The sequence below is a fragment of the Lycium barbarum genome, chromosome 1, assembly GCF_019175385.1.
Source record: "Lycium barbarum isolate Lr01 chromosome 1, ASM1917538v2, whole genome shotgun sequence".
Lineage (NCBI taxonomy): Eukaryota > Viridiplantae > Streptophyta > Magnoliopsida > Solanales > Solanaceae > Lycium > Lycium barbarum.
In genome coordinates, this window is record NC_083337.1 from 4327170 (window position 1) to 4468829 (window position 141660).

At 37.4% G+C, this 141660-nt stretch overlaps 5 protein-coding genes, 1 long non-coding RNA gene and 2 other non-coding genes across 12 annotated transcripts; 2 read left to right on the plus strand and 6 right to left on the minus strand.

Moving 5' to 3' along the window:
- The first annotated feature begins 18950 nt into the window (after positions 1–18950).
- On the plus strand, positions 18951–20693 carry LOC132629883 (allene oxide synthase 3). Its single transcript, XM_060345291.1, has one exon. The coding sequence runs from the start codon at positions 19049–19051 to the stop codon at positions 20489–20491; it is 1443 nt and encodes a 480-aa protein (XP_060201274.1). The 5' UTR covers positions 18951–19048; the 3' UTR covers positions 20492–20693.
- A 16831-nt stretch (positions 20694–37524) lies between these two features.
- LOC132619233 (small nucleolar RNA R71) lies at positions 37525–37631 on the plus strand. The gene has a single exon (XR_009574625.1). It is a non-coding gene; the product is annotated as a small nucleolar RNA R71 (small nucleolar RNA).
- A 21423-nt stretch (positions 37632–59054) lies between these two features.
- Positions 59055–64291, minus strand: LOC132629892 (probable WRKY transcription factor 65). The gene is made up of 3 exons (XM_060345303.1): positions 63912–64291; positions 63491–63643; positions 59055–60122 (listed from the first exon to the last, which is right to left on the minus strand). Exons 1-3 carry the CDS (start codon positions 64076–64078, stop codon positions 59642–59644), a joined length of 801 nt encoding a protein of 266 aa, XP_060201286.1. The 5' UTR covers positions 64079–64291; the 3' UTR covers positions 59055–59641.
- Positions 64292–71127: 6836 nt separating this feature from the next.
- LOC132609346 (uncharacterized) lies at positions 71128–84671 on the minus strand. Its single transcript, XR_009570880.1, has 3 exons — positions 84447–84671; positions 83507–83557; positions 71128–71426 (listed from the first exon to the last, which is right to left on the minus strand). It is a non-coding gene; the product is annotated as an uncharacterized LOC132609346 (long non-coding RNA).
- Positions 84672–87927: 3256 nt separating this feature from the next.
- On the minus strand, positions 87928–88033 carry LOC132618589 (U6 spliceosomal RNA). The gene has a single exon (XR_009574199.1). It is a non-coding gene; the product is annotated as a U6 spliceosomal RNA (small nuclear RNA).
- A 92-nt stretch (positions 88034–88125) lies between these two features.
- On the minus strand, positions 88126–90977 carry LOC132629901 (large ribosomal subunit protein uL5z). The gene is made up of 5 exons (XM_060345315.1): positions 90833–90977; positions 90443–90550; positions 90294–90336; positions 89253–89448; positions 88126–88537 (listed from the first exon to the last, which is right to left on the minus strand). The coding sequence occupies exons 1-5, from the start codon at positions 90833–90835 to the stop codon at positions 88345–88347; spliced, it is 543 nt and encodes a 180-aa protein (XP_060201298.1). The 5' UTR covers positions 90836–90977; the 3' UTR covers positions 88126–88344.
- Positions 90978–108666: 17689 nt separating this feature from the next.
- Positions 108667–120146, minus strand: LOC132629910 (uncharacterized). The gene is made up of 11 exons (XM_060345328.1): positions 119689–120146; positions 118024–118318; positions 115378–115455; positions 114140–114181; positions 113950–114055; positions 112088–112152; positions 110843–110881; positions 110659–110763; positions 110102–110189; positions 109704–109750; positions 108667–109047 (listed from the first exon to the last, which is right to left on the minus strand). The coding sequence occupies exons 1-11, from the start codon at positions 119985–119987 to the stop codon at positions 108970–108972; spliced, it is 1242 nt and encodes a 413-aa protein (XP_060201311.1). The 5' UTR covers positions 119988–120146; the 3' UTR covers positions 108667–108969.
- An 8863-nt stretch (positions 120147–129009) lies between these two features.
- On the minus strand, positions 129010–132877 carry LOC132629917 (uncharacterized). Of its 5 annotated transcripts, none has more exons than XM_060345364.1 (4): positions 132742–132877; positions 132524–132635; positions 130337–131764; positions 129010–130147 (listed from the first exon to the last, which is right to left on the minus strand). In XM_060345364.1, exons 3-4 carry the CDS (start codon positions 131736–131738, stop codon positions 129753–129755), a joined length of 1797 nt encoding a protein of 598 aa, XP_060201347.1. In that variant the 5' UTR covers positions 131739–131764; positions 132524–132635; positions 132742–132877; the 3' UTR covers positions 129010–129752. The 5 variants fall into 5 exon arrangements, with proteins under 5 accessions (XP_060201347.1, XP_060201340.1, XP_060201323.1 ...); XM_060345372.1 differs by having other exon boundaries at positions 129972–130109; XM_060345357.1 differs by having other exon boundaries at positions 129010–131764; positions 132529–132635.
- Between the last annotated feature and the right edge of the window lie 8783 nt (positions 132878–141660).

Consider the following 141660-nt stretch of genomic DNA (forward strand, 5'->3'; position numbering starts at 1 on the left):
ACATGTCTTCCATATTTTCTTGTGACGATGGTGAGGTGAGTGACAGAGAGACTCCGAGGACATTCCGGGGATGGAGAGTGACAGAGAGACTATGAGGTCTTTGCCAGAGATTGAGAGTGATTGATAGCCTCCGAGGTTTTGCCGGAGAGCACGAGTGGTACATGGACTTCGCGGGTCCCCCATGCGTCATGGCTTTGAGGCACTGCCCTTAGCATGTATGTACGAGAGTGGAGTGAGAGAGGTGACTGTTGCATTGCATTGCATTGCATTCATCCACTCATATATTTGACTGATCATTTGGTGAGCTATATCTGTCTTGGTTGATTTCATGATTCCGCTACACTTTACTTGTATATGATACGTGACCATACCCGTGTGCTCTATGTGCTACTTGTTAGTTTCCATTTCTTCATACGTTATCTAATCATTGTCAGCCTATGATGCTTACCGGTACTAGTGTTGTACTGATACTACTCTTGCTGCACTTTTTGTGAGTGCAGAGTACGATCCAGGCTCCAGTTTTACGCCCCGTGGCTGATACGCGAGAGTGACATCTTTTGGTCGTCCAGGGTGAGCTACTTGGTCATCCGTGGCCCCTGAAGGACCCTCTTATTTAATGTTGTGTTCTTTTATTTTGACAGACAGTATATAGCCTCTGGATATTTTCGAACTTTTATTCCATATTATGTTTAGCGCTCTTGTACCCTTTGACCAGATTTTTGGGGTTGTCGTGACATTCCTAGTTATGTTAAGTATTTAAGACTTGGTAACCTCCTCTTATTAAATTTTCCGCTTATTTAACTTATTATTGGGAATGTGGTTCGCCTACGCGGAGGGGATAGTGTAGGTGCCATCACGACTCGTAAATTGGATCGTGACAATCTTATAATAAAAATAAATGGTCCCTAAGATTCAAGCTTATTCACTATAAATTGGAATTATAACCTCTTAGCATAATTGATTGTTACTTTGGAACACTTCACGTACAGTTTTTAAATGTATGCGGTGATCAATACTATTGTTTGGATTTAAAAAAGAAAAATGGCTTCTAAATAGGGTGCGTTTATATATGGAACAAACCATTATTGCTTACTCAAACAAGGAGACTAAGAGGTGTTCTCCAATTTGCTACACTTTGGGGTATAAATCCTTTTTGGTTTAGAAATGCACTTCCATTTGTCATCGCTTTTATTATTTGTTTAATTATACGAGCCTTTTGAAAACAATCTCCAAAACTTGGTTACAAAGGTGCTATTTCCATGGCATCAGAATACTACATGAAAATCCAAAAGGAGGTATCAATAATATTTTTCAAAGCCGCCCTGGTGTATATGTTCATATATGTATCTTAATAGTTCCAAATTCTTGCGTTGAAATTGCAGCATTTTTACAGGTTGTTTTAATCTATCTGATCAACTTTTTCCAGTCACTAATGTAATCTAGAGTTTTGTATGCAGCATTAAGTTTGTACAACTATATTTTTCTTAAAAGGAATTGTACCACTACATTATATATAGTGGACGAAATTGGTGGCGTTGAGTCAAGGTAATATCCGAATTTGTTCAATTTACATTACAATAACAGTTAATCATAAATGTGTATAGGTTAAATTGACTAAACATTTTCGGGCAAAGCATGAACGTAAAACTAGTTTATAACTAGTCTACATGTTCGTGTGTTGCACGAGAAATGCATACTAAAACTGATAAACTTTCAATTGCATATACTATTGAATATTTGTTTAATTATTTACAAGTATAAACTAGAAAAGGCACAATTATAATTTGCCTAAAACTAATTACTATATGTACAGAATATTAAGTCGCTACTCTATCCTACATTCCTACTCCCCACATGCGTGGGTGAATTAGGTGAATGCCAAGCTCAAAAGTACAGTAGAACATTGTAAACAATTAATTAAAGATATATCCCAATACTACTGCTAATATATTAAGTTTGAAAGTCAAATTGGTTAATGATTATCAGAAATATTACTCAATTTTCTCTGGGACATTTTTATATTCAGAGTAATGTTAACTGAAATATTTTACATTACATTGATTGTGTTGATTATGATCAGACAACTGAGAAAATAAATGAAACCTAAGATGATAATATCTCTTACACCGTTCACTATTTTCTGTTATTTCAATCCATGAAAATTCCGATAGATACTTGGAAGCTGTTGCCGGTTAGGTTTTGACTATTAGAGATTACGTGAACAAGCCGGTCAATTAACTGTTAGACGCATTAATAAATTCAAATCAATATTTTTTTATGAAATAGTCAATATAATAAGTTAACTGTTTAACTAAAAATAAAGAACGATAAAAAGGAATTATGATGAGCTAATTCATGTGCCATTAAATACACCTTCATCCTCTGAATTCGTCTCTCCCCACTAAAAACTGAAGGATATCATTTTGAGTTCGATTGAAAGAATTATTTGAATAAAAGTAATTTTATAATTTTATTAGATAAATCAAAATTATATGAGGCGCTAGAGAATATATTAAAAGAGAAACTATTTTTTTTTTAATATCTTCAATAAATATTACAGCCCGTATCTTAGAACCAAGATTGGACTCGCATCGTTAGAGTTTTAGCGGAAATTTAGAAGGTTTGATCGTTTTGCGAAAATGGTTGACAGGCCTACTTTGGGCATCCGTAACCCCTTGATCGGTTAAGAATTTGGAAAAGGTTCCTTGATGAAAGTTGTAGTACATAGAAATACCTTTCTATCCAAATAAAGATCAGGCCAAACGGAGATCGAAACAAGAAGTTATGAACGTTGCAAAATCGCTCAGAGAAGCCAGACATCCGTGTTGGCCACGCGTCGCAGGTCCAAAGTGAAAAATCTGCTCTTAGACTGAGGTCTGCATGCTGACTCCGTGTTGGGCATGCGACGTGGGCCCGATATGAGTGGGTCGGATTTTCGGGTCAGATTTCGGGTTTCGCGTTTTTAAGTGTATTTAAGCTTGGGGTTTATTCCCTAACACCCCATATTCATAAAAATATCATCCTGAGGCAAGAGAGAACAATTCCCGAGCTTCAAGAACCCTACAAGGTAAGTTCAATGATGATTTCTAGATAATTCCAACTCTCCAACATCTTAGAACCTTGAATTGAGACGTTATTATTGGGCGTGGGAAACCCTAGCATTCGAATTCTATAGGATTGAGCTTAAAAAAGGTAATTCATCAACTCTCTAATTATGTATAGTTGTGAATTTATAAAGTTCTTGGGAGAATAGTAAATGGGTTTGATAAAGAGGATTACACGAACAATAATAGGTTTTGGATTGTTGACTTGAGATAGTTGTAATAATTTGGATGATGAAATATGGTGTTAGTATATCTATTTGGGATTGTAGAATCACCTAGAAGCAATAGCATGGGAATTGGGTGAAGAAAAACATCATTAGGAAGGGCTATGAAGCTTTATGCCCGCCGAGCGTTTGATAAAATGCTTAGATGACCAATGCATGAATATTATTGCTAATCTTGAATCCCTTTGACTTGTATTCCTATAGATTAAAGTTGAAAGAGTTGACGAACGTTGTATTATGCTCAAAGGCCGGAATTAAGGTATGTGTGGCTAAGCTCTACATTTGAGAATGTTAATAATTCTCCCTACGCCACGTTCTTTTATAACGTTACTAATTGCCTCAGAAATATAGTTAAGGTTAGTTCCATGAATAGTTGCAGAACTTCTATTCTCTAGTTTCGTAATTCGTTTATGACTTTCATTCTGAACATTGTGAGCTCAGTACATAATCAATATAGACTTGTGTTTGATACCCATGAGTCTCAGTCTAGAATACTCAGCATGTTTATAAATGTTTAAAGCTTTAGGTCTCATAATCAGTTCATGAATATATGTCTCAGTGAGTCATTGCTCAGTATGTCAGTGTTGTACTTTTCAGCATGATTCTCAGTTCTTTTATATAAGTTGTTTAATGATGAACACTTGTATTTTGGGCCTGAGGCCATAGTTATGTATACGTATACTTGGGCCTGTGGCCACAGACTTGTGAACTTATATTGGGCCTGAGGCTACAGATTATGTTATCAGTAAGCAGGTGACTCTCCATTCAGAACATGAAGTATTCTTATCGTTACTTCTTTTGTTCACTTCAGTTATCGGTTATCAGTTAATAGATCAGCTTTAGTTTCAGTACTTACAGTTCTTCCATTCAATTACTTTACATACCAATGTAATTCAAATGTACTGACGTCTTTTTCCCTCGGAGCCTGCATCTCACGATGCAGGTAATGGTTTACAGGTTGACGATTCGGAGCGCTAGGATTCTCGTACCAGCTATGTGGTGAGCCGCAGTTCTTTCGAGGCATTATTATTACTTTATAGTCTTTCAGTATTTACATACAAACAGTGTTTTTAGTACTTCATTAGAGGCTTCATATACTAGAGTAACAGTTAGACAGAGGCGTAGGCTTTTCATGTTAAGCTATGTTGGCTACAGTTATGCTTCAGACTTATATTAATGTTTTCGCACTTTGATTATGTATCATTCAGACTTTCAGTATATCAACATGTGTTAGTTTATTTTTCGCATTCAGTATGTTATGATACCACATGTTGATTCATTTAGCCAATTGATTTACTCGGTCATATGTAGTCAGGCATCGGGTGTCGTGTTACGTCCCCAGGTTCGGGGCATGACAAAGCTTAGTATCAGAGCACTAGGTTCAAGAGTCCTAGGCAGTCTGTGAAGTCGTGTCTAGTAGAGTCCTACTTATGGGTGTGAAGCGCGCCACACTTATATTTGGGAGGCTACAGGACATTTAGAAAATTTTACCATTCTTTCTACTCTAAATCGTGCCATGAAGCTTAGAGCAATAAGTAATCTTCTATTCTTATCGAATTCTTGATGTATCAAACGCGCAAGAGATAAGCAGGAAATTCAAGGTCCAAGTGAGGATAATTACCTATCAGGGTATAAGTATGAAGCGCATGTTGTTAACAGATGAGACTTGAGATGATGTTGAAAGTGGGATACAGTGAATAATTAATACGGACTTGGGAATAACCCTTATCAGAAAGTACAAAAGTAGGTATCATGTTTTACAATTATCGGTTTACCTCAGTTACCAATTATACAGTCATTAAATTAGTAGGGTTATGGTTATTCAGTACGCCAATATTAAGTTATTTAGTTAACAAATTTCCAATTTTTAGTGTATCTGGGTTCTTATGACTTGTGAGTATACAATAATGCCATGGGTGCAAAAAGATAGTGTAAGTAATGATAACTGTAGCAAAATCTTCACATGTTTTAAGTCCAGGTTAAGACCCAAGAATCGCCAAATGGCGCATGAAGTAATTTATCAGGTAATAGTGCCCTTGGAAGGACAAGTTATGCATGGTAGTATATGCGAATATTCTATACCTTACAGAATAAGTTAATTTTGATTTTTGGGCCATAGTGTCACAAGTACGAGGATGATAGCTCAGATTTAAGATCCTACGGGATAACATCATAAACTGCTCGTGATAGTTTTGATCGGAAAAGAGCCTAAGGGAATAATACATAGGAGTCCGAAACGTTTTTACAAAAGATAGGTTTTTATAAGACTCATGTACATTTCTAAAAAGATATGATGTACGAAATGAGAATCAAGAGCAGCCGATGTTGAATTTCAGGGAATGATTTTAACTTGTTCAGATTAGAACTAGAAAGTACTACGTTAGTAAGTTACTACAAGAAGTAGATATTACTATGAGATAAAAGATATGGCCCCTCCCTCTTAAGTTATGTGATTAAGTGTTTACCCCGGATGTGTATAGTCTTATATGATTTTGAAGTGTACAGAAAGTTTTGGGGTTAGTTGTTCCAATTTTTCGTTTAAGATAGATCAAATTTCCCTAAGTGTGATCCATGTCTATAGTTTAGAAAATATAGTATACGACCATAGAATAGCGTCGGATGATGGGGGAGTTAGGAATAACCTTATGTTTCACTTTAGTTCAGATCAAAATAAGAGAACATGATGATAGCAGGTGGTTAACAAAAGAATAGTAAGTAAATTTTTAGTAGATACCATGCATTAGCAATTTCAGTAGAGTTAGCAGAGGTAAGATTTGATTTACTTAGTCAGATGAACATTAGTAAGTGGATGACAATTTGAATATATCCGAATGTGTTTTAGAACCCAAGGGTTTAAGTTAAATTCAAGATATAGCGATTAGTGAAAGGAGAAATCAGCTAAGGCGTAAGAGAGCAAACTACAGAAGAATAGCCTTTAAGAGTTATGGAAAAAAGGGTTTTCCTAAAATTGGCAGTGTGAGCAAAGTTAAGTCTTTAAGACAGAGTATGCCAGTGATGAATACATTAGCTTTCCGTTTATGTAAGTAATTCAGTTTTCCTAGTAAGGAAGACTTGCTTGAAGTAAGCCGAAGAAATGAGTTGTCATTATTTTAGAGTGCAAAAAAAATAATGGGATAAGATAAATTAAAAGGATCCGCAAGTATAGGACCTTAACCTTTGGTCTAAGGGGGAGTTGCGTAAATAGTCAGTGAGTCCAGTGGGATACTTGAAACACGAAGGGTTAGCATGAGATATGAAGGACCTTAGTTCAGTTGGGATGGCCTAATGAGATAGTCTCCATAAAGAATATGCCTCGCATGTAGAAGAAACCAGAAGTAAGTAGAAGGATCGCCGATCGACTTTTATCCAGATAAGTTATTATCGATTAAGTGACCAAATAAAAATTGTAAGATCATGTTCAGTTATGTGCAACACGGGTAGTGCCATTGCACGAGACTCTAATCTTCAGGGTGCTAGACAAAGACTTAGCGCACATCAGTACTATTTCTGGAAGTATCTCCAAAAGAAATCAAGTATGGGTAGTTAACTCATGTTAAGGCAGATAAGAGAATCATGATGAGTGTTCATCATTTAACAAACCTAGGATTTCAAATCTTGGACCTCAAAGATGGTAGAGTTGTTGTGCAGAACAAAGCCAAATCCTCCTTCGTAGTTGAGCAAGAGAGGAAAATAGTTTCATGATCCCTATCTATTGCAGCAAATGGAAGGGATTCACATGCATAAATCCATGGCTTGAGAACAAGGGGGGAGATGATAGTACTCGAAGGTACCAAGGAAAAAATAATGCGACCCAGAGGTAGATAGACGTAAAGAGAGGATTATGGCAGAAGTGCACAGATTCAAATATTCTACCTACCCAAGATCCACAAAAATGTATCGTAGAAGATTTTGTGGCTAAGTATACAAATTTTCAACAAGTGAAAGCCGAATACCAGGCCTCTGGTGGATTGGCTCAGAGTATAGAAATTCCTGTTTGGAAATGGGAGATGATAAACATGGACTTCATAACATGTTTATCTCGCTCTTTTCGAAAGCATGATTAGATTTGGGTGATTGTAGACCGACTTAGCAAGACAGCTCACTTCTTGCCAGTGAAGACTACATATTCAGCAGAGGATTATGCCAAGTTGTATATTCATGAAATAGTCAGGTTTCATGGGAATCCAGTGTCCATTGTTTCAGATTGAGGTATCTAGTTCAAATAAACTTTTGGAAGTCCTTTCAGAAAGGATTGGGTACTAAGGTAAGTCTAAGTACCACTTTTCATCCTTAGACAGATCGTCAGACAGGGCACACTATCTAAACGCTCGAAGATATGTTGAGAGCATGTGTTTTAGATTTCAAAGGTCATGGGGGTGATCATTTGCCTCACATTGAGTTGGTTTCTAACTATAGATATCGTGCTAGTATAAAGATGGCACCGTTTGAAGCCTTGTATGGGCGATGTTATAGATCACCTATTGGTTGGTGTGAAGTTGGCAGAATATAATTGCTAGGGCCGAACTTTATCTATCAGGCTATGGAAAAAGGGGTTAAATTGATTCAAGAGAATTTGAAAGCGGCTAAGAGTCATCAGAAGTCCTATCAGATGTGCGGCACAGAGATTTAGAATTTCATGATAACGATTGAGTGATCCTTAAAAGTTTTGCCTATGAAAGGCATCATGTAATTTGAGAAGAAAGGAAAACTCGGCCCCAGATATATTAGACCATAAAGGATCCTACCAAGGACCGATCAAGTGGCTTAAGAGCTAAAATTTTCACCAGAGTTGGTCGCCATACACTTAGTGTCACGTTATAACATTCATGTCAGTTCAGTACTCAGATATTCATGTCAGTCCAGTATTCAGGCAGCTTAGTATTCAGTCAGTTCAGTAGTTATTTAGTTCAGTATCACAGCAGTTCAGTAATCATGTGATCATTCATTTCAGTAAGCATTTCAATGATCATGTGTCTCAGCTAGTCAGTTTCAGGTATCTTAGTTACAGAGTAAACTCTGTCGAATGTTCCATAGAGCCCCAGAATTAGTCATGATATAACTAAGACCATCTTTCATGGATGAATGATCCCAAGGGAGAGATAATGTTAAACCCCGTATCTTAGAACCAAGGTTGGACTCGTATCGATAGAGTTTTAGCAGAAATTTTGAAGGTTTGATCGTTTTATGAAAATGGTTGACAGGCCTACTTTGGGCACCCGTAACCCCTTGATTAGTTAAGAATTTGGAAAAGGTTCCTTAATGAAAGTTGTAGTACATAGAAATACCTTTCCATCCATATAGAGATCAAGCTAAACAGAGATAGGATCAAGAAGTTATGAATGCTGCAAAATTGCTCAGAGAAGCCAGACACCCATGCTAGCCACGCGACACGGGAAGGGCACTTCCCCGTTGGCCACGCATCGCGGGCCCAGAGTGAAAAATATGTTCACAGACCGAGTTATACATGACTAATCCGTGTTGGGCATGCGACGCTGGCCCGACGCATGTAGGTCAGATTTTCGGGTTTTCGCGTTTTTAAGTGTATTTAAGCTTGGGGTTCATTTCCTAACACCCCATATTCACGAAAAATCATCCTAAGGCAAGAGAGAACAAGTCCCAATCATTAAGAACCCTACTAGGTAAGTTCTATGATGATTTCTAGTTAATTCCAACTCTCCAACATCTTATTAATATGATTAAACCCTTCTAATCCATAGAACCTTGAATTGAGACGTTATTGTTGGGTGTGGGAAACCCTAGCATTCGAATTATAGAGGATTGAACTTAAGAAAGGTAATGCTTCTACTCTCTAATCATTTATAGTTATGCATTTATGAAGTTCTTGGGAGAATAGTAAATGAGTTTGATAAAGAGGATTACATGAACTATAGTAGGGTTTGGATTGTTGACTTAAGATTGTTGTAATAATTTGGATGATGAAATATGGTGTTAGTATATATATTTGGGATTGTAGAATCACCTAGAAGCGAGAGAATGGGAATTGGGTGAAGAAAAACACCATTAGTAAGGGCTATGAAGCTTTATGCCCACTGAGTGTTTGATAAAATGCTTAGATAACCAAAGCATAAATATTATTACTAATCTTGAATGCCTTTGACTTGTATTGCTATAGATTAAAGTTGAAAGGGATGAGAACGTTGTATTATGCTCAAAAGCCGGAATTAAGGTATGTGAGGCTAACTCTCTGCGTTTGAGATTGTTAATGATTCTCCCTACGCCACGTTCTTTTACAACGTTACTAATTGCCTCAGAAATATAGTTAAGCTTTGTTCCTTGCATAGTTGCAGAACTTCTATTCTCTAGTTTCGTAATTCGTTCATAACTTTTATTTCGAACGTTGTGAGCTCAGTACGTAATCAATAAAGACTTGTGTTTGATACCTATGAGTCTCAGTTTAGAATACTCAGCATGTTTATAAATGGTTAAAACTTCACGTCTTATAATCAATTCATAAATATATGTCTCAGTGAGTTATTGCTCAGTATGTCAGTGTTATACTTTTCAGCATGATTCTCAGTTCTTTTATATAAGTTGTTTAATGATAAACACCTGTATTCTGGGCCTGAGGCCACAGTTATGTATACGTATACTTGCGCCTGTGGCCACAGACTTGTGCACTTATATTGGGCCTGAGGCCACAGATTATGTTTTTAGTAAGCAGGTGATTCTCCATTTAGAACAGGAAGTATTCTTGTCGTTACTTCTTTTGTTCACTTCAATTATCGGTTATCAGATTAGTTCAGTTTTAGTACTTATAGTTCTTCCATTCAGTTGCTTTACATACCAGTGCAATTCAAATATAGTTACGTCCCTTTTGCCGGTTTACAGGTTGACGATTCAGAGCGCTAGGATTCTCGTACCAGCTATGTGGTAAGCCGCAGTTCTTTCAGGGCATTATTATTACTTTACAATCTTTCAGTATTTACATACATTCAGGGTTTTCAGTACTTCATTAGAGGCTTGATAGACTAGAGTAACAGTTAGACAGAATCGCAGGATTTTCATGTTAAGTTATGTTGGCTACAGTTGTGCTTCAGACTTATATTAGTGTTTCTGCACTTTGATTATGTATCATTCAGACTTTCAGTATATCGGCATGTGTTAGTTTATTTTCCGCATTCAGTATGTTATGATGCCACATGTTGATTCAGTCAGCCAGTTGGTTCGCTCGGTCACATATAGCCAGACACCCAGTGCCGTATTACGTCCAGGCCCAGGTTCGCAGCGTGACAATAAAGTCCCTAAACTACGTTCATAATCTATATATCAATCTTGACATATGAGTTTAATGTTGAAATGCTATTTATACAATTTTAAAAGTGAATTATTACTTAGAATAGATGATAAATGAATTATTCGTTCTCTATGGTATAAAGTAATTGGTTCATTATGAAATATTGGTGGCACTTTACTCACAATAAATATGCAATTGTGGAAGAAATGAGGGAATGACATAGTTAATGCTGATCGCCTTAACATTACGTGTTATTATTAACGTACTAGGCACGTTCATAGACACCAGTCTATCTATACTATTTTAAAAACATTAATATAAATGTTGGTTGACCAAAATATCCTTCAAATATTGAACGACTTATATACCCTTTTAGTCTAATTCAACCATGTTCGTATTAGCTATTTTGGTAAACATAAAATATCATAATAGAAAGTAGAATTTAAAACAAATACAACTTCTGAATTTTGTTCCTAATCTAATTATTATAGAGTCTTACTATCGTGTTCAAATAAGGATATATCCAACCAGTAGCCTTATTGGCCTAGGATTAACATTGTGATCGAAAGTAAGCGTTGTCCGTGTTAAAACTAAAAAGTTAACATAGAAAATGATTAGGTTATTAGTAAATCACATTTTAATAGGCTTAGGTATTGCATTACCTCATACGTTTTTTTTTTTTGCTAAAACCAAGCTTTATTGATCTTAAGTAACATTAAATAGTAGAAGTCGAACACAAGTGTTCAGCATGTCTAATTGACAGAAGATACACGAAAACTACCATGAAGTCATAAAAATTTACGGCGTTTCCTTTTTAAATATTGTATTTTACTTTTATGATCAACTTAAATTTGTATGAACATGCCTTACACGAAATATCACGTATTAAATAATTATATCCATTGTTGCTATCATTTTAACAAAATGGAGAAACATATAACAAAAAAATAAAAAGTAAACAAGAGAAATTGGGCTCTTACATCTATTTACAATTACAAATAATATTATCTAATATATTTTATTATGATTGAGATTGATTGGAAATAATGTGCAAATGCACGTTTATAGATACTAGTCTATATTATTATTATTTAAAAGCATGAATATAAATGTTGGTTGACCAAAATATCCTTTAAATATTGAACGACTTTTATACCCTTTAAGTTTAATTTTACTATATTTTATTGGTTAGTTTTGTAAATCAAAAAAAATTGTCATAGTTAAAAGTAGAGTTTAAAACAAATACTACATCTGGATTTCGGTTCCAAATCTAATTAATTAGTCTTTGCTATCAGATTCAAATAAGGAAATATCAAGCCCCTGACCTTATTTGCGTTGGATTGTTTTTGTGATTGATGTTTGTGCGTGTTATAACTTAAGCTTTTAATTCCAACTTAAAAAATGATTAGGTAATCATTTGACCATATTTTAATTTATTTCAAGACAGTGAGTAGACTAAATGTTGGATAAAATTATAATCTTAAAGATTTTATGAAACGATAGAAAATTAATAAATTAGATTATATTCATATTTGATATAATATTTGTCATCATTAATATTTATGGATAACAAATGAATTTTTTATTTGCTTAATTAAATAGGAGGATGAGAAAAAACAAGAATAGCTATCGTAAAATCGATTGGTTATCTCTTGCGAATCGGTAGATATAACATTTTACATTGAAAGAAAACAAAATAGTTGAAATTGTTTCTTCGTATAAACATTTCATCATGAAAACTATGGTGAAGTTAGAAAAACTTATGGCGATGGGAGGACTTGACTCTTTTATAACATATTATATCTTATTTTTATGGTCAACTTAAATTTATTTAAAATAAATGACAAAATATTCTTAAATCTGAAAGATATTTTTATAATTTAATTTTGTATAGTACTCTTTTCAGCCCTTTTATATTTGTGAATGACAATAAATGAATACATATATGAATATTGAATTATTTTAGTCGTACCATGTTTTCATGTGGGGGAAAAAGAAAAAAAATATATACCAAGACATTATTTTCAAACAAATATTAAGTGGATACAGTCTTATACTATAGTAATATTCTTGTACCTCATAAAATAGTGATTACCTAATTACCTAATTTTTTTGCGATAATTAAGGTCGACAGGGAATAACGTGTAACTCCACGTTTATAGAGACTAGTCTATATTATTTTAAAAGCACGAATATAAATGTTGGTTGACCAAAACATCAGTTAAATATTGAATGACTTATGTACCCTTTTACTGTAATTCTATCATATTTCTAATGGCCATTATGATAAATGAAAAAAAAATCACAATTGAAAATAGAGTTTAAAACAAATACGACTTCTGAATTTTGATTCCTAATCTAATACGTAATTAATTAAAGAGTATTTAACTTGCTGTCACGTCCAAATAAGGAAAAATCAAATCAGTGGCCTATTTCCGTTGGATATCTTTGTGATTAAAGGTTATAAGGTTATAATTTAAGACTTCAAAATCAATTAATAATTTTATTTAAAAGAAACTTCCGGTGACTATGACAAATTTGTATTCATGACTTGGACATCACTATGCTCGATGGTTTCTTTTGATTTTGGCTGAGAGTTTTAATTTTAATAACGTTGTAGTTTTTATTATCTTATTTTGTATTGATTGTTGTATTTCGACGGTTACTCTTTTTGAAGGACTCTAAATGCGGGAGACAGAACATGAATTTCAAAGAAATATTAAGTAGACACAATCCTATAATATAATACTTAGTATTTTTATAACTCATAAAATAAATATATATAATTACAACTAATATTATCTAATAATTTTACTATGATTGAAATTGACTAGAAATAATGTGCAACTGCACGTTTATAGAGACTAGTTACTATAAAAGCATGAATATAAATGTTGGTTGACCAAAATATCCTTTACATATTGAATGATTTTTATGCCCTTAGATATTTTATGCTAAAAAATAGTACACTACGAATTTACCTAAAATACTAACTTACATGAATTCGTATGGACTTCTAATACCTATATACTTCGGCTTTCTATTCGGAACTAGGTAGGTATGGCCATGCTAGTACGGGCCCAACATCGTGAAAGTTGGTTATTTTTTATTAACTTTGTTTTGATAGAGAATTGCAAATAATAAAAATTAATACATGCGAGACATACATTTTGAAACAAAATATTCACCCATGGATATAACTAACATCACACAATTAGATGTTGAAGTGTTGCATCCTTTGTAGCAGCTAACCTTTCAGTAGCAATAACTGGTACCTATTTACTTAGATATTAAATAATATAGAAAATCAGCAAAAAGAGGTTGAGATTCGTGCAGCATGATAGCCAAGTCCATACCTGATACATCAAAGGAGAAGAGTGAATTAACATATTTTACAAGTAGAAGAAAGGTGCAATGTTACTTGAGGTGTCCTCTAACATAATTAACAAAAGGTAGAAATAAACATGAAGGAACGAAGTAATATTGCTTCTGCTTCTAATAGTGCGAAGAGGGTAATATGAAGCCAGTTTACACCAATACACGTATTTTCTAGCACCCACTGTGTGTGCATCAATATCGGCAGCTCAGCCATATTTCTCAACCATATGTGTAATGCATTAAATCAACTAACACATCAATCGCTCTTGAACCCCAAAACCAAGCGCTGTGTGTGTGAGAGAGAGAGAGAGAGAGAGCTGCATAATGTTGTTGCTGTCAATTTCTTATTGGATTTGGATTGGAATCTAACATGTTGTCAAGTGCAAATTGGTCCTTCTACTATTGCTAACTCAAGAGTATACATCAAATACTATTTAGCCACACCCTGAATGGAGTGTAGCTTCAGAGTTTTCTGTGTTTCTCGAAAGAGTTTCTCTCAGTCTTACTTTTAATTTTCTACCTTCAACTCAGCTATAGCAGCTGCACTTTATCTTCCTCTTTCATTTCTTTTTTCTCCCCCAATTCCATGCATTAAACCATGCAAAGCTTCTGCAATCTATCATCTACATGACAATTACGAATTTAAAAAAAAAATAAAAAATTGTTTTATGAAATGCTTGTGGTCCTTATATATGATTTATGGACTGGACATTACTGTACTCTTTGAATATGGGCAAATGAAGGTTCAAAAGCTATATTAATCCTTAAAAATTCTAAAACACAAAAGTTTAGCTTTTGTAGCTTCTGAACTACAAAAGCTACAAAATCACAACTTTAAGTCGTGATTTCAAAACCCAGTAAATTGAAATTTGGCATGCTTAAAAAACTCCAATATTTATAAGTAATGGTTGCCTCTAAATAGGTGATCTAAGCAACTCCAAGATCAATTGATAAGAAGACAGGTAAACTGACTCGAGCAAGAGCCTATCTTGTGACAACTTTCTTACGACATGAATTGAGAGAGCCTACCTTGTGACAACTTTCTTACAACATGAATTGAGCATACTTAAAACTATTCACAGCTGTTCTTTCATATTTTTTGAGTCACAGTTTTTGTTTAAGCATACGATTTTAGAAAGAAGCTGAAAACTAACTGAAAAAATAATAGTGAAGAATGGGACTTATGGAGCCTTCTTTTAGACATACTCTCTCATGGAAATGGATCTTTCAGAAAGTATGCTTTCTTTTCTATAAATTTCATGCTTCTCCATAAACAGAAGAGTTAGAAGCGAAAAGCCGAAGGTTTCGACTCCATTCTAGAAATTCCCGCACCACTTTTCTAGCCTCAGAAGCATTGTGCCATCTAAAGTTCACTTCCTTGTATGTGATCAAGTAATATTCTGTTGTAGAAATAGCTAGCTACGGAACAATTATAAGTCAATAATTAAGAAACTTACTCCAGATTGCAAACTCCGGTTTACAATTCGTAACAAATTGTCAAAGTTCAATAAGCAATTATATATTTCTCCATAGATAAAATTCACAAATCAAGAATCAGGGCTTTCACATCATTAAAATCAAAGGGAAAACATTTTTCAAAAACTCCATGTTACTTTATCACACAAATCACCATTTTCTATTAAAAAGAAAATTATATAATCACTCCACAAAAGACATGATAAGAAGGCAAGAGTTTGGTATTCTGCAGAAGCTAATTGCATTACGAACCGTTCAAGGCGAATTACATATGATGTGGGATATCTTGCTATTAATTGTTTATGGTTAATGCTATATGAAAATTGTCAATCTTGATCATTCATGTCCTACAGAGATGCTTATGACTCTTAATTTGCTTTAATTAATTAGCTTATCATTGCTTTGGTTACCAAATTTTCCTGGTGCAAGACTTTGTATGTTCATTTTTTCCCCGTTGGTGGCTTAACATCTTTATCGTGTATATCCAAAGATGATGGTTCTAAAAAGGTCGACCAAGATAGTTGATCGAAGCAGTTGAGGGCTACAATAAAATTTTGACCTTCCTAAAGAGAAACCTTCCAAGCTCAAAAGTGCTATAATCTATACAAGATAAAAGAGTTTCGAAGGAGAGTTTGTCCTTCACAAGAAACTGAACAAACATATAAAAGTACATCATTGGGCATCGTTTTCACTGAATTGATCATAAATACTACCCTTTAACCTGGCTGATGAAATTCTTAGGTTCGCAGAGGTATTAGATGATATCCATAAACAAACAATGAGTTGCTGATTCCTCAACTGATTCTACCAGAAAATTTAGCAAATGAGACATAATTATATACGGGTAACTGATGGAGCTCATCGACAACAACGAGAACCAAGAATAAAATCTGAAGTATATATAATTCTTTATACTGAATTTAAATTTTCATTGTCCACTTTAAACTGATTCTTGACAAATCAGTTTCCTTCATTTGTAATACCTAGAATCTCTCATCCTATATGGTGATAATCAAAAATAGGAAAGAGGGGTAAGGAGTTACACAATGTCAAATATTCGTTTGTAATTTTCTATTTCTCTTACGTCCAGGGGATGCATAAGAGGCTAAAGCTTATCATCGGGGATGAGTGGTCCATACGATCAGCTTATGGATATAACTGAATGACTATATTACCCTCGACGTGCACTTTAATTCCTCTTAAGCACCCACCTTGAAACCTCCTCTTATGTATAAGAGAAAATAATAATAATAATAATAATAATAATAATAATTACGAAATGTAGAATAACTCATAAGCATAGCACCCCATTTAATAAGCATACATCTTAAATTTGTCACTTTAAATTATTTGATATCTCTTTAAAATATTTAGCTATTAGAGATATGCAAACAACTTCAAGATACACGTCTAACTTGATGTAATCACATAGCGTTTATATATAGTGGTTAATTTCCTTCATCATATAAATTTTCTCTCAAACTTTATTCTTGAATTTCCAAGCTATAACAATTCCACATGGGTTTTCAGCTATGTTTCCGCTTTAAAAGAAAATATTGCACTAATATTTAGGCAGCAGACCCATGATCTAAAGTTTAAGGGTTCTGGATTTTATTTTTTTGTAAGTTACCGATATCTAAATTACAAATTTGTACATATTTTATTATTAATTTTTGAGATAAATGCATGATTTGAACCAAAACAACTGGATTCGACTAAATCCATAATGGACACTCTAACTCCTCCCTTATATTAAGACTTTTACCTAATACTTAAAATTTGAAATACAAAATTCTGAGCACTTGAATTAAAATTAAACGAAAAGCCATTTGAATGAAAAAGGGAAAAATAAATACTCTTTTTTTTTTTTTTTTATGATTCACACCTTATTATATTTTTCTTAGCATATGCACCCTAATCTATATTTTCTTACGAAATTATAAAAACGTGCTTTGTTTAATTATTTACAAGTATAAACAAGAAAAAGCACAATTATAATTTGCCTAAAACTAATTACTATATGTACAGAGTATGAAGTCGCTGCTCTATCCTACTCCCACATGCGTGGGTGGATTAGGTGGATGCCAAGCTCAAAAGTACAGTAGAACATTGTAAACAATTAATTAAAGATATATCCCAATGCTACTGCTAATGTATTAAGTTTGAAAGTCAAATTGGTTGATGATTATCACAAGTATTACTCAATTTTCTCTGGGACATTTTTATATCCAGAGTAATGTTAACTGAAATATTTTACATTATATTGATTGTGTTGATTCTGATCAGACAACTAAGAAAATAAATGAAACCTAAGATGATAATATCTCTTACACCGTTTACTATTTTCTATTATTTCAATCCATGAAATTTCCTATATATACTTGGAAGCTGTTGCCGGTTAGGTTTTGACTATTAGAGGTTATGTGATCGAACAAACCGGTCAATTAACTTGTTAGATACATTAATAAATTCAGATCAATATTTTTTTTAAAAATTAGTCAATATAATAAGTTAATTGATTAACTAAAAATAAAGAATGATAAAAAAAAAAAAATGATGAGCTAATTCATGTGCCGTTAAATACACCTTCATCCTCTAAATTCGTCTCTCCCCACTAAAAACTAAAGGATATCATTTTGAGTTTGATTGTAAAAATTATTTGAATAAAAGTAATTTTATAATTTATTTAGATAAGTCAAAATTATATGAGGTGCTAGAATATATTAAAAGAAAACTAATTTTTTTTATATATATCTTCAATAAAGACCCTAAACTACGTTCATAATCTATTTATCAATCTTGACATATGAGTTTAATGTTGACATGCTATTTATACCATTTTAAAAGTGAATTATTACTTAGAATTAATTGATGATAAATGAATTATTCGTTCTCTATGGTATAAAGTAATTGGTTCATTATGAAATATTGGTGGCACTTTACTCACAATAAATATGCAATTGTGGAAGAAATGGGAGAATGACATAGTTAATGCCGATCGCCTTAACATTACGTATTGTTATTAACGTGCGAGGCACGTTCATATAAACTAGTATTAGTAAAAGGCCACTTATAAAATTAATCTTTAAGAGAATATTGTAGTTTAATGATCTAAAACACTATACAAAATTTGAATGAACCTGAAATCTATTCAAAGTAAATTACTTCTATGTAGATATATATTGGTAATTACTAATAATTAGTCACTTGTGTTCGTGTAAATATATATGCAACGTACCTGAGTCTAGCAAGTTCCAAAATTTAGCTCTAGTCTATCACAACTTTGATAGCGACCTTATTTTCGTGATCCACGTACTATAGGTACATTATGCTAACTAGTATATTATATAATATATTAATGGACCCATAAGAGACTATTATTGGTTTCTATTTTAACAGTTTCTCCAAGAAAATGTCTTGGCCCGCAATAATTTAAATATTTGAAACAACTACATAAATGCAGCACCGAATAAGACGGTTTCACTACTTATTTCTTCCATGTGAAAAATGCTAGGATTGAACGATCACTTCTTGCCATATCCTATATATATATATCTCCTACAAACATAAGATCACACATCAAAAACCAAAGATCATAATAAAGATTAATAATGGATATTGCCATTGATTCTTCAGTTTCTAAGCTTCCTATGAAAGAAATCCCAGGTGATTATGGCCTCCCCTTCTTTGGAGCAATAAAAGATCGCTATGACTTCCACTATAACCAAGGTCCTGAAGAGTTTTTCAGGTCTCGCATGAAAAAATATGGATCTTCTATCTTTAGAGCCAATGCCCCTCCTGGCCCATTCAATGCTCCTAACTCCAAAGTCATTGTCCTTCTGGACGCTGTTAGTTATCCTATCCTTTTTGACAACACCCAAGTTGATAAGCAAGACTACTTCGAAGGCACTTTCATGTCCTCCCCAGCTTTTAATGGTGGTTATAAGGTTTGTGGTTTTCTTGGTACCACTGATCCCCAACACACCAGATTGAAAGGCCTTTTCTTGTCCACACTAGCTAGATTGCACGACAAATTCATCCCCATCTTTGTTAGCTCAATCTCTCAAGTGTTTACTAGTCTTGAAAAAGAATTGTCCGAGAAAGGAACTTCTTACTTCAACCCCCTCAGTGATAACCTGTCATTTGAATTCAACTTTCGGTTGTTCTGTGAGGGAAAAAGTCCAACTGATACAAGTCTTGGCACTAATGGACCAAAAACTGTAGACAAATGGGTGTTCCTTCAACTGGCTCCGTTGATATCACTAGGCCTCAAATTTGTACCAAACTTCCTTGAAGATTTGGTTCTGCACACCTTCCCTCTACCATACTTCCTCGTAAAATCTGGTCATCAGAAACTATATAATGCTTTCTACAACAACATGGGGTCTATTTTACATGAAGCTGAGAAGCTTGGACTGAAAAGAGATGAAGCCTGCCATAACTTTGTTTTCCTTGCAGGGTTCAATTCATATGGTGGCATGAAAGTGTTCTTCCCATCTTTAATCAAGTGGATTGGATCAGCAGGACCGAGTTTACACAGTCGGCTCGCCAAAGAAATCAGAGCCGCTGTTAAAGAAGCAGGAGGGGTCACTACTGCAGCACTGGAGAAGATGACGCTGGTTAAGTCTGTGGTGTATGAGACATTACGAATGGACCCTCCAGTTCCATTCCAAACTGTAAGGGCAAGAAAAAATATAATTGTCTCAAACCATGATTCATCATTCTTGATCAAGAAAGATGAACTGATTTTTGGGTATCAGCCAGTGGCCACAAAGGACCCTAGAGTTTTTAAGAACCCGGAGGAATTTCATCCAGATAGATTTGTGGGGGGTGGAGAGGCATTGCTCAAGTATGTGTACTGGTCAAATGGTAAGGAGACAGTTGAACCAACTGTGACTGATAAACAATGTCCTGGCAAAGATTTGATAGTGTTATTAGGCAGGCTAATGGTGGTGGAGTTTTTCCTGCGTTATGATACTTTTGAAGTTGAATTTGGAAAGCTCCTCCTTGGTTCAAAGGTGACTTTCAAGTCAGTAACCAAGGCAACATCATGAAGTGGAACGACGAATGTCAAGGATTGAGTATATTTGCAATAAATAAGAACGCCCTCAATAGATTACATCTAGGGTTGTTCAAAATCTAGCTTTCGATGAAAAATTGTATGTTTGAATTTGTATGCAATTTTCTTATTTAAATTTGTACGTGTGGCCAATAATTAAAAAATTCAATTATGAATAAAAAAATTATCTTATGATATTTGTTTGACCACATTAAATGGGTAGCGTTAGTATTTACTTCCTTTGTTCTAATAATAAAAGATCCCTCCTATTTCAGTTACCATCACCTATATATAGTAGTAATAGTTTTAAGAAAGAGTTAAGTCTAACTTTTACATATTACTAGATACGAAAAACCCGTGCATAGCACGGGCCCAACAAAATGTAATTATTTTTTGTATTTTGTGTTCTTACGTTAGTTTTGGTATCGACGATATGCGACTTTGATAAGCTTGATCTTATAGGAATTTGACGGTGAAGAGACAATAATGCAAAGTTGTTTTTCGAGTGAACCAATTAGTTGTTTCGAATTCTTGGTGATTGACTTGAGGCAATTGAAAAGCTACAAGATGCCAATAACTGCAATTATAGGAAAATAGTTAATTACTACTATAACTCAACATGATATCACGATGCTCTACTTCTTCTTTTCCTTTTTTTTTTTTTTTTTTGCTATTCTACGGTAATGACAATCATACCCTCTCAATTGAAAAAAAACTCTATCTGTACAACAATTATAACGGCCACTTTAACGGTTTAATTTTCCCTCTTCTGGGCAGTTAGTGCTCACGCACCACCCCATGGGCACGCCGGAGCATCCTATCGCGGCGCGTCCGGTAGGGAATCAAGATCCTCAACCATTACCAAACATTACTATGGAAACAACTGTACCAATTCGCAACTACGCTTCTGTAATTTCGGCCCCAACAATTCCAAAACCTAATGCTCCCAATTTAGGGGACCCAAAAGTTACAACCCATGTCAACTCTCATAACGGCATGGCTGCTGGAATTTTCAGAGCCTCTGATTTCTACTGAGTGATGACGGAGGAATGCAAATACACCATTACTGGTAAGTTCATTAGAACAAGACCAAACATTAAACGCATTCGCTCTACAGTAGATGAAAAAAATAAACTCAAAGGAGAGGTTAAAATAGGTGTGTATGACTATCGTACTGTTTTTGTTGATGTAAACAATGAAGATGATTGCAAAACTGTTTGGTTTAGAAGGTCAATTGAGGTGGATGGGATGGTCATGTGGCTTCAGAAATGGACCCCCAACTTTAAACCCGAGGAAGATTCCCCAATCATTCCGGTATGGGTACTTTTGCCAGGATTACCATACAATTGCCACTACTGGAATTATATGAAGCAAATCCTAGCACCAGTAGGTAACCCATTATCTCTTGACCCTGCTACTGAAAATTGGAATAGACCAGGAATGGCAAAGGTGAGGGTGGAAGTTGACCTCACTAAGCCTCAACTTAAGTCTGTTTGGATTGGTATTGAAGACCCTAAGAACCCTCTAACAGGATTCACACAAAAACATATGAGGGAGTCCCTAAGTACTACAGGCATTGTAAATTATTGGGACATTCATCTCTTCAATGCAGAGCACTGGAGAAAGAAAAGAAGCAGAGAAACAAGGATATGGAAACTAGGAACAAAGATGAAACTGAAAATGCGAAAAAAGATGGCAGAGCTGGAAACAATCACAATGCAGGCCCTTCAACCTCCAAGACAAACAACAATGTCAGAATACCTAACAATGCTGGCAAAACTGGTAACAAAGAGACTACCAAAAAAGGTCAAAATGATACTAAGAAAGCGGCTGTTGGGACTGGAGATGGGAAGTTGACCATCAATGAAGCTGAGACATCAAGACTTAATAATGAGAAAGGCAATCTGCAACAAATGGAGGCTAAAGAGAACAATACCAGGAAACAAGGGAACAGAAACAAAAAAGGAAAAAGAAAAGAACAGGATGAAAAAGAGAAGATTAATAATAGAGATCAAGAGGATGGAACTGAGCATGATGACAAAGAAACCAATCACAACAATGAGGGGCTATTCAAAATAACTTTCAGGAGATATAGCAGGAAAGTATAAGCAACAAAAAGAGAATCAAGAAGAAGAAGAAGAGGAAAAAGAATGTTACTATCTCAAAATCTATTCAAGCCATGAAAAATAAGATATGGAATACAAGAGAAACTAAAATGAAAAAAAAAAAAAAAGGAAAAGGCAATAATATAGAGAAACAAAATAAGGGGAGAAATGATTTGGATATTATTAAGAGAGACAGAGATCAAGAAGGTAACAAGGAAGGTCAAACCAGATCCTAAAGCAGCACAAATTTGAAGGAAGGCTGTCACACCCCAATCCTGATAGGGCATGATGGGCACCCGACCCTTACTCAGAGTCGAGCGAACCCACTGGCTCTCGTTATACTCATAATCTCACTGGACTTACAAGTCATGAATTGAAATGCATAATGGAAGCTTTTCAGAAAAATATTCTTTTCGTCTTTCTTAAACCAAGTAAACTGTAATCATGTGAAATCTGTAAAGTAATGCATACTGAATACATCGACTTAAATAGCCGCTTACTAGACTGGCAGGCTATATACGTGACTCTGTCTGCAAAGTCTCTAACATAAATCAATATACCATAACGCACATACTCTGACTCGGCAACACTCCGGAAAGAAATGGAACTCGCCAATCCCGCTGGAACATCTTCTACTCATCTGTATACACCTGCGTGGCATGAAACGCAGCGCCCACAAGAAGGGACGTCAGTACGAATAATAAACTGAGTATGTAAGGCATGAATAACAACATAACATAAACATGAAAGTAACAAGGAATAAGAGAGGTAACCTGTACATCTGAATGCCTCGTAGGGCGGATGTCATGCATGCTTAACCTTTTAAAAAAAAACATTTTTATACATATATATATATATATATATATATATATATATATATATAGTAACATGCCTGGCCATTAAGGCGCGGTGTCATATATAATATCATGCCCGGCCATCAAGGCTCGGTGTTATCATCATTAGCCTGCATCCAGGCCTCCCGCGTCCAGGGCAATATCACAACATGCCCACTGCAGTGGTGTGCACATCTACGTGCCTGCCCGGCCGACTATAGCGCGGCGCGGTGTGAGAAAATACATACATATATATATATATATATATAAAGCATGCATAAGAGCCCAATCAAAAGCCACAACTGTATCGGAGTGACGTAAGGTCGGTAGCCTCCGATTATATTATGGAATACTCATCGTCGCTTTGTCTCACCTTTAAGGAAAGATTATTATAAGGTGAGGCTATCAATGAAGAATGACATTAAGAGAACATAGAATAAGATCATAAATCTCATAAGGCGTCACTTCATATACTTTGGAATCTTTAAAAATAATCATCATCTGTGAATAAAATTGGGAAATCAAGAAATAGCTCAACATTCGTAAATCGTCATTGAAATGGTAGACTTGGAACCTTTAAACATGGAATCGTTCTCATAATAATTACTGTAGAAAAATATTCTCATCTTTGGCATCATTGCCATCATGATAAAAACATGTCCATCCTTGTTGTCATAAGAGCTTTCAAAATCATAAACCTCTAGTTTGGAAAAATACGACATTTTGGAAAACAACTATGAATTATTAGGAAAGGAATTATGCCTTGGAGTCATAAGCATCTAACCTTTGAGAACAAGGAAGATATGGAGACATTTATGAAGCCATAACATAGGAATCATGCCTTTGAAAGAAAGCGGCGAACCTTAACATATCTGGAAGATAATTCTCGACTTTCAACTTACTTCCTATCTTGCAATTCACTGGCGATTATTCGTAGCCTTGTAATCTACATATACAACCATTCATAATATTATTATAATTATCATCATACGCTCGTCTCGAAACTTTAATTAAAATCCTTTTAGATTCTGTCGAAATTCGGGCAGCATCTCCCCTGTTTATATGCCTATCCCGAAATCATTATATCAACAACCAATCAACAACAACAATACCAACATCATCAATACCATTATCCATACCAATATACTTCCTAAAACATCCCACACGATGTCTTCTAAATTTCTCAACTAACCAACTTGTGATACGACTATTTAATAACTTTATTTTCGTAAAGAAGCCGAAATTAATACTAACAACATCCTTAACATTCTACAAGATGAACATATACATATTTTATCCAAAATTCTCTTCAAGCCTCAATCCATAATTCAACAACATCAACATAACAAACTATAACTCTATTCTTGCAATTATTCCTTAATCAAACTTGATAGAGAGAGATATTTGAAGATTCATACCTTGTTTTTATGAAAGTAGCAAAATCTTCAACATTTTCTTGTTCCCAAGCCAACTCCAACACCAAACGAAATTGTAATCGTGACTGCGCGTTGCCCGGACTTCGATTGGTATCTCGTAGCTTGAATTATTATGGAATAGTTCTCATAATAATTACTGTAGAAAAATCTTCTCATCTTTGGCATCATTGCCATCATGATAAAAAAATATCCATCCTTGTTGTCATAAGAGCTTTCAAAATCATAAACCTCTAATTTGGAAAAATACGACATTTTGGAAAACAACTATGAATTATTAGGAAAGGAATTATGCCTTGGAGTCATAAGCATCTAACCTTTGAGAATAAGGAAGATATGGAGACATTTATGAAGCCATATGATGTGTCGCGGATTTGTGGCACATTCGACGCCTTTTTACTATGAATTTTGGCTGTTTTCAAGTAAGTCTGGTTCTATTTAATATGTTTTTGTTGTGTTTTAGGAAAACAGTGGCCCAAAAGCAAAAAGCAAAGAACAACAGAAGAATTGGCCAGAAATGAGAATCGACGGTTGATACGCTTAAATTACACCTATTAATGGCGTAAAGCGGACGTTGTCAAATATAGTAACCCAACAAGGTTGGGGTCGAATCTCACAGGGAATATGGAGAGAAAAGAGTACTAATCGTATGCGATACCGGTCTTTAGATGCTTTAATCCTATTCCGGATAGTTTGAATTGATTGTTGAATAATGTAATTTAATACTTTGACTTAAAATGTAATTAATGTGAGAGAGAGAGACTAAGGTTGTGTTCCCCAATTTGATTAGATATTATGCTTCAGGTTTCAAAGTGATATACTTCTAATGGTTGTTCTATGAATATGCACTTGGTCTCTTAAAGACTTCTTAATGTTTCCCAACAATTAAGCAGTATTTCCTCTTTATGATTCTTCCGAATATAAAAGAGTTACAATCGAAGAGCGACCAATGATGCCAATTTAGACTTATTCTTATTCCTAAGTTAGTCTATTAAACGAGGGTTAACGCCTCGAGTCATTGTTATTCAATCTTACCAATATTGACTCTCTTTCCCAAGAAAAGTCAATATAATGGCTTCGGCTAATGCTTGCAATCATTACCCAACGTTACAACTCAAAGATAGAATAAATAACAACAACCATTATGCATATATCAATAATAGAAACCCATTCACATAATACCCATCATGGGATTCACAACCTTAGAATTGAAATTAGCTACTCATAATGTTTCTTGATAGAAAAAGATTAAAGATTAACATAATACACTTACAATACTAATACAAGATGGAATGAGAGTGAAGTTGTTGCCTTAAATGCTCCAACCACTTCAAGATTAAAAACCTAGGGTTTATGCCTCTAAAATAAAATCTGAATCCTGAATTGAAACCCTACATTATGTATTTATAGAGCCAAAAATCGCGCCAAGTTTCTGGACAAAAATGCCCTTACGCCGCATTGTTACGGACCGTAACTCAGGTTACGGTCCGTCCTTCATTTCGTCATTTGACCACTTTGACGTTACGGCCACCATGCGACGGACCGTACCCTGTGTTACGGTCCGTCCTTCTGAAGCGTAAGTGGTGACAATTACTTGGCAACTCTCTGGAATTTTGGATGATGTTACGGTGAAGGGTTACGGACCGTAACATGAGTTACGGACCGTAACACTAAACCGTAACACTGAAGGTTTTATTGAAACTCTCTGGAAATTTAGCTCATGTTACGGTGACATGTTACGGACCGTAACATGAGTTACGGACCGTAACACTCCACCGTAACACTGATGGTTTCAATGAAAACTTTCTGGAATTTCAGGCCCTGTTACGGTTCAAAGGTACGGACCGTAACATGAGTTACGGACCCTGTTACGGTCCGTAACATGAGTTACGGAGCGTCGCTTAGCTCCAATTTGTCCGTTTTTTCAGCATTACTTCTCATTTCCAATCCTTAGTTAATCAACCCTATAAAACACAAAAATAACATAAGAAACAATGTAAAAACACTTAAAATCAAGCAACATGTCTAGTTACAAAGGCATAAAATGTGCTAAAATTCACGGCACATCAACACCCCCAACTTAAGCTTTTGCTTGTCCTCAAGCAACTACAACAATACTCGCTACTAACACACGACATCTTAGCAAAATAAGAATGACTACGGTGGGTTTGGCATGTGTTGTTAGCACGGACTCTTCGATCCAAGAAAAATATTTAGGCTCTTATCCATCTCCTGTTTGTGACACAAAACGTACATTTCAGAAAAATTTCAATTAACTATGCAACCTCAATTAATGACACAATCATAGTACGGGGGTCTCTATGCACATGAATTTCAACTTCCGGAAAGCCAGTTACTTTGAAACCTACAATCCTCATGCCCTCACATAGACCAAAGAATGTCCCAACACACATTTACGACATAAATGGGACAGAAGACTAAAGAGACAGAAGAATACTCACACTCACAAAGAAATTTGCATACCATGCGTGCACAAACCATAGGCTTGCCTTTATTTTCCATGCATTCAACTCTGAACAATTTGATCGTGATCACATTAGGACTTTTTGGGCTTGTAACGTTGGCTTAGGGACGGGTAGGATGAACATTTGGGTATCGGTGACTCACTCTCCTCGACACTTCTTTTTGACTTCATTCATCATTCTTTCTATCATTTCCGACCCTCCATCTTTAGCGTGGATTTATTTAGAACTTATATACCTATATGCTGAATTATGTCCCTTTATATTCGTGATCACCCCCAACAGGCCTTTGGCCTCATTTTCCGCATCTTGACTTATCACCCCCAACTTAGGCTTTTAGCCTCATTTTCCGCACTTTTGACTTGTCACCCTCAACTTAGGATTTTAGCCTCATTTGTCATTCTTCCGTGTCAAGGAGGGACTTGGTGCCAAATGGGATTATTCACAGAAGGGAAATAGGTTAGTTCATGGTTAATCGAAGAAAAAGTCTATAGGCTCAAAAATGGGAGACTAGGGATCATTTTCTGTACGGGCCAGGCTCATTTAAGATACTTGGGGGTTAATACAAAGAAAGCCTAAGATCACTTCACAATCAAATTCTCCTTAGAATTCACGCACGACCAACCGGGCAAGTTCTAGATTGCAAGCATCATATGCAAATAGAAGCTAAAAACTCACCACACAATGGTATAAGGATTGTTTAAATATTCCGACTTCATTTCCGTTTGAAGATTTCATATGCATAAACACCCTTTCTTTGCAATGTCATTAAAAGAACCATACATGTCAATATCAACAACTCATTTTTGATGTGTATCACAAATTATTTTTCGGAGGGATATCATTGAACTTGTAAAAACCATTTATATCTATGCTAGAAACACGGACCACTACCACTTAAATCATCATTACTTTACTTCTATATTAAACATCCTAAACATGCTAGGTTTAACATACACATAGCATTCTTCGGGAATATAAACACATAGCAAAGAACAGCCGAAGAACGTCCTAACACATACTTGCTAATAAAAATAATACCAACAAAACAAAACAATAACAATTGTCTTAAACACATGCTTATTATCACAATTTTGGGATAAAATACCCATCAAAACAAAAAATACTAAAAACAATCTCCAGTATACTAAAACAGCAATCCCAACAACCAATCAGTAAATACTACACCCCCAACTTAAAAGCATGCATTGCCCTCAAAGCATCAAGATAACGCATTAAAAAAAAATGGAGGGCCTCCCTGGAGCGCACTAGGCACTCGGATCTGTCGCAGCATCATGGGGTGGAGCAGTGGGTGGGGGAGAAATACGGTGAGCCGGCTCAATGGGCTGAGCTGAGCTAGAAGTAGCTCCTGCGGTGTCGGAACTTAACCGGGACTCCTGGCGGATTCTTTTCAAAGTACGCCGCTCCTCTTCCTCATTCTGTAGGCGCAACTCAGCATATGGATCAAGACTTTGGAGAATGGGCTCGAGATCTGGCGATGCTCTGCTTCGCTTCCCTTTGTCCACAGAGGGGATATCCTCCTCCAACTCCTCGTCGTGTTGTTCCTCAACCGTGTCTTCGTTGTCATCATCCCCTAGTAGGCTCTGAACCGGCTGGTATAGGCTCTGTACCAACTCCGTGTGTACTTTAGGAATCTGGTCTGTCGCCACAGCCACTTCCTGGGCCTTCAATTTCTGCACATCATCCTTGACAGACCGCAACTCACTCCGAATAGCGCCCAATTCCAATTTAGGGTGTGTCCTAGTCAGCTCAGTCATCCTGCCCTCAATACCATCTATTCGGGAGTGGATTTGTAGGTGGTCCGCAGCCATTTGTTCTTTTATCGGTCGCAGCGCTGCATCAATAGCCCTTTTTGTGTATAATTTTAGCTCAGTCATGATTTGCTTGACCTGCCTATCTGTGCGATCCGCTTGCAGGACCACTGCCCCAAAATTGTCCCGGTTGAACATCATTTTTCTCGCAAGCTCGGGTGGGACTCCTGGTGTTGCCTGCGGTGGTGCTAGGCTTGCTCCAGTGGAAGAGGTAGGACCACCCGAAGTAGGTGCGGCTGGAGGTGGCATAGGCTGTGTAGCATGATCAGCCGGTGGAGCCTCAGAATCTGTGGGCTGATCCGCAGCAGCTCCCTCTTCACCCATGATAGCCAAGGGTATAACATCTGACCCCGTAGGGCCCTCCGGCACCTCAGAAACCGATGCAAAGGGCAACGAACCCTGGCTGAACACCTCATCTTTCCCTTTTGTGATGTCATAAATATGGCTGGCAATCACACTGTGATCGATATGGGGTAGGGGTTCTGGTTCTGCACGCAAGCATAGTAGCGTAAGCAGGCATGGATGAATGAGGGAAGTGGCCGGCTGGGTGGCTCTCTCTCGGAGGTCTTCGGCAATCAGTCGTCCGAAGTTGATCTTATATCGCGACATTATGGAAGCCACAAGAACAGCCCTGTCTGGAGTCAAATAATTATCTGATTGGGTAGGACGGATGCGGAACAGAACAATTTGCCACCAAAACTTTGCCTCTGGCGTTAGGGTGTTTTTCCAAATCCGCGTGGTGGCTGTCAACTTTGGCACTATGGCCCATTCAGGATCTGTTGTCCGTGCAATAATAGAAGCTACCCATTTTCGGATGGGGATTGTATCCTTCTGTTCAATTTTGTAGGCAAACTCCCCTTCTTCCGCTGCTGTAGGCTCTATATAATCTTCCCCGAATAGTGTTTTATTTATAGCCGATGGAGAGACATCTATCTTCTTTGTCCGGAATACAACCTCATTCATTGCCGGTACTTGAGTTGCTCGCTGCCCTTTCTTCACTACTTTGAATACAGCTGCCCCATATGAAGCGTAGAATTCCCTAACAAAAACCGATATGTAGGACCCAACGGGGTTTTTCAAAAACTCCAACTTGTGGAATCGGATAGTATCACTAATGCCGGGATATCCTTCTATTCCATCGAAGATGACATTCCGTTCCTCGAAAATACTCCGCCTTGGGTCCATTCCCTCACCTTTTACCCGCTCACACCCCTTGTTATACAAATCTTCAGATCCCTCCACATTAAACCGGATGATCTTCTCAGTCATAGCTTGCAGCCGAATGTCAAGTTTCCTTCTTTCCTGTTCGCGCTCTTTTTCGCGCTCCTCCGCAGTAGGCTGTCTAATGGGTGGTTGAGGTCGGTGTGTTGGTGTGATAGCCCGCTGGGGTTCACTTTGGCTCGACGAACTCGACGAGCTCGACTCTCTTAACTCCTCAGTCGAGGAGGAACTTTCTGATTGTGGGTCTGGTTGGCTGGGTGCAACTGGTGGGGGTGGCTTGCTAGGTGCGACCGGCCTCTTTTTAGGCCTGGCGTCCTTGATCAGATCGTCGTCGCGCATCCGTGAGGTTACCTTTCTTGCAACACGACCTTTTCCTTTTTGCGCGACCTTAGGTGAAGCCTTCTTTGATTGTCGTGGTTTACCCATACCTGTGGAAGGAAAAGTTAGATATGACGTACGAGAAGTTGTAAAAATTTTACACCTTATGAATTTAAGCCAAAGACTTTAATTAGGTCAGGTACCGTAACACAGTCGACGGACCGTCGATGGTGTTACGGGCCGTATCTTCATCCGTAACTGAAATGGTTCAATTAAGCAAAGGGACCGTAACACAGTCGACGGTCCGTATCGTAGGATACGGTTCGTAACGTCTCACCGTAACATGATCAAAATTTTCAGAAAAGTTACTGGAAATTGGAGAGGTGTTACGGTATGATGTTACGGTCCGTCACTCGTGTTACGGTCCGTAACACCTCACCGTAACGTCTGTCAAAATTCCAGAAGGTTTTCATGGAATCCATCGATGTTACGGTGTGGTGTTACGGTCCGTAACATAGGATACGGACCGTAACATCCCACCGTAACATCAGCCAAATTTCCAGAAAGTTTTCATGGAAATTATCGGTGTTACGGTGCGATGTTACGGTCCGTAACACATAATGACGGGCAACGGATTAGCAAACAAATGACTTGGCCAAATTTTCTCGTTTTAAGCACGAGGCCAAGATTTTCGACTTAATGTCCCATGGGTATGTTGTAAAACAATATTATATCCCCTCACATGCCTCGGGTTACTCAGACTTCACCCGGTTTTATTAAAGTTTTTATTGGGGACTTTTATCGAACAGTTGGTGGGCAAACCGATTTAGTAATTTCACAAATGAAACCTTTAACCGGATTTGCCCTCCAATTCAGTGGGAAGCAATTGCTCGTGCCCAAGAATCTTTTAAACAGCACCAATACCAATCCCAACCCCCAACCACTGTCAAATCCCCCATAACTTATCAATTGAAATTCAAACTCAACCAACACAGCCCAAAACACGAATTTCAACGCATATTATACGAAATTACTCATGAGCATCATAGAACTCGCATTGATAGCTAAAAGAAAAGAGCAAAGACATGTAATACCTGATCGTTGGCGATTGTAAGGATGAAACTCAAACTTACAACAGGGATTGTGATAAGAAGATAGTAAAGAGATTTTTAGAGAAAAATGGGGGAGAATGGAAAGATGAAGAGAGGAGGATGTGAAGAAGAGAAGAGAGGATTTATGAGGGAGAGGGAGTTGAAAAACGTTTTAAGAATCCTTTTAATTTGAAATGGGAACCGTCGGTAATGTATTTAAACATTTCCGACAATTACGTTACCTGTTACGGACCGTATCCTGAGATACGGACCGTATCTTGTGTTACGGTCCATCAAACGACCCCGTTTCACTTATTCATTAATGACCTGGCAGTCCAATCGACGGACCGTAACTCGTGTTACGGTCCGTATCACCTGGCGTAACATGTTGAAAATTTCCAGTGAAGCCCAGATTTTGTATCAACGTTACGACCCAGTGTTACGGTCCGTAATACGTACGACGGACCGTAACTTGTACCGTAACACTCTTCCTCATCCTTCAGTGATTTTTTTATTTTTTTCTTTTTGCCTGTTACGCTTCATGATACGGACCGTAACATGAGTTACGGGCCGTAACATGGAGCGTCTCGCCTTGAATCATTCAGCAGTTATTTGGTCCCTTCAGTTCTCAAAATCCCACCACATTAGCACATCAACAACACAAAAGAATACAAGGACAATACAAACTTTAAACTACTTACAAAGCGGTAAATGTGGGTACCTCATTTTCGAGTTCAGGAGCCATATTTCAAACGATACCTATCCACGACCTTACCATCATCAATACACCAATGGTAATGCTTCACTCTTTGTACATTCACCTTAAACGTCCGAGTGCCATCCTCGGATTTCACCTCAATGACGCTTCCATTTGGGGATACACTCACAATTTCAAAAGGGCCAGACCAACAGGACTTTAACTTGCCTGGAAAGAACTTCAGGCGTGAATTGTACAACAAGACCAAGTCTTTTGGCTGAAAATCCCTTTTTAGTATCTTCGAGTCATGATAGTATTTCATCTTTTCCTTGTACAGTGTTGCACTTTCATAGGCATTGTTCCTAAATTCATCCATCTCGTTGATTTGAAACAACCGCAGCTTGGTTGCTTCATGCCAATCCATATTCAGCTTTTTCAATGCCCAAAGGGCTTTATGCTCAAGCTCAATAGGCAAATGACATGCCTTCCCAAATACCAACTTATACGGTGAAGTCCCTATAGGCGTTTTGAATGCCGTGCGATATGCCCATAAAGCATCATCCAACTTTTTAGACCAGTCAGTGCGATTCACATTGACCGTCTTTGCCAAGATGCTTTTTATTTCTCTGTTTGAGACCTCAACCTGACCACTCGTCTGAGGATGATATGGAGTGGCAACCCTGTGATGCACACCATATTTTTCAAGAAGATCAGCAAATGGTTTATTGCAGAAATGAGATCCACCATCGCTAATAATAGCTCTAGGAGTGACAAATCTAGTAAAGATGTTCTTTTTGAGAAACGCATTGACTCTCCTACCATCATTGTTAGGCAAGGCCACCGCCTCCACCCATTTGGAGACATAATCCACTGCGACAAGAATGTATTTCAGGCCGTAGGAGCTCACGAAGGTCCCCATAAAATCAATTCCCCATACATCAAATAGCTCCACCTCAAGAACAAAGTTCATCGGAGTTTCATGCCTCCGACCTATTGTGCCCTGGCGTTGGCATTTATCACAAGAGCGTGCCAACATATTTGCATCACGATAAATGGCTGGCCAGTAGTAGCCACACTCTAGCACCTTGGCTGCTGTTCGATTTCCACTGTGATGTCCACCAACTGGAGAATCATGGCACGCTTTCAAAATGTCCATCACCTCAGATTCCGCCACACATCTCCGGATCATATTGTCAGCACACGTTCTGAATAAGTAAGGCTCATCCCAACAATACTGTCGGCAGTCTCTCAAGAACTTCTTCTTTTGATATGTCTTCAACTCTTCAGGAACGATGCCAGTTACCAAATAATTGGCAATATCGGCATACCATGGTGCCACATCATTGGAAATGACCAAAACTCTTTCATCCGGGAAAGTGTCATCAATATCTAGCACATCACTCGGTCTCCCTGGTGCTTCCAGTCTGGAAAGATGGTCAGCTACTTGATTTTCTGACCCTTTCCGGTCTTTGAATTCAAAGTCAAATTCCTGTAGCAACAACACCCATCTTATCAACTGAGGCTTAGCATCCTTTTTCGCCATCAAATAGCGCAATGCAGCATGGTCAGTGTGAACCACTACCTTGGCACCCAACAAATAAGCCCGGAACTTTTCAAAAGCATAAACAATAGCAAGTAATTCTTGCTCTGTTACTGTATAGTTCAGCTGGGCTCCATTCAATGTTTTGCTGGCATAATAAATTGGGTGTAGGATTTTGTTTAGCCGCTGACCAAGCACAACACCAATTGCAAGACCACTGGCGTCACACATTAATTCAAAGGGAAGTGACCAATCTGGGGACACCACAATCGGTGCGGAGGTTAATTTCAGCTTCAACTCGTCAAACGCCTTGATGCACTTCTCATCAAAATTGAATTTGGATTCTTTTTCTAAGAGTTTGCACATGGGATTTGCAATTTTTGAGAAGTCTTTGATAAACCTTCTATAGAATCCGGCGTGCCCCAAGAAACTCCGAACTCCTTTTACTGAAACGGGCGGAGGGAGTTGTGAAATCACATCGATTTTAGCTTGATCAACCTCAATCCCTTTTTCTGAACTCTTATGGCCAAGGGCAATGCCCTCCTTGACCATAAAATGACACTTCTCCCAGTTGAGCACGAGGTTGGTTTCCTCACACCGTTGCAGCACCCGATCAAGATGACCTAAAGATTCATCGAATGAATCTCCCACCACAGAGAAATCATCCATGAAAACTTCAAGAAAGTTTTCAACCATATTAGAGAATATGGACATCATGCATCGTTGGAAGGTAGCTGGTGCATTGCAAAGACCAAATGGCATCCGGCTGAAAGCGAATGTCCCATAGGGACAAGTGAAAGTAGTCTTTTCTTGGTCTTCCAACGCAATGTTGATCTGGTTGTATCCTGAGTACCCATCCAAGAAACAGTAATAAGATCTTCCGGCTAGCCGATCAAGCATTTGATCAATAAAAGGCATAGGGAAGTGGTCCTTGCAAGATGCGGTATTCAGCTTCCGATAGTCCATACACACTCTCCAACCGGTGACAGTCCTTGTCGGAATCAACTCATTTTTAGAGTTAGGGACAACAGTGATGCCCCCTTTCTTTGGCACACACTGAACTGGGCTTACCCATGGACTGTTGGCAATCGGGTAAACCACCCCAGCATCTAACCACTTAATTATCTCCTTCTTCACCACCTCTTGCATCGGTGGATTTAATCTTCGCTGATGCTCAACACTCGGCGAACTTTCCTCCTCCAACTGTATTCGGTGCTCACAAATTCCGGCGGGAATCCCCCGGATGTCTGCAATAGTCCATCCCAAAGCTCTTAAATGCTTTCTCAATACTTCGATGAGTCTTTGGATTTGGCCCTCATTCAGAAGTGATGACACAATAACTGGGAGGGAGGCATTCGTTTCAAGAAACACATATTTAAGATGAGCTGGAAGTTGCTTGAGATCCAACTTCGGTGGCTCAATAATTGAGGGTTTTGCTGGAGGAGTTGTTCGCTTCTCTAGATCAAGAGATAGTTTCTTGGGCTCATAAGAGTAAGACCCCAGACCGATGAGTGCATTTATTGTCTCAGTATATCCCTCCATTTGTTCAGCATCAAAATTTACCAAGATGGCCGATAGTGCTTCACTCAAACATTCTTCTTCCATTTTGAATTCCACAGCATCATCCACCTCATCAACAGAATTGATGACTGAAATACTTTGATAAGGACTAGGTAATTTCATACCTCTGCTTGCGTGGAAAGTCACCTCCTCATCGTTCACCCGGAACTTTATTTCGTGCTTCTCGGAATCCATAAGAGCTCTCCCTGTGGCAAGGAAAGGTCTTCCCAGAATAATAGGAATTTCTTGATCAATAGCACAATCAAGAATCACGAAATCTGCCGGCAGAAGGAATTTCCCGATTTGAACCAGTACATCATCAACTACCCCCACTGGCCTTTTTATCAATCTGTCAGCCATCTGCAATCTCATGGTAGTTGTCCTCGGCATCGCTAACCCTGATCTCATAAAAATTTCCAGGGGCATAAGATTTATGCTAGCCCCGTTATCACATAAAGCCCTAGCAAAATTTTGCTGCCCTATGGTGCATGGAATTGTGAATGCTCCAGGATCTTCCCTCTTTTGCACTGTGGTCTTGGAAAGAATGGCACTAACGCGGTGAGTGATGCCCACAGTGTCATGTTTCAATGGTTTTTTCTTCTTTGTTAAAAGGTCCTTCAAATACTTAGCAAAGCCAGGAATTTCTTGGACAGCATCCATGAACGGAAAATTCATCGTTAACTGCTTGAGTTGATCATAAAATCGCAAGCACTTCTCATCTTCTGTTTTTCTCACCAGCCTTTGAGGAAAAGGTGGTGAAGATTTGAACAATTGGCTCAAAGGGCGAAGAGCACCGGAAAGTTTTGCCTTCCCCTTTTCCTGGTTTTCCACCGGTTCCTTTGGTTTATTAAGATTCAGCTCTTCTTCAACTACAATGGGGACTTCCTCCCCTGCTTCTTCCTCGACAATATCATCCAATACATTAGGCTGCGCTTCTTTTTCAACAATTGGTTCCTGATCAATTGGCTTTTTATTGTCACCCTGAAGTATTTTTCCACTTCTGGTGCTAATGGCAAGTACATTCTCCACAGAGTTCACTCCACTACCTTTTGGATTAGGAACTGTATCACTCGGTAATTATCCCCGTTGAGGAGTATGCACTTCTCGGGAAAGGTCTCTGAATTGTGCTTCAAGCTTCTGAATGGAAGCTGAATGCGATAGTTGGACCTGGGACATTCCCTTGATTGTGCTCTCTGTTCTGTCTTGATTCATCAGCATTTTCTGCATCATACTCTTCAGTTCTGCAGAATCATTAGACGTGTTACCAGCAGAGTTAGTAGCTGAATTATCTTTCCATGGCTGGGAATTGGATGCTTGCCCCCTAGGTGGAATGTAGGGGTTAGAGCTCTTGTTGCCATAATTATTGTTATTGTAATTCCCTTGATTGGGATTACCCTGATCAGTTCTTCCATAATTCTGTCCTTGGTAATTTTGTTGAGGCCTTTGCCATGGGTGATTACCGGAACCTTGGTAGTTTTGCCGTTGATAACCCCCTTGCGAGTTATTGACATAATTCGCATCCTCATATTGTGGCTGCCCCTCAAGATAAGTTTCGTCAGAAACTTGATACATTCCGGGAGCATGAGGTGGCATCTCATCGATAACATTTACACATTTGGCCTCTTTCTCCATAAGCCTTTTGGATAATAAATCCACGCTGGTTTGCAATTGAGCGAACGCATGATCTCGCGCATGATTTTCTTTGGCCACCGCGGCCACAGAGGGACTACCATATGATAGGAATTCGCTATCAGTCAAATGCCAGGCTTGATTATGGGTAGTAAGCTTGTCGAGCAACCGGGTGATGTTGACAAAGGATTTGTCCATGAAGCATCCCCCAGCTGCAGTGTTGACAGCTATTTGATTCATTGTATCTAGCCCCTTGTAGAACTTCTCTGTGAGAATTGCATCTGGAAATCCATGAGTCGAAGATTGAGCTAGATAATATTTGAACCTCTCCCATGCAGCATATAGTTGTTCCCCTGGAAGTTGTTTAAACCCAAAAATCTTATCCCGAAGCTCAGCCTTTTTGCTGGGTGGGAACCATTTTTTTAGAAAGATATTGGCCAGCTCATTCCAGGTATGAATAGTATTGCTCGGGAGCTTTTCATACCATTCCCTAGCTTGGCCAGCTAAGGAATATTTGAAAACCCGCAGTCGCAGTGCATCAGCAGGAACAGCACCTTGAGATTGTTGGGAACATACATGCACGAAATTCTTTAGGTGTCGAAGTGGACAGTCCTCCGAAGAATTTCGGAAATAGCCTTCAAGTTTCAATAGCAGATAGATAGAACTATCAATTTTGAAATTAGCATTTCCTGTTCTCGGGGGAACTACAGCAGAAGCATAATCAGCTTCGTCGATGAATTCTGCAAATACATTCTCATCCTCCTCTTCTTCTGGTGCAAGATGGTTCACTTGGATCCCCCCTTGGTTCCCTTGATTGCGATGGGGTCTTCCAGCCATGTTCACCTGGTTCACTAAAACAGCAAACGAGATGTGATAGAATAGAAAAAGTTTTAAAGAATAGTACACAACAATTAGTAATTTCTGAACCGTATTCCCCGGCAACGGCGCCAAAATTTGATACGCTCAAATTACACCTATTAATGGCGTAAAGCGGACGTTGTCAAATATAGTAACCCAACAAGGTTGGGGTCGAATCCCACAGGGAATATGGAGAGAAAAGAGTACTAATCGTATGCGATACCGGTCTTTAGATGCTTTAATCCTATTCCGGATAGTTTGAATTGATTGTTGAATAATGTAATTTAATACTTTGACTTAAAATGTAATTAATGTGAGAGAGAGAGACTAAGGTTGTGTTCCCCAATTTGATTAGATATTATGCTTCAGGTTTCAAAGTGATATACTTCTAATGGTTGTTCTATGAATATGCACTTGGTCTCTTAAAGACTTCTTAATGTTTCCCAACAGTTAAGCAGTATTTCCTCTTTATGATTCTTCCGAATATAAAAGAGTTACAATCGAAGAGCGACCAATGATGCCAATTTAGACTTATTCTTATTCCTAAGTTAGTCTATTAAACGAGGGTTAACGCCTCGAGTCATTGTTATTCAATCTTACCAATATTGACTCTCTTTCCCAAGAAAAGTCAATATAATGGCTTCGGCTAATGCTTGCAATCATTACCCAACGTTACAACTCAAAGATAGAATAAATAACAACAACCATTATGCATATATCAATAATAGAAACCCATTCACATAATACCCATCATGGGATTCACAACCTTAGAATTGAAATTAGCTACTCATAATGTTTCTTGATAGAAAAAGCTTAAAGATTAACATAATACACTTACAATACTAATACAAGATGGAATGAGAGTGAAGTTGTTGCCTTAAATGCTCCAACCACTTCAAGATTAAAAACCTAGGGTTTATGCCTCTAAAATAAAATCTGAATCCTGAATTAAAACCCTACATTATGTATTTATAGAGCCAAAAATCGCGCCAAGTTTCTGGACAAAAATGCCCTTACGCCGCATTGTTACGGACCGTAACTCAGGTTACGGTCCGTCCTTCATTTCGTCATTTGACCACTTTGACGTTACGGCCACCATGCGACGGACCGTACCCTGTGTTACGGTCCGTCCTTCTGAAGCGTAAGTGGTGACAATTACTTGGCAACTCTCTGGAATTTTGGATGATGTTACGGTGAAGGGTTACGGACCGTAACATGAGTTACGGACCGTAACACTAAACCGTAACACTGAAGGTTTTATTGAAACTCTCTGGAAATTTAGCTCATGTTACGGTGACATGTTACGGACCGTAACATGAGTTACGGACCGTAACACTCCACCGTAACACTGATGGTTTCAATGAAAACTTTCTGGAAATTCAGGCCCTGTTACGGTTCAAAGGTACGGACCGTAACATGAGTTACGGACCCTGTTACGGTCCGTAACATGAGTTACGGAGCGTCGCTTAGCTCCAATTTGTCCGTTTTTTCAGCATTACTTCTCATTTCCAATCCTTAGTTAATCAACCCTATAAAACACAAAAATAACATAAGAAACAATGTAAAAACACTTAAAATCAAGCAACATGTCTAGTTACAAAGGCATAAAATGTGCTAAAATTCACGGCACATCAACGGTCCGTCGATCAATCGACGAACCGTCCTTTGAATCGTCAAAAAACATAATTTTTCAGAGAGGACAAATTTGAAGACGACAAAGGACGGAGGCATCGACGAAGCATCGAACAGATCGACGGTTCGTCGTTTGTGTCGTCAAGCAGGACCTCTCAACAGAGGAGAAAAAGACAGATTATTCGACAAAGCGTCGAGTTGATCCACGGCACCGTCAAATGGTACACAGGGCTGAAGCTAGAGAAGACGAAGCAATCGACGGATTGTCGAACGATCGACGGTCCGTCGATCTTGCTATCGGGGGGGCAATTTTGTCAGTTTTTGCTGTGCGTTTTTGGAGCCTATAAAAAGAACATGTTAGGTCATTTTGAATATTCAGCTTTTATGATACTCAACTAAAAAGTCCCATTGGTTGGTGAGCATTGAATACTTTCCCTTTGGAGTTTAGTGAAGACACAAGATTCTATATTCCACCATCTTTATTACATTTGTAAGCTTTATGTCTCATTTATTACTTACCACTTTTGAGACCAAAATGTGTGAGTAGTCTTTTTAATCAGAGTTGTGGAGCCAAAATGATGGGTGCTATGCAATGGGTATTTAACATTGTATATATATATATATATATATAATGGGATGTGATGTATTTTGTTATTTCTCTTATTCATTGTTCTACAAATGGTTGCAAACATTTGTTCATGCATCAACCCTAGTTTATTTGGAAAGATGAACTAGGGTGTGATTTGAAATAATATAACAAGGACTCGGGACGCTAACCCTCGTTTAATGAACTCGCTTAGGAATAAGATGATTTCTACTTGGCATATTTAATCAGCCTTATTTATAACTTTTCTGCATTTGGGAAAATCATGAAAAGAAATACTTTCTAACTATTGGGAAATATTAGAAAGTGTATTAGAGATTAAGTGCATGCATCATCGCGACCCATTAGAAATATATCATATTGACACCCATAGCATAACATCTAATCATTGAGGTGACACAACTCTGGTTCTTCCAATCCCAAACAAATTTCAATTACTTCAAAGTAGCAAATACAAACCAAATCTTCTTTTTAAAATGCTAGGAATAGGATTAAAGCCTTTAAAGATGAGTATCGCATACAGTTAGTACCTTTTTCTCTCCAAATTCCCTGTGGGATTCGACCCCAACCTCGTTTGGGTTACTATATTTGACAACGTCTGTTTTACGCCATTAACAGGTGTAATTTGAGCGCATCAATAAAACCTGTTGATTGTGCGGGCTGAGATATCAGTGCGGGAATGGTTCGCAACAGTGATGGCTCGAGGGCCGACAGATGAGGCCCCATGGGTAAAGAAATTGGATGCCCCCATCCGTAAGGCAGATCTCAACTTGGAGGCTAAATTCTGGTGGAACTTCATCATTTATCGGATTCTGCCCACGGGAGCAGATAACATAGTTACACCAGATAGAGCAGAGGTCGTGGCTGCTATGCTATCGCGGTACTCAATCAACTTCGGTGATTTGATCAGCAAGACCATTCGGCAACGCGTACCACAGGCGATGACGACCTTGATATTCCCGTGCCTCATCACGCAGTTGTGTCGGTTGGCCCAGGTGCGGCACCTTGAGACATTTGCAGAGACTCATCAGGCAACAAAGGTGTGCGACATCACGCGGAGTAGGGATGAGACCCTCCGTGCATCTCAGGCCACTAGTACTTCTTTGTTAGAGCTCATGAGTGAGCAGGCTGAGCAGGTCACAGATTCAATACCTCAGGGCACAGAAGGATTGTCGCCCACAGAGGCTTCCACACCATCCATAGCTGGCGTTACCCCTTATTCTGAGGCACCACCCCGGCCCGCTGTTCCATCTGCATCTCATATTCCTCCTTCAGCAGCAGCATCAGCTTCCGAGGACCTCTTTGTCCTACACAGAGCAAACTTCAGACAGTTTGCAATCAAAGCAGAGCGTGCTGATCAGCAGGTCACCCGTATATTAGAACAATTGGGTTGGTTCGTCAAGAAAGCGATCGCACCAGAGTTAGAGCCCCTTCAGGAGGCTATGGAGAGGCATCATGCTCGCGTCAATGAACGACTTGACAGTCTGGAGAGGCGCATACTCACTATTGAAAAGAAGAGTGAGTCTGGCACTTCAGGAGATTTGCAGACCGAGCTTGACCAGATCCGAGCTGAGATTACGGCCCTTCGGACAAGAGAGTTGATTGTTGTGGACGACCCGACACCACCTACACCAGTCACCAACATTTCCGAGTTGATCAGAGTGGTTGATTTGGTGACTGGGGATGAGCCTAGGGAGAGTCGCAAGATAAAGCGACCTGTCAAATTGGCTGATGATGAGGATGACTATGACGATGAAGATCTAGAGCTTCAGGAGGGTCTTCGGCGATCGCGCCTGGACATGAGGTTCACCGGCGCATCTTCCAGTACTAGTGCTATCCCAGCGCCAGTCAGGCCGATTGCGATAGCCCCTCAGGACCTGCTACCACAGAGCCAGTTAGCTCCACCACTTCAGACCACCGAGCCAGCAGCAGAGACTGCTGCGAGGGAGACACCTCAGCAGCAAAAGCAGGATTAGCGTATTTTAGGTCGGCACCACCACCATGGGGTGATGGTATGATTTTTGATGCATTGGGGACATTGCATCTTCTTTTTGCTGGGGGTGGGGCAGCCTGATGTACTTTTCAGTATTTATATTTATTTTATGGATATTTTTAGTTGTTTTAAGGATTAAAGTAATTGTGACTCTCATGGTTGTTGCATTTTGAACTTATGGCATGGATTTTGGATAAATGATGTGTTTTGTGGGCTGATCTTGACCCCTCCAAAAATGTGATTGCGTATCTCAGGTTGTAACGAATTGACATGTAGAGAAAAGAGGCGAATCGTCTAAGCGGGGGGTGGTGTATGTGTGAAGTAAAGGCCAATAGCCTAAAGTGGGGGTGTGTGAGTTGCATAGTCAAGAATCAGATGAAAAAAAATTATATATATACATTTCAGGTACATATGCATACATATATACATTTGTATATATATAGTTTTATAGCAATAATAATATTGTCGCATAAAAAGATCGTAAATTCTACTAATGGTAAAATCACATCGTGGTCATGAGTTGAAGAACGAATGGATTAGGGCATGAAAAGAAAGGTCATATTTTGTAGTGTCAAGGAGGATGAGTCACTAATTCCCAAATGAGTATCCTACCCGTCCCCGAGCCTACATTACAACCGAAGAACAAGTCCTATAGTGATCACAACTGAACTATCCGAAAGTGTTAGGCATTGAAATTAAAGGCAAGCATATGGTATCTGCACTGTTAAATCATGAATTTCTTTGTGAGCGCGAGTGATTTCTATTCTCATTTATCCTTGTCCCAATTCTTATTGTCAAACTGTGTGTGGGACATTTTCTAAGCTAGGTGAGGGCAAAAATGGTGAATACTCACACGCATAAATGCTTCTAATAATGTGATGTCATCAATTGAAGCGTCAGGGTCAATTCTAATGAGCTTGTTTTGAAAGAACCTTGTTTGGGAAATGATAAATGTGGGAGTTAATTTAAAAATGCACATGCCGGTAGCAATGAGAAAACACCATTGTAGTCACTTTTACTTTAGTTTTAGCATAGTTGCAATGTTAGTTTGTAGTTGTTTTGTCTGACTTGCTTGAGGACAAGCAAAGATCTTAAGTTGGGGGTATTGATGTGCCGCGGATTTGTGGCACATTCGACGCCTTTTTACTATGAATTTTGGCTGTTTTCAAGTAAGTCTGGTTCTATTCAATATGTTTTTGTTGTATTTTAAGAAAACAGTGGCCCAAAAGAAAAAAGCAAAGAACAACAGAAGAATTGGCCAGAAATGAGAATCGACGGTCCGTCGATCAATCGACGAACCGTCCTTTGAATCGTCAAAAAGCATAATTTTCTAGAGAGGACAAAGTTGAAGACGACAAAGGATGGAGGCATCGACGAAGCGTCGAACAGATCGACGGTTCGTCGTTTGTGTCGTCAAGCAGGACCTCTCAACAGAGGAGAAAAAGACGGATTATTCGACGAAGCGTCGAGTTGATCGACGGCACCGTCAAATGGTACACAGGGCTGAAGCTACAGAAGACAAAGCAATCGACGGATCGTCGAACGATTGACGGTCCGTCGATCTTGCTATCAGGGGAGCAATTTTGTCAGTTTTTGCTGTGCATTTTTGGAGCCTATAAAAAGAACATGTTAGGTCATTTTGAATATTCAGCTTTTATGATACTCAACTAAAAAGTCCCACTGGTTGGTGAGCATTGAATACTCTCCCTTTGGAGTTTAGTGAAGACACAAGATTCTATATTCTATCATCTTTATTACATTTGTAAGCTTTATGTCTTATTTATTGCTTACCACTTTTGAGACCAAAATGTGTGAGTAGTCTTTTTAATCAGAGTTGTGGAGCAAAAATGATGGGTGCTATGCAATGGGTATTTAAAATTGTATATATATATAATGGGATGTGATGTATTTTGTTATTTCTCTTATTCATTGTTCTACAAATGGTTGCAAACATTTGTTCATGCACCAACCCTAGTTTATTTGGAAAGATGAACTAGGGTGTGATTTGAAATAATATAACAAGGACTCGGGGCGCTAACCCTCGTTTAATGAACTCGCTTAGGAATAAGATGATTTCTACTTGGCATATTTAATCAGCCTTATTTATAACTTTTCTGCATTTGGGAAAATCATGAAAAGAAATACTTTCTAACTATTGGGAAATATTAGAAAGTGTATTAGAGATTAAGTGCATGCATAATCGCGACCCATTAGAAATATATCATATTGGCACCCATAGCATAACATCTAATCATTGAGGTGACACAAATCTGGTTCTTCCAATCCCAAACAAATTTCAATTACTTCAAAGTAGCAAATACAAACCAAATCTTCTTTTTAAAATGCTAGGAATAGGATTAAAGCCTTTAAAGACGAGTATCACATATAGTTAGTACCTTTTTCTCTCCATATTCCCTGTGGGATTCGACCCCAACCTCGTTTGGGTTACTATATTTGACAACGTCCGTTTTACGCCATTAACATGTGTAATTTGAGCACATCACCATAACATAGGAATCATGCCTTTGAAAGAAAGCGGCGAACCTTAACATACCTGGAAGATAATTCTCGACTTTCAACTTACCTCCTATCTTGCAATTCACTAGCGATTATTCGTAGCCTTGTAATCTACATATACAACCATTCATAATATTATTATAATTATCATCATACGCTCGTCTCGAAACTTTAATTAAAATCCTTTTAGATTCTGTCGAAATTCGGGCAGCATCTCCCCTGTTTATATGCCTAGCCCGAAATCATTATATCAACAACCAATCAACAACAACAATACCAACATCATCAATACCATTATCCATACCAATATACTTCCTAAAACATCCCACACGATCGATGTCTTCTAAATTTCTCAACTAACCAACTTGTGATACGACTATTTAATTACTTTATTTTCGTAAAGAAGCCGAAATTAATACTAACAACATCAATAACAACATCTTTAACATTCTACAAGATGAACATATACATATTTTATCCAAAATTCTCTTCAAGCCTCAATCCATAATTCAACAACATCAACACAACAAACTATAACTTTATTCTTGCAATTATTCCTTAATCAAACTTGATAGAGAGAGGGATTTGAAGATTCATACCTTGTTTTTATGAAAGTAGAAAAATCTTCAACATTTCTTGTTCCCCAGCCAACTCCAACACCAAACGAAATTATAATCGTGACTACGCGTTGTCCGGACTTCGATTGGTATCTCGTAGCTTGAATTTTTGCTCAAAATTTTCAATTTTATGTGATGTAAGAGACCCTTTTGTGTGCTGAAAATTCTGGAACATTTTGGACATTTTTGAATGATGAAAATGGGGGTTTTCCCCTTTTTATAAAAGCTGAGGCGGCGTCACTGTAGCTACAGTACTGTAGCAGTGTTGTTTCTGCGTCGACAGGTCAGTTTGTAACGTCTATAATTCTCTACTCCGATGTCCTATCAACGAGTGGTTCATTGCATTACAAACTAGACTCGACGAACTTCATTTTAGGATTTTGAAACGCCTTAAAACTTGAATTATGCTAGGAGATATTCCCCTCCAAAGTTGACTAAACATCTTTCCAGCATTTCTCAAATTTTCGTCGAACTTATTTTCTTCAATTTGCTCGATCTCGAAATATTACGAAACTCTCCATACATGATATTTATCACTTATTATACTAATAATGGCCATGTTCTCGTGTTTCAAAATTCTCTTTCCGATTACGACTTACGAGATCGTAATTCACCTTTTTTCTTTGTTTTTACGTACTTTCCATGGCTTGTGCCTTTCAAAACATCATGGGACGTCTCCGACACTCCATTACTACGGTGAGGTACATGTCATAATCATGCTCTGACAACGCGCGGTATAACAAAGGCTCCTCTGGATCTAGTCTCCATGTAACTCTATCTGAAAATCATAACATCAAAGAGATGAGTGGGCAGCTAATGGTGGATCTTGGTTTTGGGAAAATGAAAACTGGACAATTCATGGAACTGACACACAACAATGAGATTGATATAGCTAGTCTAGTGGAAGAATCTAATTATGAATCACAAGAGGAAGAGGGAAATGATAGTGGAAAAGGGGTCATATCCTCCTTAAAGGAACCAATGGACCCTATAACCAAGGAAATAAAAGAGGTTACTGACAAGAAGGGGCTATCTCCAAGGGGTCAGAAACACAAGAAACATAAAAAGAAAGGGGAACAAGGTGGATACAGCAGCCAAGCAGGCATTCTGCAGGACAAATCTGAGACTAAAGCTCTCCATCTTAAAGGTATCAATGATTAAAGCGATAATATGGAACATCAGAGGTATGAGGTCTAAAGGGGCCTTTGATAGGCTTTTAAGGCTGGTTAGACTTCATAATGTAAACTTTATTGCTTTACAAGAACCTTTTCTTCTTCCTATTCAAATAGAGGAATTTAGAAACCTTTTAGGGTTTGAAAATACTATTGCTAACATTAATAGTAAGATCTGGTGCTTTTGGAAAGACTCTCTTAACTGCTGTCTGACTGTCCATCATAGACAACAACTTACTTTTAAAGTTAATAGAGTTGGTTTCAATGAGTTTGTTTGGGTTACTGTGGTATATGCTAAGAGTAAGGCTAGTAGAAGAATCAGATTATGGAGAAGCTTAAGGGCAGTCTATAATATTGTGGATGGTCATTGGTCTGTTTTTGGAGATTTCAACACTATCTTAAATGCTGATGAGAAGAAGGGGGGAGTGCCTCATACTTTGTCCAAAAGTCTTGACTTCATAGAAGGTATGAATGACTGTGAGCTGATGGATACTCAATTCACTGGCAATCCATACACTTGGTGTAATGGAAGAAGAAGAAGAAGAAGAAGAAGAAGGTGGAGAATTAGTAATAGACTTGACAGAGTAATTATAAATGATGCTTAGTCTGATAAATACCCTGCAACCAGAATTAATCATCTTCCCAAGACAGGATCAGACCATAATATGTTACTTCTACACTGTGAACAGGAAGATCAGTCCTTTATAAGATACTTTAAATTCTTAAACTTTTGGACTGATCAGGAGCGATTCATTGATGTTGTCAAAGAGGTTTGGGACAATGAGGTCCAAGGAAATCCTATGTGGAGAGTTCAAACTAAGCTCAAAGTGTTGGCTAAAGCTCTCAACAAGTGGTCAAAGGAGAATATTGGAGATGTTTTTGAAACTATCAAGTATATGTAAGATTACACTAAACAGGTGGAGGATCAATACGAACAAGACAGTTCTGATGATAATAGGATCCTACTACACAAAGCTCAAGTTGAATACATTAAATGGATAAAGTTACAGGAATCTATACTGAGACAAAAATCCAGAGTCAAATGGGCTGAGGAAGGGGATACTAATTCTAAGTATTTTTAAAGTATCATTAGAGGAAGAAGAAGACAAGCTGAAATACTTAGAATCAAAGAAATACTTAGAATCAAAGACTCATCAAGAAGATAGCTGGACAACAATGAGGATATTGCTCAAGCTGCTACTGAACATTTTAGTAGACCGTTCACTCAAAATGATATTGAGAGAGACCCAACAGACTTCTTAAGACACATTGATAAGATGATGACTGATCAAGAGAATGATTTGTTGGAAGTAGTCCCTAATGAGGAAGAAGTGAAGAATGTTATATTCTCTATGGATCCAAGTGGTTGTGCAGGCCCTGATGGGTGTAATGGACATTTATTTTAAACCGCATGGCGTATAATAAGCAAGGACATAGTGGACTATGTGAAATCCTTCTTCAATGGGGCTAATCTTTCTAGGTTCTTCACCCACACCTGTTTGGTCATGATCCCTAACGTAAAGATGCCTGATCAATTTGCTTAACTCAGACCCATTAGCCTGAGCAATTTCACCAATAATATCCTTTCCAAAATCATTACCAGGAGACTTTCCAGCATTCTGCCTAAGCTAATCTCTAAGAACCAATCTGGCTTCATCAAAGGCAGGCTTATCATAGAGAACATCCTTCTAACATAAGAAATTGTTCATGGTATCAAGAGTGACAAGAATCAGGGCAACTTGGTAATGAAGTTAGATATGTCAAAGGCCTATGATAAGGTCTCTTGGGTGTTTCTAATGGCTGTCCTGAGGAAAATGGGGGTTTAGAGAAGCCTTCATTGAATTAATATATCGATTTATTTCTAACAACTGGTACTCAGTGATTGTCAATGGATCCAGCTATGGCTTCTTCAGATCATCTAGAAGGCTTAAACAGGGAGATCCACTCTCCCCTACACTCTTTATCATAGGGGTTTAAGCTCTCACTAAAGCACTGAACCATTTGAATAGCGAGGAGGATTTTATTGGGTTCATATAAGTAGCAAAGGGCCTCAAATAAATCATCTCTGTTATGCTGATGACATTCTGTTATTCTCTTCCATCAATAAGCATTCCATCAAAATGATTATGAGGCAATTGAAGGAATATTAGAAGGTCTCAGGCTAGGAAGAAAGATTAGTAGCTTATTCACTGCTCTTAGCACTAAAGTGATTAATAAAGCTAGTGGATGGCAAAGTAACCTCCTTTCTGCTGGAGGAAAAGCTCTGATTATCAAGCATATTTTACAGTCCCAAACCCTTCACATATTTGCAGTCGTTGAGCCTACTAAAACCCTTTTAAAGCAGATTGAGAAATACTTCTCTAATTTCTTTTGGGGACAGAAAGAAGGCAAAAACAAATACCACTGGTCCTCATGGAAGAAAATGTGCTTCCCAGTAGAAGAAGATGGTTTGGGGTTTAAGAGGCTCTATGATATCTGTAAGGCCTTTACAGCTAAGAGATGGTGGAGAATGAAGACTATTGACAACTTATGGTCAAGGTTCATGAAGGCTAAATATTGCCCTAGAACCAACATGGTGGCTAAGGTATTAAGCTCAAAGAATTCAAATGCTTGGAGGAATTTATTACATATCAGGCCCATAGTGGAACAAAAGATCACATGGGAGATCAATGAAGGTAAAATATATTTCTGGTGGGATAATTGGCCTAAGCAAGGCCCTCTAGTAAATAGGGTGCAGTGGATCAAAAAGCTAGGAAGCAATACTGTGAAACATTTCTGTATCAATAATAGCTGGAATTTGGATTCCCTTAGGCTGATACTGCCCGACAATATGGTCCAAGAGGTGAGTCAAGCTGTTATTGGAAACATGGAGGACAAAGATAGATGCATATGGACTCCTACTTCTAGTGGAGAATTCAGTTACTCATCAGCTTGGGAGTTCCTCAGGAAAAAATAGCCAAAAGATTCTGTTCTTAGCCAAATATGGGGAAAAGGAATCTCTTTCAAGGTCTCTTTCTTCACGTGGAGACTAATCAAGAGGAAGCTGCCTATTGATAGCATTATCATGAACTTTGGGATTCAAGTAAATACCAGATGTGTTTGTTGCAGAACTTCTCAGATAAAAAATGTGGATCACCTGTTTATCACTAGTGAACTGGCTGTGAAAGTGTGGAAGTGGGTGACCAGACTTCTAGGCCTCTCCCACAATACTAACACTGTCCAAGGAACTCTTGATTACTGGTGGCAGTCTAATGCAAGGAATGAGGTTCATAAGATGCTACTACAGATCACACCTTGCCTCACCTTGTGGGAAATCTGGAAAGTAAGGAACAAAAAAAGGTATGATAATAAAAATTCTTCAATTTTCAGAATTACTAATCAAATACTCTTTAATGTACAGGTGACCATCTCTAAGAAGTACAGCAAAATGGACCACAGATGGGGATGGAATACAACATGCTACAAACCAAGAATCAACAGTTTCTTGGTTCAGTGGATAAGACCTCAAGAGAACAGTCTGAAACTAAACACTGCTGGGAGCTTCATAGCTAATAAGGGGGTGATTGGTATTGAAGGAGTTGTTAGGAAAGGAAATGGGGAGATGTTGATGGCATTTGCCAAAACTGCCCGCTTCTCCACTAACAATTCTAGTGAACTACAAGCAGCCTTCTATGGTATTGAATGGTGTCTCAACAATACTAACTGCCACATCATTTTAGAAATGGATAGTCAACTGGTAGTAAACATGATCAAAGGCACTGTCAAACCCCCTTGGTCACTACAAAGAGGCATCAACAATATCCAGGGAAGAATGAAAGGTAGAAATTTTGAAGTTATGCACTGCTTCAGAGAAGCAAATGCAGTTGCAGACTCACTAGCAAGACATGCTACCACAAGAGATATTGAAGAAATATTCACAAGAGAGGAAGAAGTACCAGATGCTCCTAAAGGTCCTCTAAGAATGGACAAGCTCAATCTTGCAAGCTTTAGATTCAAGAAAGGAAAACACTCGGGCTGGCATTATGAACCACCCTGAATAAATGAAAGGGAAGGACCGTTGTTTGTATGTCAAAACAGATGCCTCCCCCCCCCCCCCCCCCCCCCCCCAAGGAATTCATAACAGATGGGGTATATCTGCTTATGTTTTCTTTTTTTTTTTTTTTTTTTTTTTGGTGCTACTGAAAAGAGTTTCCAGGCCTAATGTCCCCCTCTCTTGTAAATAATTGTTGAGGTTACTCAACAGAAGGGAATTAATAAATAAATAAAATGTTACGATTTTGACGTTGCATTAATTTCAAATTTGATATCATCTTGTGGAATTTTGATTCCAGAGAAATATCAGAAACAACATTTATGTTTTTGTAGCTTTAAAAATATAAAGTAAATGCATTATGGTTTGAAATGTTTATAGAGAAAATAGAAAGAGTAATATTAAACCTGGAAGAACACAAAACAAAAAAAGTGGAATAAGTATAGTACTGTGGCTCCAAGGGCAAAACGTAGATATAAAAACGGGAACCACAATACTAGTGCTAGGGACGCATTTGAAATTAAATAGAAAGGCATATGGGTTTATAGTCAATTGAGGGAGTAGTACAAATTTTCATTTAGCTATGTGCAACACTAAAAAGCATAACTTTTTGGAAATATCATAATTACCCTCAAAATTGCCAAGCAAGCATGTCGATATGTCCCCATTCTCTAACCCACTCTTCTATATAGTTGATGAGATATACTCCTCTTTGTTGTTTAATTTATCATTCAAAATTTACAATTATTGACTTCTGCATGATATATCGACCCCAACAATTCATGTCTCTCTATAGGAGACTATCATTTGGCCGGTGAATGACAACACTTCAGTGTTAATTCAGATCAGCAATTCTTGAATATAGAATATTTAAACCGAAAAAAGAAAACGTAACTTGCATGTTAATTCATCACAATTTTCCTTGACTATATATTTTTAGTAAATGAAAAACATGTTTTTAGTTTTAAAGAAATGTTGCTGTTACCTAACAGAAAATATATAATATTCCTCGCATAATACCTAAGTCTAGCAAGTTCCACGTACTATAGGTGTTATTTAATAATTTGTAGTATTATATATTGGGGTAGACAGGCACATTATATTCCTAATTAGTGTTCAATATGATATACTAAGTGATTCGGGTGATATTTCAAGGACAATAAGTTTAGCTAGAAAAGTCATGCATAAGTGGATAATTTTAGTTAAGAAAACTCTTACATGACTAAAGATTGAGCTGAAAATAGTAAAATTGGTAGTTTGCAAAGTGCTAGTCCAAAGGTAGGATTTGCGAAGTTAAGGCTAACAACAGCATAAAATTTTGAAATGATGTTGGTTGCTCTCGTTTATAACTAAATGCAAATAAATAAAATTAAGCCAAACATAAAATCTGACATCAAAAGCCAAACATCATAACTAAGAATGATTAATGGTAGAAATAAGGAAATATTATATTGTGCTAATAAGCATCATTACATGGATAATTACATGGGGGTTTACAAAAGTAGTAATATCCGACATGCACAGTCTGCCTGACAAAAAGAGTTCCAACTTTGTATGCTTCTAATACCTCAAGCAAACAATGGTGAAACTGTCCATTGAAGTTTGGCTCTTGTGTTGGTTGTACTGAAAATGCTGCTTGCAAAACCTACCATCCAGTTTACATTTTTATCTCTTATGACCCCATTTAGCTTGAAACCTTTCTCTAGGGCCATCCATTTGATTAGTAAGTGCTAGGTAAGGTCACAGGGGCCGACCTACATGTAGCATTGTGGGTGCTCGAGCTTTCATTGACCCCAATGTGAGGAATATATATATATATATATAAAAGAAAGGTATATATATTATTGTAGTAAGCACCCATGTCATATAAGTCTGATGGAGTGCTTTGGTTAATACTTGGGGAAAAGAACACACTGTGGTCACCAACAAAAAAAAAAAAAAAGGCTCAAAAAGGTTCTATTTGTTATGAAATATAGAATGGATGTCCACTACACAAATATAATGACTCTTCCATTATCTTCCACCATATTAATGGTTCTTCCATTATCTTCCACCATATTAATGGTTCTTCCATTATCTCATATATTGAATGCATATGTAGCACTATAAATAGAGGCATAAGTTTTCATATGTAATGTACTTGAAACACATTTTGGAAGAATAATAAAATCTCTCCTCTTTGTCACTCTATGTTTATAATTTTCATCCTTTAATATTATTACTCTTTTAGCTTCATTTTATAACACGTTATCAGCACGAGACTCTGCCGTTCCGAGCAAATACTTTAAAAGCCTCGAAGAATCTATGGAAATTCCTCAAATTTTATTTGGATCAATGACCAATCATGAAGATATTTGTGTGATTGATAGTGGAACAACACATGCCATATTCAAAGATGAGAAATACTTTTCTCACTTGCGTAGAAAAAGGGAAATATTAATACAATTTCTGGCAATTCGAAATTGATTGAAGGCTCCGGAAGAGCTACTATATTTCTGACTAAGGGGACGAAACTTGTTATAGAAGATGCATTATTCTCTTCTAAATCCCCAAGAAACTTGTTAAGTTTCAAAGATATCCGTCGTAATGGATATCACGCTGACACATTAAACGAAATAAATGATGAATATCTTGCCATTACAAAGAATGTCTCCGGCCAGAAATATGTTTTGGAGAAATTGCCAACTTTGTCTTCTGGTCTGTATTATGCAAAAATTAGTACAATTGAAGCACACTCGATCGTAAACCAGAAGTTTAATGATTCAAGTACTTTTGTGCTTTGGCATGACCGAATAGGTCACCCTGGATCAATAATGATGAGACGAATTATTGAAAATTCAAATGGGCATCCACTTAAGAACTTGAAGATTCTTGAAAGTGGTGAATTTTCATGTGCTGCTTGTTATCAGGGTAAGTTGATAGCTAAGCCATCACCAATGAAAGTTGACATTGAATCCCCTGCTTTCCTAGAACGTATACATGGGATATATGTGGACCTATTCATCCACCTTGTGGGTCATTCAGATATTTTATGGTCCTAATAGACGCATCTTCAAGATGGTCTCATGTGTGCCTCCTATCGTCTCGAAACCTGGCATTTGCGAAATTATTGGCACAAATAATACGCTTAAGGGCACAGTGTCCGGATTATCCCATTAAGGCTATACGCCTCGATAATGCCGGAGAATTTACGTCTCAATCTTTTGATGATTATTGTTTATCAGTTGGGATAAAAGTTGAACATCCTGTAGCACATGTTCATACCCAAAATGGCCTTGCTAAGTCATTTATTAAACGACTACAATTGATAGCAAGACAACTACTTATGAAAACACGGTTGCCCACTACCGTCTGGGGACATGCTATCTTACATGCAGCATCTCTTATTCGTCTCAGACCGACTCATTATAATAAATACTCTCCGTCACAATTAGTATTTGGTCATGAACCAAACATTGCTCATCTTCGAATCTTTGGTTGTCCTGTATATGTGCCTGTAGCACCACCACAGCGTACTAAGATGGGCCCCCAAAGAAGGTTAGGTATATATGTTGGGTTTGAATCACCCTCTATTATTCGCTATCTTGAGCCATTGACGGGAGATTTATTCACTGCCCGATTTGAAGATTGTCGATTTGATGAAATAAATTTTCCACAATTAGAGGGAGAGAGAAAAGAAATCAAAAGAGAAATTGTGTGGAAAGTTCCATCACTATCTCATTTTGATCCACGTGCCCCCATATGTGAACAGGAGATCCAGAAGATCATTCACTTGCAAAAAATAGCAAATCAAATGCTAGACGCATTTACTGGTTTGAAAAGGATAACTAAGTCACATATCCCTGTAGAGAATGTGCCTATCCGAATTGATGTCCCAAAGGGAAAATCTACTAGTGTCATAGCCTCTGAATCTCATGCATGCCTGAAGCGTGGTAGGCCATTGGGTTCTAAGGATAAAAATCCTAGAAAAAGAAACACGAAAAATGATCAAAATGACACTATGAAAGAATATCATGAAGATATTCAAGATCGATCTGACTAATCCTGATACTCCTGAAGATATTAGGGAACCCGAGACTCAAGTAAATAAAGAACTATCATTGAGTTCTTCTGGTGATGGGATAAATTTGAATCGATCGAAGATTATGGTGGATAATGTTTTTGCATATAATGTTGCACTAAATATTATGAAAGACATTGACGATCAGGAACCCCAATCTGTCGAAGAATGTCGACGAAGATATGATTGGCCAAAATGGCAAGAGGCAGTTCAATCAGAATTGAATTCACTTGCCAAACGTGAGGTTTTTGGACCTGTAGTCCAAACGCCTAATGGTGTAAAACCAATTGGCCATAAATGGGTTTTTGTGCGAAAAAGGAATGAGAGAAATGAAATTGTGAGATACAAGGCACGCCTTGTTGCACAAGGATTCTCTCAACGACCCGGTATCGACTATGAAGAAACATATTCACCCGTTATGGATGGCATAACATTTCGATATCTCATCAGTTTAGCTGTACATGAAAACCTTGAAATACATCTGATGGATGTGGTTACAGCTTACCTTTATGGCTCACTTGATAATGAAGTCTATATGAAAATTCCTGAAGGATTTAAAATGCCTGAAGCAATTAACTCAAAGTCTCGGGAGATGTATTCAATCAGATTACAAAGATCGTTGTATGGTCTAAAACAATCAGGGCGCATGTGGTACAATCGCCTCAGTGAATACTTGGTAAAATAAGGTTATATAAATGATGCCATTTGTCCATGTGTTTTTATTAAGAAAATAAAATCAGAGTTCGTTATAATCGCTGTTTATGTTGATGACATAAACCTAATTGGAACTCCAGAAGAGCTCCAAAAGGCGATTGAATATTTAAAGAAAGAATTTGAGATGAAAGATCTGGGAAAAGCAAAACTTTGTCTTGGTTTGCAGATTGAACATTTGACAGATGGGATCTTTATCCATCAATCTTCTTATACCGAAAAAGTTTTAAAACGATTTTACATGGACAATGCGCATCCTTTAACTACTCCAATGATTGTTCGCTCACTTGAAGTGAGTAAAGATCCGTTCCGACCTCAAGAAGAAAATGAAGAGCTTCTTGGTCCTGAAGTACCATATCTTAGTGCAATTGGTGCACTTATGTATCTTGCTAACGCTACAAGACCTGACATAGCGTTCTCTGTTAATTTGCTAGCAAGATATAGCTCTTCTCCTACACGAAGACATTGGAATGGAGTTAAGCATATATTGCGATATCTGAAGGGAACTAGCGATATGGGTCTGTTTTATACTAACAAAGGTAGTACAGATCTTGTTGGTTATGCAGATGCAGGTTATTTATCTGATCCACATAAAGTTCGATCTCAAACAGGCTATCTGTTTACATGCGGAGGTACTGCTATATCATGGCGATCCACAAAGAAGTCCATTGTTGCTACTTCTTCGAATCATGCTGAGATAATAGCTATTCATGAAGCAAGTAGAGAATGTGTGTGGTTGAGATCAGTGATACATTTCATCAGAGAAAGATGTGGCTTGAAGTGTGATACAAAATTACCCACAGTATTATATGAAGATAATGCTGCATGCATAGCTCAATTAAAAGGAGGATTTATAAAAGGAGATAGAACGAAGCACATTTCACCAAAGTTATTTTTCACACATGATCTCCAGAAGAAAGGTGATATTGATGTACAACAAATTCATTCAAGTGACAATCCTGCAGATTTATTCACCAAATCTTTGCCAACTTCAACTCTTGAGAAGATGATATTCAAGATTGGAATGCGAATACTCCGACATCTGAATATTGGTCTTCGTCAGGGGAGTGAAATACGCGTTGTACTCTTTTTTCCTTAACCAAGTTTTGTCCCATTGGGTTTTCTTGGTAAGGTTTTTAATGAGGCAGCTCTCAAAGCGTATTACTAGATATGTGTACTCTTTTTCCTTCATTGAGGCTTTTTCCCACAGGGTTTTTCCTAATAAGGTTTTTAACGATACACATCATCTATGGACATCCAAGGGGGAGTGTTATGAAATATAGAATGGATGTCCACTACACAAATATAATGCCTCTTCTATTATCTTCCACCATATTAATGGTTCTTCCATTATCTTCCACCATATTAATGGTTCTTCCATTATCTCATATATTGAATGCATATGTAGCACTATAAATAGAGGCATAAGTTTTCGTATGTAATGTACTTGAAACACATTTTGGAAGAATAATAAAATCTCTCCTCTTTGTCACTCTATGTTTATAGTTTTCATCCTTTAATATTATTACTCTTTTAGCTTCATTTTATAATACTATTTTAAATCTGATGGAGTGTTTTTGTTAATACTTGGGGAAAAGGACATGGTGTGACCACCTGCAAAAGAAAGGCTCAAAAAGGCCTCATTTTAAGTAAATGATCTGAAATAGCCCTTAGGTCAAAATAAAGACAAATTTAAGCCCTATTCTCTTATGGACGAGGCTCGTCTCCAGTACTAGATCCCTCCAGTTAGTTCAGTGCAGATTTGGTTTTGTGACATCTGCCCATTTCTTGATCTAATGGTCTGCATTTATTTAGTTAAACCAACCTCTCAAACCATGTTAAAACCCCTAATTGCTAATCTGATTTATCCTTTCCATATTTGTACCCGACCGAAAAAATTGCTGGTTGAAAAAATATTTCTTACCATGAAAATCACGAAGAAACAGAACATTATACAAGAACAGAGATTAAATCATCTAGAGTGAACATCTCTCATTAAATCATATCTTAAAAACTATAATACAACAACAACAACAACCCAGTGAAATTCCACATCGTGAGATCTGAGGAGGGTAGAGTATACACAGAACTTACTCCTACCAAGGTAGGACGGTTGTTTCCGAAAGACCCTCGGCTCAATAAAAACATAAAAAGAAGTCAGATAATCTTTAAAAAAAAAAAAAATTGTAATATTAATCATAATTAAAATTTCTTTATCGAGTTATCGGATTAACAGTCGGGGAACGATTTGAAATTTTATAGTTAACGGCTTAACGGTACAGAGCACAATTTTCTCATTTTCCTTATCAATTTAACCGTTAACCCATTAAGAATTATTAAATTTATATTTATACCCCTTCATATATAAAGTACTTTAGAAACTTTTCTTTTGGTTCAAATATGCACCAAAGAAATGGAGCTATCGTATTTGAAAGTTTCCTTGTATTTGCAGAAGGTTACAGAATTTCATATGGATATATAGCATGTTACTTATAAACTTCCTGTCAATCATTTCTTGATATCCATAGCACTCAAGAAATGATTTAATCTTATGTTCTTGCTGTGTGTTTCGTTTCTCCATAATTTCCATGCAAAGAAAATATTTTCTTCAACCCAAAGATTGTCCAGCAACTTTTTCCGGATGCTCTTGTTTTTATTTAGCAAGATTTTCGCCTACTTTAATGCTGCAAATATGGAAAGGATATATCAAATAGTAATTAGGAGGCTTAATCATGGTTTGAGGGTTCATTTAGCTAAATAAATGCCAGCCATTAGATTTAAAAATGGACAAATGGCACAATCTTAATTATGTACTGGACCAACTGGAGGCAGAATGTACCGGAGATGAGCCTCGTCCTTCTCTTATCTTCTTCCTTTTAGAAATAAGAAACACGCAAAATCCCTTGGGTTCGATCACCACCACAAGCACTCCTCCTTCACTTCTCTCCACTCCATCATCTTCTCTTCAGTCTTCTCCCCATTTTTGTTTGTTAGGTGTAATAATTGTGTGGGTATTATACGTAATTATATATAGATTGGAAACAAACAAACAAATTGAAACTGAGCTAGGGAGTAGTAAATTGAATTCAATTAAGAGAAATTATCAATTCAAAACCATAATCTTAAATTTTCTCGAATATATATTTTAACAATGTTGGAGATTTCATGATTCCATTAACGATTTACGGAGATGCCAAGGTCTGGCCGGAAAAAAAAAAAAAAAAAACCATCTCTGGCGAACTCAGATTTCTATTTGTTTGTGTTTGAGCCTGTATGGGCAAGCTGTGCTATTCCAGGGGATGAAACAAATGCTACTGCTGCTCCAATTTCTCTTGCTCGTCGCTCCACTTTCCGACGACTCTTTCGTATATGTTGGTCATTTATACATTGTGTAAAATAGTGTATAGTAATTGTATATGCATATTATTAGTGAGTATACATTAATACACTGATTATATGTTGATTATATATATATATATATATATATATATATATATATATATATATATATATTATACATTCATTATACAATAATGATACATTTTCTATACACATACTGTAGGGATACATATTCTATACAACAATGATTCAATTTCTGTACATATACAGTAGTTATACATATCTTATACAACAATAAAACAGTTTCTGTACATATACTGGAATTAGTTGAAAAAAAGCTACGAAATGAAATTATTTTGAAAAGGCTAAAAAATGTCTTTTAAGTTTCTTGGGTCATTCAGTGTCAATAGTTTCACCCGGATGATCATTTATGTATTTGTCCTAAATAAAAAATCTTCTCCTTTTTCCTTTCCAAATTAGCGAGATGTTTACATATACAAACAAAAAACAAAAAAATTGTCATAAGAAAATGTTTCGTATCAGAAGACACCACATGTGACACCACCACCTATGCATAATCTTGATAATCCACTTTTTAATGTGAAAATATATATGAGGCCCTCGTTAGTTATCACGTATCGTCGATGGCTACGTGAAAAAACATTATTTTTCTTTAGTAGTGCTTCCGATCATAAGATCCTTTATGAGTAAGGTTAATGGAAGGCCGGAGAAAATTTATTGGCAAGAGAAAACCATTTCTCACCCAGCAAACTGGCAAGACGCGAAGATCTATTGATCAATATGAATGTTGAGAGTGAATGGTTGATCACCGCCTCCTTGTCCTGGAGGCTCTGGCCAGGAAGGGGCTTGTTATCGTAACCTTTTCTCCGAGTGTATCAGCGACTCCACCCTATATCGTCGAAAAACCACCGAACATTCCGGTAACTCATCGAGATCACCAAATAATGATTGGTCCTCCTCGCCAATCGGCAACATTAGTGCCACATCATCATCAACCCAAGTGGACCCCACCAGCGACGACGTACTCTCCATCAATGTGGACCACCCCTCATCGGAGAACCAACCCAACTCTCCAGCATTGATCTCTAGGAAGTTGTCGTCAGGTTGGTATGTGAAGATAGCTGATTGATCTTCTGGAGTGGTCGCAGAAAAATCGACGTCTGTGGCAGCAGAAGTGGTGGTGGGGTGGCGGTGTTTGGTGGCGGCTGCTGGAAGAGGGTGGTTGTGGTCGGATGAGTAGGTGATAAGGAACACGGTGGGGTCATGGGGGCTACGGTCTACTTGTTTTTTCACTGGACAACCTTTTGAGCTGCTACATCGATAATATCCTCTGCATGAATTACATGCAATAATGTTAAAAATAACTTATATAAGTTATGTATATATAATTATTGTAGAAGAATTTGTATTTTGTGCAGTTACAATGTAAAAAAGTATCTACACGATCGAATTGTTTCAAATGTAAGTATCCAAAATTAATGATCTATAGGATAAATATTGTTGATTTATATTGTAAAAATGATAACAGACCTAGTATAACAAATTAAACTTCATTGGTAGTGATACATTTTTTTTACATTATATATAACTCAAATTCATTATGAAATGAAATAAAAGTCATGTTTAAGCAAAAAAAGAAAAAAAGTCATTGGAGATCAAGCTAGGTTCAAATTTTAATAAAGATAAAAAGCTCTAGGCGAATTTTTCTCATCGTGTTCAAACCTAAGTGGACGGATTTATTCAATACTTGTACTTGCAGAAGGTGACAAGTAACTTACACGATTAAAGGTGTTAAATATATGTTTAATAAGATAGTTGAAATGCACACAATAGTTAAAAATACTAACTTGTATTATAAAATCAGAATACAAACATAAAATTGTAAAAAAAAAAAACAAAGCAAAATCACCAAAAGTTTGCACTCTGAAAACTCTAATGGATCCTCTTTTTATTAGTGGATTAAAGAAAGCACTATGATTTGTTCTTTTTTAACCAAGAAGTGGAGCTTGATCCCATATATGCGTAGGTAGTATGTGCATTGGGTTCATATAAATTCTAACGTTTTCGACATGAAGTATAAAAATATATATAAAGAGTTATAAAAAATTAATAAATAATAGATTGTAAAGCAATAATATTAAAAATGTAATGGGCTCAATAGTAAGAACTTAAAAATTGAATTTATCAAATAAAAATTTTGAATCGGTAAAGGAGATTGTCGAAGTGGATAAAAAAGCTGATTATCCTACTCTTACCCTGCATTTTTATCCGTTAATCTTTTGAAGAACTTATCTTGGTCACTTAGGGGTTGGTGTAATAATGTAACAAGTGGCCATACTTATAAAAGCAACAACATGCATTGACAGTTTAATAATAATATAGTTAAGAATAGAAGTATGTCAATAATGGATTGATCCTTCTTTTATGGACATCCACATTAATATTGTGGAATCCAAATTATTATGAATGGCATGAACCCCACTAAGCTAGGAACCATTACTGCAAAGAAATTGAAACTTTAAACTCTTGTGTTAACGATTCAATCAATGGAATGGTGATCAAGCAAGAAGTTTAAGGAAATTAAACATGAAAACAAATACTGTTGTAGTTTAGACAAAGTAATATTTCTATAATTAAGGCAATTAGATCTATTTTTTTAAGAAATGTACAAATACCCTAAAAGATAGATAATATAATATGAATCGAATAAAGTATTTCTTTATGAAAAATAAGCACACACTTAATTTAAATGTAGGCAAAGTGGCTAATCTCATTATTACCGGAATAAGAACATGCTTAGCAAGTGGTAATTACTAGCAGATGCGGATGGAGTTATGTAGTCGCTGGGTTCAATTGAACCTAGTATTAACACGTAAACTTAATATATGTGCGTGAAAATTACTAATATTTCAACGAATATTAAATTCTGAACTCATAACTTCAAAATATAATAAATTAAGTGATTTTAACTTAAAGAGGGAAGATCGAATCCATCAAATTCGAATATAAGTTAACTAGAGGAGTGAAATCGTGTAAGTTGCAAGTTGCAACATACAGTTCCTGCCACTTCATTCAATATATTTATATTTGGTTGTTACGGTAATATTCACACACACACCAAAAAAAAAAAAAAAATATATATATATATATATACACACACTAAATACTAAATAAAGGAATAACTCCAACACATGGGTTACCAACTACCCTGGCGTTAACTACATAGATGCTTCAGAGAGTCTGAAGGAAACTGGACCGAGTCATCCATGTGGGTCAAACCCTGATTCATATTAATTAATTAAGTAAGTATATAATCAGTTATATATTTATAATTAAAATTAAAATCTCAATTATAAGAGGACACAAGTTAGGGTAAACAGTTGTGTCTATTCGGTCTTTTAAAGGAGAAGCTTCTTGCACAAGAAAAGACAAGTTGAAATTCTTTTCTCCTCCCGACATAGAAAATTCTTCTCTTTCACTAATTCTCAAGTTCTTGTGAAAGGATTCAATTGAAGATTCTTCTCTTAAAGCAAGAACAAACTTCTACAATAGGTACGCTATTATAGACTGTGGCTATTTCGTGTAGTTCATGTTTCATAAACATGTCATTGCACTATTAGACTAGTGAACAAATTCAATAATCCTGCAAACTGTGTGTTTGAATTAATTCTCCAGTCTGAATATTCAGTCCCAACACTTATGTAAACTATGTTGTTTTAGCTTATTATATCATGCCTCTTCTCAAGGACGGAGCTAGCTCATCGAGAGGAGGTTCGTTTGAACCCAGTAGCTTTAGTCAAAATCTTATATTTGTATTAAGAAATTTATTGAGCATATACAATTAAATTATTACTTTAGAACCCATTAACTTTAAAAACTAAAATTCTAAACCTATAAACGTCAAATCCTGGCTCCGCCTCTGCCTCTTCTCCATATGTGTTAGCTCCTACGCCTATCATGAACTTGAATCATCATATGTAATTTATAAAAAAAAAATAGAATTGCTGATGGACCTTTTGTTGGAAATTCGTTAAAATTGTACTCGTCGCAACTGTTTCCAACGGACTTTCCGAGCGAAACATTGGTCAAAAATTCTGATTTTTCTTGTAATGATGACTTATGATGTATGCTAAGCTTCATACGACCATAATTTACCCCATAGAAATATTGAACAGAAATTATTTTTTTGGTTAATTGTTCATTCAATTATAAAAATTCATTCCATATGTCATCTAAGCGAAAAGTTCTGTTAAGTTTTTAACAGTAGTCGGCAAACCTATATATATTCAGCAAAAAGCAGACTGAAACTTCTACCATAATGGCTAATTAGTGCAAGAATTTGGAAATTTGCATTCTGCTTCAAGTGATAACATTATCAGAGAATACTACTTTCCCGTCTCAAATTATTTGTTGTGATTTCTAAAAATAGTTATCTTAAATTATTTGTCATTTTTAGAAGTTTCTATTTTATCCTTAGCAATAATTTTTTTTTGAAGATTTCAAACACCTCAATAGAGTAAATATTTAATGAAGATAGATTATATGTTATTAGGGTAAAATAGTCACACAGAAAACCTCCTAATTAATAATTTCTTAAGCAGCGGGTAAAACATAAAGACGACAAATAATTTGAGACCGGGGGAGTAATTCTTTTTATGAAATTCAACAGGAATTAAATTGAACAAAACATCAATTTACCTGGGATAAGGTGATCCTTTAATTGGCTTTTGGCCATACTTCCTCCAAGACCAAGAATCAGATGGAGGATAAGCTTCCCCTTTATAATTACTTCTTGATCCATCACAGTCCCTAATTGGCACTGAAATTACTCTCTTCTTTGCCCCTCTTTTACTACAATAATTCAAAACTAAAACATATTCATTTCCATATATATCACCACTCATCCATATGTGCATCATAATCACTATCAGAAAATCGCTTATTTCCGACTGAATATGTCAGAATTTGGTTTGTCGTATGAGATTTTTGATAGAAAAATTGTCGAGAACATTACTGACGAGCCAAATTCGAACAGATTCAATCAGAAATTAGAGATTTTCTGATTGTGAAACCCCCTCCCAAAATAAAAAAACATAAAAAATATTAAGAATTTACAAACCTGAATTTTCTAGGTGATGACATGCTAACTTCGGCTACTTCATCGCCAGATAAAGGACCCTCAGCTGAATTTCCTGCAGAGTCTTCTCTATGGCGTTTCAATTTTATCGAATGTCGGGAATCTTCTTGCTTATGAAAAAATGGATCTTTTTGTCGCACCCCTTCCATGACCAAAAACTAAAAAGCTAGCTATTGTTGGAATCTTGTTGATCTCATTTAGGTACTTCAATAATATCAAGAATTTATCTTTGGGAAAACGTATGAACTTTGAAGGCTTTAAATATGAGTTGTTGTCTAAGGAAGAAGGAAGAGTGATGAAATTTGGCTTACAATATATATATGGGGAAGGCAAAAATATAGTTCATTTTGACAGATTAGCAAAAATATATTTATTAAGGACGTGGGAGCAATTAAGACATAATAATCGTGACAAAGGGTGCCGTGTTCATAAATCATATGCAAGCAAAGATATTTTTTTAAGAGAGCCCCTACTCTTAATTGCGTGATGAGCCGTGCAATGTTTATTACATTATTTTATACGGTTCCGAAATCAGAAATATCGTTAAAGATGTTCAAGATTAAATACATGTGTAAAAATAATTTTAGATATAGAATTAGTAAAAAGAATTTGTATATATAACATAATTTTTCGGAAAAGGCTCAAATATGTCATCAAACTATCGGAAATGACTCATTTATGTCACTCATCAATAGTTTGGCTCATTTATGTCATTGAACTATCGAAAATGGTTCATTTATGCCACTCATTATTAGTTTGGCTCATTTATGCCATCATCGTTACCAAAATGACTCATTCATTCCATTTTCATTAACACCGGTTTTATAATACGATATATGACACGTGGCCTCCAATTAAATGTCTACGTCGTTTAATTAAATCCGCCCAATTTTAAATCCCAAATTAATAAAAAATCAGACCCATACACCCACCCGCCCACAACCATCTAGTTGGAGTTCACATATCATATCTGGTATTGTAAAACCGGCGTTAATGAAAAATGGCATGAATGAGTCATTTTGGTAACGGCGATGGCATAAATGAGCCAAACTATTGATGAGTGGCATAAATGAGTCATTTCCGATAGTTCGATGGCATAAATGAACCAAACTATTGACTAGTGGCATAAATGAGTCATTTCCAACAGCTCGATGGCATATTTGAACCTTTTTCATAATTTTTTGAAGATGGATGTTCAACTGACCATCCTTCATTGTACGTGGCTATGCCACTGATTTTATATCAAAAACAATCGGCCACTTTATTATATTAAAAATTAGTTCGATTAAAATGCTCCGAATAATATGAATTAGCGATGAACAAATTATGTAGCTATACAATCAAATTTGCGCTAATCTTATTTTGAGATGGATTGAAAATTTTGTTAGCTACGGTTATTTAAAAACAGATTCACGGTGAACTTTATAGCTAAATCCAGTTTTTTTTTTTTTTTTTTTTTTTTGTTGGTTAGTGAGAAGGATTGATAATTGCATCTTGGTACTATGATTGGATTTCACTTTGCTTCTAGGTAAGGGTAAAGGAATGTGAGATAATGATCAAGTTAATCAGGATTTTAAACATTTTGCACTTTAAGTTTTTATTTTTGGTGTTATATTCCGTGTCTGATGTTTGGTATCATTTTAGAGTTTGATTAATTTGAATTCGTGCAGGAAAATACTACTTTCGGCGGTGATGCTCTTCCTAACAAAGGCGATTCCATTTTTAAGATTCTAGAGCAAGTTTCACTCCTAAATTATAAGGATAAAGTTGGTACTTAGCTCAAACTATTAATTCCAATATCATTTCTTGTTGAATTTATTTTACTAGCAACCAAAATTATTGGACAACTAATTGCAGCATAATAAGTACCAATATAAAAGCACAACGGGATTCTAGCAACGATTTTGGCCAGAACTGAAAGGATAAACCGTAGTGGCAACACGAATTAATTCATTAGGACCGGAATATAGGGTAATATCATTAATAATGACGATTACAAAATGATGTGATTCTTCTTTTGTTGAATTAATTTGAGTGAACAATCAGAGACGCCATTACCTGCTAGTTGCTCCAAAGGAAAATAAGGATGTCTCAGTAGGAATGTAGTAGCTCAGTTGGTTGGCTATCTGAACTCTCACCTTATTGGTGAGGGTTCGAATTCCCACGTTGTAATCTCCTTCCCCTACCCCTATGTAATAAAATTAAATTAAAAAAAAAGGATGTCTCACAATCTTATTGGTTAAATTTCCTCACTAATTATTCCTCAAAATTATTGTACTCCCTCCGGATCAAAATAAGAGTCCACTTAGCTAATTTGCACACCTCTTAAGAAAATACTAATTTCTAGATAAAAATAGGTAATTTGACTAAACTACCCCTAATTAAATTGGTATTGGGATTTGATCATATAACACTTAATAGGGACAAATATGAAAAAATAAGGTTAATACTTTCTTGATTTGCTAAGTGAATTTTTTTTTTATCCAAAAAAAAAAGACTAAGTGAACTTTTTTTTTTTATCCGGAGGGAGTATAAGAGAAGAAAGAGTCAAGACCTTCTTCTTCAATTATACCTAAAAATTTAATATTATATGCCCCACAGAGATATAGAACAATGAGCTCAGCTTTGACCTGACGTGGTATTTATTGTAAATACTATTGCACCATGAAGAGCCTTGACTGGTATACAGATGTCATCTTTAGCCATCAGAGAGAGAAAATGATTGAATGAGATACATCTGGGATAATTGTTTACGATCCACCGCCTGCGTGCCCTTTACACCCAATTATTTCGAAGAACACTTGCCCCCACCCATCACCCCACCACCCCTCTTACTGGTTGTTGACACGGAATTTAGCCGGGGCTTCTTTCTTGAGTCTTGTCATGATCGCGCACTCGACGAAAGAGCTTTACAAACGGCATTGTCTTTCTTCACTCACACGATATTGCTGGATCGGGCTTTCGCTCATTGTCCAAAACTCCCTACTACTGCCTCCCGTGCGAGTCCGGACCGTGTTCAGTCCCAGTGTGGCTAATCATCAAATAGTCGGCCAGATTTATTATTTACTTTATTAGTCGATATACATTAAATATATACTAATTATAAGCATATCATTTATGGATTATATATATGTTATATGTCTGCCTATACTTTTAATTAGAACAATTGGGTAGGCGGCTATTTAGGCTAGTTCTTCATTGTTGCATAAGAAATGTATTCATTCCAAAAACGGCTCAATTGGCATCATTACAGCTAGTTTTTAGTTATATGCTAAATAAAAAAAAAACTTTATTCTGACACGCAAGAAATCTGATAAATACAAGAAATTTCTATAAAATTAGTTTTATTATTCAAATTGAAAAGTGTTATAAAACTAAGCTAAAAGAGTAACAATAGTAAAGGATGAAAACAATAGAAATAGAGAGACAAGAGAGAAGAGATTTCTTATTCATCCAAATGTGTTCAAGTCACTTCAATATGAAAACTTATGCCTCTATTTATAGTGCTACATATAGGCATACAAAAGGGTAACAATAAACATCTCATTTAATAAATGAGATAATGGAAGAATCATTAAGATGGTGGAAGATAATGGAAGAACCATTAAGATGGTGGGAGATAATGGAAGAACCATTAAGATGGTGGAAGATAATGGAAGAGGCATTATATTTGTGTAGTGGACATCCATACTCTATATTTCATAACACTCCCCCTTGGATGTCCATTGATAGATAATATGCCTCGTTAAAACCTTACTAGAAAAAAACCCAGTGGGAAAAATTCTAGTAAAGGAAAAAAGAGTACATATTTCTAATAATATACATTTTGGTTGCCTCATTAAAAACCTTACAAGAAAAACCCAGTGGGACAAAACCTTGTATGAAAAAAGAATACAACATGTATTAACTCCCCCTGATGAGAACTTCAGTCCAAATATTTGAGTCTTCGCATTCCAATCTTGTGCACCATCTTCTCGAAAGTTGCGGTTGGTAGAGACTTGGTGAACAAATCAGCCATATTATCACTTGAACGAATCTGTTGCACGTTGATATCACCATTCTTTTGGAGCTCGTGTGTGAAGAACAACTTTGGTGAAATGTGTTTTGTCCTATCTCCTTTTATGAATCCTCCATTCAATTGGGCAATGCATGCTACATTATCTTCATATAAGATTGTGGGTATTTTATCACATTTCAAACCACACTTTTCTCGAATGAGATGTATCATTGACCTCAGCCACACAACTTCACGGCTCGCTTCATGAATAGCTATTATCTCAGCATGATTTGATGAGGTAGCCACAATAGACTGCTTTGTAGATCGCCAAGATATGGCAGCGCCCCCACAAATAAATACATAGCCTGTTTGAGATCTAGCTTTGTGTGGGTCAGATAAATACCCTGCATCGGCATAACCAACAAGATCGGGACTGCAATTGTTAGAATAAAATAAGCCCAAATCGATAGTCCCCTTTAGATACCTCAATATGTGTTTAATTCCGTTCCAGTGTCTCCTTGTAGGAGCACAACTATGTCTCGCTAACACATTAACTGAAAAATGCTATGTCAGGCCTTGTGGTATTGGCAAGATACATTAGTGCACCAATTGCACTAAGATATGGTACTTCTGGACCAAGAATTTCCTCATTCTTTTCTTGAGGTCGGAACGGATCTTTATTCGCATCAAGTGATCGAACAACCATCGGAGTACTTAATGGATGTGCTTCATCCATATAAAATCGTTTCAACACTTTCTCTGTATAGGCAGATTGATGGACAAAAATGCCATTTGTCAAATGTTCAATTTGCAAACCAAGGCATAATTTTGTCTTTCCAAGATCTTTCATCTCAAATTCCTTCTTTAAATAATCAATTGCCTTTTTGAGCTCTGCAGGAGTTCCAATAAGGTTTATGTCGTCAACATATACAGCAAGTACAATAAACTCCGATATTACTTTCTTTATAAAAACACATGGGCAAATTGCATCATTTGTATAGCCTTCCTTTAACAAATATTCACTAAGGCGGTTATACCACATGCGCCCGGATTGCTTTAAACCATTAATAGATGACGTGCCTCGTTAAAACCTTATTAGGAAAAAAATCCCGTGGGAAAAAGTCCTAATGAAGGAAAAAGAGTACACATATCTAGTAATAAGCTTTGAGTGCTGCCTCATTAAAAACCTTGCCAGGAAAACCCAAATGGGACAAAACCTTGGTCAAGGGAAAAAGAGTACAGTGCGTATTTGCTCCCCCTGATTAAAGCATCACATAATTCTTGACGATGATGTAACAAATCTTGTATACTAACTTATCATATCTTGAGATTGACAGAGCTTTTATCAGATCTGTCAAATGATCATTTGACGAACTGGTTGATGATCTGCATCTTCCTTTCTCAGATAGAGTTGCATCATCGCCGTATAATATTGTTGCAATCAGGACAAGTACATCATGACTTGCTTCATAATCTGTTGTTGTCTTTCTATGATTTGACTGTCATGACAATAACCCTTCATGGAAATAGATAACACACCTGGATTGAATTCTTATGTCGATCAGATGAATGCCCTGTATGTCCAAAACACTTGACAGTATTGGTTAGGATAAATACATTCATGTCAGGGCTTTCATTTGCAATATGCAGTTGATCTATTTCAATAACTCCATGTTGGAGTAAATTATATCATGCCTGTAGTTATAGCAAGATATATAAATGCATCAACTGCACAAATATATGGTACTTCAAGACCATTTCAATTTTCTCATTTCAGCAGATATAATCAAGTGCTTTTGGAAACTCTTCAAGAGCTCCAATAATATTCAAGTCATCAACTTGCATAATAATATGAAAGGTTTTGATTATCATTTAGAGACAAGGGTAAACATGATCTTATTGGTACCCTTCGTCAATAAATATTCATTAAGGCGATTTCAGTACATCAGTCTTGGTTCATTTAATCCATTTAAGGATTATAAACAAGTTTCCCAAGAATTTGTATATGCTTCAGGCATTTTGAACCCTTCAGAAATTTTCATATAAATTTTGTCAAGTAAGCCATATAGGCTGTGACAACTTCCATCATTATAAATAATGTGACATTTTCTGATGTTTGGACTGCTGGCCCAATAAACATTACGTTTACCAAGATGCATCACTTTACTTGGTAATTATCTCTACATTAACATGCTTTAAGATACGTAGAAATTAAATCCTCACAACCTTATACAATATTGCGCGCTATATTGTATCAAAATATTGTCGACAAGATATCATGTTGTATCGGTTCGCAATTCGACATAACTTACTGAGATCTCATCACTTCATTATTTTCAGGTACCTGAACCTCGCATAAGGTTTCATGAAGTGTTATGTCGTCGACTCTTCAAGAGCACTTTGCCTCCTTATTATGATCATTTGCTCCTCCCTTTTTTTAAGGATTATTATATTTGGAACCGATTGGTCTACCATGCTCCATACATGTTGTAGACTCTGTCCTTCAGGGACATTAGAAGCATTTTGCAGATGAAATATGAAATAGTTGGGTCAGCAAATGCTTCCAGCATTTGACTTGAATTATCTGAGGATCATACTGATGATAATTCACAACATATTTCTTAGCTGCTTATTCTCTCCCCCTTATTTTAGTGACATATGTCCCCATTTTCTTTGGGAAAATCCATATGTGAGCATCATGGTATATCCATTAATCATGTACCGCACATCAAATGCTAAAAGATGGAAATATCTAGTTCCTGACCCTAAACCAAATATGAGGGGAGAATTTATCAAAATTTATTGATCTGAAGCATACAAGTGTTGTTGTATGCAATATATCATATCTCAGACCAACATCTGAAACTCTGTTCTCATAAGCAATGGTTTGGCTGTATTATGGAGGCATCTAATGCCAAACCAACTTAGATATAAACCAGCATTATCAAGATGATTGTCTTGATTACATATTCTGAAAATTGTGCTTCCTACTCAATCATTTTGAGCAAGCAACTTCGTAAATGTCAAACTGCCAGTTGACAATAAACATACATGTGACCGTCTCATAGATGCATCTATTTAAGACATCACATTGCAGGTGAAGTGTCACGACCCAACCCCGTAGGCCGCGACTAGTGTCCGTGCTGGACACCCGGACGTACCTCATAACCCAAACCGGCATATTAGCAGAATTTATAGATATAAAAGTCAAATGGCGTCACTAACTATCACAGATGAACAGATATAGCACGTAGAAGCCGATAAGGCTATCACAGAGCATATCAACCCAAAGCATATACAGAACCCACATGTATGTCTACAGACCTCTACAGAACACATCAGAATCATAAGACAGGACAGGGCCCCGTCGTACCCCTGAATAGCATACATATGTACAATGGCAAAAGGCTGTACCAAAACGTAGGCTCCGAACAATAGAGCACTCCAAGATAGCATAATATAGTCCTAAGCAGGCGGATCAGCAAATCTGTCGTCTGTACCTGCGCGGCATGAAAATGCAACCCCCGAAGAAAGGGGGTCAGTACGGAATATGTACTGAATATGTAAAGCCTGAAGTACAAAAACGAAATCATAGTCAAAACAGAACTTGCAGAAAATGAGTGTAATATCCAGATTATCAAATGCATATTTCCAAAACATAATGAACGTATGCAGAAACATATGCCATATCATATCCGGCCCCCGTCAAGGGACACGGTAAACAGAACGTGGTCGCCACCCCGACACTGGCGCCACGACACATCATGCTCCAGAATAGGTAATAACCCCGTATCATAACATATCATATCAGATGGCCATATCAAATCATATCATGTCATATTAGAGTGTGTGTACATGGCACAGCATACTCCACAACCCATGTACAAGTAAACCTGCCCCCTCACATCGAGGCACGGCGAACAATGCAGTGGAATACACTTGACAACATATCCTGGCTCGGGCTCAGTGAAGGAAACATTGAGACATCCACGAGTGGAGTAGTGAGAAACTAATGCAATGTGAGACATAATACAATTTACAGGGACTCGATGGGGTATTTCGAATAACATCCTTATTAAGGAAATCGCACGATAGCCACAGTGCGTATATTTCAGATATCAAAATATATTATGTGATAATAGTCTTCTTGGGATCATTTCCATATTCCAAAATAATTTATAAGACTCAACGGAATGTTAGAACAATTATCATTTAGTAGTTAGAAAAATACTTAAGACGTTCCCTTTAAAACTTCTCAAAATAAGTTAAAATACAATAAGGTGAAATCGAGAATAGTGGGCCCACCTCGGGTCAACTAAAGCGATGGGCTCAATTTACGTACATTAAGCCTATAGAGTCATACATAAAGGTCCTAGAGCGATTCCCTAACTTTCTGTTATGTTCCGTGTTTTCGTATAATTGGAAATCGAGAAATAATTAAGACTTGTATGTTACAAGGAAATATTTTGATTCTAGTTAATATGACTATGTTGGTTATGAAACCATTGGTGTATATACATTGGGGAAGGCCGAGGGCAAATTTGGAATTTTGGAAATTAGTTTCGGGAATTATAAAAAATGAGATTTTAACGAATTGGGCCAAAAAACAATTGGAAGAAAAATTGAGCCCAAAAGCTAAGGGTGGCCGGCCAAAGGCTTGGCCCAAGCCCTTTATTAAGTGGTCATGTGACTTTCACATGACCCTTAGTTAGGATATATATCCATATCTCTTAGAATTATCAAGAACATTACACAACCTTATCCTTGAGCTCAATAATACTCTCTCGGCCGAACCCCCTTTTGAGAGAAAGAAAATTTTTTCTAGCCTTTGTTTGTGATCCAAAAATCTTGTTCTTTCCATATTTGTAGTGTACTCAAGAAGCTCTTCAACGTGATATAATTTATTTGGCGGAAGAATCACGTTTGCGACAAGTCAGATTTTCGAGAAAAGGTAAGAATTTTTCCACTTTGATGTTATGGAATTTGTATGAATATGATAAGGATTAAGAATAGACGAGAACTTCGTAGTTTTGGTGTGTGTATGAAATCGTGGGTGTGTGCGTGTGTGGTGTTGTGGTCGTGAGCCACAAGGAGTAGAAGGCAAGGTGAATTTGATTTGTTTAGTTGATTAGTTGTGTCGTTGTGGCATTTATAACGTAAACGAATGTTTAACGAAATGAATTGGTATTGAAAGTGGTGGCGGATTATTATGGAAAAGTATATGATTTCGGTATATTTGTGTATATCCTTGCATAATTATGATATTAAGATTTCAAATGTGACTTATGGTTGTTGTTAATGAATTTGGAATAAAACAATGCGAGTTAGTAAGTTCGTCGTAGTTGTTGACGTTTGGGATGCAATATGGAAAGTAGCGAATTGTTTGAACTTATGTATATTGCTTGGAATATTATTGGGACGTGTTTGAATAATCTTGAATGAGTAAATGAATACAATAATGTGGACATTAGTTTGGTATTGTGAAGTTTGAATGAAAGTTGTCAACTTATATAGAAAGGAAGAATATTGAAGTTAGAGTGCTTTAGTTATGGTTTAGGATGTTTGTGATGTTTGGGTTGTTGTGTTGATGTATATTGAGCCGAGCTAAGTCTCGGGGGTGTTAGATTTATAGGGTAAATGATGCCGAAATTTCGGTAGACAAAAATCAAGTTAATGGAAATCTTAAGCCTAAGAATCTCTAATTGGTAACTTTGACCATTTGCAGATTCTGGACGAAACGCGATTTGATTTTAAGGAGAGCATAAGACGCCTATAAGGTATGTAAAGCTTCCCACTTCTTCGTTTGGCATGTCTTAGTATGTTAGGTGAATATTGGAACCTCCGGAACATTTCTGCTACTCGAAACCCGATCTACAAAACGACTACTATTCATTCAATTCAATTGAAGCCTAAAGGCTCTATTTTGGCTAGAATGCAACCAAATGTTCGAAACCTATCGAAATGTGATCGGGTCACTTTGAAATCATTATGTATGATCTTTTGGCCTTTAAATGTTCGTAAATTATGTTCGCCACCTCAATTTGACTCGAGGTGGGCCCGCTAACCCCGAGACGCCCTATTTGTCCTATTGGGCTCCCTTTTTGGATGAACTTCGATATGAGATCTTCGACCTTGAAACTTCCCTCTATGAAATATGTTTTGACTATTATGATATGTTAAGTTTCGTTTGAGCCATACGTACCACTTTGGAAACAATTTGTGAGATAAACTCTCGTATGAACTAATCATTCGACTATTTTGGTTTATGAAACGACTTATGAGATTATTAAGTTTTGAAAGGCTGTTTTGAAATATAAATTGCATTTGTTTGCTCACGACTCCGCTCGTGCCTTATTTTGACTTCGTACACCGGGTCCCGGGCCGGTTATGATTCGTGCGCCCTATGATAATTCGGCCGTATGCCGTGTTACGGTTCCCGAGGCCTCGCCATAGGGCCGGGTTCCGTTTGGAGTTATGCTGTGATATGGCTAGTGATGCGATACGCTCACTTATGTTTGTGTTCGGGGATGTACGGAGATTCGAAACCTTCTGGTGTTATGCTGTGTGTGGCGCCAGCGTCGGAGTGGCGACCACGTTCTTGAGCGTTTGCATGATTTCGTTTGCATTATGTATATGTATATGATTTGATACGGACTTTGACATACTGATTGGTACTTCCCTTTGATATCCGGTTTGCTTTCAGTTTTGGCTCATATTTCTGTACTCCGTGCTTTACATACTCAGTACATATTTCGTACTGACCCCCTTTCTTCGGGGGCTGCGTTTCATGCCCGCAGGTACAGACATTGGTGATCCTCCACTGTAGGCTTCACTCTCTGCTATTTCGGAGTACTCCTACTTGACTCGGAGTCCACTTTTGGCATAGACTTCTTTTGCTATGTATATATTCTGTACATTTGACTATTTGGGTACGGCGGGGCCCTGTCTCGCCATATGTCTTTGTTTTGAATTCGTAGAGGCCTGTAGTCATAAATGTGGGGCGAGGGTCCTATGTATGTTTGTCTGATTTTGTTTTCTGGTCTTACAGCGGTCAGCTTGTTATGATGGCCCTAAATGGCCCTTATGCTTATATTTGCACTTATGACCGGCGATGTCTATTCCGCCGCTCCGTTTGGATTCGATATGACATTTTGATTTGTGCGACCGCTTAAGACATATTTTGATATAACCTATGTTGATATGACTTTTATGAAATTCTGAAATACGTTCGGATTTGGTAAATGAATATGTGATTTGGTCTGGGTACCCAGGTAGGGTGCCAGTCGCGGCCCACGGGGTTGGGTCGTGACAAAAGTGGTATCAGAGCAGTTTGTCCTCGGAATGTCTACAGGCCGTGTCTCGTAGAGTCTTGTTTATCGATGTGTTGTGCACCACATCTATACACAGGGAACTACAGGGCATTTAGGATGTTACTTTCTTTGGAATCTTAGATCGTGCGATAGAGCTGTGCTATTAGGATGATTCTGATCTGACCCGTTCTTGTGTTTGCAGTGATGCCTCCGAAGAAGGCAACGTCGGCCCAGAAGGGCAAAGCGAGGATGGGAGAGACTAGTCAGGCACAGCGATCTACCCGGGCTCGTGTTTATGATTTGCCTGAGGTTGTGCCTCATTCTGAGGGGTCTGCTACACCCCCACTAGTACAGCCTGGAGCAGGACCTTCAGCAGCTCCAGAGGCCCGAGTACCCGCTCCTGAGACTCCAGCCCCTCAGCCAGGGGCGGAGGACAGGACCCTGAGAGAGGCGGTACAGTTGCTGACTACACTGGTAGCAGGACAGGCTCGCAGACGCGGGCGGAGGGACGATGATGATGATGACAGGCGGGATAGCCTGAGAGTTCGGGAGTTTTTATTATGTGGCCCTCCAGAGTTTTTCGGGTCTAAGCCCGATGAGGACCCCCACGACTTTATTTGGGGGATGCGGCGCTCACTGGACTTGGTCAGGGCTTCAGAGACCGAGTCGGTCGAGCTGGCTTCGCACAGACTTCGAGATGTTGCCACTCACTGGTACGAGACTTGGGAGTTATCTAGGGGTGAGGGTGCTCCTCCAGCTACGTGGGATCAGTTTGTGACAGCATTCACCCGCCACTTTCTGCCCCCAGAGTTACGGCGGGCGCGGGCTGACCGATTTTTACATCTGCAGCAGAGGGGTCGGAGTGTTCGCGAGTATAATCTTGAGTTTGATTCTCTGGCCCGATATGCACCGGCCGTGGTAGCAGATATGTCCGATCGGATGCACAGATATGTTATGGGATTGGATCGGTATTTGATTGACGGCTGTATGGCAGTGTCATTACAGACAGATATGGACATTGCCCGACTTCAGGCCTATGCGATGGGTATGGAGGACCGTCACAGGTCTGATCATTCTGGTAGAGATCGGGACAGGAGGCCGCCCAAGAGGGCTAGGTCCGCAGGTTATTCCGGGGATTCTCGAGGCGGACAGCCTCAACAGCAGCAGTCAGGCAGACAGCTACCTCCGTCCGGCCGAAGTACTCAGTCAGGCAGCCGGAGATTTGATAGTGCGGGACCGTCTGGGGCCGGTCAGAGCTCCATAGCGGCAGGTTCACAGGTATCCAGAGGCCCCAGCCAGGCCAGACCACCCAGGCCCCGTTGTTCTCATTGCGGGAAGTCTCATCCTGGGGAGTGCTATCGAGCCACTGGAGCTTATTTTTCGTGTGGTGGTCAGGGCCATTTTATGAGAGATTGTCCGTTGGCTAGCGGTTCTGGTAGTGTGGCTCAGCCGACAGGGTCAGCCGCCGGTTCATCATCTGTCCCATCTGTTGCACGCCCTGGAGGGTGAGGTATGCCAGCACCGGCAGGACGCGGTCGAGGCCGCGGTGGCGTTTCAGGTTCTAGCGGTCCCTCGAACAGCATATATGCTTTGGTCAGCCGCCAGGATCAGGAGGCTTCGCCAAACGTCGTCACAGGTACATTACTGGTTTTCTCCAGATCTGTATATGCATTGATTGACCCTGGTTCTACTTTATCATATATTTCCCCGCTCGTTGCTAGTAAAATTGGGATAGTGTCTGAGCCTATAGAGCCATTTGAGGTAGCTACGCCAGTTGGGGATTTTGTTATAGAAAGACAGATCTATAGGGATTGTTCTGTGACTATTTATGATTGTTGCACTAGGGCTGATCTGATAGAGTTAGACATGCTTGAGTTTGACGTCATTATGGGTATGGACTGGTTGTCTTCTTGTTATGCTAATGTTGACTGCCAAAAAAAGGTAGTCCGTTTTCAGTTTCCAGGGGAACCAGTTATAGAGTGGTTCGGATCCACAGCATCGCCGAGGGGTAAGTTTATTTCATACCTCAAGGCTAAGAAGATGATCCATAAGGGTTATATCTATCATTTGGTTCGTGTGCACGATACTGCAGCGGAGATACCTACCCTTCAGTCTGTTCCGGTCGTCAGTGAGTTTCCAGATGTATTTCCTGACGAGCTTCCTGGCCTTCCGCCTGAGCGGGAGATTGATTTTACTATAGAGTTGATGCCGGATACGCAGCCTATATCTATTCCCCCGTACAGGATGGCACCGGCTGAGTTGAAAGAGTTGAAGGAGCAGCTGAAAGATTTGTTGGATAAGGGCTTTATCAGACCCAGCACATCACCCTGGGGAGCGCCGGTATTGTTTGTTAGAAAGAAAGATGGGTCACTGCGGATGTGTATCGACTACCGGCAGCTGAATAAGGTGACTATTAAGAATAAATATCCCCTCCCCCGGATTGATGACTTGTTTGATCAGCTGCAGGGTGCTAAATATTTTTCGAAGGTAGATCTGCGCTCAGGTTATCATCAGGTGCGAGTGCGGGAGTCAGATATCCCGAAGACTGCTTTCAGGACCCGGTACGGGCACTATGAGTTCAGAGTTATGTCTTTCGGGCTAACTAATGCTCCAGCGGTATTTATGGATCTGATGAATCGGGTATTTCGGCCTTTTCTGGACATGTTTGTTATTGTGTTTATTGATGATATTCTGATTTACTCGCGATCAGCCGAGGAGCATTCAGATCATTTGAGGACGGTACTTGGCATTCTCCGTCAGCAGAAGTTATATGCTAAATTCTCCAAATGTGAATTCTGGTTGACTTCTGTGGCATTCTTGGGCCATATTGTCGGTGCAGATGGTATTCGGGTCGATACGCAGAAGATTGAGGTTGTACAGAATTGGCCCAGGCCTACTACACCGACGGAGGTGCGCAGTTTTCTGGGATTGGCCGGATATTATCGTAGGTTCGTGGAGGATTTTTCTTCTATTGCAGCACCACTGACGAGGCTTACTCAGAAAGCAGCAAAATTTCAGTGGACCGATGCCTGCGAGCGCAGCTTTCAGATGCTGAAAGAGAGATTGGTTACGGCCCCAGTATTGGCTCTTCCAGAGGGATCAGACGGGTATGTTGTCTATTGTGACGCCTCTGGTATTAGGATAGGTTGTGTATTGATGCAGCACGGTCGAGTCATAGCCTATGCTTCCCGGCAGCTCAGACCGCACGAGAAGAACTATCCCACTCATGATCTTGAGTTGGCCGCAGTAATTCATACTTTGAAGATTTGGCGGCATTATTTATATAGGGTCCATGTTGATATTTATACGGACCATAAGAGTCTCCAGTATATTTTTAAGCAGAAGGAGCTAAATTTGCTGCAGCGGAGATGGCTTGAGTTACTAAAGGATTACGACGTTGATATTCTGTACCATCCGGGGAAAGCCAATGTGGTAGCTGATGCGCTTAGCCGCAAGTCCGTAGGCAGTCTGGCTGGTGTACCATCTGATAAGAGAGATTTGGTTCGTGATATTCATCAGTTGGCCAGCCTCGGAGTTCGTTTGGCAGATTCTGGAGATTCTGGGATTTCTGTTCGTGCAGTTGCTGAATCATCTATTATTCAGGAGGTAAAGCAGCGCCAGTTTGAAGATCCTCTTTTGATTCAGTACAGAGATGTGGCTCTTAATAAAGCAAAGACTCATTTTGAGATCTCCCCTGAAGGAGTATTATTATATGACGGCAGATTCTGTGTACCGGACGTGGCGGGCTTACGGCGGCAGATTATGGGCGAGGCCCATAATGCACGGTATTCTGTTCATCCTGGTTACACTAAAATGTATCAGGATCTCAGGTGTTTGTATTGGTGGGACGGCATGAAGAAAGATATTGCTGAGTTTGTTAGTCAGTGCCCGAACTGCCAGCAAGTTAAGATCGAGCATCAGAAGCCCGGTGGATTATTACAGGAGATGGAAATTCCAGCCTGGAAATGGGAGATGATTAATATGGATTTCGTTGTTGGGTTACCGCGCACTCCACGCAGGTATGATTCTATTTGGGTTATTGTTGACAGACTGACGAAATCAGCCCATTTCCTTCCGGTTCGGACTACTTATTCGGCTGAGGACTATGCCAGATTGTATATTAGAGAGATAGTCAGACTTCACGGAGTCCCTATATCTATTATTACTGACCGGGGTGCCCAGTTTACGGCAAATTTCTGGAGGTCATTTCAGGAGGGATTAGGGACTCAGGTGAGCCTTAGCACAGCTTTTCATCCTCAGTCCGACGGGCAGGCCGAGCGCACTATTCAGACGCTGGAAGATATGTTGCGGGCCTGTGTTATTGATTTCAGAGGCAGCTGGGATGATCATTTGCCGCTTATTGAATTTGCTTATAATAACAGTTATCACTCCAGCATTCAGATGGCACCGTATGAAGCCCTTTATGGCAGAAAATGCAGATCTCCTATTGGTTGGTTTGACGTGGGCGAGACTAAGCTGATTGGGCCAGACGTGATCCAGGAAGCTGTAGATAAGGTAAAGCTTATTCGAGAACGATTATTGGCTGCTCAGAGTCGACAGAAAGCTTATGCAGATAGACGACGTCGACCGTTAGAGTTCCAGATTGGCGACTGGGTGTTCCTGAAGGTGTCTCCCATGAAAGGTGTCATGAGATTCGGTAGAAAGGGTAAGTTGAGCCCCCGGTACATTGGGCCGTATCAGATCGTTCGAAAGATAGGCGAGGTCGCCTATGAGCTAGACTTACCATCCGACTTGGAGGCCGTACACCCGGTGTTTCATGTGTCTATGTTGCGGAAATGTATTGGTGATCCTTCCAGGATATTCCCAGTCGATGACATTCAGGTGACGGAGCAGTTATCTTATGACGAGCAGCCTGTATCTATTCCGGATCGACAGGTGCGGAGACTACGCACTAAAGAAGTGCCCTCCGTCAAAGTCCTGTGGCGCAACAATAATCGGGAGGAGATGACTTGGGAGGCGGAGGACGAGATGAAAAGGAAATACCCTCACTTGTTCCCGACGTCCACAGGTAATCTAAACCTTTCAGTTTGTTATGTTGGTTGATAAAAATAATTTTGTATGCCACTAATAATAAAGAACTCCCCCGCCTTGGTCATAAGACTTTATAAGGTTAATTTAACATTCGGGGACGAATGTTCTTAAGGGGGGGAGAATGTTATGTTCCGTGTTTTCGTATAATTGGAAATCGAGAAATAATTAAGACTTGTATGTTACAAGGAAATATTTTGATTCTAGTTAATATGACTATGTTGGTTATGAAACCATTGGTGTAAATACATTGGGGAAGGCCGAGGGCAAATTTGGAATTTTGGAAATTAGTTTCGGGAATTATAAAAAACGAGATTTTAACGAATTGGGCCAAAAAAATTGGAAGAAAAATTGAGCCCAAAAGCTAAGGGTGGCCGGCCAAAGGCTTGGCCCAAGCCCTTTATTAAGTGGTCATGTGACTTTCACATGACCCTTAGTTAGGATATATATCCATATCTCTTAGAATTATCAAGAAAATTACACAACCTTATCCTTGAGCTCAATAATACTCTCTCGGCCGAACCCCCCTTTGAGAGAAAGAAAATGTTTTCTAGCCTTTGTTTGTGATCCAAAAATCTTGTTCTTTCCATATTTGTAGTGTACTCAAGAAGCTCTTCAACGTGATATAATTTATTTGGCGGAAGAATCACGTTTGCGACAAGTCGGATTTTCAAGAAAAGGTAAGAATTTTTCCACTTTGATGTTATGGAATTTGTATGAATATGATAAGGATTAAGAATAGACGAGAACTTCGTAGTTTTGGTGTGTGTATGAAATTGTGGGTGTGTGCGTGTGTGGTGTTGTGGCCGTGAGCCACAAGGAGTAGAAGGCAAGGTGAATTTGATTTGTTTAGTTGATTAGTTGTGTCGTTGTGGCATTTATAACGTAAACGAATGTTTAACGAAATGAATTGGTATTGAAAGTGGTGGCGGATTATTATGGAAAAGTATATGATTTCGGTATATTTGTGTATATCCTTGCATAATTATGATATTAAGATTTCAAATGTGACTTATGGTTGTTGTTAATGAATTTGGAATAAAACAATGCGAGTTAGTAAGTTCGTCGTAGTTGTTGACGTTTGGGATGCAATATGGAAAGTAGCGAATTGTTTGAACTTATGTATATTGCTTGGAATATTATTGGGACGTGTTTGAATAATCTTGAATGAGTAAATGAATACAATAATGTGGACATTAGTTTGGTATTGTGAAGTTTGAATGAAAGTTGTCAACTTATATAGAAAGGAAGAATATTGAAGTTAGAGTGCTTTAGTTATGGTTTAGGATGTTTGGGTTGTTGTGTTGATGTATATTGAGCCGAGCTAAGTCTCGGGGGTGTTAGATTTATAGGGGAAATGCTGCCGAAATTTCGGTAGACAAAAATCAAGTTAATGGAAATCTTAAGCCTAAGAATCTCTAATTGGTAACTTTGACCATTTGCAGATTCTGGACGAAACGGGATTTGATTTTAAGGAGAGCATAAGACGTCTATAAGGTATGTAAAGCTTCCCACTTCTTCGTTTGGCATGTCTTAGTATGTTAGGTGAATATTGGAACCTCCGGAGCATTTCTGCTCCTCGAAACCCGATCTACAAAACGACTACTATTCATTCAATTCATTTGAAGCCTAAAGGCTCTATTTTGGCTAGAATGCAACCAAATGTTCGAAACCTATCGAAATGTGATCGGGTCACTTTGAAATCATTATGTATGATCTTTTGGCCTTTAAATGTTCGTAAATTATGTTCGCCACCTCAATTTGACTCGAGGTGGGCCCGCTAACCCCGAGACGCCCTATTTGTCCTATTGGGCTCCCTTTTTGGATGAACTTCGATATGAGATCTTCGACCTTGAAACTTCCCTCTATGAAATATGTTTTGACTATTATGATATGTTAAGTTTCGTTTGAGCCATACGTACCACTTTGGAAACAATTTGTGAGATAAACTCTCGTATGAACTAATCATTCGACTATTTTGGTTTATGAAACGACTTATGAGATTATTAAGTTTTGAAAGGCTGTTTTGAAATATAAATTGCATTTGTTTGCTCACGACTCCGCTCGTGCTTTATTTTGACTTCGTTCACCGGTTCCCGGGCCGGTTATGATTCGTGCGCCCTATGATAATTCGGTCGTATGTTGTGTTACGGTTCCCGAGGCCTCGCCATAGGGCCGGGTTCCGTTTGGAGTTATGCTGTGATATGGCTAGTGATGCGATACGCTCACTTATGTTTGTGTTCGGGGATGTACGGAGATTCGAAACCTTCTGGTGTTATGCTGTGTGTGGCGCCAGCGTCGGAGTGGCGACCACGTTCTTGAGCGTTTGCATGATTTCGTTTGCATTATGTATATGTATATGATTTGATACGGACTTTGAAATACTGATTGGTACTTCCCTTTGATATCCGGTTTGCTTTCAGTTTTGGCTCATATTTCTGTACTCCGTGCTTTACATACTTAGTACATATTTCGTACTGACCCCCTTTCTTCGGGGGCTGCGTTTCATGCCCGCAGGTACAGACATTGGTGATCCTCCATTGTAGGCTTCACTCTCTGCTATTTCGGAGTACTCCTACTTGACTCGGAGTCCACTTTTGGTACAGACTTCTTTTGCTATGTATATATTCTGTACATTTGACTATTTGGGTACGGCGGGGCCCTGTCTCGCCATATGTCTTTGTTTTGAATTCGTAGAGGCCTGTAGTCATAAATGTGGGGCGAGGGTCCTATGTATGTTTGTCTGATTTTGTTTTCTGGTCTTACAGCGGTCAGCTTGTTATGATGGCCCTAAATGGCCCTTATGCTTATATTTGCACTTATGACCGGCGATGTCTATTCCGCCGCTCCGTTTGGATTCGATATGACATTTTGATTTGTGCGACCGCTTAAGACATATTTTGATATAACCTATGTTGATATGACTTTTATGAAATTCTGAAATACGTTCGGATTTGGTAAATGAATATGTGATTTGGTCTGGGTACCCAGGTAGGGTGCCAGTCGCGGCCCACGGGGCTGGGTCGTGACACTTTCCAGGCCATTTGTACAAGCTTACCCAATTCTTTCAACAAAGCATGCTTATAGGATTCAATTCCATTGAATGAAAAAGGGGCATTTCCAAGCTCGGTTTTCCATGAACAGAACATCCCCCGAGATTCAATTTCAGACCTAGTACATCTAGGACATGCCAAGAGAAGGAAAAGGATAGCTTTACATACCTTTTTCGCGTCTTACGCCTCTCCAAGCTCAATCCCAGTTTTCTCCAAAATCTGCATTTGGTCACAATTACCAACTATCAATTTCAAGCCTTTAGGACTTGAATCTTAAATTACACTTTTCTACAGAAATTTGGGCAACATCTCCCCTATACATACAACATCCCCGAGATTTAACTCGGCCCCAAACATCAACAACCAAACCAACAGCAATACCAACAACATCAATAATCGACGAGAAACGCATTCTAACATCAATAGTCTTCTTTCCTAATAATGCAACAACTTCCAATCCAATTTGCATTTTCAAGTCAATATCACATTTCCATATACATTAACAATCAAGATCACTCCAATTCCATTCGGGAGCATTTCCTCTCATTTAACACAATATTTACAAAATATACCAAAATTTCCATAAAACTATAATTCCTTCAAAACTTCAAACTTTCAACATAAACATTCCTAACACATTTTTGTCACCTCATTTCATTAACAATAATCATGATTTACACCTTAACACTTCATTTTCATATTATCATAAAATCATACTAAAATGACATAACCTTCTACAATCAATTTCAATGCCAACCTAACCCATTTAACCTTCATTTACATTATAAAGATCACAACAACACAATTAACATATCAAACAAGATTAATTCAATCCCATTCCCATTTCCATACCACACGGCCAAACCCAACATTTCCAACCTCAACCAAATTCATTCAACTTTCATTTTTGATATCAAGTCCACAATAACCACAACTAGAATACTATATAAAATTCAACTCATTTTGCCTATACAGCAACATATACACACGGCCACCTACACCCATATACACCCACTTTGCAAACTTTCATATTTCTATAATTTCTACTTATTTCTACATGCTACAACACATATATAAATATTCCAAAGTAAAAGAAGCAAAATCTTACCTTTTTCTTCCAAACTTCTTCACTAAACCCACTTGTTAAATGGATGAAACAAGAGCTCTATCTTCCGAAATAATTGCACCACGTTGTAGAGGGTCCTTGAATTAGTAGAAATACCACAAGAAAATAATTTTTGGAACAAGATTTTTGAGGGGCAAAAATTTGAGCAATGGCCGAATGGCCTTGTTTTTTTCTTGCTTTCCTTGGCTTTGTATTCCCTTTCTTGAAATGTCTTGAAGCTTCTATGACTTAGTCACCCTTTTATTTAATTAACACATGGAAAATTTCCATGGGTTTGGGCCTACCATGGCCGGTCACCCCATGCCAAATTTGGGCCTTGTTTTTTTCTTTTTTTCTTTTTTTTTTAACTAGCCCAATTAGTTATGGGTCTATTTTATAATTCCCGAAACTAATTTCCGAAATTTCAATTTTTTCCCTTGGCATCCCTTCCCATTTCCACATCAATATTTTTCATGAACTACATAAATATATGAAATAAATTTAACATGTGACCTTATTTTTCACAAGTCCCCCTTATTTCTAATTTTCCGGATATGCGAAAATACGGGGTATAACATGAAGGGCCCACATTCACCTTTTATATTTTTCAGAATTTTGGGGATTCAGTCCCAACATTAGCTGGTGTAATCAACTTATCATGAGAACAAGAAACACAAACAAATTCTTGAAGAATCTTTTAGTTCTTCAATATGTTTTTAATACTCAATTAGCATATCAGATTTAAATCAGGACGATCAAAATGGTCTTGTCAACTGATAAAATTATCTGTACCCGTAGACTTCAAGTTTACTATGACGAGTGCTATTTCTTTTAATAAACTTCTGGTTTACTATTGCATGAAATTGTATATCAATAAACTTCTAGTTTATCGTGGTATATGATCTCATCATGCTTGGGTAACATTTCACTTGTGTATTTCTTACCCATAGTAACTTGAAGATTTTTAATATTCCGATCATTTGTAGTCTCACTATGATAACCATTTTTATTGTTAGTAAACTTCAGGTCTACTACAGTGTTCCGATCGTACCAATTACGATCTACGATGAATGGTATTATCATATATAACATCCTCAAGAGACTTCAATTTATTTATCATAATCAGATATTATTTGGACATTGCTAGTGTCATGATACTTGTAAATAAATAATTATCTCTTCTGGAGCCTTTGATCATTAATTTCCATTACCAAATATTTCTTAAATACTTCTGGTACCATGAAAGCAAATTTCAACACTACTGGTGTCACGAAATAAACATTGAATTCTAAACTTCAATATTTCAAACATCTCCTTCAGGGAGATTCATCATTAACTGAGTATTTTGTATCTAAGCTCAAATACATAATAATCAAATCCTTCATAAAGAGATACATTAATTGTTATTTCCTTCAAGGAAATCAATAACAACTAACCATAATGTATTGATGTGGTTATAGGAGAAAACATTCTACTCTGCTTCCTTTTTCCTTAGAATGATGCTTTAATATGTTTCGACGTACGACAGGTACGTGTAGTAATGTCTGAATTTTATACCACAAAAATATAACATCTACATTCCTTGTATTTTATCCCTCCAGGAGATAAGTTGTGGTATTTGTTCATTCACTTCGGGGAATGAAACCTGATTATTTAAATGTGCTTGAAATACGACGCTCATCAATAGCTCGTTATTTTGCTCAAACACAAGAAGACATTGCTTCAGAGTATTTCTCATATATTTTGGTAATTCTTTCTGCTTCAGGAGTAAAGTTTCAGAGTTTTACTGCTTCGGGAGTAAAGTTTCAAGTTTTACCACTTCGGGAGTAAAGTTTAAAGGTTGACTAATTCAGGAGTAAATTTCTGAATTCTACTACTTTGGGAGTAGATTTCAGAGTTGTACTATTTTAGGAGTAGAATTAAAAACCTTACTACTTCTGGAGTAAAATACATAGGCTTACTACTTCTGGAGTAGAATTCAAAGTTTGCTACTCGTGGAGCAAAATTATGAGTTTAGTACTTCGGGAGAAAAGCATATAATATTCAGAATATTTCTTCTCAATTATTCTACCTCTTCTGGAGATGGATCATGATATTTTCACAATCAAATGCACGTTTATATTTATAGGCTTTACTACATATTATCACATTCACTTCAGGGAATGGATCTATATTTATAGCTTATATCAAAAGTTCTCATTCTTCAAAAATGGAACACAATCATCTGAACGTGCAGGTCTTAAGCATATCAAATTGTGATAGCTTAAAATTTCTTTTAAGATATTGCTACTTCAGGAGCAAATCAAAATATGCACACAATATAGATGACTTATCCTCAATATAATCACAATAAGACTATTAAAATATTACCACTTCGGGTGGTTATAAGCATAATTTAGTCTTAAAAAAAAAAAAAACTATGACTGTTTCACCACTTCAGGTGGTTAACGTGATTTTTTTTTTTCATAGTGAGCCTTAGTATCATATCTAGATATGAATTATATCGGCCAGTAAACACGATACTTTAATAACTAAATCTGGACAACTTAAGTAGCAGAAATGTTCTGCACCCGGTGTCAAGCTCCACATTTGAAGGTTATTAATTCTTTTGGCTAGAAACTCGTGCTGATAACGTGTTATAAAACTAAGCTAAAAGAGTAACAATAGTAAAGGATGAAAACAATAGAAATTGAGAGACAAGAGAGGAGAGATTTCTTATTCATCCAAATGTGTTCAAGTCACTTCAATATGAAAACTTATGCCTCTATTTATAGTGCTACATATAGGCATACAAAAGGGTAACAATAAACATCTCATTTAATATATGAGATAATGGAAGAACCATTAAGATGGTGGGAGATAATGGAAGAACCATTAAGATGGTGAAAGATAATGGAAGAGGCATTATATTTGTGTAGTGGACATTCATACTCCATATTTCATAACAAAAAGAATTATGTTGCACCGTTTTCCCCTAAAAGTCTGCAGTACCAAAAAACCCCATTGTGAGAAGTTTTTTTTGTCATTCACTGTAAATATGTGCCTTGACATGACTATTTTTCTCTTGCCAAATACCTAGAGACATGCTAGAAAATCTTTTTTTATCGCATTCAAAAGCATTAATTTGGTTCTCTTTCAACTAATTGAATAACAAACTGTAACCCTTAATTTGTTCTTTAATCAGCAAAAGCAAGATTACATTAACAATAGAGTATCAATATTGTGGCAAGGTACAATGGTACATCAAGAAATTGGTCTATTTTTGCATCGTGCAAAAAAAAACAAAAAAAAAACAAAAAAAAACATGTTATGGTTTACAAGCAAGATAAATAACATATTTTCCCTTGCATTGGAAGCCCGGCAATATTCCCAATTTCTAGTCCAACTCAATAGAGAACTTGTGACGAATAAATATGATTTGTGACTAAAACTACAAATCTTGATCCTTGTATCAAAAAATTGTTTAAAAATCACCTGTTCCAATAAAACAGCAAATCCATTTACGGCCATAAGGACAAATCCTTGCACGGGGGCTACGCTAATCTTCTCTGTATCATTCCAATTTTATCGGAAAAAAAAACTAAGAAATAAAAAGGGCCATATAAGGACAAACAAACCATGTTTCGAGCCGACGCTCTTACTAATCATGGGCATAGCCGTGACTCGTGAGATAAATCCTGGATTGCTTGCAACATTTGAAACTCACCATAACAAAGGAGGATAGAATTAAAATCATCTGATAGCCAAAATGAAAACAAACTTAACATATCCTGATATGCCAAATAACATCAACTCCCCAAAACTTTTCAACTCCTCTAAGAGTATTAAATGTTGGTCTACAAAATGCATAAAACACAAAAAACTTGCTGGGAGACGAACTGATCCAACAGTGGATTTCAACTTAAATGTTTGAAGATTTGTTAAGGATAACACCTTCATATTTGACCTGGAACCACTTCATTGCGTCATCCTTTGTTACCCTGTGCTGAATTCCAACTCGAGACTTGCACCTACGACGACGAGCAACACGGTATCCTGGGCGCTCTAGCACAACATAGAAATCCATACCATAGATACCGGTTGAAGGGTCATACCTATAAAACAGATAAAAGAATATGATGTCAAACGAATTAGTAACAACACAATCATTGTACAGGCATAAAGTATACAGAACTTGACAAATAATATCCTACACTCATTTAGTATGATGTAGGGCTGGCAAAATGGTTAAAAAAAAAAAAAGCAACTGTCCAATCCGACCCATTATATATGGGTTGGACAACTGACCATATAAAAATGGATCAAATATGGATATTATCCGCTAAAAATGAATATCCAGATGGATAATATGGATATCCATATTATCAATATCCATTTGTCCACTTATTATTTTCATGAGTTCTTGCTTTCTTGGAGTCTAAGCTTATTTTGGCTTTTAACTTGTGTTATCACCTAACGATTCCTGAAACCCATTTTTCATTCGTGTTAAATATGGGTGGGTTAGATATTTATCTGTATTTGTTTGGCCCGTTTTCAACCCGCCCATATTCGAAATCCAACCCGCCAGTTTTCCACTCCTAGTATGACATGAGAAACAATTAAACCTTGAACTTGAGGAAGACGCAACCCAAAAAAATCTTGAAGATGAATATCCGTAACCTATATGTTTAATGCAGCTCCAGCAACATGATTTAAAGCTTAATGAGCAGCACTTCTAACTAATTATGTAGAATGTGGAAATACTCCAAAAAAAGGTATAGTGAAAGTACTCCAAATAATGATATATAGTGAGAGTAACAGTATGCTTACTTAATTCCAAGATCGATGTGCTCCTGAATACCAAAACCAAAGCATCCAGTCTCACTGAAGTTTCTCCTCAACAACTCGTATTCCTTGACTTTCAATCCACTCTCAAGGAGTTGCATAGCTTTCTCTCCTCTGACAGTGACATAGCAAGCTATCTTCTCATTACGCCTGATTCCGAAGGATCGCACAGTATACCTAGCTGTCAAAGATAACAATACAAGCACCAGAGGAAACTAAACATCTTCAATGAAGAAATGAGGGATAACCATTTCATCAAGCAATGTAATAAAACAAATCATGGATTATTTTATTTGCCACTGCACAAGTGTATCAATGTATAAACAACACCAGATTATTTGAGTCTAGTAAAAGTCTAGATATTATTTAACTATTCCAACACACACAGTTGCTCTAATTCTTGCATATCTAGGTCAAGAAAATCATAATTAAACACACATACAACACTTAATTATCGGTTGCTTCATTCTTAAGTGTATCAATAAAATACATTTTCACCATGCGATCAACTACTACTATGCGTTGATCCCAAACAAGTTAGGTTGTGTTACATGAATCCTCCAATTCCATTCCGCCACATATGAGCCCATATTCACTATTCACATAGTGAAACAATGCTAGGTACTTCCAACGAACTGACATTTATTTATCAATCAGCTAAACCTCAAAATCCAATATCAGACAACTATAAGAATCCTATTGATTTCAGCTCTAGTCAGGTCCATTTACTTCCAATCAGTGGCGGAGCCACACTATGCCGAGGGTGTTCATCCGAACCACCCCGGCAGAAAAAAATACTATTTTTACAAGGTTAAAATTATTTTTTATGTATATATAGTAGATGTTGAACCCCTTAAGCTTCTTCATATGTTTATTTTTTTATATTTTGAACCCCTCGGCGGAAATCCTGGCTCCGCCACTGCTTCCAATACTAAAGAACTTTATGGAAATAGACCACATGTCCACAGTATACATCCAAGAAATCCCCATGTCAATGTTATTCAATAATTCCAAGAAGAAACTGACCCTTGGAGAAAACAGGGGATTGGCCGCTGAGTTGCTCCAGGACCTACAATTACGAAACGAACGCATAGCTGATTTCAGTTTTTACACATGACAACAATAACATCAAGTTGTATAGCAACATTAAACGCTATATAAGCAAGGAGAATGACCTTGGCCGCCCTGGTAAGTCTATCTCCGCTCTCACCGACGGAGATGTTCAGGACTAGCTTCTGAACCTTGATATCCCTCATTGGGTTGCTCAACTTCTTCTCTGACGCCTGTTCACATCAATCTTTGCATCACTAACTTATATATATATATAGGTGGTTTTAAGCACTTTTGTAGTGTTTGGGTAAAATAAAAAAGTGTGACAAAAATAAGCCAAAAGTCCATCCAAACGCGCTCTTACACATTGAGATTTGCACAAATCAATAAGTTCAAATTAGTCATTTAAATTTGCAGGAAAAATTGTTTCTTACATCATAAACACAAAATTAGTGGATGCACATTAGTTATCTAGATTTGCAGAAATTTAATTGAAAATTACACGTGGGACGTACCATTGGATTATAGTTGTGAGGAGCTGTTGCTGCAGAAGGAGGATGAAGAGGAAGCAAAGCGGCGGAGAAGGGTTTTGCCAAACTTTTAAAGCAATTCTAATTTGGGCCTCACTTGTTTCTTTGGTGAGATTTAGCCCGTTAAAATTTGGGCTTAAGCCACGGTTCTCTTTTTTATGGATGGACCTTTTTGGATTTGGGCTCATCTTATACTCCCTCGGGGGTAAAAAAACATATATATGTACATGGTAAGAGGGTATATTTACAGATCATGAGGATATTTTTCAGTTTACAAAATATACCAATAGACTTATTACAAAATCTATACGAATTAGGTAAATTAAAAAGAAACAAATAAAACACATTAAATAAGGTAAGAAAATCACTTTACTTATTTTATCCACTTTTCTCTCCTCATTCAAAATTTAGAGATATAGTTCCCTGATTTTTCCAACTTTTACTCGAAAATTCCATTATAATCTGTAATTTTTATGGACAAAGTTCATACACCAAAAAACATATATGTATAATTTTCGTATGCAATATGTATAACTGTATAGATTCTTATAATTTTTATATATGAAATATGCTTAAAAATTGTATGTGTATTTTGATTATTATAAGTACATATAAATTGTATAAAATCTAATCAAAGTATGGATAAATTTTGAGAAAAATATGTATAATAAACTTGTTCATACCCCAGAAAATAAATATATATTAATTTTTGTATGCAATATGTATAAATATATAAATTCGTTATAATTTCTATGTATGAAATATGTATAAAAGTTGTATGTATATTGTAATTATGATAAAGTACATATAAATTGTATAAAATCTTATCAAAGTATGTATAGATTATGAGAAAGTATATATATGTATAATAAGTTTTATGATTGATCCAAACCAAAATTTCATCCACATTTCATACACATATCAGTTTTCAACATTTTTAAGACTAATTGATATCGAATTTGTTCGCATTTCATACACATTGTGCCGCATATATCTAAAAAATGACATATAACAGACTCCATACACATTTCCTACATATATTAGCTTTCAACATTTTCTAAAACTATAGTTTATATAATTTATACAGATTTTCAAAACACACAATGATCATATATATCTCAAAACGATACAAATTAATTTTTATATACAATTAATACACAAGTTAGTAATCAAAAATACTTTGTAATACTGGTTTGAAAATTTATACTAGGAGGGAAGATGGATTTTAGGTATGAAAATGATGTCTATCATAGAGGGAGAGAGAGAGAGAGAGAGAAATATTTTTAAAAAGAAGAAGAAGTTGAATGGTAATTATTCTAGAATTAAGTCCACATTTAAAATCAGATTTTCTTCCTTAAAAAAAACCTAAAATCGTGGGTATCCCATTAAGCCCAAATCTGGTATACTTTGTAATTTTGTTGTTATGTTTTGTAAATAAAGAAAAGTATCCTTATGTTTTGTAATATAGAGTCTTAAATAGGTATTATTAGCTCATTTTCCCTTCAATTTATATGAACGTATTTCTTTATTAGTCAATGCCAAAAAAAATGAATTCTTTCTATATTTAGAAACGATTTACGTTTATGTATTGATTTATAACCACAGAAAATATATGTGGCTCATTTAACACAATAAGTTTAAAAGTCTTCTCTTCTTTCTTAAACTTCATACTCAGTTAAATAGGTTCATTTAAATTAAAACAAAGGGAGTATGAAGTATAGAGGGCAATTTGCGGGATTTTCCTTCGCTGGGGTGGTCTTTAATTTTTGGCCCTCAAAATGGTGGTCTTTAACTTTTGTCCTATTCTGCCTTAAAGCAGATTTTTCACATGGCCAGAATTTGCAAATTTCTGCCTTAAGGCAGAATTTGCATAAGGCCCAAATTCTGCTTGCATGGACAGCTTTAAGGCAGAATTTTGCAACTTCTGCCTTGCGATTTTTATTTTTTTACTGAGCTAGAGTTCGAACCCACAACCTCGGGGTATTAGGCTAAGGGCAAAAATTAAAGACCACCAATTTGAAGGGAAAAATTAAAGACCACCCCAAATGAAGGGCAATCCGCGCAAAAAAAAAGAAGTATAGAAGGGGGTCACTGGAACCAACTTTTTGTGCAGATTTCCCTTCATACAGACTGCTCTTTCATTTTTGCCCCTCAAATCGCTGGTCTTTAATTTTTACCTTATCTTTACTCTAGGAAAGGAATGTTTTCCACTACCATTGCTATTCATCAAAATATACTATCCAATTTTCTATAATTATCAATGTCAATGGTATAAATGAATATTTCTTTTTATTTTTTTGAGAAAAGACATCTTTTAACCCCTGAACTTGGCACGAAAACTCAGTTTGAAAACTAAACTTAACTTCTATTTATTTACCCCCCTTAACAACTTACGTTTTAATTATTTTCCCCCTCTAGTGGCCCAGACTAGGGCGCGTGTTTGACAGTGCCTGACCCGTGCGTTAATTAATTTTTGTTAACGTTTTTTTTTTTAATAAAATCGACGGGGGTAACGGTTATAATACCGTTCCCCCTTTCTAATCCCACCCGACCCACCACTCTTTAGAACCCTAAGTTCTTCTTCATCTTCATCACACCTTCAATCAGCCCCTTCTTCATTCATGAAATTCCTCTTGCTCACACCATTGCTCCTTCATATATGTATTTTTCCTCCACGAAATTTCTCCACCAAATTTCTCCTTCCAAATTTCTGTCCATAATCACTCTCTGTGGTAATTCAAAAATATTGTGGGTTCATAAATGTCTCAAGGTAGTTGTTCATCTCACGTAAAATGTAATTGTGGCACCATTGCAAAACACCTCACTTCATCGACTCCTAGTAATCCCGGACGGAAATTCTACAAATGTCCGAGGCCTAAGGGCAATTCTTGTGGATTTTGGGAATGGGAAGATGAATTGTTCCCTGAGATTCAGTGGAATAATGTTCAAAATTTGACGTCATCGTTAGATGCGGTCAAGATCGAAAGGGACAAATTGCAAAAAAAACATGTTATTACCAAAAGAGGTAAAAGAACAATTGAAAATATATAATACGACAACACTTACGAAATCGTATTTTTCGACGTATGATTTTGTCAATTCTTTGTCAAAACATGCGGCCATTTCCATGTCATCCATCTTAGATGAAGGCTGCCTCTTGAATATCACTATATTTGTTAAGAGTTATTTGAGTTGAGTGAAAGTGAGATGGAAAGCCTATTTATAATTGAGTTGAGTTATAGTGTTAGTGTGATCAAGTAGTTATTGATGTCTCAGATTCATTGGTTTTGACCATCACTCCCAAGTACCAATTACCATCATTTACTAACTCAGATTCAATGTGTTTGACTGCTCAAATCTGTATAATGCATTTACTTGCATCCATTCAATGTGTTTGACTGCTCAAATCTGTACACTGCTCAACGTACACTGCTCAACGTACACTGCTCAAATGTGTAAACACTGCTCTAATCTGTTTACTGCATTTAGTGTTATACACAACATTGCAGTCATAGCTGGGCAGCTTCTCTATGCATTTAATGTCATACACAACATTGCAAGACTGAACTGTCACAAAATCAGGAAATATACAGCAAATTTGCAGTCACAGCTGCTTAATATTGCAAGAATAGAATGTCAATACAGGGCAAAATTGCAGTCACAACTGCTTAATATGTTTCACATCTAATTGTTTCACAAAAACAACATTAAAACCTGCAGTCACTGCTGCATAACAGTCAGTACCAAAGTGTCACGACCCAGCCCTGTGGGCCGCGACTGGTGTCCTTCTGGGACACCCCAAACGAACTCACACCCAGACTATCGTAATCAGACTCGTCCAAACTCCACGTACGTTATTCGAACTCAACATCGTAATCGGACATCTACCGAACACTTATCCTAAGCAGTCGCCCGTACAGATCAGACAAATCACAAATCAGAAAGGAGGCGGAATGTACATCGCCAGATTTCACACACACATCAGAAGGGTGGCGGAATATACATCGCCCCCAAATGCATACACACACATACAAACTCAGAGGCCGACTTGGCCATAGTAGCGTACGGGCCGCTTAAGATCGCAAAACAGACTCACATGCAAACACACCGGACCCACGACCCACAAATTTGACTACAGGCCTCTAAACAAAACAGAACACAAGAACATAGGACGGGACAGGGCCCCGCCGTACCCACGCATCCAAATATACAGAATACAGACACAACCAAAAGATATGTACCGAAAGTAGGCTCCGGATCAAGGGGAGCTCTTCAACACAGCAGAATGAGTAGCCTAAACTGGAGGACCACCCAAACGAGCTTCTGTACCTGCGGGCATGAAACACAGCCCCCGAAGAAACGGGGGTCAGTACGGGAGAAGTACTGAGTATGCAAAGCAGAAGGTACAGAAATCACAAACACAGCTGGAGTCAGAAAGAACAAACACACCAACATCGCAAACAAAGCAACCCTGTGCGGGAGACGAATGTACAAATGCAAATCAAATCATGTATAGGGTTTAGGAACGTGGTCACCCCCCGACGCTGGTGCCACAACACATCATAACTCCAGAAGTTTACAAATCCCCGTACAATCTCCAGACACATCGTATCACACACACATCATATCATCAGAACATATCAAATGCCATATCACATCATAACTCCATAAACGGTAACCGGCCCTATGGCGAGGCCTCGGAAACCGTAACACATCATAACTCCCGAATATATTATAGCGCGCACGATCACAAAGTCGGCCCGGGTACCGACGAACGAAGTCATAGCAGACAGCACGAATAGAGTAGTGCAGAAACCATATGCATATCAAAAATAATTTGTCGGACTCAACATATAGTTTACGTAGAGGTATATACTGACGCCCGAAGGCTCGGAGTAGGAATCAGACTGATCAAAGTATGCGTATAAAAGTTACGAAGTTCCAAACTGCCAAATTCGCAAGAAAAACTGTTCATAAGTCATTTTCCAAAAATCTCACATCATTCAAAGTGCAGAACGTACATTAATGGCATAGGAAGTTTCAAACACATCTTTGGGTCATAAACAGACGGTTGCGGATCATAACGGACACAAACGAATCAAACAAACCGAATAAGGGGAGCCTCGGGGCTCGCGGGCCCACCTCGAGTCAAATTGAGGCGGCGGACACAAATCACAGACTCTCGGCTCCATAGAGCCATCTACGAAAGTTTCGAAGAGTTTCGGACACAACAGCACAAGTTATGGGGGTACGAACTTTCTTTTAACCAAATGCAACAAAAGAGGTCAATTGCGCTGAGTGAATAGTGCTCGAACTTGAGCTTCGATTTCCAAGAGTAGGATTATTCCCGAGGGGCCGATCTTAACCTAGTAGGACTAGGACATGCCAAAAAGAATGATAGGTAGGCTTTACATACCTGGTTGGCGCCTTACGCTCCTCAAATCGCAATTCCCGTTTCGTCCAGAAACTGCAAATGGTCACTTTTACCAGTTACTATTCATGAGGATTAACATTTTCGTCTTTGGGCTATATTTGGCTACCGAAATTTCGGCAGCACTTCCCCTATAAATCTAACACCCCGAGACTTAGCTCGGCTCAAAATATAACAACATCAACAGCCCAAACATCATTACACAATACGAATCACAATCAAACACACTAACTTCACAATTGCACTTTATTTCATAAGTTGGTAATCCTATTTCCAAACTTCACAATTTCAACTCATAGCCACATTATTGTATTCATTCATTCAAGATTATTCCACTACATAACAAACAAGTTCCAAACAACATACAAACATCCCCAAAATTCACTACTTTCCAATTTTCATTCAAAACACCAAAAGTTACGACGAACGTTCTAACTTGCGTCGTTTCATTCCAAACTCATTATCATCAACCATAAATCATATTTAAAGTCTTTAGTATCATATATATACTATGATATACACATATATACCAAGGATATACACTTTCCGATAACGTCCAAAATTATTTTCTAACACCAACTCAATTCCTTAATCAATCCTTTACAACATAATGACCACAACAACACATCATTCAAGCTAAACAAGATCAAATTCTTATGCCTTAAACCTTATAAAGCTCACGGCCCAACACACTCTTTTTGCACACACATGCCAAGCACAAACACAACACCATTCCAAAATCTTCATGCTAATTCAATCACTAACACATATGTACCCATTTCATAACATAAAAACATTGAAATCTTACCTTAATCTTAAGATCCCGATTTGCCGCAAACGAGCACCTTACGCCAAACTAATTGTACCCCGTTGAAGAGGGGCTCGAGTACTTCATAATACGTTAAGGACAAGGATTTTTGGATCACCACAAAGCTAGCAAATTTTTTTTTTCTTTCCCTATACCCTTCGGCCGAGAGCCATTTTTTTCTTGTTCTTGAATTTTTTTCTTTTGTTCTAGATAATTATCCATTACAATGTGATATATATCCACTTATAGGTCATGTGCATAGCACATGACCTTAATGGAATGGGCTTGGGCTTGCCCCCCCCTTTGGCCGGCCACTTTCCTTCCTTTGGGCCTCAATTTTTGTATTCCATTTTCTTAGCCCAATGCATAAAATGTCCCGTTTTGTAATTCCCGAAACTAATTTCTAAAATTCCAAATTCACCCTCGGCCTTCCCCGAGGTCTTGACATTAATAGTTTCATAATCAACACGAGCATAGCGACTTAAACCAAAATTATTTCCTCAATACACACAAGTCTTATTTATCTCTTGATTTCCCGTTATACGAAAATACGGGACATAACATTCTCCCCCCCTTAAAAACATTCGTCCTCGAATGTTGAATCGAACTCATGGGTGTCATACTACTCCGGGAGGGTTCTCTTGATACTTGTCCTTTATTGATTTCTCCGACATATCTTCTTTACCAATACTAGGGTAGATTTTTCACGTCACCGACTCAAATACCTCCATAATACATTTTCTCATACTCTACGTAATCACCGAACTCTGCACTATATTCTTGTAAGGGACGGACGCTTTCCAGATATCATCGCCAATATCATCTTCTTTTCACACTCCTGAGTTTCCTTACCACATCGTCGTAATCTCACTTTACTTCATATCAGACACTTCATGCCCAACAGACTCAGAACTAAAACCGAACGGATTCATAATCGGAAGCAGACATACTCAACGATGGCGGACGGATTCGTAGTCAACATCGAAGGTACGGAAGCATATCAGACACATCTGAGATCGGAGTCAGACGTACAAAGGAGTATCGGACGAATTCGTAAGCAGAATCAAACACACGAAGGTATACCAAACAGATTCACAATCGAAGTCAGACGTACGGACTCATATCGGACAGATCCGAAATCAGAATCAAATATACAGGATTGTTTCATACAAAGTCGTGACCAGTCAAACCGAAGTGTATCGAACACACACGCGGTCAAAATCAAACGCACCGAAGCATATCAGATGAATTTATATCCAGAGTCAGACCCACAGAGGTGTGCCAGACCGAAACGGATTCCGAATCAAACGCACAAAAGGTTCATCGAACAAGAACGTAGTCGAACTCAGAAATATAGAGGCGTACTAGGTAGAGCCTCATCGGAATCGGAAGTGCAGAAGCACCACAGATGGGATGTCAATTTAGAATCAAATCATTCATATTAAGGCTCCAATAATTCATGAGAATTCCCCTTGATTTGCAACTCACTCACCAAGTCGTCACACAATTTACCTTGCGTCTTACGTACCAACTCCTTCAAAGATTCCAATTACTCACACTGCTTATCTTTTATTTATCACTACATTAGTTTCCGGGGCTCGGCTCTTAGACCTCATAGGCAGCAAATGAGAATCATACACACATACACATACACATACACATACACACGTTTACTCACACCTTACTGGCGAACATCTCTGACTATTATTCAAATTCGTTCAATTTTCCAAGAGGTATTGTACCCTTTCCTCTTTGCCCATTTAGTCCGCCTCGTTCCGCGCGACTCTCGAAAGGGCACTAATTATTCCACACCCAGTCTATTTACCTTTTGGTTACTTCAAATTTTCATTTATTTTGATCACACTCTTACTCATGAAAAACTTTACATTACTTCCCAGGGGGTCACCCATCCCAGAATTGCTCTGGCTTGAGCACGCTTAACCCTGAAACTTGCACGCATTTTGATACGTTAGGGCTGATATAATTCCGCCAATTGCCTCGCACGACCTTTGTCACGTAATTTTAGGCCAAACGGGGTCTTAGCAAATTTTTCGGAAATTTTTCGTAGCGGGTCCCACTCTGTCCCAAAGAGGTCGTTTGCTTTTCTGGCTGTGTGGTCTATCGTTCTACCCTTCCAACTCCCATATATTTTCCTCACACATGTACAGATAACTGCCTCGGATATTTTCATTAATTCAGATTCTTACCCTACCTTTACTGACACACACAAAAAGAATATCGCATAATACTGAGGTACAAACCTATCATTGCACATATTTATTCAGAAAAGGGTTAGTAATATACCTGGGTCTGTGTCTGGGGGTGCCTCTGGGTCCCGACGACCAGTCAAAGCATAGATGCGGTTCGAGGGACCGCTAGAACCTGAACCCCCACCACGGCCTCTACCGCGGCCCGCTGGTGCTAGCATACCTCGCCCCGTAGAGCGCGTGGCCGGAGATGTAGATGACGAACCAGCAGCGGACCTCATCGGCGGTGCTGTGCTACCGGAACCACCTGCCCACGGGCAATCCCGCATGATATGGCCCTGGCGGCCGCAAGCAAAACAGGCCCCCGTGGCCCTAAAGCACTCACCCGGGTGCGATCTTCCACAGTACGAACACTGGGGTATGGGTGGCCTAGACTGACTGGGACCCCTACTCGCCTGAGGACCTGGGGCTCTGGAACTCTGGTCTGCCCTGGACGGTCCTGCTCCATCAAACCTCTTACCAACAGACTGGGTGTCCCGGCCTGACGGAGGAAAGTACCCGCTGGGCTGATACTGAGGCTGCCCGCTCCGAGAATCTCCAGAATACCCCGCTGATCTGGCTCTCTTGGGCCGTCTCCCATCATACTCTCGGCTGGGCCGATCTGCTCGGTGCCGGTTCTCCATCCCCTGGGCGTAGGCCTGTAGACGGGCAATGTCCATATCTGTCTGCAATGACACCGCCATACACCCGTCAATCAAGTAACAATCCAGCCCCATAACATATCTATGCATCCGATCTGTCATATCTGCCACCACGGCAGGGGCATACCGGGCCAGGGAATCAAACTCCAAATTATATTCACGGACGCTCCGACCCCTCTGCTGCAGATGCAAAAACCGATCAGCTCGCTCCCGTCGTAACTCTGGGGGCAGAAAGTGGCGGGTGAAAGCAGTCACAAACTGATCCCACATAGCTGGAGGAGCACCCTCACCCCGGGATAGCTCCCAAGTCTCATACCAATGCGCGGCAACATCCCGAAGCCTATGCGAAGCCAGCTCAACCGACTCGGTCTCTGACGCCCTGACCAAGTCTAATGCACGCCGCATGCCCCGAATGAAGTCATGGGGGTCCTCGTCGGGCTTAGACCCGAAAAACTCTGGAGGGCCGCATAACAAGAACTCCCGAACTCTCAGGCTTTCCCGCCTGTCCTCATCATCATCGTCCCTCCGCCCGCGCCTGCGAGCCTGTCCGGCTACAATCGTGGTCAACAACTGCACAGCCTCCCTCAGGGTCCTATCCTCCGCCCCTGGCTGAGAAGCTGGAGTCTCAGGAGCGGGTACACGGACCTCTGGAGCTGCTGAAGGTCCCGCTCCAGGCTGTACTAACGGGGGTGTAGCAGACCCCTCAGAATGAGGTGTAACCTCAGGCAAATCATAAACACGAGCCCGAGTAGCCCGTTGTGCCTGACTGGTCTCTCCCACCTTCGCCTTGCCCTTCTGGGCTGCCGTTGCCTTCTTCGGAGGCATCACTGCAAACACAACAACGGGTCAGATCAGAATGACCCTAATAACACAGCTCTATCGCACGATCTAAGATTCCAAAGAAAGGGCAACACAACATCCTAGATGTCCTGTAGCTCCCTGTTTATAGATGTGGTGCACAACACATCGATAAACAAGACTCTACTAGACACGGCCTGTAGACATTCCGAGGACAAACCGCTCTGATACCACTTTTGTCACGACCCAGCCCTGTGGGCCGCGACTGGTGTCCTTCTGGGACACCCCAAACGAACTCACACCCAGACTATCGTAATCAGACTCGTCCAAACTCCACGTACGTTATTCGAACTCAACATCGTAATCGGACATCTACCGAACACTTATCCTAAGCAGTCGCCCGTACAGATCAGACAAATCACAAATCAGAAAGGAGGCGGAATGTACATCGCCAGATTTCACACACACATCAGAAGGGTGGCGGAATATACATCGCCCCCAAATGCATACACACACATACAAACTCAGAGGCCGACTTGGCCATAGTAGCGTACGGGCCGCTTAAGATCGCAAAACAGACTCACATGCAAACACACCGGACCCACGACCCACAAATTTGACTACAGGCCTCTAAACAAAACAGAACACAAGAACATAGGACGGGACAGGGCCCCGCCGTACCCACGCATCCAAATATACAGAATACAGACACAACCAAAAGATATGTACCGAAAGTAGGCTCCGGATCAAGGGGAGCTCTTCAACACAGCAGAATGAGTAGCCTAAACTGGAGGACCACCCAAACGAGCTTCTGTACCTGCGGGCATGAAACACAGCCCCCGAAGAAACGGGGGTCAGTACGGGAGAAGTACTGAGTATGCAAAGCAGAAGGTACAGAAATCACAAACACAGCTGGAGTCAGAAAGAACAAACACACCAACATCGCAAACAAAGCAACCCTGTGCGGGAGACGAATGTACAAATGCAAATCAAATCATGTATAGGGTTTAGGAACGTGGTCACCCCCCGACGCTGGTGCCACAACACATCATAACTCCAGAAGTTTACAAATCCCCGTACAATCTCCAGACACATCGTATCACACACACATCATATCATCAGAACATATCAAATGCCATATCACATCATAACTCCATAAACGGTAACCGGCCCTATGGCGAGGCCTCGGAAACCGTAACACATCATAACTCCCGAATATATTATAGCGCGCACGATCACAAAGTCGGCCCGGGTACCGACGAACGAAGTCATAGCAGACAGCACGAATAGAGTAGTGCAGAAACCATATGCATATCAAAAATAATTTGTCGGACTCAACATATAGTTTACGTAGAGGTATATACTGACGCCCGAAGGCTCGGAGTAGGAATCAGACTGATCAAAGTATGCGTATAAAAGTTACGAAGTTCCAAACTGCCAAATTCGCAAGAAAAACTGTTCATAAGTCATTTTCCAAAAATCTCACATCATTCAAAGTGCAGAACGTACATTAATGGCATAGGAAGTTTCAAACACATCTTTGGGTCATAAACAGACGGTTGCGGATCATAACGGACACAAACGAATCAAACAAACCGAATAAGGGGAGCCTCGGGGCTCGCGGGCCCACCTCGAGTCAAATTGAGGCGGCGGACACAAATCACAGACTCTCGGCTCCATAGAGCCATCTACGAAAGTTTCGAAGAGTTTCGGACACAACAGCACAAGTTATGGGGGTACGAACTTTCTTTTAACCAAATGCAACAAAAGAGGTCAATTGCGCTGAGTGAATAGTGCTCGAACTTGAGCTTCGATTTCCAAGAGTAGGATTATTCCCGAGGGGCCGATCTTAACCTAGTAGGACTAGGACATGCCAAAAAGAATGATAGGTAGGCTTTACATACCTGGTTGGCGCCTTACGCTCCTCAAATCGCAATTCCCGTTTCGTCCAGAAACTGCAAATGGTCACTTTTACCAGTTACTATTCATGAGGATTAACATTTTCGTCTTTGGGCTATATTTGGCTACCGAAATTTCGGCAGCACTTCCCCTATAAATCTAACACCCCGAGACTTAGCTCGGCTCAAAATATAACAACATCAACAGCCCAAACATCATTACACAATACGAATCACAATCAAACACACTAACTTCACAATTGCACTTTATTTCATAAGTTGGTAATCCTATTTCCAAACTTCACAATTTCAACTCATAGCCACATTATTGTATTCATTCATTCAAGATTATTCCACTACATAACAAACAAGTTCCAAACAACATACAAACATCCCCAAAATTCACTACTTTCCAATTTTCATTCAAAACACCAAAAGTTACGACGAACGTTCTAACTTGCGTCGTTTCATTCCAAACTCATTATCATCAACCATAAATCATATTTAAAGTCTTTAGTATCATATATATACTATGATATACACATATATACCAAGGATATACACTTTCCGATAACGTCCAAAATTATTTTCTAACACCAACTCAATTCCTTAATCAATCCTTTACAACATAATGACCACAACAACACATCATTCAAGCTAAACAAGATCAAATTCTTATGCCTTAAACCTTATAAAGCTCACGGCCCAACACACTCTTTTTGCACACACATGCCAAGCACAAACACAACACCATTCCAAAATCTTCATGCTAATTCAATCACTAACACATATGTACCCATTTCATAACATAAAAACATTGAAATCTTACCTTAATCTTAAGATCCCGATTTGCCGCAAACGAGCACCTTACGCCAAACTAATTGTACCCCGTTGAAGAGGGGCTCGAGTACTTCATAATACGTTAAGGACAAGGATTTTTGGATCACCACAAAGCTAGCAAATTTTTTTTTTCTTTCCCTATACCCTTCGGCCGAGAGCCATTTTTTTCTTGTTCTTGAATTTTTTTCTTTTGTTCTAGATAATTATCCATTACAATGTGATATATATCCACTTATAGGTCATGTGCATAGCACATGACCTTAATGGAATGGGCTTGGGCTTGCCCCCCCCTTTGGCCGGCCACTTTCCTTCCTTTGGGCCTCAATTTTTGTATTCCATTTTCTTAGCCCAATGCATAAAATGTCCCGTTTTGTAATTCCCGAAACTAATTTCTAAAATTCCAAATTCACCCTCGGCCTTCCCCGAGGTCTTGACATTAATAGTTTCATAATCAACACGAGCATAGCGACTTAAACCAAAATTATTTCCTCAATACACACAAGTCTTATTTATCTCTTGATTTCCCGTTATACGAAAATACGGGACATAACACAAAGACATACACATACAGGACTAAACTAATTCAACTTCATTTTTCCATTTCATTTCTGGGCAGTTGATGAACTTGTTTGACTTAAAGAGTTCAACTCAGCAGCTTTGGCCCTTGTTTTCATTCTCTTTTGTCCACTCATTTGTTGAAGACCTTGTTGTGTTATAGCTGGACTCCTTTTCCATTTTAGTCCTCCTGGTCTTGGTTTGTGATGTCCAAAACTATCAGTGACTACTGCTGAATTCATAAGCATGGTTGCAGACTGATTTTCCATTCCATGCTGCATTAATAAAAATAGATCTCCATTAAGCTAGATTGTTTGCAGTAAATGGTTAATGAGGTTGCAAACTTACATTGACAATTTTGAAACCACTTTAGGTCTGAAGCACTCCTATTCCCACAACTCTTGGCCTCTTAAAGGGTGCCCCTCTTCCAGTAACTCCTCAGATTCACTCTCATTTTTTAAGTCAGAATGATTATCATCATCAGCTGCAGTAGCAGCTGAAGTCCCACCCAAAGGTTCATCAAGACCAGCAGCCTCTTCAAACCCTAAGCCTTCACTACCCCTAAATGTTTGACTACCCTCACCTGCCCCAACCTTTTCATTTATATCTTCACATGTGGGGTTATCAAAAGCAGTAAAAGATTCCCCACCCACAGGGGTAATAGGTGGAAGAGCAGGGGGGACCACAATAGGTTCCTCAACAAGATGAGTCACAAAAATTACAACAATATCATCGTTTTTTAATTGAGGTGCAATACCAATAATGTCCCTATCACTTTTAACTTCTACTACAAATCGACATTTAGGTGGTCTAATATATACACAACAAGATGAAACATTATAACTGATTTCTTTAACATAGTAAACAAGCTCAAAATAAGAGAATTTATCAAGATCAACATCAAAATAACTGTCATACTACCTCCAACATACTTAATACGAAGGGTTTTTTTCTAAATTACCTCCGTGGTTAAACCTCAAAGTCACAAACACATCGTCCATTTTCTTCACAAAACCTAAAATTAAAAACAAATGAAAAATTACAAGATTCAGTTACCATTTACACAAAAAAAAACGAAGTTAAAGATAAATTTTTTGCAATCGAAAAACAGTAAAATCGAAATCTAGACAAACCCTAACGAGAACAACAAGAATTTTGTACCTTTGTGACTAACTAATCTTCAATATCACTCAGAAACGACAAGATTTACGTATATTTTGGGTTTTTAACTTTGCAATGATCGGTTTGTGTAGCGTGGAGGTTTGGATCTATAGCGGAAAGGGGAAAAAGTGACGATTGGAACCATCGTTGGGTCTTTTGTTTGGGATGAGTCGGGTTAATTGGGGCTAGGTCAGGTTTTTCATGTGGGGACGGGTAAAATTAAGTTGGGGAATTAAATAATGACGTGGATCAATTAGCTCGCGCGTGTCTAACACTACCCAACCCTCAACTAGTCTGGGCCACTAAAGGGGAAAAATAATTAAAACGTAAGTTGTTAAGGGGGGTAAATAAATAGAAGTTAAGTTTAGTTTCCAAACTGAGTTTTCGTGCCAAGTTCAGGGGTTAAAAGATGTCTTTTCTCTATTTTTTTTTTAATAAAAAGGTAAGAAGAAATCAAGGCCAGGAACCCATATGTTACCACCTCATTGCTTCCTTCTTTGCTTATCTCAAGTAGTCCCTCAAAGCAATGAATGCACTAAAAAACACGTTATAGCATGAAAGAAGGTTTCCCTGCCTCTCATTTAATGAAAAATTTTGGGCTAAAGTATCCTTATTCGCTAGTCTACAAAACTAGAGATTCTAGGTTCGATCCCCAACAGAATCGAAAAAATATTTCCCAAGGCAAAGTTTGTCTTATCTGGCATAAGTTGTGTAGTAACTAATTCGCTCAGCATAAATTTATAGAAGTTTTGTCTTGTCCGGCATAAGTTCGGTAGAAATGAAGTTATGCAGGATAACTTAATTTCTACAGAACTTATACCGGACAAAGCATAAGTTCTTTTTTTATTTTTTGGATATCAGGGGTATTTTCGGCCCTTTTTTTGGTACTTAAAGTGTTAAAGGGCAAAAATTAAAGATCACCCCAAGATAGGGCCATTCGTGTAAATTGCTTGCCCCATTGGCACGTTTGTCCCTATTTTGTGCTGGTCTTTAATTTTTGCTCCTCAAGTCAAACAATTTTTTCGCATGTCCCACGAGCCATAAGTTTGATTTTGAGAGGCAAAAATTACAAACCAACCCATTTATAGGGCAAAAATTAAAGACCAGTCCATTTGAAGGGAAAACCGTGCAATTTCTTCTTTGTAGTATGGCAGGTAGAAATTTCACAAGACAGTCCGCTTTGACACTGTCATTTAACATGTATCCACCTTTTTAAAAAATTTGCACATGTATTCATTTCGGAAATGTGGTGTTTTAAGTTAGGCTTGACAAAACCAAACTCCAAACAAAATGTTTGAACTTACATATGAGTGAAATTAATCCATTTCGTCCTTTAGATCAGGAAAAAATGGTTGGCCTTCAGTCATTTTTGCCTGAACTTCAGCTTTATATGATTGATGTTTAGTCATTTTCGCCTGACTTATTCCATTTTTGCTAGAACTTCAGTCATATATGCATGTGCTTGGGACAAGTCAGGCAAAAATAACTGAACTTCTGTCACACATCACATACATTGGAACGTACGGAGTAATAATCTGAGCCACGAATGCAATTGGAATAATCAGGACGTTGTGGAAATTCATGTTGCGCAGTTGAGAATATTACTTTGTTAGTTCTTTTTTCTCCTTCGTGCTCATCAAAAAGTTCGGTTCACTTATCGATTCACGTATGTCATCCTTGCGAGAGAACCATATTAACCTTCTCTATATTGTCTCCATCTTATCGATTTGTGTGTCATCCTTGCGAGAGAACCATATTAATCTTTTCTATATTGTCTCAATCTTTTCGTCTTATCGGATGTAGCCGAAGGGACTTTCCTTCATGCTTTACTTAAATGGATAGTTGGATCCTTTATTGAATGCACTCGTTAGAATAGAAAGAAAATTGAAAGAGCAACTTTATATTAACAAAAAGAGCCAAAATTATCCTACTCGTCATAGTTTGCACAGACTTTAAAGCTCTAGAGCCAATAAAAGGATCACAGATATTTTATGTCCATTGAGCAAAAATCAGTATGTGCTTATTGGTGGTTGTGGGGGGGCTGCATGGACGAATCTATACCACTAAGTTATAAGTTACAGGTTTGGCAAAACTCAGTAACTTTGATCTAAACTCTATATTGTGTTAAGAAATCCATTAATATCTTAAACTAATCTAATCTCGAATCCAATTGTTATCATGTTCTAGAATCCAAAACACATAAAACTTAAAATTATGAATCCACCTCTGACGCATGCAATGGATGTTTGAGCTTGATGCAAATGGCTAAGAAATATCGCCTACTTATGTCTCGATATGGTTAGCAACATTGAGGTTGTGTGAGGGGTATGTGTGTGAATTCCTAAAGAGGGTGTATCTATATCGAATGCATGGATACATCTAAGAGATGATTTTTAATTTTACTAAACTTTTTAATAATTGTTTCTTCTTTCCTACTATGACCAACACAATGCTGTAAATGACTTAGATTAACATATCAAACGCCAATGCTTCCCTATAGTGTTCGTTATCAATATATCTTCTTCTTTTTTTTATCGTTAAGTAAAAACAGTTGGAGAATCGTCGCCCATTCTACTAGCAGTCAAACCATTTGGCCATGAGAAATTTTCACTTTTTTCGGAAAAGTTTTTCACTTTCAGTCCATTCAAACATCAAAACATTATTTGCAAAATCCATAGCCAAAACTCCAACATCAAAATTCCAAATAAAGTGAAAATATTTGATTTTCATGGCCAAGTGCCTAACTAAACCATGTCGGGTTTTTTTCTGGCAAAACATATCTACAATGTGCATTGCGTTATTCACTATATTTTTGCACTTAACTGAATGTGTTATTGTATTATGTTTTTTACAGTCGAATAGGAGGACAGGAAGATAACTTCAACTCGCCCAACCCAGACATAAATGAGACGTACATTTCTTTTTCTTTAAGGTGGGGGTGAAGGAATACAACAATTGATAGGCAACCCATGATAGAGGTAACCTTGCCCTCAGCTTTTCCAGTTCAGTAATCCATACTATCTTTAATTGGGTTCTTAATAATATTTGTTCAACTCTGTTATGCTAAGTTAGTCGAATGGGATTTCAAGGAAACAGAGAGAACATACCCCTATTTGACAATTCATTTGAAAAAAAAAAAAAAAAAAAACAGAAGAGCTGCAACGACATTTATAAATTAACGCCTTTTTAAAAGGATGTTAGCTTTCCAAAATTTTCAATCACTGTTTAATGTCTCCAATAGTGAATAGTACATGTACATTTCACAGTACCTACACAATCATACTGTAAAACTTTACCAGCACCAAGCATTTGCACTAAATCGAGCAATTAACCTTAGCACAACTTAACGATGATTAAGTGATAAATGTGTGTGCAAAAACACATGTCGTGCATTCATTGATTTGGTATAAACAGAGGGTGTGGAAAATGACCAAAACTAGGATTCACGAAAAACCAAGTTATTATCTCATAAAGCAGAAGACTCGCTTATTTCTATGACAAAACAAAAATATGAGACAACATGAGTTTAGAGTTAGGTGGTTTGAAGAAGGGAGGGGTAAAGATCATTACAGTAAAGGGCAGAAATAAACTAACTTGGAAACATCTCCCTTTCTAAAATGGAGAAAATCAAGAAATCTAAACAAAAGAGTAGAACAAAGTACCAAGTTAAAATTGGATCTATTAAGAGAGTATCAGGTTAAATTTGGATCTACTGAGATACTATCATTGAACATATTTCCTTGCATGGCGATCCGCTGCAATCGATAACGACTGTATTGTAACAGGGAATGATGGACCCATCTGCAAATTTCAAGAATCCTTATGCAATTAGAATCTTGATCACTGAATTATGCATGAAATTCTAAGCATGAAACGAACATAAGGTACCAAAAGGATAGACATATTCAGCATCTCAACAATGCAACACGCACCCCATATATGAAAATTGCAAACTGGTACTAAAATAGTGAATTTCATTGAGGGACCTTTGCAAGCCATACTTTCCTCAAGTAACGTAATGATTAAAGAGCTTGAACACCGACACATTAAGATATTCAATTAAAGTCAAAGCAGGAACTCCCTCAAACGCCGTGTTTGAGGATCTATCAAGAGGCAACATTTGAAAGGTTCCTGTCCAATATCTCAGATTTTCATTTTGAGTTTATATGAAAATTGCAAACCGGTACCAAAATAGTGAATTTCATTGAGGGACCTTTGCAAGCCAGACTTTACTTAAGTAACGTAATTATTAAAGAGCTTGAACACCGCCATTAAGATATTCAATTAAAGTCAAAGCAGGAACTCCCTCAAACACGACGTTTGAGGATCTATCAAGAGGCAACATTTGAAAGGTACTTGTCCAATATCTCAGATTTTCATTTTGAGTTTATATATGTACTTCGAAAGATTCCTATGAAGGCACCAGATTTACTAAGAATGTAAGTCAGGGAGCTTACGGTGCTACACAGATGGACTGTATTCACATAACCAGCATATTTTGAGCCTGCATTACAGAAAAAGAAAATTGTTATCACCAAATGTAGATGATAAAAAAGTTGCTACCACCGAAGTTAGATGACGCTCGTATGTCCATAATAAGTAGCATTCTTCCGCATACAGAGAAAAAAAGTTTTTTGGTCAGCCAGAAAGTCATTTTCTTTTTCTGTACTTTCATACCTTATAACTTAGGGAGTACAATTTTGCATACCTTTTTTTTTTTTTTTGAGAAACTGGTACTGTAACAATTTTGCATACTTTTCTGACAACTAAATGGGAGGGAAGAGAGGGTGTAAGCCGGATTTATCGCTGACCTTAACCAAACAAATCAATAAGAAGATAATCAAGAGTTGCTTACTCTTTTTTAGGCCAGCAGGCTTCTGACGCAGAAGTTCATGAACAAATGCCCCAATGTTTTCACACAATGCATCTTCTTGAAAACTTACCTGCACAATAATGTTCCATCGAGAAAACATCAATAGGTGCATTCCAGTAGTCTATATCTAGGGTATCTTTGGTATGACGGAAAAATGTTTTCCAATAAAATATTCTCTCGAAAAATAAGTGATTTTCCTACTCATTTACTTGTGTTTGGTACGCAAGTTGGAAAATGTCATTTTAAGAGCATTTGCATATAATTAAAGCAAAACATTATGAGGTTTTTGAATTCGGAGTGCAACTTCTGGTGGGTGGTTTGGTGTTTGGGTTTTTTTTTTTTTTTTTTTTGGGGGGGGGGGGGGGGGGGGGGGTAGGGATGCGTTGGTGTGTTCTTATTGATCCAGAAAATGTTTTCCCTCAAATTTTTAAGGAAAACATTTTCCAAGATATTTAGTGCAACCAAACAAATTCCGTCATACCAAACACAATCTAGTGACGCTTAAAAATCTATGCATGAATAACAGGAGGCAAGTGTACCTTCCCAATTCCTACATGCACAATTGCAGTTTTGTCTTTTTTGAAAGGTACACCTCGTTTAGCATCTTTCACTGCTTTTGTGATATCTTTGGTAACAGTACCTTTCTGCATGCATTATGAGGAAATAAGCACTAATTCATCAAGAACAACGTGAACTAAGAGCCGAAAGACGCATATTACTTACTTTAGTATCTGGCATCAGTTGCCTCAAATACCTCGCAATCTGCAAAAGCGTGTGAATGTTACTAACATTGAGAAGCACTAAAATACACTTGCTTGATAGGTCATATTAGCATCAAATTATACAGGTATTAAAATTGAAATTAAAGGACTGCAACAGCCTCCCTTGTTACTACTGGGTGGTTGCTTGAAAGCCCACCTTCCCTCCATTGTTAATTAAAAAGATTAACTCATGTATAATTTTTTTTACAGTAATACTTCCACACAGCTTCTTCAATAACACTTCATAACTAAAGAGAGTGTCAATCACTAGGCAAAAACTATTCTTGATGCTAACATTAATCACAGTTGTCAATCCTTCCCCGTATTTCTTGATCAAATACAAAATATAGAAAGCCTACAATACAATCTAACATCGTAATTACCCTAGTCTGTCCATAAAAAATCATAATGAATAAATTGCTCTAAGTATCCTTTTACATTTTATTTTAGAAATCTTTCCCATCTGACTAGTTTTTGTGGTATTCAAACATCAATCTCCATTTCATTAACTTCTATTCATATGTCTGTTTGAAACCTTTTGAAGTGAAAAACTAGTCACTCTTTTTCCTTTTATTTTAAATTTCCTCCCGTGTCTTGTTCTGCTTCCTCTTCGCAGCCACCATGGAACCACCTCACCACGATACATTCTTCCTCAATTATTCTGTTTCTCTTCTTTTCATTTCGTCTTTTCCTCCTTTCTTCTTGTTCTTTCCTTTTCACCATCGCCTATTACTGAGCAGGTGCCACAACCCTCCCAAAGTTTTGAAACAATTCTCAGCCCCCTTAGTACTCTGTTACACAGTAACTCCTTTTTAAAAATAATGAACTCTTTTACACAGTAATATTGCTGTAATTCCCCTATTCCTTCTTCTTCTGAACTCATCTCTTTTTTGTTCTGAAAAGTATAAAAACTCACATCCTTCACTCCTGCTATTTTTTAATAAACTTTAATAGAATAGATATCTTGATATTCTTTTTAGAATGTTAGGGTAGAAATGCCCATAACTTTGTGAACCAAATGCCAGTATACCACTTTAAGGGGTCTATACTGCAGTCTATTCCATGTTAATCTCTTCAAGTTTATAATCTTTTTTTGATAACTTCGAGTTTCTAATCTTTCTAAGCCACCTTTACGCTAATGGCAAACCAAATGACAGTGTAACCAGAAATTTATCGATGACAAGTATGGATAGTCAAATTAAAGAACCTGTCTCAAGTTCGGCATCATTGCATGAGTGGAAAAACATTTGTCAAAATCAATCTTCACATTTCCTGCATGTATAATCATATTATATGTTAAGCTTATAATCACGTCAGTAGAAAAACTGAAGCTCGAGGAATAGTATTGAAACGACATATCCTCTTGAAGGGTTAGAATACATAGATGTTCAAAAGAAAAGAATGGTTTCATCATCATTCCCAAATACGTGGTGAAATTGCAGATCTTTTTATTTTATTTTTCTTGTTCTTTCTTTTCCATGTTCACTAAACTGATGGTCTCTGATTATCAATAAAGTTGATTTACATATATTATATATACATATTTTTATTGTTGAATGTCATGTACATTCTTTATTTATTTATTTTTTGATAAATATGTCGAGTAGACAAGAGGTTGGCCTTCTCACACAGGCAACCGCCTCCTTATCTTACTGATAAGTGGAGATGAAATGGGATTAGTAAAAGTAACATACGGATAATTTGAGAGCTATCAGCTTAAAATCGGAAAGTCACATATAAGGTCAATAAAATGAAAAAGTTCACCTAGTTTACTTAGTGAGCCAGATGTGAATAAAATTGTATTGTAGATCAAGGAGCTCAAATTTATATACTTGTGGTGTCTAAATATTATCTGTACAACATCATGCTTTATGAGATAAAGACACACTCCCTAGAAAAGAAGAAAATGTTGTGGCACATGTTTCATACCATGTGTGCTAATGCCAACCAACTGGGTTAACATAAGTCAATTCTCAACTTAAAATTATTAAATTACCCTAGTGAGCTTTTAGAGCACCCCTTATGGGTGGACTCTATTTCCAACATATACAAACCAAGCTTGCCATTTGTCTATACTCAAACACAATTAACGCGCTTCAGATTCAATCTGTGACACACCTCAATTGCTAAAATATATTTATAACCCTATCCAACTAACATAATACAGTTGTACAATGAAGTTTTACACCCAAATGAATACGTAACATATAACCCTCTCTTACAAAAAGAGTTTTTCTTACTCTACATCTAGATTAAATCAAATCTCTGTTGACCAAATTTATTTTCACAGTTGTCTACCCTTTCCATCCCAGCACCTGCTAGTCCTACAGCCCTCGTGACCATTAATTCTTCTGTGAACCTTTCTGTGGCTCAAGTTAATCACCTCAAAAAATATAGTAACTTTTTGTAAAGAATTAAAGTTAAAAAGGAACATTGTCTTTTGCATGAAAAAAGTCAGCTTTGATGAAAATTTATCAGTTTTTCATGAACATAAACCTCTAGAGAAGTTATGAATGTAAACCTCAGATGTAGGGGTGTCAAATGGGCGGGTTGGGCTGAATTTGGGCGGGTAAATGGCTGAGTTAATAAATGGTAATAACCCGCCCAAAAGTTACTTGGGCTGAAATAAGTTGGCTAAAATGGGCTAAAAAGCGGGTCATAACCCAACCCGCCCAATTCTTACTAAGTCTTAATTTCTTTGTATGTTCTTCTACAATTTTTAAAGTACCTAATAAATCTTTTTGTTCTCTTTATTATGGCTATATATACAAAAAAAAAAAAAACTTTTTGAAAATATCTCGACAAGGTTTCTCATGGATTAATTTGGGCTACATATCAGCCCAATTTTTAAATGGGCTTGAACTGGGCTGAGCCAATAAATGTGACCCGCCCAAGCTTAAACGGGTTGGAGGGTCATGGACTAATATTGCCACCCCTACTCAGAGAGTTTAAGGACTGGAAAGAGTAGATTGACCTCATAACTTGCCCCATTTGCTTCAGCATGCATGTGGACATAAGACATACCACTACAGTTTTAAAATTATTAAAATAATGAATTTAGTGGAATACCACTCTTGATATTCTCTATGAGCTCCAAACCACCAACAACATCAGCCCCTGCTTCTCGGGCTTCATCAGCAGTAGCTCCTTCAGCAAAAACAGCAATGCGATATACCTGAGAGGTAAATTTTTAGTCAGAAAATAAATCTAAACAGCAAATAATTATCTAACCTTAAATTTTGCGCAGAAAGAATTATACCTTTCCAAACCCATGAGGAACAGCCACTGTACCTTCAAGCTTCTGCAGTTCAAAAGAAAGAACTATGAAATCTCCCTAGCAAACTAATGAGATTGTTTAAGACTCAGGTCAAATTAGCTACACTAGCAGAGGTCAACCTAAAACGGAAGAGCTGGAAATGAAACGTGATTATAAATTCACTCTGCTTATACCAGCCATGCAAGAGAATTTATATTTCTAGAGGCGTGCACTGACAATATTTCAGCAAAGGCAAAGAAAAATTATTCTTAATTAGGTGGCACTAGAAGCATGATTCTACCAATAAAATCTGCTTGATACACTCATGAACAACAAAAGGATGTGGAATCAGCAAACCCCTAACCAACCGTGATTAGGATAGGATATAGAATGTTGGAGCTCGGTTTTAAATATTAAGGAATTTTTTGTCAAGTGCTAAATCTATGATTACAGCATGCAAAGCAAATTTTGGAGAGATGTCCCAAAATGATCCGGAATTGAGATTTAGGGCGTGTTTGGTATGAAGGAAAATGTTTTTCCTAAAAAAAGTTTTCTTGGAAAATAAATGGTTTTCTTTCTTATTTTCTAGTGTTTGGTAAGTAAGCAGAAAATATTGTCTCAGAAGCATTTTTATAAAAATCTAGGAAAACACTATGGAGGTGGGGTAGGGGGTAGGAGTGTGGGGGTGGTAAAGGTGGGGGCTATGTGGGTGTTGGGGTGGGATTGGGTATGTTGGAGGACGGGGAGGAATGAAATTCCACTTGTGGAACTTGTTTTCCCTACTTTCACTAGGGAAATCATTTTCCTCATTTTTAAGGAACTTGTTTTCCTAGAGAAAATGTTATCCAAAAGTTTTGACTAACCAAACATGGAAAAATTGGAAAACGTTTTTCAGAAAATGTTTTCCTCCATACCAAACACACCCTTAGGTTGAAAGGTTTAAGGCCCTCTATGCTCTCATGACTTATTAGCTCTTTATCAGTCCAATAAGTTTTTCATTCAGACGCAAAACAGTAGCACCTTATTGGTCCTGGGACTTTTGCTAATAAATTCTGCTTCAAAACCCTCAAGTTAACTAAAATATTCAATATCCATTCACCATCAGACGAATAAATTTAGACCTATAAACCAAAAACAATAGAAGTGGTAACAAGAAGTCTTTCTATTCAAGTACGTGACGGGTGATGACAAGCTTCGACAGTAAACTTAATGTGAGTCGGGAAGAGGATGAAAGCACCCACCAGGTCACTTCGGCGCATATCAGAAGTCAAAACAACATGAGCTTCCAGAGTTTCATCAAACTTCTTCTTGGCATTAGCCTGCATAATCACTAGAAATACAATGAATCATGACTCACTCAGTAACCTCTAAAAACACAACTAGATAGAAAGACAAAGCACACAAGCAAACCTACTCGTCGCAAACTACAGCTAAGAGTCACTTAGATTACATAGTATAGACAGAAAGACAAAACACCACGCAAAAAGCAGCCAAGCAAACCATCTCAGGGCAAGCTATTATTAAGAGTTATCCAGATTAAATAGTATCGACTTTGATCCATAATTACTATTTTCAACTTGAACCGATGAATAAAAAATTTAATGAGAATCTAAGGAAAAAATAGAGTTGGATTTTTGAGCCACGCATATGTACCCCTAGTTGATGGAAAAGTTGAACCTGTCTCTATCCTTCACTGTGATATTATCTACAAACACTCAAGACTCCCCAAGGAGGTGGCCTAACGGTTGAAGAGATGAAGTGACAACCTTGGGAACCAAGAGACGACACCACGTGAAATTTTTCCACTTGCCCAAGTCTTGGTGGATAGAGTTACCTGGTACTAATGCAAAGCAATAGGTAACAGATGGATTAGCAGGTTCAGACACCACCACTATCCTAAAAGAAAACAAAACCAAAAGACAAAAAATTATCAAGAAATACGACCCTAAAGTGTGACCTAATAGTCAATGGAAGACAACGGTCTGAATCTAGCATAGGCAGTAAGAACTACTAGATGATTTCTTTCTATCTGCTTAAATCTTGATGAGGTACCTTGATGTATGGAGTTACATGGTACTTGTATTAGTGAAAGGATGCAGGTACATGGTGGAACAGTTGAGGTACACGCAAACTAGCTCCAACACCATCATTATTGAAAACAATTATCTAGAAATACCTTGACCATGAAGTTATCTAGAAATACTTAGAAGTTATCCAAAATATCCAAAGATGTGCACTACTTAAGCATGTGATAGCAACTCCTTATGGAAGGAGGTTATGCAAGTAATTCTCAGTATTAAGACAGATAGCCTTTAACCTAGAGAATACATTAGACCATTCCTATGATCCATGTTGACTAATAGAAAAGCTCCTATACTCCATGGTGAAGCAGGGTGGAAAGGTTACAATAGGATCATACAATATAAAGTAGTAAATCCCCGATATCCAAGTGAGGATGTGGGACATACCAAAAAGGTGCTCCAAATACTTTAACGACGCAATCTCAATATTTTATAAAGTTAATTTTTCATCAATATGTTGAGGAAACCCACATTTACAGCCTCTAGACCAAAAGACAAATTCTTACATTAAAACATGATTCACTACAACAGTCACCCAATCATATACATTGACTAGGATATCATATCTACCCCAAATTAGTAATGTACGAAAAACATGAATATCAGAACAAGGTTATTTCAGTATGATGCTTTTTGAGCTTAAAGCATACACATTTGTAGCTTATGGGAAGGTTATCCAGAAACCTAAGTAAACTACTAGAAGTCTTTTTTTTGTTTCAGTTCTTTCTTTTATTTTTTCCTCATCTCCCTATTTTGCGACTATCTTGAAATTTCACTGTCCAATTGAAACAAAGTTATCAGACACAGCAAGTATGATGATGAAATAATACTATTCTAGATATCCTTTTCTCCATTCATAAATCCAGCAGAAACACATCTGTGGTAGCTATTAGAGTCAGTAAAATAAACCCTCCATTAGTCTTATGGATTTTCACCGCGCGGATGTTGCTTTTCTCGTTGGAAATCTCCTTGAAACTAAACTCTGAAGTAAACCCATCTTTTTACTAACCAGAGAGTTAAATATAACAAGAAAATGCAATCCTACATTTCATTCAAATTACTAATGGGCATCCTATAACTGTTTTCTTCTTCTTTTTTCAATCCATATTATCCAATTATTATGTATAACTTCACAAGGAGTCAAAATGTCGTACCAGAAACACCAAATGTTACAAAAATTCATATAACCGACCTCAAACTAATTCGGGATTAATGCACTGTTGACTTGAACAAAAAAAACTGGCCTTTACAAGCTGAGTGGCCTCTTTAATGGGAATCCTATAATTGTTTTCTTCTCTCTCTTTTCATTCAAACTACTAATGGGAATCATTGTTTTCTTCTTCTTTTCAATTTGTATTATCTAGTTACTGCTTATAACTTAAGGAGTCAAAATTATGTACCAGAAACAGCAACTGCTAAAAAGAATTCATACAACAACCTCAACTAATTCAGGATTAATACACAGTTGATTGAAACAAAAAAACTGACCTTTACGAGCCGAATGGCCTTTTTAATGGGCATCCTATAACTGTTTTCTTCTCTTTCTAACCCATCCAACTATTGAAGGGCATCCTGTAATGGTTTTCTCCTTTATTTTTCAATTCATATTATCCAATTACTACAATTATTTTATAACCGTGGTGTCCGGGCCAGCTTGCGCGCACCTACACTATCCAATTACTATTTATAACTTTACAAGGAGTCAAAATTTTGTACAAGAAACAGCAAATGCTAAAAAGAGTTCATATAACGGACCTCAACTAATTCGGGATTAATACACAGTCGATTGAAACAAAAAAATCTGACCTTTACAAGCCGAATGGCTTCTTTAAGATCATAAACAGGCTTTTTCTTCTTCTTTTCATCATCACTCTTAACATTAACCAATGTTGGGAATGGAACCATTTCCTCTTCAACATTCAAAACTCTCCTCATGGCAGCCCTTTTTTGCGCCTCGATTCTTCTCCTCTCTCTCTCCATCTCCTCATCACCCTTAACCTCCACTCTCCCTTCCCCTTCCTCTTCGGGCCGATCCTCCGGTAACGGAGCCACCCGAGTCGGGTAAGAAACCGGAGCTATCTTCGGTGCATCCTTCAAGTACCTGAGTAGGGGTGTCAAAATCAGCCCAATAAATTATGACCTGCCCAACCCGCTTAGGTTTGGGCGGGTTAATGCTGCTTAATTTATTAACTCAACCCATTTTGACCCACTTAATTCAACCCATTTAAAAAATTGGCTGATATGTTTCCCACATTGACCCATGAGAAACTTTGTCTAAATATCTTTAAAAAGGCATTTTTTTTATTTGACATGTTACATATAGTCATAATATAAGGAAATTTTGTTTATTAGTTACTCAAACAAATTATAAGAAAACAAACAACAACTTAGAACATGCTCCCTCCGTTTCAATTTGTTTGTCCGGTTTTGACTTGGCACGGAGTTTAAGAAAGTAAAGAACTTTTAAATCTTGTGGTCTTAAACTAAAGATACATAGATTGTACCAAAATACCCTTTAATCTTATGGTCTCAAACATGCCAGTTGGAATTAAGGAGTTGCCCAAAAAAGAAAAGAGGCATTCTTTAATTAGATCTTTTTCACCTTACTCTTTAATATCATCGTAATTTTTTTTTGATATCATCTACATCGTATATAGCATAGTTGTATATTTAGATTCCCCTATTCTATTCCCTAAGTTAAGTAATTCTCTTGAGCCACCCACCATATACATTTGTACATTGCTTTGGGTTAAGCTAAAAAACACTATTTCAATGATGGCCCTACATAGATTCACCTACATAAGCAGCGGCTAAAGTTGCATTAATAAAAGCTTGAATGCCACTTGTAAATAATCCAAGGAGCATGACGAGTACAGGAACTACTAAAGGTACTGAAGAAACAAGAACAATAACAACTAATTCATCACAATAACAACTAATTCATCAGCTAAGATATTACCGAAAAGTCGAAAACTATAAGTAGGCGTTTGGCCATACAAACCAAAAATGTTTCCACTTTTTTTTGGAATTTTAGAGTTGGAGTTGTGTTTGGTCATAGTTTTTAAAATTATATTTTTTTTGTTGAAATGTATTTGTTTTGGTTGTGAAAAAAGTGAACACAAGTGTTTCTTGTTTTTCAAATTTCAAATATAACTTCAAGTTGTATTTGAAATTTTCATGGCCAAACCTAATTCCGGAAAAAAGTGAAAAAAAAATCCGGAAAAAAGTGAATAATTCTTATGGCCAAACGGGTCTTAAGTGATAAAGGTTTTTGAAAAAGACTAAAAAGAAAAATAAGACAAACAAATTAAAAAGGAGGGAGTAGTTAGAATTGAGCGGGTTGAGTTATGACCCGGTTTTTAGCTCATTTCAGGTCAACCCAAATAACTTTTGGGTGGGTCAATGACCGCTTATTTATTAACTCAATTCATTTTTCAGCCCAACCCGCTCATTTGACACCCTCGTACATACCTGAGATCCTCCCGGGTCCACGTCCCACCATCCGCTGCTTTAACTGGGTCCCGGGTACTTGATTCAGGTCGGGTCGGGTCAACTCCAGATGGGTTTTGTGGGAGGTCTTTGGGGGTGTAGGAAACGGGTTGGATTGATATTGGGTTATTCGGGTTCGGGTTTTCTTGGGATATTTCGGGTTGTGATTGTGATGATGAGGATGAGAGAAATCGATGAAAATGAGAACGGAGAAGAGGGTTTTTTTTGTATAATAAATAGTGGCGACGAGCTTGATGGTGAAGTAGCTCGAAAGCCGCCATTGTTGGAGTTTATGGATGTTTTTTACAGGGTGAAAATGGACTGTGATTGTTGTGCTTTTTTGTCTGCAAGATAGAAAGAGAGGTTTTAGGGAAGAGAAGAGGGTTTAAGCAAATTTCAGCCTTTAGGGAGAATGATAAAAAATGGAGTGTTAAAAGTTTTTTTTTTTTTTTTAAATTATATATAGAGGACACAGTGAAAGGAAAATGAGAAATAGTGTTTTAGCGAGCCCGGCACTTTTATAATCCGAAAAAAAAAAAATTGAAATCAAACTAACTTGTAAAAAAAAAAAAAAACCAAAGTAGTGCTTTACGCACAGAATTTGTGCGTGAAAAGGCCAAAGTGTACATTTATACTTTGGTCCTTTCACGCGCAGATTCTGTGCGTGAAACTCTTAACAAAAACCCCTCTAATTTCCAGCATACTCTTCTCTTTCATTTCCTCCATTTTCACCCTTTCAACACACTTTTGCACTCCCAAAAACATGTCTCAAAGTTTTGAAACTTCAAAATTTGCTATGCAACCCGATATTTGTGAATGCAATTATTACTGTAAACTAAAAACATCAAAGACCCAAAATAATCCGGGTCGCCGTTTTTGGCGCTGTAAAGTGCCCGAAGTAAGTGTTTTTATATTTTTTAGTTTTTTTTTTTCACGTTATCCACATATTTTACTTTGAAAAACTGATTTTCTTGTAATATTTATAGGATATGGGCGGTTGCAAACACTTTCGGTGGGAAGATAACATTCACGTGGATAAAAAGGTGGCGGCCAAATTTAAAAATCCACTTTTTGATAGAGATACCATGACTTCACGAATCTCTAGAGATACTGCTAAGTTGGACTCGCAATTTAAGCTTGTGGAAGCTGAAGAAAAAATTGAACTTTTGGAGGTCTTGCTTATCGGTTCCGAAAAAAAATGAATTTTGCTGAAGGCTAAACTCAAAGACGCTCAACACGAGAAAATAGCTTTGAAAGAAAAACTTAAATTGTGGAAGATTATTTGTGCTATCTTGTTGTTGTTCATTATTTATATGTATTTTGTTTATTAAGTTTAATATTTCTATGGATTATGTTTTTTACTAGTTGTACCTTTTCCCCTATAATGTAATTCGCACTCTTTATGTACTAATTTATTTGTGTTTCTTTGTTAAATTGTCAATTAATAATAGACTTTAACAATAAAAGCAAATTAAAAACATGTCAAACTAATTCAAATTGATGACTTCATCATAAAAAAAAAATACAAATTAACAGCCTTAGTCCGAAACTTAAATGACCCATAATCTAAGCCAGTAAGTCTAAATAGACCCTAATCGTCATCAGAATAGAAGTCCTCAATATCGTCCTCAGAACCATATTGGCGGTCTCTTAACACACATCTTTTTTCCAGAAGATGTTAGTTCTCTACCGGTTGATGATGCTTGTTCTTTGGCCAACTTTATCATGTAAAATCTACAACGTCTTGTCAGCATTCTGTTATTTTCTTTTCTAATCCTTTGTACGGTAAGCTCGCAAGTTTCTGGACCTACTTGAGGCATGGTTATTGAGTACCTTGTTAGGATTAGAGCGTTGAGATTTTTCAAGTCACGAACAAGTAGTTCTGATTCGGCAATCCGATGTGACCATTCTTGGCGTAAACCGCAATAATATTCTCGCGGACCTGAGTATTTCACACTGCAGAAATCATCAATACGCTCTATAAGAAGGTGGGGATTTAGCTCGTCTAGTTTGAAATCACTGGTATCACTCGAAAAACTGCTATGATTTGAACTCTCATCATCTTTGCCATTTGGTTCTTTTGGAAGGAGTAAAGACCAAGCTGAGTTTCTACTACTCGACATTGAATAAGTTGTAGTCTAATAACAAAAAAAGAGCTACTTATATAGTTGCAAACCCCTAAGTACCCTAGGGAGGGGGGTCTTTATGACCCTACCTACTTACCTTATTATGAGAAAAATATTAATCTTCATCGGACATTTCACAATCCGAATCCCACTTGGATCTAAATCTTGTGCTACTATGTATACCGTATTCTACCCTATGGTAACGTATTTGCATCCGATTGTTCTTTTCGCGAAAATGATTAAGAGCAAAATTAAACTCTTGTGGAGTTCCACGAGGCATTGACATAGTACTTTTTTTTGGCGTTTAAGCCCTACTAAAGCTAACTTTTGCTCCAGTACTTCAGCCTCCCTAACACGCCAATTCCACTCCTCTCTCAATGTTTTATTGTATTCTCGACTGAATCTTTTGTTAGGGTTATTTGAGTAATGAAAATCATCATCATCTAGTTCCCATGTCCTACCCATTGCTTCAAATATGTTTGCTAGGGTAAAACATGTAATAGAATCAAGATTACCAAATTGGGTGTAGAATGTCATGATAACTCGTTTTAAAGTGAATACTAGTTGTTTGTCAATCATATTATATATAGTACTGCATTTTTTGACCGTTTTAGTTGAATTTAATTCATATTGCGCAATATAACATGATTTGACAACACATCATGGTTGAAAATTACAGCTTTTTTATGACACATAAAGGATCGATTTGACAATACAATGCTGCATTTTTTTTACTGTTTATTTGAATTTAATTCATATTACGCACCATTTCAATGCGCAATAGGACATGATTTGACAACACATCATGCATGCCAATTTCAGCTTTTTTATGACACATAAAGTACCGATTTGACAATACAATGCTGCATTTTTTTACCGTTGATTTGAATTTAATTCATATTATGCACCATTTCAATGCGCAATAGGACATGATTTGACAACACATCATGCATGCCAATTTCAGTTTTTTTATAATACATAAAGGACCGATTTGACAATACAATGCTGCATTTTTTGACCGTTTATTTGAATTTAACTCATATTACGCACCATTTCAATGCGCAATAGAACATGATTTGACAACATATCATGCATGCCAATTTCAGCTTTTTTATGACACATAAAGGATCGATTTGACAATACAATGTTGCATTTTTTTACCGTTTATTTAAATTTAATTCATATTGCGCACCATTTCAATGCGCAATAGGACATGATTTGACAACACATCATGCATGCCAATTTCAGCTTTTTTATGACTCATAAAGGACCGATTTGACAATACAATGCTGCATTTTTTGACCGTTTATTTGAATTTAATTCATATTACGCACCATTTCAATGCGCAATAAGGGTCAATATGAATCTATTTAAAAAATGGCTCAAGATATTCCACTAGTTAAGGTTTCACTACATTGGGATGGTATTATCCTTGATGACAATAGTACAGTTCGTTACAATAAAAGACCAAACGTTGATGTTAAGTGTCCACTTGAAATGTCTTATGAATCACTAGTCACTTACATATATGAAAAAATAAACGTTAGTCCAAATGAGTATGAAATCTCTATAACAGGCAGATATCCACAATCAGTTTCCCATGATATAGTGCTTTATGGTAGGCATTATATCAATGATGATGATTCTTTGAGGGATTATTTGAATGCGCCAGAAGAATTAAAACATTTAGTCGCCCTTAATGTTCTTGAGATGTATGTTGACAAGATACCCCGAGAGGTCCCGCAAGAACAGCCCAGTCAAGTTAACACGTATGGAGATATTAGTTCTTACAGGGACATTTTGAGTGGCGAGGTGCCGCTGGAAAATCTTACCCAACAATTTAATCAAACTTGGTAAATATGCATTCTTATATTATTATTTTGTGCAGTAGCACGTGTTTATTGTATGTATTGGTAAATAACCATTTTTAAATCTTTGTAGGGGTTATAGACCTGATACGAGTAATATTGGGCAATCATCTCAATTTAGTGGAGCAGATGATTATTATCAAAACTCTCAGTTCAGTAGAGCTGATTATTATAATAATTCTCAGTTCAGTGGAGCTGATTATTATAATTATTCTCAGTTCGGTGCAACTGATTATTATCAAAACTCGCCAGTGGTACCAACTGTGGATGAAAAGCAGTCCTCTCAGTTTGGTGGAGTTGATCATTCTCCACACCATGCTCATTCCCAATATGTGTAGGTTCATCACCTTGATGTTAAATAATTAATATATATATATATTTGAATTTGGAATTTAACATATGCTTTTTATCGTGTAGGAGGAGGCCTTTCTTAGATGATGTTGATTGTCCAAGTTATGTGGATACATCATAGAGTAATGGGGATGAACCAGCTAATAATGCAGAGGTAACCGATGATGAAGATAATGAAGGGGATGAAGAAGATACGCATTTTAGTCTCCAGAACCAACTCACCACCACGCACCACCTCCTGGCGGAAAACCCAATTCCTGACAGCCCAATGTAGTGGCATTCTGACTATATTCCATATCTTGACAGTCTACAAGGTCGTGAGGATGCATTTGTCTTCACAAGAAATGATGATCAAAGTCGCCAAAAAACGTAGATTGAACCAAAAAATCCCATGACTGATTAATGCGTCCTTGTAAAGGGAATGCAGTTCACATAAAAAAAGATGTTGCAACGGGCTGTCAGAATGTATTATATAAAGGATATGAGGGAGTTTAAGGTTGATGACTCAAACAAATCGGTATGGAGTTTGGTTTGTAAGCGACATACTCAAGGTTGTCGGTAGTTGCTTCGGGGAATTGTTAAGCCTGATGGTCTGTGGGAAATCACAAAATTCCACCCAAAGCAAACTTATGATATGGGACAAAGTCGAGCAGATCATTTTAATTTAGATATAAACATGATTGCTCATGTGTTACTTAAACACATTGAGGAAACTCCAAGGTAACTTATCTGACCTAGTACATTATATATCTTATAGCAATTAAAATATCATTGCTAAATGTTGTTTGTTTAAACTTATGCAGGATGCCCATCAAAACTTGTATTAGCACGGTCCACTGCAAATATGGTAAAATCATAAGCAAGAGAAAGGGATTTCTCGGGCGTAGACGTGCTTTTGAGATGATCTTTGGAACTTGGGAATCCTCTTTTCGGGCGTTGTCGGGGCATATGGGGGCTCTACAACATGCTAATCCTGGCACTGTTGTACAGTGGCGGCTTTTAGAGGGCAGAATTTTTGACTTCGTCTTTTGGGCATTCAAACCAAGTATTGATGGTTTTGCTCAGTGCCAGAATGTGATATCGATAGATGGGATGCATGTATATGGCCGATATGACATTAAGCTCCTAATTACAGTAGGTATGGATGCCAATGGGTCAATATTCCCTCTTGCTTTCGCAATTGCCGCCAACGAGAGCAACGAGACATGGGGGATGTTCTTGACTCATCTAAATACTCATGTTATTAAGGGTCGTCGGGGCATGTGTCCTATCGGATCGTCATAAAGGCATATTGCACAATATGAGTACTCTGGAAAGGTAGCAGCCTCCACATACTTACCATCGATATTGTTTGAGGCACTTAAAGGCTAATTTGCAAACAAAGTTTGGAAATGGCACTGTAAACAAATTGATGTAAGGGGCTGCGATGCTGCATCAACAAAAAAAAATGGGTTGCAAAAATGGAGCTGCTAAGGGCAGTGAGTGAAGAGCCATATGTTTGGTTGATGAAATTAGAAGTTGAAAAATGGACACTTTATGCTGATGGAGGAAGGAGATGGGGCATGCTCACAACGAACAGCTCGGAGTCTTTCAGTGGACTCCTCAAATCTACTCGAGGACTACCTGTCACGGCAATGGTAAGACTAACTTTCAAGCAGGTCGTGGAGCGATTTGCGGATAGGACAAGGCAGGCCAGAGCCATATTAGCTGAAGACGGAACATGGATGCCAAAGTCCTACAAAAAGATGAAGCACCATAGAAGAAAGGTAGAGGGTCACCAAATGACCGAGTATGACGTCGTTCAATAAGTGTATGAAGTTAGAACGGGTTATTACGACGGTAAAGGAGGAAACATACATATCATTATTGAGCATACAAAATCATGCACTTGTGGTAAGTGGCAAACGTACCACATGCCATGTTCTCATGCAGTTAAGTGCTTTGAGAGAATGGCCAGAAATGTAACTAATTACGTGGCGGAGGAATATAAGGTCGTAAAATAACTTGGAGCATATTCCGGCCACTTCCATCCCCTTGGTGATCAAGCTTATTGGCCAGCCGCGCCATTTTCTATGGTTGCGAACAAGAAGCATATCCGTAAATTGAAAAAAAAAACAAGCTAACCCGTTATCACAATCAAATGGATGTTAGCGAAAAGACTTACTCTCGCAAGTGCTCGACATGTAAGCAATTTGGGCATGATAAGCGTTCATGTGGCAAAACCCCCGTGGTGGCAGCACATCTGGAAGTAGAAGAGTGTCTAGAACTTGATTTTTTTTTAAGTCTATTGTAATTTAATGATGTATTTCGTTGCTAATGGAATGAAATATTTTTCAATTATTATGAACCTCTCGTATTGGATGAATTAGTTTTAAATATTATATTTATTTTTGCACATTCAAAAGGTGCAGATTACACAATACAATAACAAAATAAAAAAGACATAAAAGAAAAAAATAACCTAATACAAAGCAAAGTAATTTTTTCTTTTCTATCTTTCTTGAACCAAAAAGGTACTTTCATAGCTTTGGGAGTAAACCAAAAGAGATTAATCAAAACCCTATAAAATATGACACTTAAACCTAAATATAACAAGTTTTCAAACGTACTTCGGAGCACTTTACAACCCCTAAAACGACGATCCAAATGTATATGTATACTTGAGGTAATGAGCCAATATTATTATACACTAAAACAAATATTAAGTTCTATATAAAATATTTATATTCCGGTGTTTTGAAACGTGACTAATCTTCGGTCCAAGTACGAAAAAAAAGCTTCATATTGAGTTTGATTTTCAAAGAATAAAGGTTGGGGTCGGGGGGGGGGGGGGGGGGGGGGGGGAGGGGTTTCACGCACAGAGCGTGCTTTGGTTCTTCTTTTTTAAACGGGTTAGTTTGATTCCAATTTTTTTTTTTGGGTTAAAAAAGTTCCGGACCCTATTTTAGCCCTTCATCCATTTTTTTTTTATTTTTATGACCTTTTTACGAGAGATATTCATTTTTATACGTAACAATAATAACATATCTAGTGTAATCTCATTAGTGGAGTCTAAGGAGGGTAGAATGTACGCAGATCTTACCTCTACCTTTATGCGGTAGAGAGGTTATTTCTGATAGACCCTCGACCCAAAAGAAACACAGTCAATGCAGGATTTCACGAGAATTAAGACAGCAAAATATCAATATATAAAATAATTGAAGCAACACATAGTTAATACAACATAAGGATAATGATCTACACGATACCAAAATAATGCTACTCCGAAAAAGAAGAAGAGAAGATGGAAAGGCTAGCCTCCTACCTCTCTCACACCTAGCGCGACAAAACTCAATTACCTACTAACATTGTATTCTAATCCTTGACCTCCAAAGCTTCCTATCTAAGGTCATTACATCAGTCAGCTAAAATTGTGTCAAGTCCTGTCTAATCACCTCCCCTAGTTCTTCTTCGGCCTACCTCTATCTCTCCTAATTCCTGTGACTGCCAATCTCTCACACCTCCTAACCGGTGCATACTTACACCTCCTGTTCACATGCCCGAACCATCTCATTCTTGCTTCCTTCATCTTATCCGCCACTAAGACCATTCCGGCCTTGTCCCGTATATCTTCATTCCTAAACATATCTCTTCTAGTATGACCACACATCCATCTAAGCATCTGCATCTCCACTGCCTTCATCTTTTGAGCATGAGCGTTCTTAACTGGCCAGCATTTTGCCCCATACAACAATGCCGGTCTAACCACCACTCTATAGAAATCTGAAAATGTCATTTTCATGTATTCAATTTGTAAGAGAGCAAAAGATCTCATTTCCTCAAAAGAAAGAACGTAACAAATGTATATTCTTAATAGGGAATGAGAATATAAATTTTAAAAGGTAAAAATCTTATGTATTCGATATTTTTATCGCATATTCAATATCCCCTAAGCAATTTTTAAAAACCCCTTCTTAGGAGCTCCCATCTTTTTTGCAACTCGAACTCCCTAAGTAATTTTGAAATAATAAGAATAGAATCTTTTTACACCTACGTGGCATGGGGAAAGAGTCAGTTAAATCTTTTAATTTTTAAAAACTTTTTTTTATTAGATGCATCTTCTTAAATTTTTATTCTCCTCCTATTTTTTTGCTTCCTATCATCTGAGCGGAAATCTTCCATTGCCGCGTGTTATATAGCAAAAACTTTCAAGCTTTGAATTTGGAGGTTTCTATTATATATATATATATATATATATATATATATATATATATATATATATATATATATATATATATATATATATATATATATATATCAAAAATATTACATGGAGGAGGATATATCCTTAGCCTTAAAAGGATTTTTTTTTTTTTTTTTGTTGAGAACCACCTCATTACAAGGTGTGTTAGACAGCATTAGTAGTAAGGATGAGCTCCTTACATGGTAAGATTCCTCTAAACTTGATTTTGGCTTTCTTTATTCTGAATTAATTTTTTTTTTTGGGCCTTAGTCATCCAGTAGTGCCCTTTGGCTTCTTTAGGCATCTCATAGACCTTAGTGGACATCTTAGCCATCATCCTATCCCCTTGGCCGACATCATGTTTTGCTAGAGCATCAACAACCTTATTCCCTTCTCTATAGAAGTGTTCGACCTTTATGTTGTGTTAGTGTATTATCTTCTTCATCTCTACGATATCATCATATGGAGCTCTCAGGAGGGCTGGATTAGTACAAGTTAACAAAACATAGAATTAATTTCAAGAATACTACAATTAAGATTGTTACTAGCAAGTCATGAGTGAAAACTCAGTTGCTTGGGTCTCCGCAAAGTTGTTAGTGCATAAATGAATTGATTTGGCAAAAGCCATAATCAAACCTTCATTTCCAGCATTTTGGTTTAGGCTATTGCAATTACCATCTGAATTCAACGTGAATCTACCAGAGAGAGGGATAAGCCATTTGACTTTAGTAACAGAGGCGGACCCAGGATTTCAGGGTCGTGGGTGCCTCATTTTCTTTAACATGAGTTGCTAACGATGACATAATATAAATGCACAACTATTTTGAATGCAACACTAAAAGAAAACTGCAACTAATATTATCATTACCAAAAGAGGCTTTTAATCACAAGTTTCATACAAAAGAAAGACTTCTAGTCAGTAGTCACAAGTCCGATCCAAAAAAAAAAGACTTAGTCTCAAGTCTGATAAAAAAAAAGACTTCTAGTCAGAAGTCACAAGTCCGATCCCAAAAAAAAAAAGACTTAGTCTCAAGTCTGATCCAAAAAAAAGACCTGCAGTCACAAATCACAACTGCGCTTGACGACTTTTCATTTTCTGAAAATGATGAATAATAGCATCATTACTTATAGTTGCAAATATCCCACGCTCTACATAGTAGACTAAACAACCATTTAAAAATTCATCACTCATACTGCTGCGGAGTTCATTTTTGATGTACTTCATCGATGAGAAAGCTCGTTCCACAGAAGCAGTAGCAACTGGAAGAATAAGAGTCAACTTGATAAGCAAATAAACAAGTGGTCAGGTCTGATGCAATTCTGATTGAACCAGTACTTTAGCAAGATCAGTAATACCCTTCATATTGAAAAATCTCTTATCAGAACCTCGAACATACACTATGAAATTATCAAGTTGGCAACTGAGATCTCGAAGCTTGTTGCTATCAAACTCATTCGGATAATATTCAGCCAACCTCATTACCTTTTTCTTATCAAAATTACCAAATGACTTAGCTGGATGTAAACAAGCCATACCAAGAAGTAAATCAGTACTAACAGTGTCGAAACGATTATTAAGCTCCTGAAGCAGCAAATCAATAACAGGATAAAAAATTCCAACACGAAAATGATGAGAATATGTAACATCAAGAGCTCTACGTTTCGACTTCCCAGGAATGTAGTTAGCATCCATCTTCGGAATAAATATCTCATGGTTATTACAAAAAGAAAAGGCATCATCGAGTAATGATTTCCATCCCTATCCCTCATCATTTGCAATTCTTGCTTTGTAGTATTGAGCAGCCCCATAGCATTGACAATATCTTGATCCATCTTCTGTAATGAGCAGTTCAAATAATTTGTCTTCTTCAGAACTTCCAACATCAAGTGCAACATAAAAACAAAATCAAACCCCTTAATCTTATCCGCAAGACTTTCAGTTGTAAGTCTATCGATATAATTTGGACACTCACATGCAGCAAATTCAAGAACATAAAGAATTGATGGAAATATATCAATGAAATTCTGTAATGTTTTATAATGAGAACCCCAACGAGTGTCACCTGGTCGTTGAAGCCCACGTTCTTGATTTAGTCCCCGTCCTGTGTGCACTTCACCAGAAATGAGCAACTCTTCTAACTTTGCAGCTTGATGTTGTCTGAGCAAATCCCTGCGCTTATAAGATGCTCCAACAATATTCAATACATTAGTAACTATACAAAAAAAATCATCCACATCTATATTTTTCTTCGCAAGAGCCACAAGTGTCAACTGCAATTGGTGAGCAAAACAATGGGTGGAATATGCAGATGGAGTATCACGCAAAATTAAACTTTTAAGACCATTTAGTTCTCCTTGCATGTTACTAGCGCCATCATAACCTTGTCCACGTATTTGGGATGGACTTAATGAGTGATCCGAAAGAAAAGAATAGATTGTTTCCTTCATTGATCGTGCAGATGTATCATTAACATGGACAATACCAACAAATCGCTCTATCACTTCACCTTTTTTGTCAACATATCGTAGAACAAGTGCCATTTGCTCCTTGTGTGATATATCCTTCGATTCATCAACCAGTATTCCGAAATAATCACCATCCAGGTCTTCAATAATAGCTTTGATTGTTTCTTTTGCACAAGCATCAACAATATCTTTTTGAATTTTTGGACAACACATCATTTCATTTTTTGGAGCATTTTGTAATATAATGCTTCCAACTTCTTGATTCATGGCTCCATACCATTGCAAAAGTTCAAGAAATATACCTCTATTTGTAGAAGATATGCTCTCATCATGACCACGAAACGGCAATCCTAATCTTAAGAGAAACCTTGCCACATCAATTGAAGCACCCAAGCGATGTCGAGATTCATTTTTGTCTTTCTCCTTACGCTTGTCAAAAGAAGTGCGAATTGATTGTGATTGATTTATCAAATCAATCATCATGTTGAAACACTTGTTGTGGATGCTATTTACCTCTCCAATATGAGTTTTGAATCTTTCCTTAGCCTTGTTCCAACCCTTATAACCCTTTTTCGTAAAAGCATCTCCCATATTTCCACGAACATCATGCTCATTTTTAAACAAATAGCAACACAAACAATAAGCAACATCTTTTGATATACTGTACTCTAACCACTTGGAATGTCGACCTTTGAACCAACCAGGATGAAACTGACGCATTGTTTTCTTTTTCTTCCCAAACTGAGTTTTAGGAAAATAATGATTCATAGGCTGACAAGGTCCTTTTTGAATATAATATCTTCTAACTTCATCACGTATATTAGGGTCATATTCTGCAATAGGCCTTCTGTTTGCCGGGTCTGCTTTTAAATAATTGAAATTGATATTTGAAGGATTTGTATCCCTCTGAACTTTCGAAGGTATGGATGAAGTAGCAGGTGGAATAGTAGAACTAGAGCTTGGTTGTCCGCGTTTTAACCTGGTGACAAACTTATCCATCCGATTCACAAGATTTAAGACAATTCCTACAAAACAAGATTCAATTAATACTCCTTTTAAATGTAGCATACCGAAAGAAAGAACCATTTCCAAATTTAGAAAGGAAAGAAACAAATATGCTCATTTCCAGACAACAAAGAACACTAGTATTACAATTTTGCAAGTTCTATTATCATGAGCCAAAAGTTCTTAGCCAAAAAACTAACAAAAAAAAAAAAAACAAATTACACTATCCACAATTTGGTATTCAAATCAACAATATATGATTAGCAACGAGCCAGTTATGAACCATTAGACGGAAGATTGGTGAGAAAATATAGAAGCCCTTAGCTTGTAGTGTGTAAGAACTAAGAAATAAACAAACATCATTAGAAAAATTAAATCCCCCAAGTTCAGATGGTATCTTGAGCCTTTACTTCTACTACTATATATAAATTAATAGTAACAACTTTTATGCAAATTCCTTCACAATTAAAAAAGAATTAAGCATGTTGGAAAAGACCCCACATCTGAAAATTCACTGAAACAGGGCATTAATTGTACTTAAATCCCCCAGATGATCATTTGCCTTCTTAATCTTCTGCTAATAAATACTAATGCCAAAACATGTTATAGGCTACAACCTTTACTTTGGGCAAATATTTTCAAATTAGTTATTGTAATCAAAAGGCAACCTAGAAATTTATAGCAGAAATGCAACATAAGAAGCATTTATCCATTAGAAAAACACAAAGCTAGGTAAACAAACAATCATGGCAAGAACACCATATTAAAGGCGATTAGACCTCACTTTTAAGTGTTCATGAGCTTCTTTTACAGTTTTCCCATCCTTTTTCTTCTTCCAGTTAAATCCCCCAGATGAAACAGCTATGTATAACAATTAACAAAAGATGACAACTGCCCAAACAGAAGCAAGAAGATCAGAAATAAACAAACATCATTAGAAAAATTAAATCCCCCAAAACCCTAATTCAAATTTTTAGCTCTTAAAAAATTAAAATACCTGTGTTCTGAGATTAGTGAACGATGATAATGAAAATAAAAAACGAAATTGGAAAGAATAGGAGAAGAATTGATGAAGATTGAAATTTGGTTTTGGGGATAAGGGTTTTAGTTGCTGTGTGTGTCTGTTGTTTGATTTTTGGAAAAGGTATAACCTTTTACCTTTTATAATAAACTAAAAAGTAGGAAAACTAAAATATACAAAGTCTAACAAAATATTAAAATGCTGGCACGGAGGTTCGAACACAGAACCTACCAGCCGAAGCACTTAAGTTGGACCTGGAAACCAAAGCACCCACTAAACCTTTTGGTTTCCAGGGTGCTTTTTAAATATTTATACCCATTTTTCATATATATTTTTATATGACAATACCTAATCCGCGTCGGGTTTAACGGGTGCCGGAGCACCTCTAAATTACGTGTAGGTCCGCCCCTGTTTAGTAATAAGCATGGTATATTTGAAAGCCTCAATTTTTCTATGGTTGTCAACAAAGATCCTTGCCAATTCATGTCGTTAAAGTGGTTTCTTATTAGGATATTAATTAGGTAATTCACTTGGCAAATGAGGTTGTTAATGGTAGAGTAAGTTCTATTTTATCTAGCATTGCATCTATCCTTTCATGACTCCCAGCATAAGTGATGGGACAGCCTGCAAAACAAAAGCATAAACCTCATTAGTATGTTTAAATAGCCACCACTTCATTATGTTCTGTCTCGGAAAACTAGTAATGAAGAGATCCCTAGAGGTTGACTGAAATGATGCCACACTTTTCTATTGAATAAAAGGTGATCCATGTTCTCTTCCTTAGGATTTTTGCACAATGACATTTAGAAGGTCTCTTAAAATCAAATCTTCTAATAGCCTCATCAGTAGGTAGTTTTTTGTACCACAACCTGATCATAACAAAAAAACTTTCACAGATATTTTCTTGTGTCAAATCTTTTTAACACTAAAGGTGGTGCCTTTAGCCTGCTTCAGGACAGGGTAAGCTGACTTGCAACTAAACTGTCCATTAGTGGTTGGGGTCCAGATAGCCCTATCCACATCATTTTGGTCACCCAACTTGATATTCTCCAATATATCCATAGAGATTTTAGACAAAAAGCTCATCCAAATTTCAACATTCCCCACTGATCAACCTTTTAACTATATCTCTGTCGGTTTGAACTTCATGAAACGCTTTATTCGCCAGGCTATCTTTCCCTTTCTAATTGTTCCACCACAAAAAGTAATTCCCATAATTAGGCTTCCAAATGATATACTTCTCAACATGCTTTTCGACTCCCATCAGCCTTGGCCAAACATGGGATTGCCAATAGGCCTATATTTTAGCTACAAGATAGGTCCTCTTACAAATATTTGGCCTCCAGGACATCTCTCAGCATGGATTGTTGCACACTAAACCTCCAAATTCTTAGTAGATAATGTACGACAAATTCCTGAATGGACCTAAAACATGCTCCACCTTCCTATTTGGAGAAGCATAAAGCATTCCAAGAGAACTATTGGCGTTTATGTTTTCCCTCCGATTCACCCTAGAAAAAAAAAACAGCAATCACTTTTTCAATATTAGTAAGGGTGGTCTTGGGGGAATCCACATCTAGCAATAAGTGCATAGGTAGGAAACACATAACAAAGTTATTGAGAATGGCCCTGCCTCCAAAAGAAAACAATTTGTTCTGGCAACCCCATATTTTATTAGTAATTTTGGAGCCTATCATTGAAAAGACAATTTCTTTCTTCCCTGGTAGATAGGGGCACCAAAAAAAATCTCAAAATGAAACCGTTATTACATTTTCTACACTAGATTTGAGTCCCAATAAAAGTGTATTGCAAAGCTTTACACACACGCTTCCACATATTGGATTCAACACTGATAATCCTGATATAGATATCAACACATGCGAACTTTTCATGATCAAGTAATTTGTTAGTGAAATATGAAACAAAGGGACAATAGCATAATCCCTCCTCTATACATTTTAATGGGGGAGTGAGAGTATAAATTGAATACGGTAAAAATTTATCGTATTCAATATTTATATCAAATTAGCAAATATATATATATGTCAAAATATGCCTTATTAATAGTCGCATTATCGTAGTATAATTTCTTGTGCTCTAATTTATGCTATTATGCTATTATCTGTTATTTCCTGTGCTTTGATTATTCTATGTTATCTGTGTCGCTTGCGTTACTTCATTTCCATATCGCTTTGAATCTCTTAGCCGTATCTGACCTCTTTTTATGTTTTTATTGAGTCGAGGGTCTCTCGGAAACAGCCATCCTACCTTGGTAGGAGTAAGGTCTGCGTACACTCTACCCTCCCCAGACCCCACGTTGTGGGATTTCACTGGGTTGTTGTTGTTGTATATATATGTCAAAATAATAATAGCATCTTTTACACCTATGGCATAGGAAAAAGTCAGTTAATTTTTTATTTTTACAAACTCTTCTTTTATTAAAATGCCTTTCTTAAATTTTTCTTCTCCTCTTATTATTTTCTTTTCTTTTCTTTTCTTTTTTCTTCTTTCTATAGTTTGATCAGAAATCCTCCATTGTCGCACCTTAGCAAAAGCTTTCAAGCTTTGAATTTGGAGGTCTACACATTTAGTTTTCTTTCCCATTTCAGATCTTGACCAATGTCAGTTTCTTTTCGCGTTATTTATCAGAAATTATAGAAATTTTGACCGGAAAAAATTTACTCGAGTAACCTACTCACTCCTTTCTTTTTCATTCTCTTGTACCTTTTATCCACAACCTTCATTCTTAAAAATTACTTGGACGAAAAATAATTTTTCGCACCATTCTTTTTGCCACTCCTTCTCGGCAATAAATAAAATTTTCTGACACCACTTTAAATAATGAGGGGATGTCAGATAAAAACTAACTACTATTCTACTAATATTTTAACAAAGACATTTAATAGTACTTCTTTTACCTTTAATTTGCACTCTAACGACAACATAGACATTTTAGCACTGTCAAGAACATTGCCTAATATTTTAATATTTTAAATTAAACTACCTAAATCTTAAGGAAAAATGAGAGTCAGCAAGATTACAAGAAATTTCTACCTCCTTTTTTCTTTATGAAAAGCTTTTTAAAGTTCCGACAAATGGTATAAGTTGGAAAATAAGTGCTCTATTCTGTAAAAATTAGACATATCAAATGGGCCAAATCGACCCCCTAAAACTAACTCACGAATCGTCCCGCAATTCCTAACCTCAAACCAACTCGACCACCTAATTTAAAGAGGTTCAAATTATAAATTAACAATACATAAACTCTAGAGTTAATGGGTTAACCCAACAAGAAATATATAATATGTTTTGATAGCAAAGTTTTCTGAAAGGAGTCATGAACTACAAGAGTTGCGCAAATTGCTACTTTAAACCATTGAATATTAAAGCAGAGTGCACATAGGGTTATGTGATCTAAGACAAGCATATATTGATCAAGTTTAACATTGACAGAAGATTTATTTATTTTTATTCCACATTAATTAATGGCTCAAACAAATTAAATATTTTTTTTTCAAACTATTCAGTTTCATGATGGACTCTATTGATTAATATGAGCTAAGAAACACCAATCGCACTAGCTACACAGTTTGTCAGCGAATTTGTTTGTAGACATAGTGTTGCTTTAAATAGCTTATGCAAGAAGAAGTTTGGCAGTCGATAGCTACCAAAGATAGATTTCGACCAAACACCAACTATCGCTAGAGTAAAGATGGAAGCTTCGAGCATATCTAAATCGACGAGTTTTGCAATGCATGAATAAAAATACTGAGCCAATCAGAGAAATGTGTCAAAAAAATAAATACGATCGTCTCTTGACATATTGAGCTAATTGTAGACATCATAGGACACAAGAATCATCTTGTGTATATATGTTGAATGAAAAAGGAAGTTGTTTGAAACGATGAATGCATGCAACAACATAAAATAAAACTAAGGGAATATTCAAAATTGCAAATAGAGTTGGGAAGCGATTTGTTAATTGAAAAATAAGTTAAAACCTTAGTAAGGTTTCAATGGTGCAGCAACGTGAACGAAGCAGTTTAAAACCAACGAAAGAAGACGGATGATGATTATAACTTTTTTACATGGATGGAGGCTTGTTTAGAGGACACAATGGCAATAGGTAACCTATTGGTTAGAAGTTATTTCACGGCCAAGTTACTCACTGCCTGAAGATCTACATCTGTGCACAACTAAATTATTCAAGAAGTGTGCTTGGTCTTGGATGGGTTAGGGTTGTTTGCATGTTGTGGATATCAGGGGAAATGTTGTACATGTTGGATTTTGTCACGGCAGAAGTCAGCTTTACACCACATCAAGTTGAACAAAGTGAAACCTCTGTCAAAGAAGCAAGTCATTGATTGCCTCTATACCAAATCAAGGAGCCAAAAAATGTCCAATATGACGAGAAAACGTGATATTTTCCTAGTCATTACAATAGATACTATCAATTTGAAATGGAAGGTATCTATTTTGATGAGTCATATCTCTATTTTGCCGAGAAGAAAAGTTGTTGTAACCTACCAAATGAGGAAAAAACTAAAATGTAGGAGTTTAAGAAGATTGGAGATCTTGCATTGGACAAAGAAGGAATCCAAAATTTAGTTTGGCAACAACCCAACAGAGAATACACAGGATAGCTGGTAAGTACTAACTGCGAAATGTAATAACCTAAACTATAGCTATATCATGTTAGGCGCCTATAAACAGTAGCTATTTATGTAAGTTTGGCAAAAATAAACTAGTCTAGTCTGGCTCTACTTTTAGATGTTAATCAAATTAATAATATGTTTGGCCAAGCTTCAGGAAAATCGTTTGAGTAAAGAGTTGAAGTATTTTGTCAAGCTTTTAGGAAAAAGGGAAATGTTTTTGAGTAGTTGCATGAGTGGTAGCGGAAGTTGTATCTCTTTTCGGAAGCACTTTTTGAAACTTTGCCTAAGTACAAATTGTTTCTCTACTGGCAAAAGAGTTTTTAAAAAATGATTAGCCAAACAAAACTGTGACTCTCTAAAATATTTTATCAAAAAACACTCTCGATGAAGAACACTTCTCAGAATAGACAGATTCTGAAAGCGCCAAACATGCTAAGGCTATGAATCTCTGCAAGCTAAAACTGCCGGTTAAATTAGTAGGGGCAGTTTCCCAATCACAAACAAATTAAAAATAACATAGGGCAGTACTTAGTTACTAATTAACATGTTACTGGGGTAATTGTAGAGATTAAAATCCCTGTATTGATGATACACAACAAAATCTACTTATATTCATGCAAATTGGGAATTGGTATATATGTATTTCCTCTGATAGAGATGCAATGCTATTATTATATTAGTAAAGATTAATTTAATTTAATAAGATGTTAACCATATGTTTGCAATACAATCCATTTGATGTTGTTATATAAAATTTTATGTATTAATATGAAGATGTGAATAGTTTAGTTCAAAATTCTAAAATATTTCTACGATAAAAGTAGACAGTTTTTATACATATTTTTCACTTTTTTACCTTCTACAAACTACAATATTCTGCATGAATACTTTACTAAAACGTTTCCTCCCATCAAAGAAACTTTCGGATATGCATAACTAATATATATTATCTGTTATATATATTATTTACTTGGAATACAAGATAAGCCACATTAAATGTCTCCAAAAAGTAACGTTATTCTTACAGTTGTCACATGAATGTTCAAGTTTTCAGGCATAAAACCCTCAAAGACACTACCGCTCTCACATGGTTTGAAATTTAATAAAGTATGAAGTTTTTATTTTGATTTGTTATTTTATCAAGACACTCCCTTTGTCCCAATTTATGTGATAAACTTTCGTTTTTAGTTTGACCCAATAAGAATGATACATTTCTATATTTAGAATACTTTAACCTAAAACTTCCCCTTTTACCCATAATGAAATGATTTACAGCCACACAAATATATATGGCTTGTTTTAGATCACAGGTTTCAAAAGTCTTTCTTTCTTAAACTCCGTGTCTAGTCAAACTATATCACATAATTGGGACAAAGGGAGTATACATACATACACACACATTAGGACCTATTAGGACCTAAATAAAAAGGGTTAGGTTTAAGGGGTCAGTTCTGGTCAATAATATGTACTCGGCAGGGGTGGCTTGAGGGGGGGCTAGGGAAGCCTTTACATCAGGCTCCCAAAAATTTGACGCCCCAACTTTTTAAATTAATTATCAAATTTTGATTTAATTTTCTCTTAGACACTATTGTAGTTTGTAGAAAGTAAAAAATATGTATAAAAACTGTCTACTTTTATCGTAGAAATATTTTAGAATTTTGAACTAAACTATTCACATCTTCATATTAATACATAAAATTTTATATAACAACATCAAACGGATTGTATTGCAAATATATGGTTAACATATTATTAACTTAAATTAATCTTTACTAATATATTAATAGCAATAATATTATTATGTGAAATTAAAGACTTTATTGTTTGAAGCTTTTATTTTAATTTGTTATTTTATCAAACAATGTCACTAATAAACTATATACAAATATATTAAAATAAAAACATCGATTTGTTTTTAAAAATCTTACCCGGCCTATTTGGACCTAAAAAGGGGTGAGAGTTTGAGAGATTGAACTTCGTCAAGGTGTTTAGGGGTCAGATCGGGTCAAGGAGTTTTGTTAGTGGATCTAGATAGTTTGTTTAGGCATCAGCCGAACCAGATCGGACCACAATGTACGGGCTAAGCACTTGCAAAAAAGGTAAATATTTATTCAGCTTCATTTTTAGCACTTTCATGTTGTGTTAAGCACTTTCATAATGAAGCTGAATAAATCTCGTCACTTTTAGCACTTTCATAATGAAGCTGAATAAATCTTTACCTTTTCAGTAATTGGTATTGAAGGACGCAAAATTTCAATTGTCGATTGGCAACAGTTGTTAGGAGAAGCTGCAGTTCTGGCAGCATTGGGTAGTCACCCAATAATCGCTACTACCCGTCATTATTGCTTTCGAGGCGTGTTTAATGTCTACAATCTGAAGCATGTGTATGGTCTTGGAGAGCCTTATGCTCCTGTTGACCAAGACCAAGGAAACCATTGTATGCTTGTAGTGGGTTATGGTTATGATACCTATAACTAATTATACTACATTGTCAAGAATTGTTGGTGCCTTGACTATGGCCACAACAGATTTTTGAGGATCAGGCTCAGCTGTTGTTTCAGAGCCAGCAGTATAGGGTTTTTTATATTTTGCTAGGTGTAGTATTATGTCATCTTTTTGGAAAATTGCATCTCTAGACTTGTCTTATTCACCATTATGACAGTTTTCCTTGTTATTTATCGAGATGATACTTGTATTTAAGTTATTATGCTAAATGTAAAAACTTTTGATCTTTCCACCTACTATAGAAATTGAATGAATCAGTGGCAGCATTTGATGTTTTCAAGTATAGTCTACCATTACTCTATAAGGAAAATCTATGATGCTAAAATTTCATGAATGCAATAATATGTCGAGTTAGTGTCGGTAAGACTTCCGTCTCGTATAGCCTATCACAACAATCTATCGTGATCTTTGGTCCTTGAAAGGCATGAAAACACACATCAAAAGTCAGTACGTTCTTGAATTAGTGTTTGTAAAATAAAAAATCAACTTTCTACTTACTTCTATCCCAGCAGATAGGAAATGATCTTGTCATGTAGTGTTAAATGGATAGTTTGCTTCCTTATGAAATCCATTATCCCAGACATAGTCATAAACCAAATATTCCATAAGCTCTTGTTTAGAAAAATGAGTGACAACTTCTCCACGAGTGTTGATGTAAACCAATGTTGATATCAAAAGTGAGGGTGTGAGCTGTCTTTGACATAAAAGTTTTCAATCACTCACGAAGAGCTTAAAAATGTCACAGAAGATTCATTAAAAGAGATTTTAATGGTGACAACCATGAAGGTCATCAAGGGTTTTGGACCATTCTTCCAGCTATCATGAGCTTGGAGGACTTAAAGAAAGCATGTAAGGAAGATCTGCGTACACTACCCCAGACCCCACTTTGTGAGATTTCACTGGGTATGTTTCTATTAATCCTTCATAGTTACTCCTTTGTGAGCTTAGGAAGCTTAGGAATCTTCTTTTTTTATCTCTTCATGAACCCTTCTTGGATTCTCGGTAAGAATTACATTGTATGAGTTCATTCTCTCCTCCCGTGATTTAATCTAATAATTAGATGTGTATTTAATTATTGGATTGGCCTTTCTTTCTTCTAACTTTTTTTTTTAATTATATTGGGGGAAGGGGATTACAACGTGAGGATTCGAACACTCACAAACAAGGTGAAAGCTCAAATAGTCAACCAAGTGAGCTACTAGATCCCGTCTTCTAACTTCTATTCTCCCCGATCTAATTTCTTTCTTTACTTACTAATCCTTTGATTATATCTCTATCTTGTTTATTGTTTTCAGTTCCGGTGTTTTGAATCAATCAGGTCTCGACCCAAATTGCTAGTTTAACACTAAGGGCTCGTTTGGTACGAGGGATAAGGGATAAATAATCTCGGGATTAAATTTGAGATGAGTTTATCACACGTTTGGTTAGGATAAAATCGCGGTATAACTAATCCTAAGATTGTAGTGTTATTTTATCTCTGTATGAGGGTGGGATACCTAATCCTAGGATAACTTGTTTCCCAACCAATCGACCCCTAAGAGTGGCGCTCACAGAAAATGCAGCGTATGTCGTTCTTACCAGAAGAATAACAAGTCCAGCATAATCAAGATGCACAAAGATATTAGAGAGTTAACTAACTGATAATAATTCAAATAGATGCACAAAAATAAAGACAAAAAGAAGGAAGATCAAACATGACAGAGGATAAGTGTACTTGCTTAAAAGACACACATAA

Excerpts from the sequence above, each read along its gene's own strand:
- LOC132629883 (XM_060345291.1), top strand. The coding sequence starts at position 19,049 with ATGGATATTGCCATTGATTCTTCAGTTTCTAAGCTTCCTATGAAAGAA.
- LOC132629917 (XM_060345357.1), bottom strand. The coding sequence starts at position 131,738 with ATGGATAAGTTTGTCACCAGGTTAAAACGCGGACAACCAAGCTCTAGT.
- LOC132629901 (XM_060345315.1), bottom strand. Across the intron at positions 90,337-90,442 it reads GACTTACCAGGGCGGCCAAG|GTCCTGGAGCAACTCAGCGG; the intron begins GTCATTCTCCTT and ends TCGTAATTGTAG. Across the intron at positions 88,538-89,252 it reads CACATCGATCTTGGAATTAA|GTATGACCCTTCAACCGGTA; the intron begins GTAAGCATACTG and ends TCTGTTTTATAG.
- LOC132629892 (XM_060345303.1), bottom strand. The coding sequence starts at position 64,078 with ATGGAAGGGGTGCGACAAAAAGATCCATTTTTTCATAAGCAAGAAGAT. Across the intron at positions 63,644-63,911 it reads TCATCACCTAGAAAATTCAG|TAAAAGAGGGGCAAAGAAGA; the intron begins GTTTGTAAATTC and ends GAATTATTGTAG. Across the intron at positions 60,123-63,490 it reads AAAGGATCACCTTATCCCAG|AGGATATTATCGATGTAGCA; the intron begins GTAAATTGATGT and ends TAATTCATGCAG.
- LOC132629910 (XM_060345328.1), bottom strand. The coding sequence starts at position 119,987 with ATGGCGGCTTTCGAGCTACTTCACCATCAAGCTCGTCGCCACTATTTA. Across the intron at positions 110,190-110,658 it reads TGCATGTAGGAATTGGGAAG|GTAAGTTTTCAAGAAGATGC; the intron begins GTACACTTGCCT and ends ATTATTGTGCAG. Across the intron at positions 109,048-109,703 it reads CAGTCCATCTGTGTAGCACC|ATGGGTCCATCATTCCCTGT; the intron begins GTAAGCTCCCTG and ends TGAAATTTGCAG.